The following is a 110,774-nucleotide window of genomic DNA, read 5'->3' as shown; positions in this document are numbered from 1 at the left end:
TACAGATTGGCCGCCTATTGATCACAATCAAACCAACTATCCGGGCGGAAACAGCAGGCCGCGCATCTGACGGGGGAATCCCTGAGGAATATTCAGGTGAACAATGCAAAGGCGCACGCACACACACACACACACACACACACGCACAACCCTGCGTGAATTCATCCACGCATGCACAACCACTTCAAGAATTCCACCAGGGCCTCTCTCCGTTTTCAAATTGGTTTACCATCCTGACTAAGACTCCAATACGCGCACACAAAATGATAAATAGGCAAAAGTAATTGGATTTTAAGGAGAAACGGTTTCATCCAAGGCCGTCGCTGCAAAGCAGTAATAAATATTGGTATAAAGTGCTGACATAATATGTGAAGTCATAAAATGGGAATGATGAGCGGTGGCAGTAAAATCCAATGGAGAGAAAATGCAAACAAGACCTGTTCTAGTTTCAAGCTCGACAGCAGAAGCAAATCAATACACCTGCTTGAAGTCTCAAACCCAATTGATCAATTGCACACACATGCTCGGGAGCACACACACACACAAACACAAAAGGGACATTGTATCACATGTTACGTTCCCTGCTAGGGTCAGGCAACGTAACAAAAACCAGCACGAGGGAAAATATGGAAAGTAGCAGACAATGAGCAAGAACTTATTGTTTTTAAACATGGTGGCAGCCAAAATGCCTCTCCCCCCCGATCACCCTGGATGATGTGTTTTAAAGGGGCCGGCTCAATCAAGATGGACCCTCAATTAAGCCGTCTGCTGGGCTGCCTGCAAAACACGGAAAGGAAAGATACACAGGCCACCAACAAAGGTCAAGGACGTAACACACAGAGGACAGATGTATTCCTCTACCATGACAGAGACGTGGACCAAGAATTGGAAAATAATTTATTCTTGAGATAAAGAAAGAAAGAAAAAAAAAATTCAAGATGTTAGAAGAGAGTCAACCCGAGAGAGATCATCCTACCATGCACTGAAATGTCTGGTTTCCATTGGCTTTGAGAGGGGACTACCTTTAGAGATGATTTTAGATAAAGAAGATGTGAGAATGATCTAGCTGCTTGTGATAAATGCTTCTTACAGAGCTCTCACTCTGATTGGTGTAAGAATTGAGTTTGAAAGTTTAGTCCGGGTATTTTAAATATTACCTAACAATCCCTCCCAGCCCAAAAAAAGCACATAAAACAATGATTGAAAATGAAACTTGAAGACCCCCTCATGGTGCCCAGAAATATGTCAATTTGAACATTAAATTCATGCGACTTAACTCTTTGTTCTGTATTTCATATTAACAAGTTATACTACGCCTTATATACATGTTATACTACTAATGCTACTTCTAATTGATCTTTCCAGGATTTTTTGTTTTGTCAACTGCTGTTTCTAAGGTCAGAAATGACCTTTCAATCATGTCAAACCTGTGTGTTCAAACCTTATTTAGTGCACAGGAATCCCTAATGGACTTATGATGTGCAGGTCCAAATAGCATTATCCAGTCTTTTTTTAATCAGTCCATTGACTCTTCTTCCTTGTCGTATCAATCATTAATATTATAGCTGTCACTGTGTGATTATGGTTTTGTGGTAAAAAATGTGTAGCAAGAAAGTTGCACATGCTGTTCATATTAAGCTGACATCAAATCTTACCTCATACTGTTTCCTGTCTTTGCCTTTCGCAGCACCTTTTACACTGACAGCTAAGCACAGAAAAATATAAGAAAGTGGACAAATTCAAAACCAATTGTAACCACAATTATTCCATGAAATATCAATTTAAAATATAACCTTTGTTTTCAGACAAAAGAATCTATTTTTGATCGAACTTCATTATTTCCTCAAACCTGTCAACCCTTTGACTGTATCTGGGGAGATGGTTTAAAAATACTTTACATTTCTTTTATTTATTTCCAGACTGTTCTCTGCTCACTTTGCTTGACTCAGTCCCCTCTGATTTTGGCAGGACTTTGATAATCTGAATAACCAGATGAGCTGAGCGAGTGAGCCGGCTTTGAAATCAGGCTAAGCCAATTCAGCCTGTAAATAATTCAACACGGCTGTGAAGAAGGACGTCTCCACAGTGCAGACTGCTTGTATTAACGGTTGGAGAACTGCGAAATCTGAAGAAAATACTGTGAAAGAAATTAAATGGAAATATTCTTTTTGACATTACAAAAGTCAAACTTCTTTATTTATTGTGTCGTGGTTGGAGGCATTAGGACTTTAGGTTGTCCTTCAATACTTCTGGCACGTTCTTATAAATGATAATTCTTAGGAATGTATGAAGGGAATTACTTCAATACTTGGGAAAAATGTCATCTTGGATGACAACTTGCCTCAAATATCTAGTAAGATAATATATTATACAGCGTCTTCGGCAGATTGAGACACTGGTTGGTGGAGGCATACAACCGCAAGAAGGTAACTGCCGGCGTTACACAAAGAAGGTTGGTTATAACCTGGTAAACCCCATTGCTTTCTAACAACAAATGTGTTGTCCATCTTCAAAAAGCTCAGAGACCTTGAGTATCTACAGCAGGGAAGCCGTATTCTTAAAGGGACCCTTGGCCCGAAAATCCTCCGAGCAGCTCTGTGTTATTGGGATGTGTGCAGATGTTTTGCAGCCTATCGTCCTGCCTGGAAGATTTCTGCAGGGTAAGGGTGCCATTCATCTGGACACACAAAAAAACACAGCGCTAGTTGGAAATCAACCAAGCATTGCTTTAAAGTATTCCCAGCATTGCAGGGTTTGGGATTTTTGATCAGCCTTACACTTATTTAAGCTGTTCAAGCGCTGCATGTGTTCAACATATTATTAAAGGAGTCATATTCAACATTTATACCACTAATATAGCAGCAGAAAACTATTCATTATTTAAAGACATAGTGGGATGCGTTGTTTGCGGAGAGTGAAGTTGCTTTCCCTCCGTGTGTGTTGTAATCTGAGTTTTTCCTTACCTTGTTGGGCCGGTCACGCTTGCTTTTGTTGTGATGGTGCACGTCGGCGAGCACCGCTGGCTAGCTCGCGGCCGCCCGCTCTGCACGGCTCTCATCCGGCGTTCACAGCAGATGATGCCCATCCAGACGGCCCTTTTTTCCTGCAGTTTGCACTCTTAACCGTTTGCACAAGTTAAGGCAACAGAAATACTTTGATAAAATCCTGCAGTTTAAATAATCTCCTGCACCATTGTTTGGTTAAATATTTACAGGAGGTGACCGTTGGAGATGTGAAGAGGCAGAGGCATTTGTATTGAGTGACCTGATTGTGAAATCTGTGACGTATGGACTTGGAGGACTAGTCATAGCAGAATTAATTAACAGATAATCATCCTGAAAACCCCCAAAACCTTAAGCATGTATCTCTGCTGAAGTCCTACCGATGCTTTTAGCAGAGTCCATAGATGTAACACATTGTCTCTGAGAGTCTCTGTTTCTGGAGCAGTTAGACATCCGTTGCCTGTTTGTGAGGGAAATGCAACGTGAAAATGCGATTGGAGCCACCTACTCCTTCTTCTTTCTTTTTCTGAGCCGAGGAGGAAGAGACGACACAATGTAACAAGCAAATGGCGCCAATGTCAAAGTAATCCTACATTACAGAGAAGGGAGAAGATGACTGAGTCTTGGATGAGATGAAAGAATTTTTGAAGACGCTTTCCCGTGGGCGCAGGAACAGGGAGGCTGATGGCAGACGGGAGTAGAGGGAAATTCAAAAGGATGACGTGATTAAAGTCCTTCAGCTCATGTCTCTTGTGTAATTTTGAAGGGATTGTATATAGCTTATCTTTTGTTGCTTCTACATGTCTGCATTTTTTTGAGTAGGTGTGAGCCTACACAGCACACACAATCCACGCACTGTACATTATTTGTACACATCGGGCATCTGCGGTAAGAAGTGTGTGTTTCTGAGAACCTTCTTTTCCCTTGCCAACAACCCAGGTGAAGAATATATTTATTATTTGAGTTATCATTTGTTTTGTTGTATCCCAAGATGGAGAATATTTAGGAAATGTTACCATTGAAGTGTGCTAGCAGCCAGTATAAATTATGCATGCATTATTGTTTCTGAAGAACAACTGAATTCACTTGTATGAAACGCTCTGTACAAAATCCCCAAAGGTGTGAGCTCCCTGCTTTCCGCTGTACACTTTCTCATCAAAGGGGGGTGCAGGGTTGTGTAAGCCTTGGACACGTATCATTTCCCTTCACAGTTATTTATGAACTTGTATCTCCTCTTCGAATACAAAGAGTAAAGAATTCCCATTGTATTTTTTTAAACGCGTGCACATATTGAGACTCTCACTCCACAGCTCGCTGTGAAAGGATCGTCTTTTATTTGTGCTTCTGCGTGTCTAAATTCATCTTTAACCCTTAAACTTGAAATGCCTGCGTCTTTTTCTTTCATGTTTCTTTTTTGTTTTTTTACGTCCTACTACCAATTAATCAACCCACACATATATAATGTTATCATGCTGAGGGCACCAAATTATTCATGTCTATGCTTGCAAGCAGGGGGTAAGATTATGCAGGTAGGATGTTTTTGATGTACATGGAGGTTATGACGCAGCAGGGGGGCAGATGAAGTCGCGGCGCGCTAGCTGTTGGCTAGTTGTGTGCGTGTGCAGGAACACGTAACATTCAAAAGTGTGTATTGCAGCTACGGTAATGAGCCGCGGATTAGACATCAAACGGCATCGGTCTAATAATAGCGTAATCAGTGCTTCATGGCACATATTGTGATTCTACGCTAACATGTAATACTTTTTTGTTCTCCGTAATGGAGACCAGAGGAGATCATATGCATGAACCATTAATCAGACATGGCCTCTAACTGGGAGGAAATTAGAAGGACAACGGTGACATCCAAAGAAAAATGCATTAAAAAATGATTCATACAAGGCAGTAACCTTCTATGTAGTAATATGATATATTTCTAAAACCGCACATGTTGTCGTTATGTTTGTAATAACTAAGTGTGTTTCTTCTGTCCTTTGGTGCAGTGTCTATGCAAAGTCACTCACTTTTCTTTCTGGCTTTTTTGTATTTTATATCATGCAACTTGAATTGTGGAGTACAATAATTGAGCCGAAGAATACGAGACAGAAAATGACACAGAAGAAGATAAGACAAACATAAGAAGTAAACCAGGGAGACAAAGTAGAGAGGAGGAGGAGACAAACAAAGAGGACCGAAGAAGCAGAAATGAGAGAAGGAATAAAGTATAAAAGAGGCGATGAAGAAGAAGAAATTGCAAGAATGAGTTCAGCAATCATGTTAATGAGCTTTCCCAAAGGAATAACCATTAGGTTTGAATCCAGCAGTCCTATTAAAAATATTAAGCAAATTAGCATTTTCTAGAAATCTCATACCAGAAGGAGAAAGAAGCAGGTCAAAGAGATGATGACGCCGATAATAATGATGATGAAGATAGAAGAGTTGAGAAAAAAGAGGTCAAGAACATCCTTCAGGTTAGATTTAATTGTCCAACTTTACTCTGTCAGACCTAAACTTACCAAGAAACACCACATAACCCTCTCAAAGAAATAGCCTTTGATGCTTGGTTTATTTCTGTTCTGACGTTGCAGCTGGAGCTCCGTCGATCGGTGCAGCACCACAGGCGGCTTATGTGTGTAGTGTCAGAACTCCAGCTCAAAGACACAATGGACCTCTGAGCAGCGCGTCAAACCCGTCAGTCAGTCCCTTACTGGAGGCCAGCCGAACTGAAACTACATCTTCAGATGTAATAAGCTCCTCCCTCGCACGCGCTGTGACTATCAAGTTGTGCCCCAGGTGCCTCATTTACATTTCATATTCCCAGGCGTCACTGGAGTTGTTGGAGCCCTCCATAAATGGATCATTTCTTAACCGCGGGTGAAATGTGTCGGCTTGAAAGCCAACAGCAAAATAACACTCACTTAATCGACACCGGCGTGAAATCATTGAACAGGACATTTATTAAATGCTTGGAGCAGAGTTGACACACACATGCAAGACATGCATCAAGGCTGCTCAAAGGTTTTATACACTAAGCATCTGTGCCCCCTCCTCAGGGGAAGAGAGGGCTGGTCACCTCCACATCCAAGAGCGAGTGAGAGAGAGATAGCATTGTCAATCATGATTGAAGGAGAAGGAAGGGAAACGTTCACCTACAGGCAATAAAACTTCACAACATGAGTTCTTGGAAAAATAGCCAGATCCTGCTACAGAAATCTGTTTATCTCAGGAACACCAAGTATGAGATCAGGAGGTCACAGACCTTTTGTCCACTTACAATAAACCGTACATACATTTTTCCAACCCTCACTCACTTACCCACTCACAAAACCCCAAAACTATTTGAGAGCAGCACTAAATAAGCCGGTTTGCTTGAATATCAAACGAAGCAACCCTTTGAGAATCACTGAAGTGAAATGCTTTTGCATTTCGAAGTCTTTAGAACTATAAAAGATAAATAAGGGAACATGGTTTGTTCTTCAATCATGTTCAGTTTCATTGTGCCGTGAATTGTTGTGGCACTCGGGTGCTCCACGTGTTTAATGAGATGAGAAACTCTTTTCTTTGGTACGATAAACAACCTTTTGTCCACACAAGCTCCTTCGCAGTGATTCACAGTAAACCCGCACACACTCTGGATTTGTAATAAGCCATTTTTTTTTCACCATTTATTGACCCACTGTCAAGACCTCAGCCCATACTTAGTATAATAGTGTAATATTACTATATATACTATTGTATAATACATAGTATCTGCAACCCTGTGAACTTAAGACCTTAAACTATGTGACACTCGTCAGCTCCGTGAAAGCCAGCCTTCCCAATTTACTCCAAAAGTGTAATCTCACCCATCGTCCTCATGGTGCACTGGACCCGTGCACCATGAATCACACTCTACAAATCCATTTACATCTTGAAATATGATTTATTCCCTCCTCCTTATCCAGCTGTAAAATGTCATTTCACAGGCAGATTTCACATCGGCCTAAACTTTGCTGTTCACTGTTCCACATGAAACACTTTCCTTTAAAGCTGCACCCTTCATCTTCTGTTGAATTACATCTGGATTTACATCGTATGGCTTCATCTTTCACCAGCTTTAAGGTGATAGTGATCACAGGTTGGCCGACTGCTTCTGCTCCGTCGTCCCCGAATGGACTCCACATGTCAACGCTCAGTGTGCACGCACAGACGGACAGCAGCTGTTGGATGGTCGATCACGTCAACAAAGAGTTGATCGGGCTTTACATTTTCATATGTTACTCCCATGAGTGCCAGCGCCTGTTTACATCCATCACGCAACACTGTGTGTGACCAGTGCCGTGTTATACCTCCAGGCCATGAAATAACCGAGATCTCCTCAGACCTGGAACAAAAACAAAATAAACAACCCATATCATTATTGCAAGTGAATGGAACTGTCGTGGTATTTCTTTATTTCCCCCATGAGAACAGCAGTCCGCTCAGCTGTGACTTATTTTGCAATTCACACGGCTGCTGCTGTTTCATATTCAATCGTGGGATCTTACTCCTTCACCTGATTCTCTTCTGACCAGCTCCTCCTTATAAGCTACTCTCCATAATCTGTCATGCATTTATGCATTGGGGTTTGCCTTTCTTTTACTCAGTCTCCTGGGACTTTGAATCAATTTTGTTATCAATAATTCTCGGCCCCCTTGCCACTTTGTTACGTTCCAATGGATTCTTCACGCACTTGAAATTATTCTAATTCTGTAAAAATTCATTTTTCATATTGAACACTTCTAAATATCTCTTGGTTATATTGAGATGCATCTCAACGGATTATAAATTATTTCTTAGTTCTTCAGTTCCCAGCTCCCATGACGTAAAAATGTCAGCATGCTCTTAAGAGAGCAACATTGCAATCAATGTCATAACGCTAAATGTCAAGAACTTTCAATGTTGATTTGCAAGGCCCTTGTGGATCATTATAATGTGTACACCAGTATTAGATGTGAGATTGCTGTTTGAACCTCGGCGTATAAGAGTTATTTCCATCCAACAATCAAAGCGATGGTCCTCTACAAACGTTAAATGCTAAACGCTAAATTTGCTTTAATTGAAAGCATGAGAAAAAAGGTGATCACGAGCCGATTAATTTCAACTTGTTACAAACAGGAGAGATCTTCACTCTTCTTTCAATGCATTACACGTTAAAACTAGAAGCAGATGTGGTTCAGCACCAGTTCACACTGGGGCCTCCTGCTTTCACATTAGAACAGGAAAATGAAGCTACCATCAGCATCGGCTCCCCTAAATTGAACAATATATGCCGTCCTCCCTTGTATTAACGGTTCATGCTGGTGGTAGTGGTGTAATGCTGTGGGGGAGATTCTCCTAGTACACTTTGGGCACATTAATACTAATTTCAGCATCAGTTAAACGCAGCAACCTCCCCCACCTGAGAGTCGTTGCTAACTGTCCATCCCTTTGTGACCAGTGTACAAATCTTCTAATGGTTTCATCCAGCAGGTTAACATGTCAAACTGGTTTCTTGAACATGACAATGTCGCCACCAAGTCCCCAGATCTCAATCCAATCGATCATCATCATCCATCATGCTGTGAGTTGCAGTAATGGTGCTTGATGGGTCACTCTCCTTTTTGCTTGTCTTTTTGTTCATCACCAAATCATGAGGGGAATGTTATCACCAGTGTGCCATTTATTGTGGTTTTGTAAATGTGTGTTTTACAATGATAGAGAGCTGTTGTACTCTGAACATATTAGTGCTCTTAGCGAGACATCCGTCTTCAGATACAGCTGTTATGGAATAGACTGGAGCTGTTATTATGTTGCTCGTACGCATATTCATACTTATTATTGTTATCCATGACAGCCGGATCATTTCAAGCAGAATGACTGTGTTTGTATAACAGCCTCAGGACCCTTTACACCCCTTTACGCCCCTTTTAGACCCGGCTGAAAAAAGCAAACTAGACCTAGACCCCATCTCCACCTGTCTGATAAATGGTTCGTGCCCAATTCCCTCGGTTCGCTTTACGCCGTCGCCTGTCTTTGATGTCATCAGATAATTGCTCCTTTTAGAACTGGGAAAGGGCCACTCAGCGCTGACGGGATGGAAGAGTATCCATGGTGACAATCTTTGTTATTCCACACAGCAAACAACTGTTTATTGTGCCCTGGAACAGAAATGCTTTCGAGGGGGGATACTGCACATCTGGGCCCGAGGAGAGAGGGAGGGAGGGAGGGAGACAAACAAAAAGAGAATAGGAAGAGATGAGAGGGAAACTAGAATTACTGAGAGAAAGATGAGCAGGTGCTTTGTGTATATCATAACTGCTCAGGGAAGGGAAGGAGAGCTTGGTGAGGCTGCTAAAAGAAAAAAAAGAATTCATAGGATTTCTCCCCTGTTTTCACAAAGGATCAGTGTTGACCAGGCAGGATGGATATTATAGAAAAGCCAACAACACATCCATAGATAAAGACAGTAATGTCGCTGAAATTGAACATATGCTTATTAGGGAGGTTTTTTTCCTCATTTACTTCTGCTGCATCAGCCCACTGCTCCTGGAGCAACCATTTCCTTCATGCATTGTTATTATTAGTGAATGCACACAACCTACGTGTAGATGATTTGGAATTGGCCATTTGTAAGGCGGTCATCTCTCGGCCTCATCCGTCCCCCTTTTTTTCTTGCATTAGACTTGATGCCCGAGCTAAACTCCACTATATGTCAAAGCCCTTTGAATTACAATCCCCTTCACACTCCAGTGAAACGACGAAATTGGTTATCTCACCTTTTGCAGCCATTACCATTGGATATTGCCAAATGCAATTATGGCATAAAATATATGGCTGCCAGCTATGTGATTGACTTTCACTGGCTGCGGTATCAACTTTATTGTAACCACAAGATAATACGAGTCATATTCTTAATGTGTGCCGGAATAATTTAGGAAGCAGTGAAAGATGTGAGCCCACAGCGAGAGTTTTACAGGACTATGAGACACACAGTTAGAAGAGGGAGCGAGAGGAGAGAACAGGGAATGTGTCAAGAGGAGATGAAAAGTAAAAAAAAGGATGAAATGATGATAACAGATCTTATAGAATAGCATGGATCATAAACATTTTTTGTTTTGTTTTCCACATTTAAAATGAGTTCAGAGGCAGAGGCTGTACAAACTGTAAATCCCATGGGGGAATTTTTAATTTGCGGGCTATACAGCAAAAGCAGAAAAGTAGAAGCATGCAATGAGAAAGGATGAAATTAGGATGTAATTAGTGAAAGGGGAAAACAGTTGTCCTATAAAATAATAGAGAATAAGAGCTAGTGAAAGATAATGATGGGAAGCTGCTGGAGAAAGTGTGTGTGTGTGTGTTTGTTTTTATCACGCACACGTGTGCTTGCATACAATAAGCGAGCCTGCGGATGGTTTTGCAGCCGAGCATCTCCGGTTTCCAATCTACAGAAGTCTCGCTCTCCCCCTGGAGTTTCACTCGGCCAATTCATGACACTTTTGCAATTTTGCCAATGATGGCTGTGTATTGTTCACACATCTCTGGTAATCCAAGTCGTGTCCTGCTGGATTACTGCAGAAGATCCCCCTGATTCTCAGTGTTGTTTGAAATGAGAGAAAATGCTCTGGCTTAGAGAGAGGAGACTGAATAAGATCCAGTATTTCCCCGTCTGCTGTAACCTGTCAATGCGCATCATGCCGACTGACGTTTTCTTCAAAATAGATGCTGCGCCAGGGAACATGACAATAATATGTAAGGACAGATGGCACCAGCTTTACATCAAAGTGAAGGATTCAAAGGAAATGTGTGGTGTGCCTAATAATATTCACGATAGATTATCAGTCAGGCCGCTTATCTGCATTATTCATATTTTATCAAACAGCATATTTTTGCGACTGTACACTTTCTCTGTTTCTTCCCTTTCCTGTTTTGCGTCATTAATAGAGGAGACCTTTTAAATGGAGCACTTTATTACCCCGCGTGACAGGAATGGAAAATCATCTTTTACGGACGTGGACTTGAGCTGAATGAATCCATTCAGTGGATTCAAACTCCTTCCTGGATGTGAACAATGAGTGAAGGCTGCCAACCTCAATCCTACAGAAAATACGCTCAGTCTGTGATGACAAAAACTTCATCACACATCACTAAAAATGTGTGTTGTGTGGAGTCAAAATAATTTATTGAAGTTATTTCAATGTGACCCAGCTTGGTGTCACATTATAAACTGTTCAGTAGCTATAAATTAGCCTCTTCATCCACACGGTCTTAAACTCAAGAGTTCAACCACAGGTCACATGCATAATTCTTTGCATTACATGAAATTACTTAAATCTCACAAGTTGGCCACCATGGATTAATTAGACCTTCACAAGCACACATAAAAGCAAGGAGGTAGGGAAGTTGTTCTCACGATGCGTGCTCCCTCTGCGGTGGAAATTCAAAGTGCTTCACAAATCCACAAAAATAAGTAAAATCTTGAAGGTTGCGACAATAACTAACCATTAAAATGAGACGAACAGTTGTAAAACCTGAGAAGAGCGAAAGAATGAAACCTAATGGTATTCCAGGCAGCACACAACAATGCTGACTTGTGCTTCCTGACCGCCACCCGCCACCCTCCACCCTCCACCCTCCACCTCCGCATTCTCCTCTTTCACTTCTCCCAGTGTCTATCTCGTCCCTTTCTCGTGGTCGAGTTATCTCAGGGACACCTGCAGGGAGTTTCTTCAAATATGTTACAAACATCCACTTAGATCAAATCGTCAAAACTGGACAGATTAAATTCCAGAGATCAAAAGTCAAGTTCACCTTCCACAGAGTATCTCTTAGCAAATTCAATTGGCGCAATTGTACACTTGGATTAATTGATAAACTGTTTAAAATTGATTGGTAAAGATAACTGTTACCTCACAAAACACATTTCGGGCCGTAACTCGAGAGTTCACGTGCTAATTATAACAATTTCACACGGCTAAATTGACCAAATTCTGTAATGACAACATTTTGGACATATCCTTTTTCAAATCTTTTTTTTCGGTTGATCCAACCACTGCAGATCGAAATACCCGTCGTTGTGGGTTCTTTGTCTCAACAGCGGCAGCAAAATAACGTTTTACAATTTTCCACAGTTCAATTTTACTGGCCCTGCCAAAAGCACTTTGTTGTTTTGTCTTCAAACCCTAATCAGCTGTGACGCTTTTGCCATTTTTCATTAAATGTCGTCGTGACCCTTTTCTTAACGCATCTTCCACCCGTTCCTCATGGTGACTGACAGCTTCAGTTGTGCTTTTATCTCCTGAGGCCTTTTGCATCAAGAACCAAGCAGCACATGAACAACAGTGAAGATCTGTTAGTTTAGTAGAACCCAGTGCCACAGCGTGCAGTTTGAATGCCTGTTAATTTCACCACATCGCCATGGAGATAAGAGAACATAAGCTGACATTATGAAATGTAAACCGTAGATCCGGTTTACGCGTGTGCCTCCATCGCTCAACACTCGAGCACGTGTACAAACCGCTGCCTCAGCAGCGTATCTCCTGGAATCTTCTTTGGAAAAAGGAGGATTATTAGAGAATATATTAATGGTATACCGATTGCAAACTGACTCGGAATAACGGAGTAAGTATAAGTATAAGTTTCTCCTGGGTCTGCATAATGAGAGCTGATGCAGGCATACTTCATCCATGGACTATGTATACAGAATCCATTACAATTTTCTTATATACAGTTCCCTGATTCTTTATTGTGGTTTTTTTTTCATTCCTTCTGAATCTTATCCACATCCACGTGCTCGTGTTCACATATTCTTAGAAATATAGTTAGTTGATTTAGTATATTAAAATTCATTGAGGGCTAAGTTTGACTTGAGAAAAAAAGAAAAATCCTGTCGATACATACAAAGTGCCGAACATGAATGCCCTTTCCGGTCCCTCGCGTCAGAGCACCTCATATCGTCACATGGTTTTTATGATTATTCCGATGAGAAGCAATACAGCGTGATTGCTCGTCATCTAACCATCATTGCAAAAAGTTTATATATTTTTATAAATCATGTTACTTATTGAGTTTCTGATACTATAATGTTATAATTCTACTTTGTCATTTCGAACGTTACTCTCTTGCAGAAGCACTTTGTATTATGGAGGATTAAAGTAGCTGTATCATCTTTGATCATCTTCCATTAGGAACCAGAAAAGGACACAATCATCATTTAAAAATACATTTGTGAAATAAAATTAGTATGTTATAGATGTGTGAAGATTAGAAAACTCTCTTTGGACTTACTCAATTATTTTGGTTTTGGCAATGTGGAATTTTTCCATTTCAGTATTGCCAGATATTCCTACCTGGTCCTCCTAACTGGGGTTATTTATTTTGTAATTTCGAGCTGAATTTGAGGATTTTAATACATGTGTATAGAGTTTTGGACATTCAAGCCGTTAAAGTGAACCGAAGCAGCCATAAAAGACTTGGGCACGACATTGGTGCTGAAATCTAATCAAATGCTTTGAGCCTGCAGATACTCTTTGCCTCTCTTCCTGACCTCTTTCTCTCTCTCTCTCTCTCTCTCTCTCTCTAAGAAAAATAAACATTTAAAGGGTCCCTCAACATTCGAGACGAGAGGTCATCTGACAGGCTCTACTTTTCAGAATAACAGAGCAAGAGTGAAAGGTCAAGGATTTCTGCCAGCCAGGCACCAAGTGGGTGTTGCTCTTCTCCAACCAAGTTTTCAGTTTTCTGCCTTTGCTGTTAAGTGGGAAGTGTAAGAGACCAGACTGGGTGTCTGGAGAGGATTGTGGCTCAGGGGACAGTGAAAGAGGAGCAAACAGGTGAAAATTGAAGAGCTAGGGAGGTGCATAAAGGGGGGGGGGGACGAGGTACAAGAGCAGAAAGTTGTTGTGAGGACGATTTATATGTATGATCTCCATGGCTCACAGAGTCTCATTCCATTTAAATTGTTGATTTTCTCAAAGGAAGAAACAAAAGAAGCGGTTGAAAAAAAGCCACAGAGAGCAGAACAAAAACAAAGGAATTCAGTTTGCTCTTAAATTATTCACAACAGCAGCCCACTGTGGTTTGGGAGCAGGGCAGCTTAGAAGAGGGAAGTTGTTAATAATACTGAAAAGTAGATTTTAGAGGACTCTCCCCTGCTGGCAAGAGACCTCGGGTCAGACTCAAACCCCGCCGGAGGGATTACGCATCCTACCGAGGAAATCTTCAGGATCACATGCCAGATTTAATCACCATCTTTATGAACAGCAGGCAGACAAGTAAAGTCGTGTGTTACTCCTTCTCTACATGGAGCTTGCATATGTCACTAATGTGGTGCGTGCGCACACGTACACATGGGCTTCTGCTGGCAACAAAACTGCCACGCATGACTACTCGGAGAGCTCTGTGCAGGCACTCTTGTATGCTATCACTCTCCGCCGTGGTCAGAGGATCATCAGATACCCCCCCCCCCCCCCCCCCCCGGGCTGCTGTTAGCACGGCATGCACCTAATTGGACTCCTTTAGAGGTTCAGTTTGCAAATGGCGGAGTGTCAGTGAGCGCTCATCCTTTAGATTCCGCAGTAAGACAGAGACTAATGGGGGGGCCGCGCCGAGGGGGACTGGCACGCCCGCCAACACGTGCACACAAATAAATCACACGCACGTCCACGCAAAATACAAATAATAGCGCGCCACACTCACCAACACACACACACACACACACACACACACACACACACACCCGGGTGGGTTCCCAGAGGTCTGACAATCCGTCACAGGCGAATTAGAACCGCCGAGCCGCCTGCTCCTTCCAGACACGGTTTATATGCCGTTTATATGCAGCTCAACCGCTTCAGCCAAAAGCACAAGCTTCTGTAAATATACGGTATACTGTGTATGTGCTATGCTCAGAGGGGTGCTGCCTACACATACATGTGCACAAAGCAGTAGCTTCCTCTTGGGAAGCCTCAAAGGCACGAGCACAGTCTTCAGCCGGGTCTCCCATTTTCCTTCCTTCTGTCTAATTGGGATTTTTTTGTAAGATTCAAAATTGTTCACCATTTCATTGCCCCTCTCGCATTTCATATGTGACGCATATCTTTCTCATGTCTCTTTGCCAGCTGGATCAAGACTTCATGATTGACTTTATGACTAATTGGCATTGATCTAAGTCCAAACATCTTATTGTCGCTCTCTTACTTAAATGAGGCCTCATCCCTGGGGAGTGACAAGCGAGGTAAATGTTTTGGCAAACAAGATGCAATTATCACGACTATTGGCAGGGCCTACAGGTGTATGTGTATTTATAAGGGCCCAATTAATATGCACATCTCCTGCCAGTTTCAGTATCTTGTTGACAATTAAGTCAACATGACAAAAACACAAAACGGAGAGCACTGAGGTGATGTCGTTAGTTAAGATCTACGAAGCAGCAATAAAGCCGTCGCCGTTGAGCAGACACGTGACGGATGAACATCCTAAACTGTCGTTATTGTTTGGCAGAGCCACGGAGGAAATGTATATTAAAAAATACAAATATCTGAAATTCAATGTCCCGAAGGCAAATAGCTGGCTCGCTAAGTCATTTATAGAAAGACGTGAGCGTCTGTACAGGACACGTGGTGAGATGCTGAGAAAATGCGTCGCAAGAGTTGGCAGGAGATTAAACAGAGACGGGGGGCTTTTTGTTTTGAGTTCATTTTAAGGAAATGGATTTCACTCGTGGCAGATATTGCCTGCTGGCTATGATGCAATAAGCCAACTGATGTTTGCATTCCAAGATCTCTCTCTCTCTCTCTCTCTCTCTCAATTTGTCTCTCTGACTCCGTCTTCCAACTACACCGACAAGGAGCTAGGGAGATCCAATTAAAACCTGTGCTAACGCCATATTCGGTTGGAATTAACACTTAAACTTTGAGAGAAAATCACACGCCTTAATTATCCTTATTCTAACACGTGATTAAAAACTTAAAAATCTGGAGATTTGGGGGAATTTTGGTTGACCAAAATTCCAGTTTTGGATCAGTTTGTGCCACAATTGAGTTTTTGAAAAAGCGGGGAGGGGATGAAATTAAAGTCAAAATGCCACAACATAAACATTAATAATTGGATTTAACTATTGTATATACTAGCCAGTTAACGCTACAGTATATCAATCTTCCATATGTCATTAACTTATCATATATATTGATTGCCTGCATGTGTATAATACCTGAATCTGAAAAAAAGCTGTCAATTTAATTAAGTGTGATATATAGTACGACACAACACAGGTAGAATTATAAAGAAAAATGCAAGAACATCAATAATACACTTAAGTATGTTATATTTGCATTTCACTTGTGAATCCTGTCATATGTATGCATTGTTTTACTGCAGATAGTTTAGTACAGGAGAGGAAACCACAGAAGAGACAGCAGCTTTGTGAGAAAGATTGAGATACAGTCAGTTACTGTAATAGCGTTGTGCACTGCGATAATTCATCATCCTGCTTGTTTATTGGCCCCTTTGATTACCATATTATTATGCACCCTGGCTCCATTCAGTTTCATTTTGTGAAATTACATTATGCGAGTAAAGATGTCACAGGGCCAGCCATTTTTTTTTCGTTTTTCCAAATAATTGCTTTTAATTCTGGGAAGATAAAACAAGTTTCTGTAATACAACCTCAAAAGGTTGTCAGGTCGCCACCCTCAGGAGGCGTCGGTGTGTTGGCACCAACCAGCACTCGAGGAGGCCGGACGTCAGCACGGAGGTGAGAGCAGGGCCCAGCTGCGTCTCATCCACAATCACCCACCTGTTGCTGCCTTCCAATCAGGGGAGGTATTTAGGAGCGGCCCCGAAGCCTCTTCCCCGCCGGATTGTTAGTCTTGTTTGTGAGTCAGACCGATAACTCAGGTCGAAGAACAGCAAGAAGTCAGAGGCCGCTGTTCTAAAACTAACCAGTGTCCTGTCTTCCTCTTTTCACCCAGGCACCTGAACGGGCCGCATGGCCCACGCACCTCCCCGGGAATCCCGCTCACTGTTTTTCCCCCACCTCTGGAATCCGGGACCGCCGTCACCACCCCGTCACCTCCTAGTCCGGTGCCTCCTTTTCACGAATAAAATACATGGTGACTAACAAATCTGCGTTTGGGTCTTTTCCAGTGGAGGCAATACGTGACAGAACAATCCGGCCAAAGACATGGACCCAGCAGATCTACAATCTGTCCGCGGGGCCGTCACCAATCAAGGAGCCCTGCTAGATCAACACAGCCTAGCACTTCAGGAGATCATGAAGGGACTACAGGAGCTCTCAACCAGTGTCGCCGGGATACAACACCGACTCAGCGCCCCGGTTGGTCCTCCGGCTCCGGCTCCAGATCCTGCTCAAACACCGCCAGTGCCAGTCCCTCCCTACCATCGGGAGCCACAGGTTCCTACCCCGGAGAGGTACGATGGCGACCTCGGCAGCTGTCGAGCCTTCCTACTACAATGTGGGTTGGTCTTCGACCAACAACCAACTTCATTCGCCACGGACGGGTCAAAGATTGCTTTTGTGATTGGACTGCTACGTGGAAAAGCCTTAGAGTGGGCCTCAGCGGTATGGGAGACACAGAGTAATGTGGCAAGTACCTACCCAATGTTCACCTCAGAGATGCGTAAATTATTTGACCACCCAGTGCGTGGTAGAGACGCATCCAAGAGACTACACGCGCTGCGGCAAGGTACCCGAGGCGTCGCAGACTACGCCATTGAGTTCCGGACGCTAGCCGTTGAAAGCGGATGGAACGATGAGGCCTTAGAATCTGTTTTTTATAACGGATTAAGTAGCCAGATCAAGGACGAATTGGTTTCATACCCTGAACCAGAGACTTTAGAGGATCTGGTTCAATTGGCGATTCGGGTAGATAACCGATGCCGGGAGCGACAGAGAGAAAGGAGGCGCAGCGAGTCACCCCTCCCCCGAAGGGTAGCAACCTCATATTCTGTTGGAGGGGGACCTCCCAGGTACAACGCCAGATCACCAGCGGGGACCAACAATGAAGAGAGGCCCGAGCATGAGCCCATGCAACTAGGCCGATATCACCTTGACGAAGAGGAGCGGCGGCGCCGGTTTGACAACAACAGCTGTCTTTTCTGCGGGCTACAAGGACACTACCGTTCCTCCTGTCCTCGGCGCTCATCAAACAGGAGGGCTCGCTAGATGTGGAGAGAATACTAGCGAGCCAAGTACCCATATCTCCCAACCCCCGGCCCAGAGCACCACTGCACGCCACGCTCTCAACAAAAGGTCAGTCTTTTCGATTTCAAGTTTTAATCGATTCTGGGGCAGACGACAGTTTTATTGATGCTGATGTGGTGAGACAACTGGGCCTCAACACCACTCCTCTGGAGGGGGCTGTTGAGGCTGCTACTCTTGACGGCAGGCTGCTGGCCAGGATCACCAGCCGAACCGAGCCCGTTAAGCTATTTATTTCAGGTAACCACCAGGAAGAGATCAGCCTGTTAATTATTTCCTCCCCTAAGATTCCGATCGTTCTAGGACTTACGTGGTTGGTTAAACACAATCCGGTAATCGACTGGCCAGAGGCTAGGATAACCAACTGGAGTAAGTTTTGTCATGCTCATTGCCTGCGGTCTGCAAGTCCGAGACTAGAGAACAGCCAGGGATCCACCCAATGCGCGGCTGACCTATCCCTCGTCCCCACTGACTACCATGACCTGGGGGAGGTTTTCAGTAAGAATCGGGCCTCATCACTTCCACCTCACCGCCCGTACGACTGCGCGATTGAATTAAAGTCTGGTTCCACGTTCCCCAGTAGTCGTCTGTACAGCATCTCTAAACCGGAACGGGTAGCCATGGAGAAATACATTAAGGAGTCGCTCGCCGCCGAGCTCATCCGTCCCTCTTCGTCTCCATTGGGAGCAGGTTTTTTTTTTGTCACCAAGAAGGACGGTTCCCTCCGGCCATGTATTGACTATCGCGGTTTAAACGAGATAACCATCAAGAATAAGTATCCGTTACCACTCATGAACGAGGCCTTTGATGCACTTCAAGGGTCCACAATCTTCACTAAGTTAGACTTGCGTAATGCATACCACTTGGTGAGAATTCGTAAGGGAGACGAGTGGTTGACAGGATTTAACACACCGTTGGGGCATTTTGAATATCAAGTCATGCCGTTTGGATTGACTAATGCCCCAGCGGTATTTCAGGGGCTGGTTAACGACGTGCTCAGAGACATGTTGGGACGTTTCGTATTTGTGTATCTTGATGACATCCTCATATTTTCTAGAGACCCCACCGAACACATTCAACATGTCCGCCTGGTGCTACAACGTCTCCTGGAGAACAAATTATATGCCAAAGCGGAGAAATGTGAATTTCATGCCGACACTGTTTCATTCCTGGGCTACGTCATTTCTGAGGGACAGGTGAGGATGGATCCAGCTAAGGTGGAGGCAGTACTTGGATGGCCTAGGCCCGACACGAGAAAGCAACTTCAGAGGTTCTTAGGGTTTGCTAACTTTTACCGACGGTTTATTCGGGATTACAGTAGTGTCGCCGCTCCCCTTACTGCACTTACCTCCTGTAGCAAACCCTACGTGTGGACCCCAGAAGCAGAGGGGGCGTTTGGGGAACTCAAGAGGCGGTTCACGTCTGCTCCCATCCTTGCCCAACCTGATCCGTGCCGGCAGTTTGTTGTCGAGGTGGATGCCTCTGACGTGGGGCTGGGAGCGGTGTTATCCCAACGCACCGCGACGGACGGTAAGCTCCACCCCTGTGCTTACTTGTCGCGTCGGTTGTCCCCGGCCGAGCGCAATTACGATGTGGGCAACCGTGAGCTACTGGCCGTCAAGGTCGCCCTAGAGGAATGGCGTCATTGGTTGGAGGGTGCGGAACTACCGTTTGTGGTTTGGACAGACCATAAGAATCTCGAGTACATCCGGTCAGCAAAACGCCTCAACTCACGTCAAGCCAGGTGGGCCCTGTTTTTTGGACGTTTTTCCTTCTCCCTGACTTACAGACCTGGATCACGTAACACCAAACCAGACGCCCTATCTAGAGTGTTTTCCAGAGAGGAGGAGGGGCGAGAGCCGGACACCATCGTCCCCAAACACTGCTTGGTCGGGGCAGCCCTGTGGAGAATAGAAGACGAGGTAACCTCTGCCCTCAGAGTCAACCCGGGGCCAGGTAATGGGCCTCCGGGCCGGCTATTTGTGCCAGATAATGTGAGAACTAATGTCCTGCAGTGGGCTCATGGCTCAAGGCTGACGTGCCATCCCGGAGTGGCTCGGACCATGGCATTTCTAAGGAGACGGTTCTGGTGGCCAACCATGGCTGACGACACAAAGGGATACGTCGCAGCTTGCCAAGTGTGCGCACAAAATAAGGTATCTAATAGACCTAGCGTCGGATTTTTACGCCCCCTGCCCATACCACGACGCCCATGGTCTCATGTGGCACTGGACTTCGTGACCGGACTACCCCCGTCAGAAGGTAACACAGTTGTACTCACCGTGGTTGATCGTTTCAGCAAGTATGCCCATTTCGTTCCACTCCCCAAGCTCCCGTCAGCAAAGGAGACGGCCTCTATCCTTGTCAAGGAGGTGTTTCGCATACATGGGTTGCCTTGTGACCTGGTCTCGGACCGGGGGCCCCAATTTTCCTCGGCTGTCTGGAGAGCCTTCTGTAGGGCCATTGGGGCCACAGTCAGTCTGTGCTCGGGATACCATCCACAGACCAATGGTCAGGCAGAGAGAGCTAACCAGAAACTGGAGATATCTCTTCGATGTCTAGTGTCTGCTAATCCCGGGTCCTGGGCCTCCCAAATCTACTGGGCAGAATATGCCCACAACACCTTGCCCTCTTCCGCAACAGGTATGTCCCCTTTTCAATGTTTGTACGGCTATCAACCTCCCCTTTTCCCATCCCAGGAGAGAGACATCGCCGTGCCCTCCGTACACAGTCACATCCGTCGCTGTCACCGAACCTGGCATCGAGTCCGCGCGGCCTTGCTCCGCTCCTCTGAGCACTACCAACGGCATGCCAACCGCCACCGGACGGCCGCCCCGACCTACAAAGTAGGTGACAAGGTCTGGCTGTCCACTAAAGACCTTCCACTGAGGACGGAGTCTAGAAAACTGTCTCAGAGATTCATTGGCCCGTTCGTAATTGAAGGGGTCATCAACCCGGTTGCGGTCCGATTGAAGTTACCTAGGTCCCTTCGTGTTCACCCCACTTTCCACGTGTCCCGTCTTAAACCGGTCCTCCTCAGCCCCCTCCTGCCCCCTCCCCCGCGACCCCCCCCACCACGGATCATTGACGGTGCTCCGGCTTACACAGTGCGTAGGATTCTGGACTCCAGACGCCGGGGCCGGGGAACCCAATACCTAGTGGATTGGGAGGGTTTTGGTCCAGAGGAGCGGTGCTGGATTCCCCGCCGCCAGATCCTGGACGCCGTCATGGTGAGGGACTACCATCGCCGTCGGCCAGACAGGCCTGGTGGGGTGTCTGGAGACACCCGTCGGAGAGGGGGTACTGTCAGGTCGCCACCCTCAGGAGGCGTCGGTGTGTTGGCACCAACCAGCACTCGAGGGGGCCGGACGTCAGCACGGAGGTGAGAGCAGGGCCCAGCTGCGTCTCATCCACAATCACCCACCTGTTGCTGCCTTCCAATCAGGGGAGGTATTTAGGAGCGGCCCCGAAGCCTCTTCCCCGCCGGATTGTTAGTCTTGTTTGTGAGTCAGACCGATAACTCAGGTCGAAGAACAGCAAGAAGTCAGAGGCCGCTGTTCTAAAACTAACCAGTGTCCTGTCTTCCTCTTTTCACCCAGGCACCTGAACGGGCCGCATGGCCCACGCACCTCCCCGGGAATCCCGCTCACTGTTTTTCCCCCACCTCTGGAATCCGGGACCGCCGTCACCACCCCGTCACCTCCTAGTCCGGTGCCTCCTTTTCACGAATAAAATACATGGTGACTAACAAATCTGCGTTTGGGTCTTTTCCAGTGGAGGCAATACGTGACAAAGGTGTTCATGGTATTTCAATCCGGAGAGAAATTTTAACAATGCTTTATTATAACAGGCATAAATATTTATATTGCAAAGTTGTTTGGGGCTTGGACTCCATCCTGCCGTAGGATAGACCAGGGGCCGGGATGACGAGATGAGGCATGTCCCCCCCCTTTGGGTGTCCGGACACTGGTGGTGGTGGTGGTGGTGGTAGAGCATAAACTGCTCCAATCTCCTGATATGCCAAATTCTGCTGTAGATTGGAGGTGTCAGGGGTGGTGGCAGGTCGCCTTTGGAGCGTGCTGAAATGACAACTGACAGCAAAAGAGAGGAGAACAGTTTTTAACGTTTGCCTGCCCCAATGCGATTGGTTTAACGACACCCACGTCTGGTTGGCTGGTACTACCTGACCCCGCCTTTTATCAGCTGGGAGAGAGGAGGCCACCAGGGAGAGAGGAGGCCACCAGGGAACGGCACAGCCTGTCCAGTCTTCCTGACTGAATTTTTGCCTTCATATAAACCTTTAGCTGCATCTAAAAAAAAATCCCAGTTTGTCATTTTGTGTCTTGTTAGTCGTCCCCAACTTCCCTTTTCGACAAAAAAGCAGATTGAAATGCTCTTACTGTGCTCTTATTCCTTGGACAGAGATTCAGAGTTGTATTGTTCCCTCTCTTAAAGCTCTGGATAATGATGACGCTTTAGCCACTTTTGAGCGGATGATAATAATGGATGGATGTGCTCCAGCCTTTTATGCCACGTTGCTACCTGAGGCCCCTTGTTTTATGTCAGTGTGTGTTAGTGTTTTACCTATTTCTATTATGTCTTCCACATCCTGTTTTTCACTTGGCTAGAAGACAACTTCTGCCCCTTGGAGACAGTAAAGTTCAAATGGGTCGGTGCTGTGAACTGACATTTGGCTTTGTGAGTAATGACAGATTTTAATTTCCCTCTGCCCCTCTTAACACGCTGTTTGTCGCTCTCTCTTAAAAAAAATGTCAAGTTTGAGGTGGAGTGTATCTCTCTGGCTGCAGTATTAATAGCTCTGGGCTCTGGAGCGACACTCGCCATCGCTCTTGTGCTTTTGGATTGTTTGTGAAAGAGGAAAGCGACAGAAAGCACACGGTTTACTTTTTGCTCTCTACTGTTGTCCTTGAACATGTGACGCCTGCCCTCCATCAAAGTGATGCGTTTACTGGTGTGCGTGTGCTTGTGTTTCTGTTTGTTTGAGGGTGAGAATATCTGAACACATACTTTGTTTTATCTATCCCTTTGTCCGGAACGGACGTGATGCATTGGTTTCCAAATGAGGTCAACTAACCTTCGTAGTAAAAAAAGAAAAATGAGTGTGTCAGAAAACACCCAAACCGTAATCTCTCCGTGTCTGACTGGGTTTAGTGGTGCTCTTCCCTGCCTCCCTCTCCCGGGCTGGGATGAGAGAGAGAGAGAGAGAGAGAGAGCCTCCAGCGTGTGACGGGCTGTGGGCCGTGAGATCCTTGAAAAAAACTTGTTACAGATGGAGAAGCCCGTGCAGTAGGACGGGGGCGAAGCACAGACGTGTGTTGTGCTGAGTGTTCAGTCATTTATGTTCCTCTCTGACGTTCTCCTCGTCTTTGCTTCTCTCCTCCTCCCCAATTTCACACCTGTTTTTTCATTGTTTTTTTTTCTCCCCCTGTTGCTTTCCGCTCATCCCCTCGCTAACTTTTTCAATTTAATATTCTTTTCCCCTTTTTGCATTTCCCTCCAAAATACTGACAGACGCATTGATTGTTTGTAGACTCATACATTAGTTATACTGAACACATGATGATAATGTAACATACATGTGCCCTGTATATTTAAAATTAAAAATTCAGTTAAAAGTCAACTACAAAAAACTACCATCATTTTTTTCATATTCGATACAGCCTCCCTTACAGTTTATTATACCCTTCAAATGGTTCAAATATCTGCACTTTTAGAACACAAGTTATTATTTTAAATGGATTGTGGTGCTGAAAATCTATACTGCTGAAAAAGGGGTGATTTGGAAAAGATTCTTGTTTGACTGTGTCCCTGTCAATAAATGAGTCCTTCCTTGTTTCAACGCAGCCTGATCTTGTAGGGTTATCAACTACTATAACTACTATAACTATAACTATAACTACTACTGTAACTACTCCACATTAAGTTTTGTAACTATAAATATTAACTGTGTTTGAAGTCCTTGTCAGTCTACAGTAACTAGACTCTAACTAGCGATCAGACAAGAACATCCATTTCAACATTTACATGATCCAAACTTAAAATCAGATCCTTTGATAACTTCATGCCAGTTCATGATCAAAAAGCAATAATTGCATTCATGAAGTAATTCTTTGAATGAGATTAGTTTCTTGGAGCGTGTATCCGTTATGTGGCCTCCGTGGTGTCACATTGTCAGTTGGCAACTGCTGTTTGATATTGATCTCATTAATCAATTTCAAAGAAGCAAACTGAAAAAAATTACAATAAGAAAATGAAATGTCAATCTAAAACAAAAAGGGTTGCCTGTGTAAAAAAAGCTCCTCATCTTCTGTGTCATTTTTCAAAAGATAATCTATATGTTATCAATATCTGACATTGATGCCAGTTTTAGTGGTGAAAAAAGCGTTGAGGAGCTCTGCATCTGCACGCGACCATCCTTCAAGCTGCTGTTGATTGCTCAATTAATAACAACCTACTCTGTGTTGCCATAATCTCCTACCGTTTCTATCCACTTTTCAGGCCAGAGGGTAGTGGTGCATATATAATAAACCCTGTAATCACCTTGTTTGTGGTGCCATTTTATATAATCCTCCTCCCGTCTCTTCCCCTCCCGGGGTCGAACGCGATGCTTCTGCGTCATCACACTGCTCCTGCCTCCCTAACATTAGATTTACGAATCCTAGAGGGAGTGGGATTAATGCAGTCCTACAATCCAAAGCTTGGATATTACTACGCAGTTTAAAAGATGTGGCTGCCTTCTAATCCCTGTATCCCAGGAACAAAATGTAATGATTTTAATGGTGACTAATGAAAAATAAACTCGACCACGCTCAGTGGCTCACGCCAAATACTCCTTCTCCTTGTGACGGCGTCATAAAACAAGAATTTGACCTACAAGTTACAGGTATGGGATTCATTTTTCCCAAAAGCCTTTTGAGTGCATTGGTGTGGCCCTGATACATGAGAGAGTAAAAGGTAACCAGAGTCATGGAGAGAAAGAGAGAGAGGGCTTATTTTATGATGTTCTTGGTTCAACATTCTCCTGAATATTAAGGTGATGGTGATTGTGGAACCTTGATCTAATTTATTCTTAATTTATGGCGAGAACATTTTGTACTTTGTTATCGCGCTCTTAAAAGGGCCCACAACTGAAGAATAATTGTTTTATTGATTAATCGGTTGTCGTTGTGATTTATGTTGAAAAGCTGAAACTATTAGATCTAATAGTTTAGATAGTTTAGCAACTCTAGAGTTGCAGAATCCTTTTTCTGTTGAATGACTATTGAATAATGGATTCATTTCAGCACTCGTGTTGAGTGACGGCTGCTCAGGCCTCAGCCTTTCTACAACCCTTCACATGCCAAATCTATATTTCCTAAAATCAGAGAGTGATATTTGCTCCGGAGGGAAAAGTCAATTTTTTTAGACTCAATTAACTTGTGTGATATAAGATACTAGTATCAACCGCAACGGGACGAGTGTCCTGGGTGCTTTTTAAATATTTTTATTTAATTTATATACTTTATTGTGACCCCTGCACTTTATAAGCATTTACTTATGAATAACACACTATATTGTAGTTTTTTACATTTGTAACTGGTGTTATAAAAGTTCATGAATCATAGACAATATGATTTATAAAAGTTGTAATATTTTTATTCCGATTATATTTATTCATGATGTATTTATAAATACTTCATCGCTATTGAGCAAAAGATGAGACAAGTGGACCTTGAGTTATTTTTTCTAAGCTCAATGTGTTTTTATGAGTCCACACAAAAACTACATTTTATTGATTGATTCATTAAAAACTTTAAGCAATTTTAAATGTGTGTGTATTCACATTTAATTGCAGTTGATTACATATGTGTTATTGTATGTATTTATTAACTGGTGCAGCTTCACAGGTGCCTCACAGGAGGAACTAGGGTTGTTGACATAATATAATAATAAACACATAAATATCCTCAACTCTGCATACACCACACAAATAAATTATTTAAAATTTGATTTTACATGCAGATCCAATGCCTATGCATTCTTACCTCTAAATTAACTATACTCCCACCATTGGTTAATTATTTGTAAAAGTTATAAATGTTTCCTGTAACATATATACAACTTGCTCAATTTCAGACATCTGCTTCGTGCCTAAATTGCCATTCTAGTCTGTCCGCGCTCACTTAGCCCATCCGCCACGTTGACTGACCCATTGTGCCTTAGAGGCCGCATTGCTCCCCATCTTGTGAGGAGTCCGGGCCTCAATGGTTCTTCCTCAACATTGTTTTCCTGTCAGTCTTCATCTTTTTGTATATTAGTGGATTTGTGTCTGGGATTTGGTTTGATTAACGAGAGAAGAAGTGATGAGTACGTGGCACATTATGATGTATTTGGAATGCTCGTACTAAATTTAGCAGTGATTTGCTGGATGTTAATGCAACCAGGCCGTCCGCTCCCTTGAGATTTCTTTTCTCAAGGTATTTTCTTACTCAATCTGTTTTTCAGTCTGCACACAGGGCACGTGAAAGGGGGATGGGAAGCGAGGGGCGAGACTGAGAACATATCAGAAATGTGATGCCAGCCTTCATTTTGGGAAATAAATTGCCCATCATCTTTTCTTTTGACTCCTGCTGGATTGATGGCAGAGGGGTTTTACACCATACTGATTTGCTGCAACGCATTAAACACACCATGCGGCCTACAGCCTGATCGCTCATCATCATCATCATCATCATCATGTGGCATGAAAGCAAATTGATAAGTTTCTCACTGCTTCAACAACAACATCCAATGATTCATAACGATGTTATGATGATGAGTGGATCCCAAGTGATGGTGACTAACAGCACCTGATCGCTACTTAGCTCATTACCTTTTTAATTGTCTACACAAAGATGGACTCATATTTATTAATGACAAACTTCGATTGCTTTTATTGTTTCAGTGCTACAAAGCTCATGGTGTGGGACGGACACCCCGCGTGCCTCAGGATAGAATGCATGGAATCCGCACATGACACGTGTTGCATGGCATTATAGCGATGGCTGCTGTGGCATATAGGATACATACTGGGGCTACAACAATAAAAAAAACACGAGCTTGTACATTAAGAGCGACCGTTCCCGTCATGTCCCATTTCACCACCGGGTTTTGATCTTTTGATCTTTTTTTTTTTCCACGGTCGAACACACATTTGAAAAACCACAGTCCCTGAATGAAAAGTCTCGCTTCCCTCCCGCTCCAAAGTGTGCAAACATTTCGTGCTGTCAGCTCAGTCTCTCCACTTTTGAGTAAACACAAATAATTGTTTTCGTCGTGTGTGGTTTACGGTCTGTGGAATTTGCATCTTATGATCTTCTTGAAAGCACTTTGGAAATCTTTGTTGAAGTAGGCATATATGATGGGGTTGAGGAGAGAGTTGGAGTATCCCAGCCAGTTTATGACTGCCCCCAGCCAGTCGGGCATGTAGCAGCTTTCCGCGCAGAAAGGCAGCACGAGTGCGACGATAAAAAAGGGCAGCCAGCAGAAAATGAAAGTTCCCATGATGATACCCAGTGTTTTCACCGTCTTGCGTTCCCTCGCCATCGCGATTTTTCTCTTCGCCCCCGAGTTCTTGTCGTTCATGTGTTCATAGCCCTGCGAGGAGGATTGAGGGGTGTTGGGCAGAGGCAGGTGCGTTTTGGAGGTGCTGATAACTTCTATTATCTCAAGTGACTCGCCCTCCTCTCCGTGTTTCACCGCGCCGTTTACGCACGGAGAGCTGGGCTTCGACTCGTTGCAGCGCTTCCAGCCTTTCCCCCCGGCCTCCCCGTTGGTTTTCTTGTGGAAGACAGCCGGAGACACAGTCAAGCACTTCTCGGAACCTATTGATTTATCGGGTTTCTTCACCGTCTTTCGAATCCGAAACCGAGCAGCCTTGAATATTCGCCCATACAATACCAGCATAAGGATGAGAGGGATGTAAAAAGCCCCAAATGTGGAGTAGATGGTGTAGCCCGGGTCCTGGCTGATGATGCACGCGTCGGGGTTCGCCCTGTCTTCGGCACTTCTCCAGCCTAACATAGGCGGAATAGAGATGGAGAAACCAATTAGCCAAGTCACGCTTATCAAGATCGCAGCTCGCCTCGGTGTCCGTTTATTTACATAGTCGATCGGGTCTGTTATGGCCCAGAACCTGTCCAAGGCGATTGCGCACAGATGCAGGATGGATGATGTGCAGCACAGTACATCCAAAGAGATAAATATGTCACATATCTCCTGCCCCAGTGTCCACTTGTTCAAAACCTGGTAGAGGGCCGCCATTGGCAAAACCAGAACCGATACCATGAGGTCTGTCACGGCCAGAGATCCAATCAGATAGTTAGCCACATTCTGGAGAGATCTCTCCAGAGCGATGGCAGCCACAACGCACGCGTTGCCAAATATGGAGCAGAGGATGAGGGCCGCCAAGAGCAGAGAGGTGATAATCTGGTAACTCAGCTTTACATCTGGTGGAGACCCAGAGCCTGTGCCATTCTCACTCCCGTCCCAGTCGGTAACCACGTCCACCCCGTCAGGGTAACCGCTGGTCGCGTTGCTGGCGTTGCCTCTTGCAGTTATAAAATCCATAATGCGACCACACTGCGAGCGCAACTTTCCCAGAGCAGTCGGGAGACGCGCAACTGGTCAGATAAGCTGGACCCGATCAGCCCCTCACACTGCTGCAGCTGTGCGTTTTGCCGGGGTCCATCGGAGTTACCGCGTTCGTGCCGTCGGTCCCAGGACGCATGACGCAGAGGTGTTGTGAGTCTGTGCGCGCGTGTGTGTAAGGAGGGTTCTGGGAGCTGTAGCCCACGAGTGTTGACAGCTGGGTGCGCTCACGGGTACTGCGAATCATCTGAGCTCGGTGACGCCGTGAATTCATTTATACCAGCAGCTTTGGATACGTCAGACTGTGTGGAGGTCGCCCTGGAGTTTTGTGCCTCTGCTCGTCTTGTTGTTCCGTTTTTCAGCGCAGACAGCCGACGAGGGCGCAGAGCCCTCCTTTCTTTTCCATCTCCTTTGTTTTATTCTTTGGACTCGCTAATTGTAACATTTTGTGGATTTGTTTTAGTTTATATCTCAAATGCTTGGTGCAAGTCAGGACTCAAATGTAATTAGTTATTACAAAAATAGCATGATAGCAACATGCATCATGGCAGCAGAATACTCGAACTGAGAAAATGGCTTAATTAGTTTCTTCTTAACTTTTCGTTTAAACTAACCTGATTTAAAAATACGGTTTATTTTTATAAGCAAAACTCAAAGAGAAACCCAGTAAGTTTACAATATATGTCGGGGCGCAAACACGCATTTCGGGGCGGGATGAAAGGTAAGGCAGCATTGGAAGGCAGAGTTGGAAGCGAGATGTAGTTTCAGGACCAAGGACAGCGCCACCGAGAGGCCCGCTGCTGCCATCTGCTGTTCATAGCCGGTACTGCATCAGGCGACGGCCACTGTTGCACCAGTATGTTACGTTTAGTGCAAAGTTAGATGCTGAAGGAAAGGGTAAGGAAACAGCAAAAGGGTAATTCAAGCAATTCTAAGGGAACCGTTTGTGTGCGTGAGAGAGAGAGAGAGCGAGAGAGAGAAACCGCCTTGAACAAAAAAAACGCAGGTGAGAGCAGACAAATACTCACTTGGCTAGGAGGGAGCGGTATGCAGGGATTATAGCGGCATCGCTTTAACAAAAAATTAAGTTAAAACTTGAAGAAAATGGAATGAAAACATTTGCATAATTAAAGAATAACCATGTAGACTGTAGATTTGAAGGACAAAGCATTCATATCTCTTCCCACTACAGCTAACAGTGGAGTCAACGCGCTGTGGCATTCTGCTCTGCGTGCTCGTTGAACTTGACTGACTCTTCTGACTGCCTTGAGTGTCAAAATGAAAATCCGAACGAAACTACCTCAGGGCCTTTCGCCTTTTTTATACAACAACATTTTCACTTGATGTTTAGTCACAGTCACACATGGATGAGTTTCATCAGAGGGCAGAAGTTTGACAATTTTGCCTGAGTGTGCAATGTGGGCAAGTTAAATCCTGATGCCAGCGGCACTTAATATTCAAAGTGGATTCACTCATTAATTTAGCTCATGAAATACAAGAACACGGCTCAGTCCTATACACTCATGTATGACGATCCGCATGTGTGGGGGAGAAGAATCATCAAAAAATCCAGTGTTCATTTTGAGAAGTATAACTGTAAAAACACATCAGGGTGAACGCTGATTAGTCAGATTCTGTTGAAGTTGTATTTTCTTTCTCCATATAGTGCTTCTTTTTGGGGAAGAAATAGAAACAGAAACCACATGTCAAACATGAACGTGTACAGGTCAACAAAAAGATGATCAGAAGACACCTTTGAGTCAAAAACAAGGATAAAGGGATAAAAACCTAGTCCAGTTGAGACCGGCTGTCATAAATCCTTTAGTGTCGGGGATCTGTTTGTGTCTTTACTGCCCCGGTGGAGTCTACTGTATCAAGAACATTGGCGCATTTTAGTGTTTCGACAGCCTTCGCGTACTTACTTGCGTTTCTTTCAACCTTCTGTTTCTTGACAGCCAGGTGGATTGTGATGTGGTGACAGATTTGTCAGTCACGTGTGAGTTTAGCGTTTTGGCTGCCTCATTGACGGCTGTGTTGGTGGAGAAACCAAGGCAGTGTGGCAGGTTTCATTCTTGTCCGACTTGATGGCAAATAAGAAGGTTGATTCTGTCTCTGTGGTCCAGTGTTGCCATTCCTAAAACACATGAACAAAATCCTTTTACCTGTGCTTGTGAGTGCATGCATTTCAGTTCATTAGCGATTGAATTTTTCTCCTAAATACAATTTCGTTTTTTCTGTAGTTATAACAATGTATTTAAACCCTTCACAAAAGCTGCTTCTTTGTCTTATGAAGAATCTCTTCCTAAAGCAACCTTGTGCAGTAAATCCGCCTTTGTACAAGTTATCTTGCCTTCTCATGCTGTCATCATTTAGGTTTTCTTAGGGTCTGGAAGAAACTTAAAATCAGACACACAAAAAGCCCACACTCGTTCTGTGTTCTGTTTGTGAAGCCTGGAGTGAAAAATAGCTGACACCATAGTGGTTGTGAGAAAAGAAAAGGTGGCTCTGGTTTTTTCACCTTACTTTTTGTGCATTCAGTGGTTGTGTTGCGGTGTGTTTTCTATAGGTCCCAGGCACAATAGTGAGGCCGTGAACAGCGCACCTATTGTGATGAGGCTCGCCAGGGGGGACTTTGTCTTTGCCAACAGTGTGGAATGTCCCAGCGGAATAACAGAGGGAGGGGACGGCGGGTCATGGGACCGCAGTGCTCACCTCTACACTGGACCAGTCCCTCTAGCACCAACAGAAAAAAAGGAGCTGGAAGCTATAGACCCTGAAGGAGTGGGAGGCGTAGAGATCTTATGGGGGCGGGGGGGTGCTCGAAAGCGCCATGATGAGCACCCCTGTGGGATCTTCTGGTGTGAATGTCTCAGGACAAGTTGGAGGTTATGGAAGTGAGGATGCCGTCGAAGACAACGGCAGCAACAGGACTTACACCCAGTGTGAAGGAGCAGCGGGACCCAGGCCGAGCAGCGCGGATCCAGCTGGTCGGGGAAGGTCGAGCAGCGTGGAGCAGCTGGTGAGACCTGCCCTGCCAGGCAGGAAGGCACACAGGAAGACCTGCAGCAAGGACAGCGGAGGAAGATGGAAAGAGGGAAACCAAGACAGGGATGAGGAGACACAACATTTTGAAAACGCAGGAGGCAGCAGAAGAGGAAAACAACGACGGAGAAAGGCTGAAAGAACTGGGACACGGGGAGATGGAGACCGGGACAGACAGGGAACAGGAAGCGCTGAAAGCTCGTCCAGTAGTAACTCTGACATCCTGTTCAACAACACTGTGGAAGTTGGAGACGGATCCACCAACTTTCAGCGAGGAGTCACACGTCACAGACTTCCATCCACCGGCTGTACTCAGACCGTCAGCACTAATTTAAACCCCCAATCCCCTCGGCCAGCAATGAGATCAATTTCTTCCAATCAGCCTCCCAACCAAACCAGGTCCACACCTCTGTACCCTCAGAGACTTTCATCCAGCACAGCGGCAGGAAACCTGCACCGCCGCTCATTGAGTTCCTACAGAGAGGAAGATCCGATCTGGATGGAGGCCAGAAGAGGCGCGGCCACCGCAGGATCATCACAAAGTCCTCAGACACACATTCTGTCTCTCGTAGGCTCGGAGTTGAGAGAAGAGGAAGAGCAGGGGGGAGAGGAAGTGGAGGGAGAAGAAGAGGGCGACTTGGAAGATGGCGAGGAGCTTGGCAGTGGCGTGATGGGGGTAATGGGTCAGACCGTATCCTCAGCATTGGTGCTGCCTGGTGTTCCTTTTGTGGACCGAAGGATGAGTAAAAGAGAGAAGAACAGGATTAAGTATCTGAGGCGGAGGCAGAGGAGAAGGGAGAGGTGGAGACAAAGTCAACTGCAGGAGAGCAGACAGGTGAATGACACAATAACCTGAGAGTCATGTCAATGGGGATCAAGTCAATGTTCTTTTCCCATATGATTGGTCAGTAATTTTAGGTTTAGAATGAAATTATTTATATATTTGTGTGTTGCAGTAAATAAAAACAGGGCTTGTGATGAAATCATGCAATAATTTATTCTCACCTTCCCGTTTTCCAATTAATGTTAATACAATGCAAATAAGTCACTAACTATAAAAGTAATGTTTTATTTCCGCGTGCAAATGTCACTGCCGCTGAATGACAAATCCTTTTGATGCTGTCATCGTGTGCAGTCTTTTGCATTAGCAGGATACTTGAGAAAACCACACGATACTCTTGAAGTCCAGGCCCCCCATCCTTAAATTACCTAACTGATCCACTTAAAGGCCCATTTAAGAAGATATCAAATAAGAGTTGTGTGCATTTGTGTGTGTATGTGGTTCAATATAATGGAAAATCAGACTAAAATATGTCTGCTTGTATTTATTTATGTCGGTTTTTGTGGTTGGCCAGGCGTGTATTTTTGTGCGTGTGTATGTGTGTGTTCATTTCATCTACAGTCTAACAGTCGACAGATCTATCAGCCCCCAGTTTATCTCAAAAGCCATTGTCTATGCGGTTTAAAGTGGGGTTATATCTGAATTAGTTGCATGATGAGGCTTGGATGGAGAGCCCTTCAAAAGCAACCAGACAAAAGAGCAGATACAGGTTTGATTGGCTGCTGCACATCTGCTGTTGGTGGATTGAAATTATTCAACTGCTGAATAAGAGAAAGTAAAATAGAATGAGTCGCTTTGAAACAGACAATGTCAATTTTCTAATTCAAGGCCTCCCTGCTTACTGTACTATTTTTGGGTGAGATATCCCTCTCGCCCTCACATTGGAGCTGGTGTGCTACTGTATTCATGATGTAGATACTTAATACCCATAATATCTGGCTCTAGCTGATACAATTGTGTTCAGTATAATGTGGACAATTATTTCTATGGGAAGGCACATGAGGAAAATTCATGAAATCTTTATCTTTCCCAATTTGCCCAACAGTTACGTATCACGAGCCAAATGTTGTAAGCTGAAATTTCTTACTGTCAGTCAGCTGAGAAGCTTGATACCAATCACATGTCTGACAGTGGTATTGTTCCTCTCACCTAACACTCAGGGAAAAAGAAAGTAACCGTATTTGTCCCACCTTTAATCTTTAATTTAGTATAGGAAAATGAAATAAACTTACTCAGACATTTATCATATGCATGCTCTTTTCTCTAGTTGTATCTATTTTTGCACCTTCCTCATTTTCACATGGGAGCTGAATACAGTGCATGTGCACAGTATTGTGACTATTAGTCGTAGTTATAGATATTACATTTTTTGGTAACGGCAGCTAAACAATGGTTTTTGTCATTCACCCTTTCACGTTTTTATTTGCATATGTAAATTTGGGAGAACATTTTTTGGTGGAAAGGGTTGTCTTGACTCGCCTCTTTAACAAGTATGTAAATATTTCTGAGTACAATGTCCTGCTGACATTTTTGCGTGTAGGGTAACAGGTGACAATAAAATGTGTTATTGTCATCCAGTTCCTAGTTCCTGGAACTGGATGACAATAACATAATGTTGTCAACCAGTTCCATACAGAAAGTGGATTCATCCTGCGTGAAGGGGAAACTATTGGTGCAGAATTGCTTAGTTACTCTATCCAGCTGCTGCACTGAAGCTAAAATGTGGTTTTAGTTGCTGGCTGCAGTTCTGCAGAGACGTTTATTTGTTAAAAAACAATAGTTTACACAAATCACATTTGTTTGAGTTCAGGGTTGCAGTAGGTATCTTAGAAGTCAAGATGGTAAACAGCCCAACGTTCGTTTAAGTTCCTTTTGGTAAAGAATTGTATTTATCTTTTCACACATTTAAAATGTAATCAAGTCAAAGGTGCCATGATAAAGTGCATGTTGCCAGGGGAGAGCATCAGTGGGCCTACCCATGACTCCTTGGGGGATGAGCACTGTGTGTTCTCTACTCTGTGTTAATGACACACCTTGGGAAACAGGACTGGTGCAACATGGAAGTCCAAGGAGCTCCCCCTGGGAGAGAAAGTGGTAATTACTCGGTGTGTAGTCCCCCACCTCCCAGTGCCCTTTTTTCTAAGACACATGCTTCCAACAGCAATCCACCAGGTCTGCAGACAGTCTGAGGAGGAGATGGGAGACTTTTGGGGCCTCGGATACTCTAGCAAATCTTACTCTCGAATCTTAATCTCACTCTCACATGAGTTGTAGCCAGAATTTGGAAATGTTCAGTGGGGGTTTAGGTGCCGATGCACTTGGAAATGTGGGCCAGTCGACTGCTGTGGAGATGAGAGAGATACAGGCAGGGTTGGGGAAGCACATCAGTGGTGCGGTATGAAATAAAACAAAGTAGAATTAAACAGTATACTAAAAAACGGCAGTAGCTTAAACAGTTATTTTAAATCTTAGAAATTGTGTATTATGGACAAAACTTTGTGATGAGTTGCAACACCTCTGTTTTCTGTGGAGTAAATGGAGTTGGAATTAGGGTCAGCTTAAGGGTCAAATAGCTCTCTTTAGCGAACGACGTTTGAGCTTTACAGTAAGATGTGAGAAGACGTAGGTAGACGTTTCACTCTGCTCAGCTCACACCTCACACCCACCTTTCCTCACATATTACTACGCTGTGCAGGTGGGTGTCAAAGACATTTGCACCCAATCAAATAGGGTGTAAGAAGAACAGAAGAAAGTATTTTATACACAATCTCAAGAGAAACATGAATAAGGACATTCTCACTTGTTTTTATTGCCAGCTGGTACAATGACATGTGAATGATAATGATAGTATATGCAGAATGAGAGGAGACTTATTCCCTATGAACGCGACACTGAAGCAATTCGTTCGGCACCGTGATTTTAGAGATGAACAATGCAATATTATTTTTTAAATATTCAGAAAAGTATTTCCATCCCTCCATTATATCCAGTGCCAGGTCTTTGGAATAGCAGGGTTGTCAGCATAGGTTAGCCATCCCTCTTCTCAGCACATTTTCCAGCTCTTGGTGGGGAGCCAGAGGTGTTCTCAGGACATACGAGTTTGATCCTCTTTCCAGCGTGCTCCACGCCAACCGAGCCCGGAGGACGCCGTCCTTTTCCACCAGTTGGCTCTTGACGCCGCTGACCACCACTCCTGGCAGCCCGCTGGTTCAAAGGAGGTTTTGAACATAACCCAATTGGATTCCGTGTCCCCAGCCTCCCCCGGGATACGGGAATATCGTTTCAGACCAGGGAGTTGTGGGGCAGTGGCCCCAGTCGCCAGTTCACCCGCGGTACACTTTTTGGTCTACACGTTGTGTCCAATAGAAAAACACCACTGGTGATTAGATCAGCTCATTCTTCCCCAATGACTCCCCTTCTTCATGTGGGGTTTGAAGTCCCCCAGCAGAACCATAGTTCAGCCTCCTGTTTGATGATGTGTTGCAGCTCAGAATCCCTCACAGTTACTCTGTTGCTTTATGGTGCTTATGCACAAAAGAAGACAAGAGATTTCCTCACAGCGACTCAAAGTCCCATGAAAGCGACATTCTCTTTACCCGGGACGAACTCCAACACAGCGTTCAGCTGGGGTCTTGTGAGTATTCCCATACCTGCTTGGGACCTCTCTCCCTGGAACACCCTAGAACAGGTCAGGTCTTCCAGGAGGGAAGGACTTCCGTCCTTGGTCAGACTGCAGAAGGTGACTCCGTTTTTTGTTTTCCGAGCAAGGTGTTCTTTTTCTGGCTGTTTCACATTGGATTTCTCTTAATCTGAACCTACCAGGAGTTATTGTCCCTGACAACAGCTCCAAGGCTCCCTGAGGCAAATAAACCCCTCCACCACTTTAAGGTGTTGATTCATTGGAGGGTATAATCTCGTATCTCATAGGAATATTCTTTTTACAATAAATAGGATCGGAAATGTTTTGCACTAATCTGATTTGAATCAGAATAAAACTATAATAACGGATCTCTGCCTTACCTTCTCACCCAGAGCTCAACGGGGAACCCATCCAGCAGCAGCAGCAGCAGCAGCGAGGATGAGGACATGAGCGCCGGGGACAAAGAACGTTACATCTGCGCAGTGTGTTTGGATGTGTACTTCAGTCCTTACATGTGTCAACCCTGCAACCACATCTTCTGTGAACCCTGTTTAAGGACGCTGGCTAAGAACAGCCCCACCAACACCCCCTGCCCCCTCTGCAGAACAATCATCACTCATGTCTTCTTCCAGAAGGGTGAGCTAATAGGCAGAAAGCACCTGCCGTGCAATTCACATGATTGTAAATTATTATAACCTCTGTTCTCTGCTCGCAAGTCAAGATTGAATAATGTCAGATAGATAAAAAGTAAAATGTATAGTTAAGTATTAATATACACCACAATTATATTAATAAGTTTGCCCATGTGTATATTTGCAGCTCTATGTGTATTTGTATGTGAGTTGACTGATGTACTGATGACATCTAAACTATAATTTGTTGAGAGGGCCCAGCTGCAAATACCCCATAGGGAGCAGAGTAGACCTTTAGTAGAGCCCCGACCAGATGAGTCACCCAGATCGAGAACGAGAAGACAAAGTCAACGATCTGAACGCTGTCGTTTAGTTCCTTCTTATGGAAATAAGAAATACAATTCCTTGCCGGTGAATAATGCATTTGGGCTGTGACGAGAAAAGAGGTTTTTATTAGGGTGGCAACAGTGGAAAATGAAACCCTTATTCCCTAATCATCACCCTTGCGATCACCGTATGCTGATTACACGGGACATAGTCAAGTTCACTGAGTCACTTTGGCCTACTTCTGGATGTATGCAGCAGAGAATGAGCGGCAGGGAAACTGCCGCGGCCATAAAAAGACAGAGTGGCTGCTGTTATGAGCACCGCAGACACACTGAGGGCTCTTGTGAGTGATTAGATGATGACGAGGATTGTAGATTTGATTCTTGTGTTGATTACGAAACCCAAGGTGACACAAAAACAGAACATGGAGAAAGCGATGTGGTCTGGTGATGCGGCATCTGCTGCTTTTGAGAATATATTGAACAAATCAAGCGTTGTCCATCCAGGCTGCCGTGAAGTGGCAGTGGGGATGAGATGTTCATGTTTGATCCGTTTTTGTTTGTCTCTGCGTCTTTCTTACAGAGCTAAACCAAACAGCGAGGACGTTCTTTCCAAAAGAATATCTTTCCCGGAGACAGAACTTCCAGAAAGCCAACTGTGCAAAGTGGCCTCTCCCAAGCTGCCGAAAAATATTCCGTATCTTTGGAGGCACGTTTTTAATTATCCTGCAATGCAAGATACATTCATCAGATTAGGCAAAGTAGCAGTAGGACTTGTTAAATGCTTTGTTAAATATATTGACAAGAGCTGTGACAGAGTAAATTATACCTTCTACCCAATCATTCTAAAAATACCTGAATGCTTCAATGGTACAAACATGACACTTTATAGCATAGAGAATACAGATTTAAGGCCTATCCACCCACGCAGGCAAATTCTTAATATACAACAATCTTATGCTAAGCAATGTTGCACCAGGTGTTTACCAGTTAAACTATGAGCAAATACTGATTGTATTATACTCATTAAAGTATTAAATGTGGAGTCAGCAATTCAGGAGGAAGATTGCTTGTATTTGAAGCCGATGCCCAAAACAATTAATGATAAAAAGAGATTTAACATCTCATTCGTTCTCCCTGCCTTTCTCTTTATACATCGACTGCATATCTTCGGTCCTGTGTACAAGTATAAATGTGCATAGGATAGAAAAGTGTTGTGTTGCCCGGTTTGAGCGTATAAATACCAGATTCTTTGAGCCCACGCACAAAATGTACCGCAAGTGGACCATGAGGAGATTATCTGAATTTGAAATTGTGTTTTCTGATATGAATTGCTGACTACACCTTTAAACAGTCCCACCTTATGGGACACCAGAGAAAAGGATTATTGGCATAAAGCAAAGAGGACTTAAATACAAAGCAGGTTTTTTAAATAAACTGAACAGATACAATTACAGACAGAAGAAAAGTTTATTACACTGCAGAAGTTGATTGAAACATTTAATTCTGCATTTTGTAAGATACTGCATCCATTAACCATCTGAGAGAAGTTTCACTATTTGACCAACAGAACCTTTTTAATTTTGGTCCAAAGACAGATTTGAATTTAGATCAGATATGTAGAAAATATTTTGGGTTGAGCATCAGTACCACCAGATGAAATGCCCCGTTTGTCTCCCAAAGCAGGCTTCCAGAGGCAGTCTGGTCCCATTGTTAGACGCCAGCTCCCCCACGGAGGAGGCTACCAACTGGGCGATCTGGACTTTGAAGAGGACTCTCGAGGCTGGCGTTTTGACATGGACATGGTCATCATCTACATATACTCCGTCAACTGGGTTATCGGCTTCTTCATATTCTGCTTCCTTTGCTACCTCTTCTTCCCTTCTTTTTGACAGCCATGGCAACTATGATGGTGTAACATAGAAAGAGAAGAGGTTGAGGGTAAGACCAGAGTGAGGTAAGGAATTAGAGATGAGTCATCGGGCAGGAAAGTGACACATAAATATCTCAGAAGACAATGATTGATTTTTAAGCTAGTGGGATGACGACATAGAGGAAAATTAAGTGTTCCGGCTTGTTGTCTCTTATTAATAATTATATTGGGAAAATATTGTAGGAGGAGGTTTGGGAATTAATTGTTTTCTGTCTCCATTTGTTGCACACAAAATGCGTGTTCAACCACATGTCCTGTTCCTGTGAGGAGGGGAATTATAACATTCCCTAGGATGCAGTGATGCACTTTCAACAACACAAGTATTAACAGAGTTACTCCTAGGCTGGAGGCATTCAATGACAAATTCTAGAAATATATGTTGCCCTATGTTAGTATGTCTTTCTGTTGTGTGATTAATTTGCTGTTTTTCTATGAGAGATGACTTGTGGTGTTTCTGTTGTTCTCAATCATCCCTTAGAGGGAATGTTGATTGACTGGGCCACTGTATTTCAGCCAATAAAGTTGGCACAGTAGCACCTCCATATGGTGTCTCTATACAAAGTCGATTTGTACATTTTTAATTATTACAAATTTGGTAAGCAAACTTATGTGCTAATAAAAAGAAATCAAGCGGTCTTGTAGTTTGCTAGTTTGACAGCAAGAAAAGTTTGGGGCCTTGGTAACACAAGCGTACCTTCCGTTGTTTGTTCCTGGTACAGTTTTGCCATTGTAGGAAGCAAAACAGTCCTAAAGGGATGGGTACTCCTGGATAGATCGGACTCTCTCCCCTGCCATTGTTATGATGAGGGGTGCAAAGCCTCCAAAAATACCTTTGGGGAGAACATGGAGAAAGACTTTCAGCTGGCATCTGAAGAAGGCATAATGTAATATTCACTATTCTATTAATATTCAATATTCTATTAAAATGGTATGTGTTTTTTGGAGTAACATCCATTTAAGATGATTTAATTGTCTTTAATCATGAAAAAACAGAAGATGGGTCATATCTCTGCCAAAAGATCCAAATCCAACTCAAACAAATGATCAATGCAGAATCATTTTAAAAGACATACAATTATGCTGTACATTTCCCTCGTTTCCCTCCCCACCGGATGGGCCTCATTGTGTTTGAGTGGAGCTGTGGGTGTATGACACTTACATAGATGGATTTGAAAGTCTTCTCTGCTTTCATAATTAAATAATAATAATGATGTTTAGAAAGCACCCTCCCCATACACTGAAATGGACTCTTAATTTATTCAGAATGAACTTTGTGGTTGTGAAAAGCATGCTAGGGCAAATGGTCATCGCTGAAAGATGGATCCACATTTCTAGCTGCAAACTAAGAAATGTTATATATTCATATACTGTGGCTTATTGTGTCTTTGGTGTCACTATGATCCATGTGTGTATGTACATGAAAGAAGCATACTACCTATAATACCTATTGTGGTCATGCATTGCCTGACATTATTTAAATTATATGGATTGCAAGTAAGCTTTTTGTTGGTATTTAGGGGAAATAAAAGTGTGGGCTACAACCAAGTAACAGGATGTTGAAGCATTAGGTCTATTTTCATGTCCCTGTTTAACAAAGTGGCACTACACCAAAAAATGTCCCATTTCTATTGCTGGAGAGACATAGATAATGCAAAAACACGCAATAAAATAAACTTTTAATCCCATAACAATGGCCCTGCATATAAATATCATGATTATAGTACAGATGCATTATACAGTGCATTTCAAGCTCGGTGTGCTGAAGTTTAAATTGACCCACATTTAGTCTTCGTTTGTCTATTGAATTACCTTAATTCTGTTTTACTTCCAAGTGGCCAGCAGTCTGATATATTCACACGTGTGTAGGAGCTTACGTACAATTCAGGGGCGGGGGGGGGGGGGGGGGGGGGGTTTCACCTGATGAGCCCAATTAGCATGCCCGTCCTTTGGGTGCGCAGTGTTGCCAGCCCCCCGAGCCGCGTCAGGCCTGCAGCAACTGCTCGTCTCCCATCCAAGGTTAGAGGGAGGCCCGCCCGGACAGATGGAGACACTCGAAGGGGACGCACTCTGGAAGCCGGTCGAGACCCGCAGCGGGGGATCAAGTTTGTCTTTTCTGTAACGTTGAGATTTCCCCGGGCACGTACGGGCTGTGCGATGTGACACTATCAGCGGCGCTGTGCCTCTATTAGAAGAATAAATAACGTAATCGCTTCGGTTGAACCGCTGCTTAATGGAAACGCGCAGTCACGCACACGGTTGCATTTGGAGAATACCCCGTGAATGCGTTCGTCTTCCTCCAACAATCGGTGCGTCAGAGAAGACTCCTCGGCTGAGCCGGACTCCGGGTTGGGTGTGAAGTCCTCACTGCGTGCGCCGTGTGCTGCTGGAGTGAAGGTGACTTGCGCCCCCGACGCAGTCGAGGCAATGCGGAGAGGAGTCGCAGGCGCTCATCCGGTACTTTTTTTGCACTCCACGGCTCGTCTGGGAAAATATTTGCTCCCTCTCCCGCAGTAGACGGGGAGGAACGTGAAAGATAGACAGAGCAAAGACAAATAATCGGGGTTTCAACCCAGCCGGCAGCTGTCTGAGGTGAATTGAACGTATGAGCGGAGGAGAGAAAAAGGTGAACGCTAAGGTGCAGGGTGGTGAGGCAGGAAGCGAGAAAGTGGTGGACTTGTGTGGGGGAAAGGACAGAACCGTTCTGTGTTAGGGCTGTTTTATTCGTGGATGTGTATGCATGAGTTCTGCATCGAATGGGCGCAAAAACCGCCCCAGATCAGCCGGGAACATCTTCCAGATCGGCAAGCCTCCCCACCGAGACCCGGAGAGGAGGGAGAGCACCGAAAGTGCCCGCAAAGCCCAGCGTGCCGTGGCCGACTGCAGAATGGTAGGTTTGCGACCCGTCGAAATCCGCATGGTTTTCTCTGATCAGGATGTTATTAGGACAAGCTTCCTTTGTTCTAAGGCGATTGACTATCCCGTGCACGCGCGATGCACAGGCGACAGCTGTTAATAGCTGCAAAAAAAAGATGAAGATTATTACCCGGTGGAGGAGCCTAAAAATAGATAGATGCATTTGCATTGCTTTGTTGACAGTGACGGCAAGCAGATCATCTAGGCATGCAGATCGATTCTGATTGCATTCTGAGCGTTAATGATTTGAGCTAATTTGAACATTTCCCAAATTAAAGGATTGTCGAGATGTTCGTGATTGTTACAGATTACGTTTGTATATGTATATTTGCAAACCCTTTCATACACCAGTTTTCGGAATGCAGCTGAGTGCAGCGGGATGTTATTCAGGAGTTGCACAAAATGAACGAAATATTTGTAACCCAATCTCAAGCTCTGATGCTGTGCAAACCAGCAGATGTAGCAAACGTCAATACGTTTTTTTTCACCATCACTTTTATTCATTAAAAGTTCACGCTTTGCTCGGCCACAAGTTTCTGTGAGATATTAATGGACTTTTGTGAACTCATATATGTGCAAGTTAGTATTTCTTTGAAACACGTACTGCAAGCAACATGCGTTGGCTCATTATTTGTGTTCGGTTTGGGGAGACAAAGAATACGAGGCTGGTGCTGATCGGCAGTCCTTCCTGTCGGACACGTTTTCATGTTGACAGATCTATAAAGGCCGGGCTCATTCCACGCAACGATCAGAACAGGAAGCATGAGCAAGCAAATGTGTTTTTTTCTTCTTGTCTTTGCATTTGTGCGGTGCTACTTGAAAACGTAATTTGGGGAATAACTTATTTTTGTGTGATTTCGCATTTCAACACAGATCGTCCAAGAATTCAATACGCTTGTCGCTCTGTACCGTGAGCTGGTCATCTCCATTGGGGAAATCACCGTGGACTGTCCTTCTTTGCGGGCCGAGATGCTGAAGACCCGAACTAAAGGCTGCGAAATGGCCAGAGCGGCGCACCACAGTCTCTCCTTGATATCGGGGTGAGTTGGCACAGGCGCTCTCCGTGGTTCTGAAAACAAGCGCCCTGCAAAGAGCTGTCCACGGTTCTGACCGTGCACCACATTGGGCGCTCTGCAACATTGCTGCGCTAAAGTTCTATGGATTTTTCTTTTCTTTTTTTTTTTTAACCAAACTACATCTCTGATTTGCATAAGCATCCCCGTTTTAGGCACATGTATATTTAAGCCTGCTTCAACACTTCAAAGAAATTATCCACGTGTCTGCCTTATTAATATGAAAGGGTGGGGAGTTTGGGGAAAACAGAAAATAAGTTCAACTCAAAACTGAAAACAAGAAAAGCAAGTGATGCCTCTAATAACGTGCAGCAGCTTTACCAGGAATCAATCCCAACAACATGCTGTAACTGATCACTTCCCATTAGCTGGGGCCTAAGACGTTAATGCACAAAGTGGAGCGCTTCCCGGGACGAATATACGAGATAACAGTGATGTGAAACCAATGACTTTTGCTTCGCTTTTATTTTTAATGTATTGTGAGTGTTGGTGGGCATGTGTGTGCATGTGTGTTTTGTGTTTCTGTTATGTTCATTTGACCATTTAGATACCAGCATGCTTTTAGATGGATGTTGTTATTTTGTAGAGTTCAGGATATTATACTATATACAATAATATAATATAATATAATACAAAAACCCCCGAATCATTGAATTCATCCTTCACAAAAAAGAAGACAGCCCTTTAGTAACAGGCAATGCAAAACACGGATCAGGGGATTTGAGGTCAAATTGCGGTTTACTTATGCAAGGAGTTTTGTTGAACAGAAGAAGCTTGACGTGTCCGTTGAATTGGGCTGCCTGCTCCATTGAGCACAACATCTAATCCACGTTGGTGCCAGTGGAGGAAGGGCAAAGGGACGCTTGGGATTTGAAGGTCCTCAGTGATGCTAAGATGCCAGTTGACTTGGCAACCTCACACTTACTTAAAGAACAATTGGACAGACTGAAGCCAGTAGTGGGAGAGATGTGGAAAAAACACTCTGCAGTGTTATCTGCTTGCCAGCACTAGGTTTGCTCCAGCCATCTTCCTCCGATATACACATTTGTTGGAGACCCGCAAAATCATTCAATGATCTCCATTAAAAATAAGTGTGCCACATTTGTTCATGGCACGAGTTTAAGTGTGTTAGGCTGAACTCTGCTCTGTAGCCCATTTACCCGCTCAATAATTAATCCACTTGCTATATCTTACAGCTGTTTAAGAATGCACATCATATATCTGTTACATGCGTGTCAAAATCTTTCCATTTAATGTGCGTGACACACTCATATGGTTAGCCAGTAAGGACGGTTACTGCATGTTTTCCATCACAAGGAGGCAGGAATCATACAGCTTCCATTGTACAGGGACATCTCGGGTGCATTTTCATAACAATGCTTTAATAACCTCTCTCAAATAATCCGAGAAACAGCAGTTTACGGTGCTGAGCCTATATGGTCTGTATTTTTTTTTCTGCCAATATACGGCTCCTAATTAAACAGCTAGATACAGTTATACCTCCAAGCCAACGTGTACTATCAATTATTGTCCTGTGCCTGAATTTTCAGCTGCTGCTTTGGAAAAGAGCCAGTGTGGCAGCTTCAGAGAGAACTTTAAGTTTCCACAGAGCATCAACGTCATTCTCATAGGACTCTAAACCTCCTTCTCTTTAAAAGTTCTCTGGGCCATTTTAACTGGGCCATCTACTAGACACATGGCTTGAATTAGACGGAACAGATCATTCCCCTTTAATCAAATAAAGCTGGTGTGGCTCAATGGTTTGAGTGATGCGGGGCCTCTCCGACGCGCGAGAGGAAAGCTGATAAGCCGGAGAGCGTTGATGACAGCTCTCCTTCGGCAACAGTCCTGTAGAAGTAAGCGCTGTGACCAAACAAGGATGGGAAGGAGAAGCTCGCTGCTGAAAGAGGGGAATGCAACAGCATGATTTGTGTGAAAAATATTTGCACCAGGTGCAAGTTTCACGCCTTCCATTGCCGTCACTTTCCCCAGTGATATCACACCCGCTGGATATCACATGCTGTGGTTCCCCCCTTGAACACCAGATTACGGTCTGGAAGCAACTGTGGTGTCTTTTAAAAGCTCGTCACCCGCAGAAGAAAATACTCAGACAGGGGTTTTATGTTTGAACTTCCCCACTTCATTTTATTTACGAATTTTCAGTTGATTAAATAAATATGGAAACAAAATAAGCCAAAATCAGCCAGTTTGACCTTGTCTGCTGTTGGTCTAAATAAACAAGCAGCTCTTGTTTTTAAATCCCTAAATGTTAAAACCCAGCATATCTCTCATCTCAGGGTTTAAATTGGGAAAACTCTTATTGAGTTTTTGATATCAGTAACTCTTCATTTTTGTTAAGATGTTTTAAAAACACTATGCACAATGCCAATCCAATCCATCATATAGTATTTAAGGAATAATTAAGTTTGGTGACTCTTTACTTTACTATTAGCCATAATACTACCTGAATCAGGCAATATCTCTATTTTTTATGCCCTTTGTATTGATCAAAGGAACTGACATACATGTCAAGTAACAAAGCTCGACAAGTTTAAACTCATCCACCAACTTTTGTTTAACTTTATACAGAGACATGAACCTTATGTGCAATGGAACTATGCTTTTATTTGTTTCTATAAGTTGTATCCAGAGTTCATGGAGTTCCAGCCATCCAGTAAAGCTCTCTGTGCTCTAACCATTTGTCATTGCAGGCCAGAGGATGGGGAGATCCATCCTGAGATCTGTAGGCTCTTTATCCAGCTGCAGTGCTGTCTGGAGATGTACATCACTGAGATGCTCAAATCTGTCTGCTTGCTGGGCTCCCTGCAGCTTCACAGGAAAGGTTAATACATGAACAGCCTCATGGCGTAGCTTAGGTTTGATAGTTGTTATTCAGAATATCATCTAAAACGTTAGCAACATTATTTGAATACTAACAGCAGCCTAATCAACACACCTGGATATATATATAATAAGTGATTTTTGTACATGTTTTGAAGAAATCAAGTGATTGGACAGGTCATTTTATGTTCTTCATCTTTGTTTCCCCAATGTTTAATGTAGTGGTGACACATGTTTAGGCTCGCTGCTCTCTGTATGCTTTAGGTAAGGACTCCTGCGGCCCTACCGGAGTCCAAAATAAGACAGAGGAGAGTTGTGACATCCCCATCCTAGAGGACACCTCCTCTACCCCCACTGACTGTCCTCATCTCTCCTGGCTGGTTGCAACTGACATAGATAACATAGAAATGTAAGTGTATCCTGTCTTATTTTCTATGTATTTATTGATGTGTGGATACTAAAGTGTTCATCATTGTAGTACATACGTAAAGAAATATTTATATCTATATATATAAATATGTAGTTTTTGAAAATTAACAGATGTTTTTATGCAATGCCATCTCATGTAATGTAGAATCTGTTGTTGACATTCAGAATTTCAACATTTCATCATGGCACAGAATGCCGAAATATAAAGTGCAACGAGTCTGCAAACTACTTGAAAATACCTCACACATTGAGGTGGCATATGGATTAATACATTTTATTATGCCACAACAAAATATTTAAGATGTATTTTTAGATAACTGCAAAAAATGGGGCAGGTGAGCATTTTTTGAAGTTGTATGTGTGTGTGTGTGTGTGTGTGTGTGTGTGTGTGTGTGTGTGTGTGTGTGTGTGTGTGTGCTGAAATACACCACATGAAAGACGTCCTACATCTAAGACTATATTTGTGTTATTGCAGGGATATGAGGGAGATGAAGAATCTTCTCAGTAAACTCAGGGAGACGATGCCTTTACCATTGAAGAACCAAGGTAAGATAGAAAGCCAGTGTCTAGTGAGCTTCGACCCATTTTACATCCCTGCACACACCTCATGCTCTGCTGTGTGTTGTTGTGCCCAGATGACAGCAGTTTGCTGAACCTGACTCCCTACCCACTGGTCCGACAGAGGAAGAGGCGGTTCTTTGGGCTCTGTTGCCTGGTAACCAGCTGAGGGCCCCGCCTTCGTGGGTAGGAGGCGGCAACAAAGACACCATTACCCACTGTCCTTCACCACTCGTGTCTCCCACCAATCTATTACTGCCATTTTCAAATGAATTGTCTTTCTCTTTTTTTTTAAAGGCTGCCCATTTTATAATTTTATTTTGTAATACAAAGAATAATTGTAACTGCAATGTAATGAAAACAAAAGTCATGAACATATATTTTAAGATATTTTGCAACAAATTCTCCCTTTTTTGGTAAATGAAGTCACATATCTGCTTGTACAATGTAAAAGCGAATGAGAGGTGATATGAAAATAGTGTTGATGTTTATGTACTTCTGCAAACCGGAGTGACTGAAATGAGGATTCATGTAAAAAAAAAAAAGAGAATGTAATTGTCAGTTTTTGTCAAAAATAATGTGTTAAACTATGAATAGAAGCCATCTGAATATTTCAAGATGGCACTTGCAAAGTTATATCTTCGTATGTCTATGCCGGAATGAGAGGTTTGTGCAGTGTAAGTTTGTTGTGTACTACAGTATATGTTTTCTGTTTAATGCTGTTTTTTCTTAATTTAGTCTTCCATAAACCAAGTACCTGTATCCAACTTTAACTTTTCAGCTTCAAAATGGAATATATGATACTCAAAATACTCAAAATGAAAACTTCTTTGCACACAATATATATCTACAAACTGAGACGTTAGACATGTATATACACATACTCTTTAGGCAATGCTCTCTGAATTATTTTCAAAGTTGGAGATGGTAAGTAAATAATCTGTTTGTTGGTGTAAACAGGGAGGTTCTCCCTCTGTCTCGGGCAGTCCAGGGCAGACAGAGGACACGCAGCATGGGTCCAGCTTATTATGATAGTGATCAATGTTCATGGCACGGTAAAGGTACAGCAGTCAAAGCGGATATAGGTCATTTTACATTGTTAATAAAACTTTTGTTATTGAAACTAATAAACCGGTCTCTGGAATTGTCTTTCCTGTAATCCACTAATCTCTCCACTGGATGGAGACAAACTATGAACAAACATTGAGTGAGTTAATTTCACATACGGTAATGGTTAAAGGATGGTCATTTTGTATTTTGGGATTAACACCCCAAAAATCTATTTATTTATTTATTTTTACTATTAAACCTGTTTGTAGAGATAATATTTCAATCTCGGAAGGTAAGACTGGGACAACGATAGATGAGATCACCATTTTTAAATAGTTGTGACACACCACATTATCACGTTTTCATGACATCAAGAGCAGGTGTCAGATACACACTCACTCCCTCCGTGAGACGGCTGTCTAGCTGGAATACATTTTCAGCAGGTCCATTTACCATTTTTCCATTTATTCCTTGCTGTGATACACTTTTACACAATGGTTTTATACATAACCATCAATTAGGTGCAGTTACATACAATGAAATACAAATTCACTGAAGAAATATCATGATCTATATAGCGTATCCTGGGGCTGATATGGAGAGAGACAAGCATTCAATATGGCATTCACAGGGAGTTTCAGAGAGACCATTCTACCTCTACTTCATGCCTTTGGACTATGGGACATGGAAACGACAGTCTAACCCCCACACCACCGCGCCGCCCTACGAGGAGAGTGTTATGGAGAATGAATATGTAAGGGAAGTCATACGGTCAATCCCGCATCTTCAGCAGTACAAGGCTGGATACTGACGACTGACACCTTTTCTCCCTTACATCGGCGTAGTCCTGTTTCACACTCGCTCATGTTCTGAGTCACTGGGGTTACAGTCTCCCCGACTTTTACACACACATTAATGCCTGGGTTCAAGCAATCTGCTGAGTCCTTGCAGCGACACGTGTTTGTTTGATCTGGAAGAATGACGAGAAGACAAATCAATTACGAAAAACTGCAAATACTTGATCTAACTGATTGTTTGTAACTGTTAAATGTCCCTACCGTCACAGGTCTCCCACATGTGGCAGTTTGTGCAGCCTGTTGTGCTGAGCTTGAGCCACGTGCATGCGCTGTCCTCTGCTATGGTATGGATGCTCCCCATGCACTGCAGGGCATGCATTTTGCAGACATTCAGAAGGACTGACTTTCTACTCACTGGACTGGTGGCGCACACCTCCACAGATGAGCTGGTGACAAAAATCTTCATTAAACACAATAACCACAGCAGCAAAAATAATTAATAGAATCCATTCAACTTGCAAAATATCACAATGACAGCGATGTAACTACCTGCACTCAAAAGGCATTTTGCAAACGCATTTTCCTTTGTGAAACTTCTCCCACGGTTCACATTGCAGCTCAGCTGTTAGAGAGGTGTCTACTTTGGGTGTAGTGACTGTGGAATACATAATAATTAATACCATTACTATTATCTACGTGGCTGACATCCATGCATGCAACAAGATAAATAGAGTGTATCAAACATTAAAAAAATGAATAAAGTAGAGTACGATATACCACACTCACCAACTGTTTATACACAGATTTTTTTGGATGACTTAATGGCATATAAACCTTGAAGTGAAATGTACCTGGGCTGCATTTGATGTCTGAAGGGTCTGGGGAAAAATGCAGACTGGAGTCACATATAATCGTCGGTTCCCCCAGTAGCTGTCTACCTTCTGGGCAGGACAAGGTGACTGTCTGCCCTATGCCATAGTTCTGCTGTGAAGGAGAGGCTATGACGTCTTCAGAGAGGGACAGAACGGAGCACCTGGAGACTTTTAAGAAAAGCGAAAAAAGAAGAATAAATGTTAAACTTTGGCCCTATGCCACACAGCGTCTACCCTCTACTGAACTCTGAGGGTATGATGACTAGCGTGATTTGGTATGCATGGTGTCTACCTCTTGTCTGTTTGACCCAGTCAACCCATGGCTCTGTCACATTTTGCTACATACCACGCGGGTTGGCTGGAGCCCTTTATAATGCCGATAGGTGTTTAAGAAGTAAGTTGTCCCTGCCGCTCTTAGAATGGTTTGCGCTGCTGGGACCACACATATTCAGTCACAGTCGCAATAGACTTGGTCCGAGAATTCTCTATTTCGTGAAATATTTCACTATTCGCATTGTAGTTGACTTTGCATTTGTATTGCTTATCATTTTGTTTAGTTATTAAATTACTTTTTGATTTTTAAATTCAAGCCAGTTGCCTCTTTTGATTCATCGTTTCTGGCCGGGACGAGAACAAAGGAGTGTGATCTCACTGGAGGGCCCTTGAACTCCCCAACAAGAGCACCAGGCTTTGAAGTTAATTTTATATTCGGCTTAAAAACGGTCTGTTACAATTTACAAGGCCCGAAAATATTTTTTCTGATGAATTTCCATTGAAAGAAGAAAAAGAGCTATTGAGTTTGTTCTATGGACCTAGTGAATGATTATTGTAAAATCTGGGTATTTTTAATTAAATCCTGTAACCAGACTTAAACAGGAATGAATGGAGCGTCGGCTCGAACACTGTCACTCATTTTTTTTCTAAAACTAGGAGTACAATATGCGTAGCTTTGTTATAGTTACTCACCTGTGCAAAGTCCAGGGCTGGAAGACCAGGTTTGATTAGCAGTGCATTCCAGGATGCTGGTACCAACGAGATAAAATCTGTCTGTGCAGGTGTACTCAACCCTACTACCCACAATGTAAATGTCCAGAGGTACCTGCGCAGCAAATGGACACAAGAAGAGTATTGAGTTTCATTTTTCTAGTTCATTGAGCAAGGCTCATTTCACTTTTTGGAGGCACACAAATGATGTAGTTTGACATACACAAAAACACTTCCCACACTACTATTGTTGTTTTTATGTTGTGTCTCAAATGTGCTTTAATAGGCTACTTCATTTCCCAGAGTAGCGCCAAACTGAGCCCTACTTGGTCTCACTGACCCCAAACTGTAAAATCAACTAGTGTGATGATGACAATATTTGATATTTGCAATAGTTTGCTATGCAATGTGTGGAAAGTTCATGTTTGGTTTAATCTTCACCCGGATGTAGCCGTTGATTAGAACAGGTGGGTCTCCACACATCTGACTTGCTGGGAGAGTTTGGTCGAAGCACTGAGGCTCCATGGTTCTGTAGACAAATAATAAAAACTCAAGATGTTGTATAGAGTTGATGTCGGATGTTGCGAAATTTCCATCATAGTGTTAAACTTAGAATGACTCTGACTTTAGGTACTGCAGGTTTTGGTCTTCACAGTCAGACGCCTCAGTGGGTTCTCCGATACAGTTTTGGCCCCCGTTCCGAGGACTGGGATTAGAGCAAGTACGTCTCCTTGACCTTCGACCCCCAGAGCACGATGACCAGGCGGACCAGCAGGTCCAACTGCCGTCGATCACTCCTTGATGGGAAGAAACAGAAAGGAAGAACAAGGACTACATTGCAGTCGGTGTGATTTTACCCAATATAGAATGATTCATCGATTTATTCTTAGCTCATCTAACCTGAAAATAATTGAATCAGCTTTTTTTTTTTTTACCAAACTCTCAAATAAGTCCTTTAAACATATCAAACCACCTTGAGACCAGAGGGACAGCAGCTGTAAAGAACCTGTCGAAAAAAATGTGAAACCTACCCTGCTGACCCTGAACTTGGATTCCGTGCTCACAGGCCAGTCCTGATGTGCCAGGCTTACAGATGCATTTGCATTCATCTCCAGCCATGACAACCAGGCCATTGTTGCTGCAGGGCCGGCAGTGGCAGGTGTCGCTCTCTGTGAGGTACTGCTCTATGGCCTTGCGAAGGTAGAGTCTCTTCACCCCAGCACACTGAACCTCTTTCACCAGCTCTGACACCGGCCGCAGCTGCAAAAAGATGCAGCGTTGCAGTGTTATTATTCAACAAAGATCCAGGTATCTGAATCCAACATGGTTTTATAGTTCAAAGTGCTAATTTCAGTCTCCCTCACCGTTTGTTTTGTGACGTCAGGAAATGTTCGAACAGACTCAGCCCAGTTTGAGAACATTTCCCAGTTCCTTTCGGGATTAGAGAGCTGCATGCCCTTCAGTGCTGCGATATGTTGGATGCCTCCTCCAAGCACGTTCACTTTATTCACAGAATTGCTGGTGGAAGTATCTATTTTGAAAATGTTTGCCAAGAAATAGGATGATTTAGAAATGGCATGGATGTCATTGGTTAGTATGTTGGTTGTATTCACAGTAACATTTGACCTGAGTGTGTTCCCGTCCCATGTTTACCACTCTTGCATTTCACATGATAAATGGGGAATATAAGAATCCAACGTTTAGTCCTTTCACATTCGTTATAGTCATGTAGTGTGTTGACTTTTTGCCATCGAAGGAAAAAGACAAACAAAAGACAGTGTTAACAGCAGGATTGAAGCAGTGCTACTCAATTTCATCAATTGGATGTGAAAAGAACAGCCATTAATTCTAATATTAATACATTTTCATGCAACCACAGTTTTCATGGCTTCATTTAGCCCATAACATTTAAAAACTTATATTTATTATTTATAAATTCAATGTTATTTACAAATTAAAACAATGCAAATGTACACAATTATAATACAGGTGATTATCAACCAACACTATCTGAGGTTAGAGATACTTTACACCTACGCGTCCCCCGGTGGAAATGCAAGTTGCTTAATAATACAACATGCTAAATCTTTCAGAAGGCTGAAGCTTCTTTAATTCAGGCATTCCACGAAGCTGCCGATGACATATAGATCCTCACCCATCTGTCTTTGAGTTTCCTCATCAATCTTGGCGATGATCTCCAAGGAGCCTCCAAGGCTTCCTTCCGACAGGTAGTGTGTTCCAAACATCTGCAGAACCTTCCTATAGGCGGCGTAGTCGTAGACCGATGGGAGTTTAACCAGTGCCTTCCAGAACTCCTCAGACAACGGGAGGTACTGAGGAGAGTTGCTCTGGAACTGAGCTACCTCTATGTCACTCTTCAGAACCAATAGCTTGTGGGTCTGGAAGGAATAACATAACTGAGCATGTGGGTTTTTTCACTTTTTCAAATTTGATTTTCCATTTTCAATCCCATAAATGACCACTGGGATCTACGGGGACCAAATGTCAACACACACCTGGGTCTGTAATTGTGTCTCGTGAAAATCATAGTTGTCATATCCTGTCGTGGTCCCGGTCACTGTCGCTCTGTTGACAATGTCCTTCGCATATTGCCATTTACTGGTGTACATCTCATCCGAGAAGTCACTCTGAGCTTTAACCTGAGGACAGCACAGGTTTAAGCATGTTAATCTAAGAATTCAATTCAACCAATCTCAGGGAAATTAAATGAACATGCACTGAAATGATCATCCTTCCAAAGTAGTCTGAGCAAAGGCCCAAACTGAATCTGTTTTTTCAATATGTTCAACTCAATTTAACTAATCAAGAATGCTGATTTAGAACATTTTGAAGCCCATTCGGGGCATTGCCTTGCTTGATTTGAATGCACCATTTTTGTCAACCAACCCCAGATAATTGATTACTATCGGGATTGAAGAATGGAGGTAAAGTCAAAGCTCATTAACACAAAGTGTAATGCAAAGTTACTTCAGATAATATTATGGTATGTTAATACCAAGTGTAACTGCGGTCATTGAGGGTTGGGTCAACTTACCTCTTGTCTTTTACACCAGTTACAAGTCATGTCTTTGTATCTCTCAATCATCACCACATTCTTTCCTCATCTTTAGCCAAGAAGCTCAGTCGCCCAAAATGAACCGGATCAGAAAATGCATGAAATGCACCGATGAAAAGGTGAAGAAGCCGTAAGTAGAAAAAACAAACAACCAACCCTCTACAGGGTTCCTCCACAGCGGGACAACTCCAAGAGGACTGTGAATAAACATTGCAATTCTAGATGTGACCAACCATGAAGCTGAACTGGGTAGTGCTCAGCGGCAGTCGGTAGAGAGCACCGTGGACGCCGCTGTAGATGACGCGGCACTGTCCGCCGAAGCTCTTTGTGTTGATGACAGGGCCCCTCCGCTGCCCTGACACCACATCAAACCTGAAGAAAACACCCCGATGTTGAGCATATGGCACCTGCTTCTATGTTGGTGCAACAATACGTCACTTACCCGCGTCCGAGCTGTTCGATGTTGGGCGGGGGAACCGACTTTTGACACACAACGTGTTTGTCCATATCACAGTCACGTTCGTCGTGTCCGTCCTCCTCGCAGTCCTGATCTCCGTTGCACACCAGAGACTTGCTGATGCACTTCCCTGCGGGTGGGAAAACAGAACAAAACGCCTCCGAGGTTGCTATTCACTTCTGCATGAATACGGAAGCGAACCGGGTTCATCTTCTAACCTGACCGACAGCGAAACCTGTCTCCACACCCGTCGTCTAGAGGGCAGCCTTGTGTGATTTCACAGGGCCTGGTCTCGGTCCGCCCCCCGCCGCAGGGGTTCCCTCCAAACTGAGCGTAGACAGCCATCGCCCGGCTCCTGGTCTGCGACATACCACCAAAGACGTTTACCAACAAGCATGCAAATTGTGTTCTATAGCATGTTTAACGACTTTAAGTTGTGCTGTCTAATAATTACCTTAATTACCTTAATTACAGAGAATTACACTATTCAACTCTAGAAGTAATCGTCCTCACCATTAATCTGGTGCAGCCGTCACATTCTGACCATTCACCGTAAGGCCCCCACTGGCAATGAACTCTTTGGTAACAAAACCTTGGAAAGGAAATTGAATGTGTTGTTGGTAATTTGTGTCATTTGTATTGTTGATGAAGTTGAAACAGTCGAGCGTTAACATATTTACCCTGGGCGAGCGAGAAGGAAGAGCAGCCATGGCAGCGCTGCTGAACAGAGTTGTGCAATGCTCTAAAGACGAGGAGGAGGAATGGGGGAAGAGGACGAGGGAGATGAAAGGTTTCAGCAGCAAACTTGAGGACACAAAGTAACTGAGTGTAAAATCTACTTGCCTTCATGCTGAGGGAAGAGCAGCGAACAGAAGCAGAGTCTTCAAGACGGTCTGGAGCAGCTCAGTTTTGTTCTGGTTAAGGAGGCAAACTCTCGTAGGAACATTCCTTGTAATCCCCTGGGTCTTATCATTTCATGTGTGTGTGTGTGGGGGGGGAGTGGGGGGGGAGGGGGGTAGGGGTTAGGGTTATGGGAGGGGGGTGGCAGGGAATATTTGCTTTAGACCAGAGGGAAGAACATATTTTTGTGGATACGCCTGCCAAAAAGCCTGTTGCGAAACTCCAAAACTCAAAACCAAACCAAAGAATCTCTATCTGCTGTTCCTCTTCAGACAATTGTTATTGAGCGCACAAACTTAAGTAAGGAACAAAAATTGTTTCATTTCAGTTCATCATACTTGAACACAAACATCAGGCACCACAAGGTTAACTGGACATTGGCGCACAGACATCTTGACTATCTGTTAACCCCAAAACACAATCGATCTCGCTAAAAAGAGAAAGAGAGAGCACACTCCTTGTCGTCTGACTAATATTGAAGCGAAAAATCATTCCCCCCCGACGATGGTCAGGGGTGGTTTATTGCCAATTGAAAATAGTCCAGCGATGCAAAATGATATTGCTTCACAAAATTCGAATCTTCAAATTATGAATCTTTTGCCCAAAGTTTTGTTTCCAGAATCAACATTGTCGCACACGAACATCCTTGAAATCTAACACAAATCTGATGAAGCATGAAGCTAGGTGAGGTCTAATGCTCACCTAGCATAATGCTGGAAGCAAAGCTCGATTCGTTACGGCTCCACAAGTACCTCTCATATTTTATGTGTATAAGCGCTTTTCTCAGAACTGAGATAGGCTTTTGCATTTAATCGTCCACATCTCAGTTTACACGACTCTCTGAGACACGCGTTTTGCCGTCACATCACATTCATAGTAGAGAAACGTGTATTAGGCTGTCACAATAAACGTCATTCAACATTCCCCACATCCCTCTGCTACAGCAGAAGCAGAAAAAAAAGGTTTCTTAAAACCAATAATAATCTTCTTGCGCGGTGCTTAGCAGCAACAATACCCTTGCAAAATACAAAGCCGACTTATGGCCATAGAACACACCAGCTGTTTCTCAATGATTGTAGAAACAATCTCAAAGACAGGATGGCTTTGAAGTTTCTGTGTGAGTGTATGAAGAAAGCGATTCTGATTCAATTGGCTGCAGAGAAACGGGCACCAGCAAAGATAATTTCCAGTAACGGCAGATCAAACTGTCTGCTGTGCAATGAACCCAGCCACGGTGAAGGTGAAGGAAATGCCACGTTGGGGCCAGTGCCCCTTAATCTCAACCCAATCAGCACATCTGGGACTTATCATGGTACATTACACATGATAGCTCAAAAGTTATTGCTTTTTCAAAGGTCATGTTCAACTTTTAAGCCGATGTAGACAGAAACAGACAATGCAGCTCGGAACAAGTACAACAAAGCTGAAGAGTTAAAGAAAAAGGACAGACCGGACTCCCACGTATGCAAGTGTGTTCTGTGTACTCTGACCTTGACTTTTTTGTGGCAAACAATATGACTTCTAATAACTTCATGAAATATTACATTATGACTTTTGTATTACCTTTTTTGATACATCAGGATACAACCTTTTATAACCTTTGAGATGATTATACGATTACTTTTTTTTTACTAGGATTTTTTTTCCTTTCTGGTGGTGTTGAACACACAAAACATTGATATTCTTGTCAACGTCAACTTTTTATTTCATAATATTTTATGATGTATTCAAAAAATAATTATCCTATTGCAGAGTTACGTTTGTCACATTCAGGGGATTTTGAATAATGTGGTGCATAATCTGCCTTGTTGAGTCTCATATTCACAAAGTCCACAATATTTCCCTGCAGTGTTGGTTTCTTTCTATCCAGACACTATGATGTAGATTTCCTAAGTAGGTGCGACACGAGTTACCCGTATCTCTATCTGGCACCGCCAGCCAAAAAGGTGCAACAGCATCTGCCAGTGACTCGCGTGGCACCTTGTGCATTGCATCCTTGACCTGTTTTAAATTCCACTTTGTATATGCGCAATAGGGAAACAGTCAGCACAATTCTTATAGCAAAGAGTGTAGCATTCAAGGAGACAGTTTAAAGTAGATGAGTTTAGTGTGCCACTAAAAATCAGTCAGCAGTGTAGGGATGGTTTTTTTGAGCTTGTGATAAACTGTGAACATCTACAGGGATATTTAGCGGATGTCTTTTTTTTCAATCAGTGCACATTGCCATTTCTTGCTTGTTTAGAGGGAGATTTTCTGAACGCACGTATGAACACAAACTAACACGGCAGCAGATGCCTGTGAGTATTGAGATGTAGTACAGTCTAGGAAACACCAGAGAGCAATAGAGATTTGAGAACTGCGTCCTCCTCATGGCTGAAAAGTGATTAAAGGCTGAGCAAAGTCATGGATTCACGGAGTAAAATGGCATATAATGAAGGATCTATTAGGACAATTAGATGAAAATTGTGATCTTAATGATTCGTACGCATGTTAAGAGACAAAGAACAAGAGAGTGTGTATGAATACGTCTGACAACGAGATGTATATCTGCAGAAAAACATCTCTGGCTGACATATTTTTTAGGTTCTGCTATTTAATGAGGAAGTGTTTTGTGCCATTTTTGACATGAAATCAGCATTGGGTATATATCTGCTGTCATAGCCAGACAGGAGGCCATAATGTGCATATACATCACAAGCTGGCAGCTCAAAGGGAATACCACTGACTTTACGTGCTACCCTGCCCATGAATTTAGGATGTCAAATGAGTTGCAAAAGACAAAGAAGCTTGGTTTTACTACAGTGGTAATTTCCTTTTGGAAAAGCGAATCGATTTTCTGGCACTTCACAGCAGAGGTACTAAACAGAGAGAAAAGCTCAAACAATGTGCCAAAAATCTCTGCCCTACATTCACAACAAAAGAAGCTTTCTCAAGGCAGGTATCTTATTCAAGAGCCATTTTCCAGGTATAGAAACTTTAGAGCAATGCAGAAACTGCATAGTGTTTTTCAAAAAGTATTTAAAAGCGAATGGAAAAGCAAAATTTCTTTCGATATAAGTTGTATCATTTGTTACCAGTGTAGAGCCTAGCAATGCCTTACCAAGACAGACCCCAAATGTCCCCAAAGCAAGGATTGGTAGCATGTGGTAGAAGGCCTTATGTTTGTTAAAAACCAGGATTGCATTTTAGGATTCATGATTGGAGACGAAGCCACAAACACTTCACTGGCAGTACTCCCTATCGGTCTCTTTAATGACATCCACATGGCATCATTGTAAGGCAGTGTTGTTTAATACACTGTAAACAGACATTCTTCACTAAGAATTTTACGCCTGTCATACAAGTACATTATTGTAAAATTTTGATCAACACATAAACATTTTGAGAAAACATTTAGATATTGTATAAGGGATACCTTATAATGCATAATGCATAATGAGCTTGGATCATTGCAAAAAAACGGATTTCCGTTTTTTCTGAAACGACCTCTCGATACTAAATGACTCGCTACTGTACAGCAGTGACCCAAGGCCCTGCACTTCAGGCCTGAACAGTTGGGCCAGACAATAAGCCACCGGACCGCGCCCTGCATCTGTGAGCCTCGTGATGTTCAGAGAGCATCTCTGACCGTCATCTGCCCAGGGCGGTTCTGACAGAGACACACTCAGTCAATGAATACGGGGGTTATGTATTCCCTTCAACAATAAAACGCACCAATATTTCAATATTTCTTCATTACGGAGATATTTGTGTCCCGATAGCCTATTGGTTTAAATGCAAACTATTTGTAACTGCTTCATCCCTGGTTTCATTTTTGAGATGAATGAACCTTTTCTAACAAAGCTTTAAGATCGGTTGCATTTTCCTTGTTTCATCAAAAGCTTGCGTTTTCGAAAGCATGTTTTTCAATCGAAAACAATATTATGAACATGTGAACCTGGTTGACACATAATGTACCCAACCCCCCCCAAAATGATCACATTAGAAGCATAATAAAATATGATGACATTAAAATGGATAATTGACGTTCGAAAAGGATTAAGCCAAAGGGGTTGAAAATATAAGCTCTGAGAGGACAGAGCCAGGACAAATAAAGCCAGGCTGGGCCTAATTCTTTGAGTACAGATTATGAATGTTGATGAAAGTAATGATCTTTGATGAACTCGTGGTCAGTTCTGTTCAATGGCCCTTTCAGGGCCTACTTTTTCTCTCCGTCCCCGTGCAGCCTCCCTTTGGACATGTTGGACTGAGTAAATACATGATTACAATCGCCAGCTCTGTCTTATGTTGACTTTTAATAACTAACGGTGTGTCCAAGCATTTTTGTCTCTATTGTGGATTTTTGTGTAGCTTATAATGGAATTTTAATTGGCAGCCTGCGTGGTGTGTACGCCATACAACTAGACACACAAGTTGCTCGTGAAATTACTCCTCCTCCTCCTCCTCTTCACACTTTTCTGAAACATCTCTTTATTGCCCCGCTTCAGACAGTCTGAATGCCATTATCCATCTCTACCTCCCACAGCTTTACTTCCTCCTCACCTACGCATTTGCCTGTGTGTGTGTGTGTGTGTGTGTGAGATTGACAGACAAAGAGAGAAAGACCCAAACACATGCACTCACAGATAAGCATTTTGTTCAAACTATTTACATTAACTCCAAGGACATAATGGTGCCTTTTCTTGCACTTTTTGCGGTACAGCTATTACAATGGCCTACTGTCCATTAGGACAAAAAGTGCGAAAACCCTGTGGACTTATTCTGTTAAGTGTTTGCTACATGCATTGTTTATGAGTCACATGACAGAAAGCCAGAATAGCAGATGTTTGTCATTTAAAGTGATGACCTTCAACCCATCGAGGGAGATGAGCACGCACGCACACACACACACACACACACACACACACACACACATACAGTGAGCCACTGCATCTGCGTTGTCGGTTTCCTCTTTGTGAGCAGCACCTGGCTCCAGAAGGCCAGATGCTAAATCACAAAACAGTCTCAGCAAGGTCACCCTGGGTGCCGCTGCTCACCCACCTCCATCCTCGTCACCCTGGAAACCGGATGATTTTGGGATGCTTTTCTTCAGAGATAGGGGATGAAATACTGGCTTGTTAGCTTAAAAGCTGCAAATCTACTTTAAATGTATAGTACTGCCATTTGCTGATTGAACTAAATCCCAATTAATTTGTAATGGCTTTAAAAACCTTTTTTTTTAAATTCATGCATCAATCACCACTCAACAAGCCACATAATCACTCATTAGGCATGGATGCTTTATTTGATTGATTTAATTTGCCGTTTCCACTTAAAACAGAGTAACCTTTGAACAAAAAGTTTTGGAGTTTTACGACAGCAAATGATTCTTGTCACACCAGAACATAACGGCAAAGACAACAGTTTGGACCAGGAAAGACACACACGTCCTTACAACACAATTCACAAGCCTTCAAGGTCTGCTTGTTTTCATTTTGGGTGTGTGTGGGATATTAGCAGTGCAACACTTAGAAAATAGATCACTTTGGAGATGTGTCCTAAAGTGTAAAAACATTCCCAGCCGAGATGCTTTTGAGAACATTATGCTGAAGATACACAATTACTAATGGACAAAAGAAAAAAAGTACTGTTTTGTTCATGCTTCCGCTTCCACAGAAAATAAGAATAGAAGAAGCAGTATGATAGCTCAGTTCAGTTATACGTTAAGAAATTACTGTCAATGACTTTGCAAAAGTTAAAATAATTTACAATTCATCGGCAGCATACTATTTGCAATTACAGTATGTACAAATTTTTCACGATATAAAACATCTTAACATGAAACCAGAAGTGAAAAGAAGAACTGTTGAAACCCGACAACTTTAACATGAGCTCCACATTGAAGCATAAAATACAAAAACAGGAGTTTCAAGCACATACTCAGTCACTCCATCATTTTGTATTTTCTTTGTTAGTTACTTACACATACATTCACATATCCAAAGAGTTGAGTTTCCTGTTTTGGTTGTACGTTACCAAACTACACAACGACGTCCTTACAGAATACATTCTCAGCAGCAAATGCCACACTGAGCACGTGCGGACGTTTTGACTCGTATGTGATTGTTTTCATGCAAAGTGAAGCAAAACCTCGCAATAAACCATTAACGACCTCTTTCTGGATGCCATTTTAAAGTAGTTTCCCATCTTAAATGACATCCTGCGGGGGTATAGAATGACATCGATTGAAACATGGGAAATATAACTTAAAAAAATGATACAACAGAAATTTGGGGATTCAGTAACATTCAGAAACATTAATACCTGATAAGGTAGACACCAAAGATTTACAGCAAGACATTAAACTAAACATTTATTGTATTTTTTTTCCCATGTGTTACAGCACTGCTTTTGCATCAAGACCCACTGACTCCATATTATGATGTTGAGCCTTTTCTGACTTCAGAAAAAAAACATGTCTGAGTTTAGTGTTAAGCAACATTATTCCCTGTAATTATGAATAACGGTATTAGAATACCACGTTGCACAACGTAGCTATTACACGTTTTGCTGTGAGACTGGGTTGTATTATGAAAGACACAAACCTGTGATACATCTCACGACGACTCCTATATATACTGCACTAGAGCAGTAAGTATAGACGCCCACACAGGCGTGGATACACTCGTACCCAGACGCACTGTACTGCACCCACCATGAAATCCAACGCATTTGACACGTTGGGCTCTTCATCAGAAATTACTAGCAGTATTGATTGGATTTCTAGTTGTCCTCATTTTTTGAAGATTCCTTGTAGCGACAGCTGATGCCTGTCTTGGAATTTTAAACTAGCCGACGTTGTTATGATCGTTGTCTTTTTTTGAGATGCGGCAAACATAAAGTACACAGCTTGATTGGTACATTGATTTATTTTAATAAAGCTGCACTCTGAAAATCTGGAGTGAGGTAATGACTTACTGATGCACACAGGTATCAATCAATGTCTAGGCTGCAAGTTGACTTTAAAGGACACCATTACTGGGGCAAAGCGTATTCAGAAATTACTGCTGAAGAAACATATTGAAGAAGGTGCATTTATTATCTATGTACTGAGTAAACAAATACTAATAACACTTTTTAACACTTTTTAACACCTTCTGTTTTTTTTATCTTAGAAACATCTGCAGTGATTTGACCAGAGATGCATACTATGATAATAATACAAAAAAAAACCTTTGTATAGGTTTGGACAAAGAACGGCAAGCTATTTTAACCAGCCTAGAATTAGAGTGGTTTAAGTTACATTATTTTACAACAACTTCTGAAAATAAAAGTCACTAGAATACCAAAAATAATGTAATGATACATTTAGCTGAGATGTATGATCTATGCTGTGAGCAAACTACCCCAGGTGAGGTGGTGAGCCAGAAAACGGTGCTTTTGATGAGTGTGAAAAAAACTATTTGTAAAGCACAGGAAGTAAAGCAAATCAACATCCTCGGGAAAAAGAATTTTAATCCCCAAAATAGAAATAAAACCCATAACGTCACTCGCCTCGCGCTCCAGCCAAACACCTGTGGCGTTTCTCTCGATCCCAACTCCCTTTACCTCAACACACTTAAGGGTTTGAGCTTTCAATTCCCAGTAGCCCTAAATAAAGTGAAAGGAGCAGAGCAGCTGCCTTCCTGAACTAAATGCCAAAGAGAAAAGTGGGAGAGCACAGACCAGCCCCCCGGTGCTAGTGGTGGTGACCGCGCTCCCCGACGCCCCCCGCGTGAGCTCTCAGGTGGCATCATCTTCATCTTCATCGTCCATGTGATAATTGAGGGTGATGACGGCGCTGATGAACTCGCCGAGCTCCACAAAGTCAGCTGTGATTATGTTGATGCCGCTCTCCCCGGGTCGCTGCGATCTGATCCACTGCATCATGCCCGGTAAAGCCCTGGGAGGACGCACAAAAACACCCCCCCCACACACACACACACACACACACACAGACACGCACACAGAGAGACACGTTAGGGGCATGAGGATGAGGGGGATATAAAGTCACAAAAGGGATGATTCATGGTTGGCTGGTTGAACACAGCGAGAGACGTGCTGTGATAAAAGATCTCTGTGGCGCAGCATGAGATGTCTGCCAGCCAGACACCGGCTGCGAGGACGGCGCTCTGAACACTCGCTGGACATGTTATCTTTGTGAGCCGGGCAGCAGGGGGGAGGGTGTTACTCCTGCGGATGCCTTGCCCCAAGTTTCCCCGCCTGGCAAAATTCTGAGAGTTGTCTCCTCCTCATGCTCGCTTTCTTGTTCTGTCGAGTTCTATGCTGGCCGTCTGTGCCGGAAAAAAAAACAATGCATGGAATTCTGAAGGATGCTTGCATTAAAGTAACCAAATGCCTGGTGAGAACTGCTGATAGTGGTCATGAATAATTCATTATCAGGAAAATGTGTGTTTTTTTGGTGCTTTGGAGCTTTTGACAAACTATTTACAGACTAAACGGGGGCAAATCCTGAAAAGAAAAAAAAAAATCCTGAACCAGAGCTGAGCATGGAAGACGAATGAGAAGCATCGCCGCGGGCGTGCGTCAGCTGTTAGACAAGAAAAGGTAAATGTCAACCACCCAGGGATACCGGCGAAAACAAATTGCCTCTGGATTTAGTTAAAAAAAAGAGGCTACATTGGGTCGCATGTGACTGTTTTTGTGTCAAACTGTACATGATCATAAAACAGTTTTGTGACAAACATTTGGACACCTTTCAGTGATCGTCTCTCTCAGTCCGCTAGCAACGCCCTTCATCACCGTGCTGGCCTTTGGTGTCAGAACAACCTGGGAGACAAAGAAGGTCCCCTTCCTCCTGCAGGACGAACACATGAGATTTGGAAGGTATTTTTGGTTTCTTTAGATTCAACTACGTAAAGCAACTACAAAATTCTATCAGGAAAAAGAAAAACCCAAGTGCGGATGCAATTTGCTTCCCATTACTGTCAGCAGTCTTGTTTACAGCTTAGCCATTGATGTCCCACAGGGCCTGGTAGTGTGATAACGCTTGCATTTACTCGTAGTTCCCATACTCTTGGTTGGTTAATTTTAACTACAGCAAATCAAATTGTACGCCAGTAAGTCCTGAACTCTGAGTAAATGAACATACAAAATGAAATGAAGCTTGACTCATCGTGGTAAGATCACTTGCGCAGGTGACATGACAAAGCACAGAGATATACCCCTTCTAGCCCGGTGCATTATATCAAATAAAGTCAGAGGCTGACCTGCGGTCAGTGACCGATGCCTGGAGAAACTGCACCAGCTTCTCTGGGTCGGTGGTGTTGGCCCAGGGAGAGGGCATCATCTGCCCGGGCCACAGGAAGGGCACCTCCAGGGCCATGGGGTGGTGGTAGAAGACAAGCACCTGGTACTCCTTCTCCCACAGATACTGCAGACACACCTGGACAGGGAGGCAGGTGCTCAGGTTATAAGGGGAGAAATGGTGAGATTTGATATAAGGACCAGAAAAAGGGAATGGGGGGGTTGATAGTAAATACAAAAGAGAAAACACTTCAAACCAGTTGCCAGTTTGTCTAGTAAGTTTTATGGTTATTTGTATTGAAGCAAACATTAAATAATTGCCTAATGCATCACTACAGCTGATTAAAAAGCAGCTTTAGTTTGATATTCAGTTCGTAGATATTGTTTGGAGTGTTCACTGGTGTGCTCCTTTGATAGTGTACTGCATTACATATATAACTACGTGTGTATATTGGTATTTCAATGGCTTTTTGGCTTCTATGTTATCATAATGTAAATGTATAGCAATAAAGGTGGATATACTACTAAAGGGCCTACTCCATATACCCGTGTACACAATTGACGATGTTATTATTGAAGACAGCCGGTGCGTTATGTTTAATCATAGAGCATTGCTCATCCAGAATATAAACCATGGCTAAAGTTGCATTTTAAAGCCACAACAGGCTGGCCAAGAGGAACGGGAAGACTGAAGAGTACCTGCCAGGAATACCCTTCCCAGTAAATAACAGCACTTTTGTGCAGATCAATATGTAGTCAACCCTTTTTATTGAGAGGTGAACAGCAACATTTTACATGGACGGGGCTGCGGTTCTATGACAACGTGGATATGAGAAACATTTTTTCATTAAATCTCTGTTAAAACATTTGAGCTGGAGGAGTAAATCAGTTAAGTTAGCCAACAAAAACAGAACAAATATTAATATCCAGGTGCAAAATAAATATTAATATTTATTTTGTCATAATCAGCCTTCAGTTGTATATATTCCCTTAGAATAAGTCAAACAACCACTGGGAAATTGTGGTACAGTAGACTAAGTGTATGTCCACGGTAAGGTAGAAACGTTACCATTGAATGGGAGAAGCGATGGACTCAAAGACAACGGAGGAGAAGAAAGGAGTGGGTGTAATACCTGTGGAGGTCATTTGTCTTCTCTAAACACCACAGCACTGTGGAGACTTTTTGTTATGAATCATGGCTTTTCCAGGAATGAACGAGTCAACATTGGACCTATTTCTTTGTACACTATATCCTCACTCAGCAGCAGAACCTGACTGATTTATCACTGATTGCTACTCCGTCTCTCAGGTCTTACACACCGTTACTTCGGGATGGGGAGATGGAGGTTCACCAAGTGGTGGAGGGTGAAAAAAAAAAAGACTAAAGATTGCAGGAGGGAGACAAATGTATCTGAGCATGACTTATGACATGTGTATGAAGGGCACACTCATACATACGATGTAAACAAATACAAGAGATGTGATAACCATTATTCTCTTACGCTACGATTTCTGTATTCCACTGAACACACAAACACACACACACACAGACGACAGCCCGATTTCATATTTCTCCTTAATCAAGAGTTGATTTATCATCCACAGTACCTCCTGAGCGAAGACCACCGGGCAGAGCTTGTCCCCAAACACGTCTTTTAACATGGTCACCAATTTTTCATGGTGCATGTTCTGGACGCCATAGAAGTGGTTGAAGTCCAGGAAAACAACCTCTCTGGCGTGAGCCGACAGGAAACCGCTGATCTGCTCTAGACCTTCTCTGACCTAAAATACAACAAGCAACGCACGGATAAATCCTTTGTTTCATTATACAATTCCGAGAAACGGACAAAGCAATTGTGAAGAAATGTGATATACTTAGAATCTCTCAAAGACCACGTGGGATTCGTGAAAGTAAAAACATCACATAGCAACCGCAAGCATTGGCAAAAAATATTCATCACATCAAAAGCCAGTAAACGTCCATGCTGACCGTGGCACTGAAGAGCCCGTGGGCGAAGAACAGCTCGTTGTCGGGGTCGCGGGGCTTTGTGGAGATGCGGAGGTCGAAGAAGCGGATCCCGGCTTCCAGTTGGCTGGTGAAGTTCAAGGTCTGTGTAGCTAACCACTTCCTCATTAGTTTCTTGGCCACCGTGCCAAAAACAGAAACAAAGTTCTGCACCGTCTCCGGCTGCTCGGGCCCAACCGGGGACGCCTCGTCGATGTAGAAGCTGAAGGAATCATGGGAACCTGGAGGAGACACAGACATGAGGACGCAGGCAGTCGTCCGGGGCTGCAGGTCATGTTTCTGCAGTGGGACACAGCTGGACGAGTGGGGTCAGTGCTGGACAACGTCCTGGTGCCATGGCAACAACACTGACAGTGAATGACACTATTGTTCAGGTAAAACCGGATGCCGGTCTGCGATCCCCTCTAACTGTGCATCCTTTTGAAATCCAGCGTAGTTTAGTGTTCGATAACTCAATTTGCAGGAAAGGTTCATTTCTAGCTGTCACAGGTCTGTCACACTTGCGACTGTTTGTCATATGTCTGTGTAAATAGTAAGATCCTTCCTCCTCCTCCATAAAGCGATTGGTATACTCTTGTTGGTCAGGAGAAGCTCGGTAAATCGATACCTGGTGGCACTTTTCAAATGAAAGTTTAGGGGTTATTTCAGACCAACGGAAGTACGATCCAATAAATCTAATCAGAAATAGTTTAAGGCATTTTCAATAAATCCATGTTTCTTGCAGGGACAAGAAAAGAAAAATAAAGACTACATACTCAACTCATCTATAGATGACAGCTTTTTTCATCTTTTGAATAAAGGACACAGAGCTGCACAAGCAGAATCTGATTTAAACTGATCTACCAGGTCGCTGAACTGAGGTGTAACTGCTACAACCAAGCTGACCAATTATGACTCAGTAAAATATAAAACCATTCATGCATATATTTTTGGAAACTGATTATTGCTGCAAAAAAAATGTAATGTAATTTATCATTGCCTCAAGGTTTCCGAACAAATAACTTATTTACATTCACAGCCGTTGTTTTGAAGTAGCGACGCAAACTCGTCAGAGATACTGTGAGATATCTCAGAAACTATCCGATAGCATTTGATCTTTCACTGGAATTAGATTAAACCCTTCAATCAAAAGCGGATTCTAATTGAACCGTTATTGAAGGAGCTTTGTTAAAAGAAAAACTAAATCCCATCACAAAAGCAGCTGTTAAATTGACACTAGTCTCTCAATATATTGATGCTTTCCTCTGTGACACTTAAGTCTTCTCTAGCTGAGCGAGTCTGAAGGTTGTGTGTCATTCCATTCCTTTTTGAGAGAAGGAAAAGTGTGTGTGTGTGTGTGTGTGTGTGTGTGTGTGTGTGTGTGTGTGTGTGTGTGTGTGTGTGTGTGTGTGTGTGTGTGTGTGTGCGCGCACGTTATACAGATTAGGCGGGCAGTGATTCCGGTATTGTCCTCCTGCTCTCATAACTGCAATCAGCGTCATCACGTTCCTTCACTCAAACAAACATCCCGCCTTCCCCTCCTCCACCGACACACGGACACAGAGCGCCGAGTTGACCTTCAGCTACACGCCATTGCTGCGCAGTCGGCCCAGAGAGTGACTGTAAGCGGGTTAGACAGCTGGATCCTGGGGCAGGGCAGCAAGCAGCATCTCCACACGCTCAACCAGCAGAGACGCAGCGGCTTCTGCAGTGCGGAAACATCTTGTTGTGCAACAAAACGCCGCAATCGCACTTCGAACTGCTCACCCAGGAATCTACCTGTACCTTCCATCTTCTTCATGAATTCAGTTGAAAATGGCAAAACACGGTGAGGAATACTCACAATCCCAAATGACTGTGTTAACAATTGACACACGTGACTAAAAGCCAACGGCTGAAGGTGCAGAACCTTTTATAAGAATGGGCAAATAAAAGCTGCATTCCATCACGATGGCACTGCTACCTTAAGGTCTGAATATGATTCATTGTTATTCATGCTATAAAATGATTTGCTCCACTTTGATACTTGGGCCGTGTCCCAAGTAAATCAAATCAATTTAGAATTATGAGGAATACATTTTCAAAATAACTATGCAGACAGCTCCCTTTCCTCAATCATCATACACTTATGTACAACTACAACAACAGTATGCTTCAGACATGAGTCATCTCCCTTTTATTGTCTACTGGAACTAACAAAGCCCATGCCTTAGCAAGTATATGACGTTCACACAATTGTCTTCCTCTCCTCCTCCGTTTCCTCAGGTCAGTTTTGGACCTGTCAATTTCCGCTTGCATGATGGCTTTTCAAAATAAACTTTGCTTAAGTTATGCTTAGGCATCAAAACCACCAGGTTTAGGTAAAGAGTGACAATAACGTGACCAGCAACTCACTCAACAACATAAATAACCACACTCACGATTAACAGGCAAAATGGCTAAAGTTAAATGAAGTTTTTTTCACAGGAAAGTAACAGCGGTGCACTGGAAGAAAGTCCTTTTTGTCCAGCCGATACACTTCACCTCCCACCGGCACCATGTGAGCAAGATCTCTGCACGGACAAACTCCTAATTGCACTAAAAATAACAAAGGAAAGTAAAACAAACAGGGTGAAGCTGAGCTAAATCGCACTTCCCGACCTCCTATGGATCTTTCTTAATGGTTTTATAGTTATTCAAACGTTGCTCCTTATGGCCCGTTGTTCTTCAAGCTCCTGTTCAATTTCCACCGGTCTCACTTTGTCTTCTACCTTGTTATTCTCCTCCATCCTGTTTGACTGGCAGTGTGCACAAAGCCCATACATTTCCAATGAGGCTGAATGATTTGGCTTTCAGAATCAAGATAAATGTCCTCCTGCTGGAAAACTCAATTAACTCCTCCTGTGAGGCAAAGGCAGCCTGTGGAGAATCCATACCAAATCATTTTTGTCCATTTAGATATTGTGACAAAGGGATTTGCTCGAGCGACTTGTTGGAAAAAGACTTTGCAACCACATGAATGTGCACCTGGTCAAACACAACCACATGGGTACATTAACTGAGATTTGGTTGCTTTGTGACTCTTGTAGGATAATCATTTCTCGCTCCCTCTCTTTCTTTCTCCCAAAACCTTTTTTCTCCTGCTTTGCTAGTTTGGAAACTTACTTTTTTTTCATGGCATGGCTTTAAAGCCGACTGATTTCCTGCCACCATCTCCCTACCAGTGTTCATCCTGGCATCTGATAGCGTTCATCCTTCTTGTTCAGGGTTGAGGACTGACGGACACATTTAGAACTATGGTCCTGGGTCGGCTTTTCCTTCTGCCTGAAGGGAGCCAGCAAGACGGACTGCGATGCCTCTTCCGCAATGGATTTTGTTTTTATTCCACGGGAGGAAGTCTTATCTAATCACATTCTCCCTGGCCAAAGGTACCCTATTAATATTTTACTTCTGGTTAAGCCTTAAGCTGTTATTATTTGTTACAAATAATTTATCCTGTAGTTTGTCTGCTTTAAATAAAATCCACTTAAAAAATCACTTTCTTTCAACCAATACATTTAAGCTGCCTTGATCAACGAGGTTTATATTAGCATTAACGAAACAAATCATTTGTCTATAAAAGGGTTCAAATATGTCATTTACAAGGAGAAAAAGCGTGCAAGGGCGGAATGTCTATCGGCCTCTTTTGGAGTTATTCTTCCCCCTGGTGGACGGAAATTGATTGGATTTTTAAAAAGGCAGAAAGGAAATAACACACCACTATGCCACTTACATTACATGTAAAAACGTTGGCTTGTGGCAAAGACCTGGAGCTTTGATGATTAATATACAAACAACATAGAACTCTAGGAATGTGAGTTTATATTTAGTCCCTGTTGGACGCAGATGTACTGAACCGCTATGACAGGTGTTCCTCGCAGTAAAGCTTGTTTCATGGTGAGACGACCGCAGAGAAACAGATTCACAGTACTTGGGCGTGGAACCTGCAGCCTGGAAGTCTGCAGCACTCACCAAGCAGATCTAACAATAGCCTCTGAAAAACTGCCCATCATGTCCCCCACTGATCGGCTTAGGGGGGGTAAATGATAACTACTGCCTGCATCTTCTCCTCCTTTTCACCTTTCAATGACCTCCATCTTTAATCTGCTACATCTCCCTCCTGCTCCTCCCCTCAGCCCTTCCCTAATTAGCTGCAGAGCAGAGCAGGCGCAGGTCATCAGACTGGAGGACTCGACAGTTTGTCACAGTGTGGGGCAACAGTGGCATATGGGGCCGAGCACTGAGAGATGAATCCTGCCTGAAAGTAAATATAATGTGATCTCTGGCAGGAATGTTTCTATATAATACATGATAGGCTGCTGGGTTGTATCAGGAGCAAAATAAAGAATTAACAAAAAGTAAAAAAGGTATGTTCCACGCTGCCCGGGTATAAAAAAGGAAAAAGAAAAATCCAAAAAATGTTTGGATTTAATGTTTTATTTTTATCTATGACTGTGAAAAACGCTCTTCTCCTTCTTTGGACACACTTCAGTCAGCGTTCAACACAGCACTGAGTCACCTCTCCTCAGGGTGACAAATGATTTATTGTTATCTTTGAATTCTGACAATCGTGCAATTTGAATTCAGTTGGTGCTCTATGACAATAAAAGAGCAATGCGTTTTGGTAAAATGTAGGATAATTATTGCCACTGCGGATCAGGCTTTGAACAGATAAGGACACAACATATTGAAGAATTTTGTCTTCCTCTGCACCTGTTTGGGCACCACAATGTTGCATTTTGGTCCCATGAGATATGTTTGCAGTGGAATCTATTTAAAGAAATTAAATAACATTTGGTAAGACTTCATATCCTGTAACAAGAATAATATGCATCTTGATGACACCTGCTGTCCATCGTTTTGTGCTGAGTGGAAGGTTCCCCCTTTGAGACTATTGAGAATAAACCAGTTTCTTTCTTCTTTGAGGTGCTTTTATCTCTTTACTTACTTTAACTCTTGTTGGGAGTCGGTCAGCTGGCCGTTTCTCGCCTGCAGCTTGTTCAACATGCAACAGCAAGAAGAAAGACCACTCTTCTGCCTGTTCTGACCTCCCGACATTGTCTTCCAATTTAATCAAACGTGTTATTTGTTTTGTCTCAAATACAGCATCAATAGACAGTATATCTTCAGTTCACTAATCGCGAAGCCGACAGATGATTGTGTATTCTAAGCAGTGCAGAGCTAATACGCAGATAGTGCGGATTGTTTAGCTTTTTGGCAACAGCAGAGCGCCGTGCCATTACATCACCCTCACGAGTGCTTTAAATTGCCAAAACACTGGATCTCTGAGGCCGTCGGCTGGTGAACTCACTTTTTTTCCTGGCAAATAAATAGCATCACTGAGTTACAGAGAACAGTGGGCGGCTGCCGAGGATTGTTTATCAGTACACGATGAATACAATATTATTTATTATAATTACTTGTTATTACTTGTTAAAAAAAAAACAGTTGTCTCATTTGTTTCTTGTTTGTTCCAGAAATGATAAGACACGTGTGCACAAGAAAGTGCAAATCATCGGAGGATGTGAACAGAATCTGCGTCCAGGTGAAAGACAGAACGCAGCTGAGCTGCAGGCCACAAGCCAATAAGAAATAATGATACATGATTAAATGGGGCAGACCATGTTCCTCTGCCGGCTTGGCATGGTTGAGATGGGGTGTAATACAGCACGTCACGTGATTCTGCAAAATTACAATCATGAGGTAACACACGTCATGCTGCTCCTGTCTCTCAGTGAGTATTTGATTACAATGCTGGACTGCATGCGTCTTGGCGTCCTTTAGAGCAACCGACATGGCTGATAATGTGACGCCACTATAGGGCTCAAGGTCCAATCCTTCTGACGCTGAAAAGCCATCGCTGTACATGCCATCAGTAAACACACTAACATCAAAAGAGAAAGAGATGGCGAGGGAGTGGGGGGAAACGAGAGCTGGGAGCGCAGAGAATTAGATATGCAAGAAAAATGAAGAATGAAAGAGCTTTGTGCGGAGGTGTGATAATCACTAGGCAGCAGATATGGGATTAGCGGGCTGCTAACAGGCCATTCCATCACTCAGACCAGTGCTGCAGCTTTACAACCATTTCCAATTTGAATGGAGTTGAAGTAGACCTGCGCACTGATTGGCTGAAGGTCCAACAGCTCATTTTCTATGGGATGCGCTGTGATCCCATCCCACTATCATGTCCTCTGTGGCCACCACAGAGCTCACGTTTAGTTGATGTATCCGTCCTTTACCGTGACTCTTAATTGAATTGTCATTTATCTTATATGTTCTCCTACAAGCAGGATAGCATCACAAACGGATGTTACTGTTCACAATAGATGGCACCTCACACGTTGCGCAACAGGTTTGACCCTTTGTGCAAATGAAGTGCAATGAAACCCAAACCCTAATTAGGCTGTGTGGGTTCCACGCGGGGTGCGAAGTAAAACATAAACAAGTTTGCAAACCAACACAGTAGGTTACATTTGTGTTTGTCATTTACTATGGAAGCAACATGAAATGCGCGCGCACAGAAAGACACGGACGGTGCTCCCTCACCTGATTACACCGGGGCAACGGAAAAGAAACACCTACCGGGAATAGCCAGATTGGTGAGCGGAATAGTGTGCATGCTCTGCGGTAAACTTGCCATCCAGTCAGCAAAGCGCGTGTCACTTCTCCCGTGAGACGAAGCCATGCTGCCGCTGTGCACAACGCTCCGTTCTCCCGGACCGGTGCCTGCGCCAACCTGGAGTCCGCGCGCTCTCTCTCTCTTCCTCCCTCCCTGTTCGCCTGCTCTCTCTCTCTCCCAACACACCCTCCCTGCCGCTCGCTCTTTCGCGGTATCTCTCTCACTCACACACACACACACACACAGGGACACACACCAGCGTGACGGAGAGTCGGTCCACACACCCCCAAGCGGGGCGCATCGGCGGAGGCGACGATTGCAAAACAAACGGGGGTTTGTTTGGTGGATCCAAATAAGCTTGTGCGCAGCGATAACACTGCAAAGAATGCACCTTTCGGTTTTACAGTCGCATATGTATATACAATAACGGCTTACCAGCTGTCATTGTTGTTTCTCCATCCATCTAAAATCCGCGTGTTTGCTCATAGTGTTTGTAGCGTGGTGGTAGAAGACCATGCAGTGGCTGCATGTACAAGCTGTACAGTTGGGACTGCACACAAAATGGGTGAAAAACGAGATTCTCCCCTGATACTATCACTTCACAGCGTGGACATCGAACAGACAGTGCGTTGTCAACGTGCTTGTACATTACTTGGTCACTTTGTTGGGTGTGTCTCTGTTGGGAACCGAACCGGCGACCACAATCTTGCACCAGAGTTGCGCATGCGTAGTGAGGCTGGAAAGCTCGTTTCTGGATCATACCACTAATCAACCGTGATATTTTTAAGATAGCCCAAAATAAATCAATATAACACGTCAGGTTACAGGTTACTACGTTTAGTTTATTCTGTTGAAATTCAGGATCAGCACAAAAAATTGCAATGGTACATTTCTGGGTTTATATGTTGTGCGACCTAATCAAGGACACATATGTGTGGCTCTGTTGATATTGTTTTTTTAGAGCAGAACCTACATAAGTGTTTTTTTTTTTTTTAAAGTACCTTTAATGCAGTCCAATTGACCTAATAAAACTAGCAACCTGACCAAAACAGGGTTTTAAATAGCATATTTATCTTAAAGCAGAATACTCATAGCCCACGAAGGAACAGCCTTCCTGTCTCAGTTCACCAGAATCATTGAAAATCCCAAACTTGATAAAGATAGACTGGCTTCCACTGACAGGGAGAGTCTGCAAAAGTGTAATCTGGTGAGCAACTGATTCAGCTCAAAAATTGTTTGAAAGCTGTTTGAAATTTGAACTCGATAAAACAGCATGAAATGTGAAATACTCCCACCAAGAGTAAGAGGTAAAAAAAAATGAAGCAGCCTTCCAAACTGTCTCGGCTCATACGCATTCGCCATTTAACATCTCCCACATTGGGCTGACGCCCAGTTGGTGGGAAGGTGCGCACACCAACCACAGTCTGAGACAGAAGGAATTCCAGGTTCTACTAATATATTATCAGAACCCAGAAGTATTTAAACTCCTCTACACGACGTTATCGTACACGTTATTTTGGTCATGGTGGCTATTTTGAAGTCAGAGGGACTGACTGGTAACGTGTCAGGCAACATTTTCCAACTTGAAATTGCTTTAGTTTTCAAGTTATTGGGTCTGAAAGAGGTTGAAGCTGCCCCATAGAATTATGGGTAATTACCAAAACCGCTGTGTAAATATAGATGGATTACAAATTATCAACACATTAATAAAAAATAGTTACTTGTATCGATTTATGTGCCAATTGGTGAGATGGCACTTAGACTAAATCACACTAAATCACAGTCCTAGCCAGTGATCATTGCAGTACCGCTTATAGGTTTTGTTCTGTTAACAGTAAATACGAGCCAATAGATTGTTATTTTTCAATGTCACCTCGAATGGAATTCTCATATATTAAGCATAGGCGTATAACATAAATCAGATGCAGTACAACGGCATGCCGTTGGGCTGGTGGCGCTATTTCAAGTTAGATAGACACATATGTAGATATTTTACTGAATTTCCTGTGAGGGTGACACAAATATGATTGTGATGAATGAAATAAAACATTAACAAATTATTGTTTCGCAATAAACTTTGAATGTTAAACTTATTAGCATTAGTATTGCGTTTTTGACATCATTCTGATGTTTGCTGAAATTAATTGGATAGCCCTACTTAGAAAATGTTCCACCAACTAACCAGCGGCGGCTGCTGGAGCGACGAACTTGACCAATTTAATATATAGCATTTCAAACACAATGTGTTAATTTGATTATAAAAGCCTCCTCGTTGCCTGTATAATTTGAAGGTGTGCTCCAAATTACATTGTTAGAGCTGTGCAATATCTTATTTCTCTACTAACTTGATAGACTGAATATCAGCATTGCCAGGCCTTGACAAAAAAAAAAATATGAGCTCGAAATAAATGTTGGCTCTAAATACGGGGATTGACGATGACTAAGTCCCAATAACCCAGAAGCAGGTCTGAGGTCATGCACTTGGCTGATGAAGATCCATACGGCAGTGATTCATTATCACTGCAATTAATAGAGCAAGGTTTGTGACTAATTGACAACCACTGTGGTGATAATCAACTGGCTGGCCAACTTATCGTCAGTTATTCAACAAACTGGGTCACCACGGGAAAAAGTTAGACAATCTACCAACAGCAGCAGGTTTTTAGAATCATTTAAACCCGTGGGGGCAACTTCAAACCGGTGTCCCTCCACAGCCATTATAATAAAAACAGGCTTGAGCGGAAGCCTGTATTCCCTCATATCATTAAAGTACTAGCATGAGAAATAGGTTACTAAATGCAGGCTTACAGGGTACCGCTCACATTTGACTCATAAAGGGACGTGGTGGATTTACATTAACAGCCGGTGGCAAAGGCCCCTGTCACTTTCTTCCATTTTTCTGCTTGATGACCCAATCCAGTTTATCTTCTTTATCCCAAAAAGCCCGCTGGCTGAATTGCCCGGTTATGTCACCGCCCTCAGGTGATGGTAGCGCTTCTCTACTCCAGTAGAGAAATCACATCAGGAATGTCAATGCAAGCGCACCACCCATATATAGAAAGCTCTAACCTGTAGTGTCACAATCAGACACTCTTACAGCCCTTTGCCTTCAGTCGAAAACGCCATTTGTTGGGGGGGGGGGGGGTTCTACTTTTTCGTCAGAAGACGTCAGAAGATTTAGAGAAAAGAAAATAATCAGAATATTACACTTGTTTCACTCAACAAGGTTGTATGTGACTTTATATACAAAGGCAAGGCGAGAGCAAATGTCAAGTATCAGACAAAAAAAAGATTTTACAGTATGGCAATGATTGTTAAACAGTTTTCTGTCGGAACCTTATTATTGCATCTTTCTTTTTTTCGAATGGAGAAAAACTGAAAACATATTTCACATTAGATTAATATTGTCAAGGACATTTGTCGGTATAGCACCTTTCCACAAACTACAAAACATATTCCCTCCCACACTGAAGAATCACCTGAATTAAAGCACACATTCGTTTTCTAAATTCATCCTTTTACAGCGAGTTTCTGACACTTTAAATATGATTTAAATTATTGCATAACTTTTATTCATAGTACCAAGTTGCATTTTTCTTACAGAAACTGTAACGAAAGAAATGATTAAATTAACAGGAGAGAATGTTCTGTTTCTCCCCCCATGCGTGTCTGACCACCTCCTTAAAAACAACCATGCATGCTGGTTCCTGTGATTCCCAAGTCAACTAAACCCTTCTGATGTGTGCACGCTGATTACCAGGGAACTGAACCACACTGCTCTATTATGCATTCACTTTTGACCCATCTTATGCTCCTTTATCGCCGGCTGTTGACCAGAGGGCAAAAAATGAGTGCCACACAAACCGAAAAACAAAGATCCACTGCAAAGCTCCTTTTAGATTTGCTGCATGGACCTCAGGTTGGGAGATACCTAGAAAAAACACCAGGCAGATTAAAAGAAAGCAAAGACGTGTCATGAAAATGAAATGTAGCCCTCGTAGGCAAACTGTTGAGTTACTTACTTGAAAATCGGTGCCAGTGCACGCTTTGATATCCTCAGGAGTGAGCCCCTCCCATACTTCTATCAGGGTCAGGCCTTTTGTCTCATCCACATCAAACACGGCCTGGTGAACCCAAAGTGGGAGGGAAAGAGAAAGAAAAGGATGACATGTTTAGAGAAAAAGATTAGTTTGACACAAAGACAAAATTGCCTTTTCTTTATTTCTTTAACCGATAGGTCAGAACCCCATGATGTGTGGTCACGGGGGTCAAAAAGGAGGATGTGGGGGTACTCAATTATCTAAGTGATCTAAAAGAAATGACAAAACCTTACCGCACCACTTCAGTGACATCAACAGATGACTAAAATAGCTGCAATTAATGGTGGAATTGTGAGAGTGGTGCAAAAAGAGTGGTCCTCAACTCCGGGAGGTTAGAACACGACAAAGTAAGGAGCAATTACATTTTAATTGTGGCAATACTTTTAACAGTCAAAACATAAAAAGGGACAAAAAAGACGCCGCAGTTGCTCTGTGATGCAGAGGGATGAGATAGTCGGAGGCAAAGCGAGCATCGAGCGGGGAGGGATAGGACCCAATGGGAGCCGAATTCAACCGTAAACAACATGTTGTTCTCAAAACAATTCCTAAAATGAAGCCAAGATTTACCAAAAGCTCAACAGACACAACTAGACTATTTGGTGTTGAAGCAGCATTTCGCTCACGGGCGACGCATCTCTTCAGCCTCCATGAGTGACGGTCAACTATCACGATCATGTCTGGTTTACAAGAGTCACACAAAACCAGGCGTGTGTGATTCATAAGTGAGGCCCTGGGAGAGCGCAACATCTCAAAGAACAACGACATGCAGTACGGGAAAGGGCAGTGCTCCTGTTGCAAAGAGTGGCAGGTGGCTCTTTTGTAAATTACCATTATGAATCCTCCCAACCCGGTAATTTACACTGAAGGACAAAGCACTATAAATGCTGTAAAAAAAACAACAACTAAGTCCTGTTCTGTGTTCTCAAAAGTCAAAGTCAATCTGATACACTAATGCTCTGGAACCGCTTTGAGCTTCAGGAGCCCAAATCCTTATTTTCATTCTATGAGCAGTGTCTGCGAACAATATCAGAGTGACACTGTTTTTTCTACCCAAAGTGCCTCGACTCAAACACATTCTGGGCTTTGTGTTGGCTTCTCTTCATCTTGGATTCACGTACGAGTACTGAACCATGATTCTCAACACTGTAACCGTAAGTTAGTACATTTATACACCCACAATGGCTGCTTAAAGATTGGAAAGGATTTTTAACATAAAGATGACTGTTGATTTCTCAGGTGCCTACAGACTGTTAATACGTTGGATAATTGACAATCTTAAAGGAGCAGCGTGCAGGATTTAGGGGCATCTAGTGGTGAGGGTTGCAGATTGCATTCAACTGACTTGCCCTCATTCCTCCCTCCTTTCCAAAGCGCGTTAGATAACTACGATGCCACTGAGCTACTGTAAAACTGCAAAAGCCTCTCTCTAGAAACTGTATCGAAACGGTTTGCATGTGCTGGGCTACTGTAGGAACAGGCCGGTTCTGTGAAGGACACTTAAGGGACTTTACACTAATGCAAACAAAGTTAACAATATTGCATTAAATTCTTGCCGGCAAATTTCCCTTTAATGTCCATGGAATTCTGTGATCAAGTGATCGGATTACATTTTAATCAATTTATACAACATGCTGATGTGTGCACATCCAGTAAAGCTTATACAATAATATATATATTTATACAACGACACTCTTTAAATCAAACTAAATCTGCAGCCATACCATCATACCCATTGATGGAAAAAGCACTGTGAGCTGAGCTGGTTCCTGTTGCTTCTGTCAGCACGGACTGACAGACTAAGCCACAAACACATCCAGGCAAAGCCTGTCAGGACTTTCAGCTCATTAGAACCGCACACAGACACAGCGACACGGCAGGAGGCAGATATCTCACTCCAACGTAGCAAGACAGATGGAATGTCACAAGGAGCAAGGGGTCCATGGGTAACACAGGCCCTGACACGCGTCTCTAATCGCCACGAACGTGATTAAGGGAAATTGAAGATGTCCCACAGGTGCTGGATATAGGAGGAACAGGTGCTATGAAGTCAATGTTCTATTCGTGTTGAAATTCTATATCTGGACCTTGAGGCTGAAATGAAAGACGGATTGAGTGTGAGCTCACGGTTTGAGCTTTACGCTTTAAAATACCAAGGACTATGACACAAAACCAGCATGGCGAGTAAATGCTAGAGGGACAAACCTGGACTTACGCACACCTTTTCTACTGGAAATAGAAAACTGTGGCTCCATTTGCAAAGCAGCTTTTTTTCAAATGGGAAACTGTCGAGTCATCTTTCTTCACACTGTTCGGAGTCACCACCACCATTAACAAGATTGATGCCAGTTAGACATTAAGAAGCTGCTGGTCTCACCCACGTGTTGTCTGGCGAGAAGTGCGCCGAATGTCACGGAACATCAATAGGCGACATCCTTCAGCCCAACATATCCGAAGAAGGAAAAGGCTGGAAAATCACATTTTACCAGCTAACAAATACTCAAAAGGTGATCCTGTGAAACAGCAGTGACAAGGAGCAGGTTTTAAGATGAAAGCAATGTGACAAAAAATGAGCTTGAATTGGTTTTATGGAGTAATAATCGCTGTCATTGGACACATTTCACGGCCCGTTGTGATGACTGAATGATTTAACGATTCTTCTGCTTCATCTGTGAATTAGTGGGCAACAGTTTTGTTTTGTTTTTTAAACACAAGATAATTCCCTGAATAACTATTGAGACAACGAAGCGCTGAGGAACTTCGCATACAAACCACCGTCACGATGCGACTCACCGTCTGCACATGCGACAAACGACAAAAATGATCATTTCAAAAGACGTTGCCGCAAGCGAGCCCCACTTGTGAAAAGGGGAACTGTGGTTAAGAGAAAAGAAATGGCAAACACAGTGAATAAAATGGTCCAAACCACAGAGACTGTGCCTGAGGCAGCAGGTCCCCCATCAACGACGCCATTAAGAACAACACTTATTACCATTCCTTCTGGCGGGCGGAGGGGTGCCGCGCTCGTGAGAATATATTGTGTGTCAGCATCTATGCATCAGTCTGAGTGGAGGGAGCAGAATATTTTTTGGCAGACCCCAGTTTATGCAAATTGGAGCAGAAATTTGATTTATGCGAGATAGCGAACTGGAAAAAAAAAAAGAATAACAATTATCAGGATTTTAAAAAGGATTGTTGTTGCCTCCAGTTCAAACTCACTAATGATTTACTAATGGGAGTTTTCTGTGGTCATCACCAGAATAATAATGTTCTCACATCCCACAGATAATTTCATAAACGCTGTTTTTTGCTACTAAAAGCTCAAATGTTAGGCTGGTGTGCTGTTGTATTCCATTCATCGGACCATTAGCTGCTGATTTAAATCAACTCTTGACATTAAGCTCTAATTGGTTTTATGAAAAAATCTTTAATAGGTTTTTAGTTTACCACCATATCCTGTGTAATAATCATCAATGGTGGGTGATACAAAAGTCCTGGCGATATTCTCAGTGAGATTTAAGAATGGCGCCTTAGTATTCTTTCATTTATCAGCATTTATTTGCAATATCAGCTAGTTATCTTTCAATATTGTAATGGAAATACACACAGCAGAGGCAACTGTTCTTCTACTTTGAGATGCATGTCTGGTTAAACGGTACTAAGGGCTTAAAGAAAGCGGTCAAGACAACTAAAACCCCAACGGCCACACAGGAGGAAAATGGATGTCAACTGAATCCTCATCTATAAACATTGTATAAACTATAATTATCTTATTACAAACTTATTATAATAGTGCAGTAAAATCAGACTGTCAATGTGTCGCGTGTTACTTTGAGTCTCAGAGCTGCACATTTCATGAAGGTACGGACCCTCCTCTAGAAGAGAACATTAAACATTTGTGTTCAATAGATACCTGCTCTGAGCAGCACTGTGCTCTCAACCAAACTCATTATCATTTAACAGGTAAGGTCAAAACAGGAACGACATCTTTTGGCAAACGTCACTGGGACACTATATTAGAGGGTAGGGAGGGATGAGAACATTTCACTCCAGTCCGGCCGACTGGGTGTCGATTCAAACCATTTTTTTTAACCAGATTAATTTGATTCTATTTTTTACACAATTGCAAACAGAGAACGAGCATATAGAGCTGAGAAGAAGAGTGTTATGAAAAGCAGTTAGAACGTGTTGAAAGATGTGCGCAGGAATTGAGAGTAGAAACATTATCGAATTCAATCATTTAAGTCATGAGCAAGAGAGTAAAAAGTTGTGGATGCAATAAGGAGAGAGAGTACTAATGGATATAAAATAGAGAGGAAAACCGCAGGAGATGAAAAGAGGAAGAGGAGGAGAGGAGGTTGTGCAAGTTGCAGCTGGGCAGCAGAAAGAGCTTTGACATTTATAAATATTGACAGAAATGTCCTTGTTGAGAAATGTTGCGCAATCACGACAAAAGCCAGCCGAGCAGGAGAGAACGGCACAAAAACCACGGACACGCCGTGCGACTTCGCCCCCGACAGGTCGTGTATTATGAGCGAGTTCCAAAGGCAGAGACCACCAGCGGGCTACAGAGACGCAAGATCTACTACTACTGGAACCTCGCGGTTTGGACCATTTCTTTCCCCGTCCTCCCACACACATTTCCTACCCCCCAATCAGCATGTGTGCCTCCTCCTTCCCACCTCCTCAGTTCCCATTAACTGCCACCCACCACCCCCTCCCTCTTCACAGCGCTAAATTTCCTCCTAATCTTGTACTTTAGCTTTGCGCTTATTTCCCCTTCAGCGGACGATTCCACCCCGGGGAAGCATCGTCAGCACTGTCCTGACGGGATAAGTGTAACCTGTGAGTCGACTGTTGGCCATTACAACTCGATTGGAAGTTGTGCAAATAATGGGCAAATAATTATCACGCCCTCCCTCCCCCGACGCCACGTGTGCTAGCGAGCATGACAACGCAGCGCTGCCAATGGCTGTAGCCGAATAGTTTGACCTCGCTGCGCCAAAGCTCGTGGAGCACAAGCGGCACATACAAATGAAGACGTTGGAGATTAAACTCCGTAATCTTAAAAAAAAAACTCACGCAGCACCTTAAAGGGGGCTCAACCGATTGAATTCATAAGTCAGTCAATCTAATTTCCACCTAATGAAGGTGTCAGGGAGACGTAATTGACAGGTGGAAGCTGTAATGTGTGACTTGTGTTCACTGTCTGTGATTACAAATGATACTTAAAGTTAAAGGTATGAACTGAATATTACTACTCTAACCTCACACCTGATGCCTAAACCGAACCAATGCAACCTACAAAGGCAAACCAAGCCAATCAGAAGATCGCCTTGAACAAAACAGGATTCATCATTTATCCTGTGGACCATGAATTTGAGCGCCCAATCTCAAATTTGACACGTAACATCTTTGCCAGGAAAAATAGTTAGATATCACATTACGGTTGAGCCGCTATTCCCAATCCTTTCTCGCCATTAGATTACAGTCCTTTACGGCTGCTTCGACAAGCCCACTGTTGTGATGGCTAACAAAGTAGAAAGCAAGCTACTGCTCAACAAACAGGAATCTCAAACAAAGGACATTCAGAGCCTGAGAAGATACTTTCTATTTAGGCACTTTGAAGGATGTTTAAAATGCAATCGTTTTCTTTAATATGCTACTGTACTACTTTACGCCCGGTGCATCGCTCCTGTTCCTTCAGTGGTAGTCATATGGAATATGATATTTGGAAGTCATGATATGACCAAGGCTGTGTCGATTAGGTGTTCTGGTTGAAGGGATGGCGTCTTCCGTTGGTTCATTGTAGGCGCTGCTGCTGAAGGATTTTAATCCAAATTTAAAGAACGCTTATATTATTTATTTTCAGATTTGGTAAAAGGTTTTTATGCTTTGATCTCCCTACTGGTTCTCAAAAATAGAGAAGCAGCAAGGTCCTGTAAGTAAATAATTTTATATAAATTAAATGTACCTTTTCTGTGATGATTCGATCCACACACTGCTTCCCAGTTAATGGCAGGCTGCATTTGTCCAATATCTTGTGTTTTCCGCCCTGTGAGACAGAGTAGTTGGTTAAAAAACCAAAAAGATGTAACATTACAATTTGTGTTAAAAGTTTCCTGGAAGCAACTAGTTAAGTACACGCATCGTATCCCCGAAGGATATGCAGCATTTTCATCCACAAAACTCTCCTTTAAGAGAAATGCCTCGGACGATGCCTGAAAAGCAAACATCATACATCAACCCCCCGATAACGACTAACAGCAGACTTCAGTGCAGTACATCTATGATTTATGCTCACCAGCTGCACCAGCTGCATCAGGATATAATAATATAGCCGGGCGCCCAACAGGCTACTATTAACAAAACAACGCATGCTACTCGGAGTGCAGAATGTTGCGTTGAATTTGCATCACATCGGTTTGGACGTCATTTCACTGCCGTTGGAGTGTGTGCTGCTTTTGTTTAAAGCCCTGTGAGGTTACTCATGCCTTCTCACAAAACGTTGCCTAACTAATCAGCTTTTCCCAACACACCGAATCCAATTCAGGATTGGCCGGCGCTCTCTGGTGAAGCAATCCATTAACGGAGTTTATGCCTAATCAGTCATAACACTCATTACCGTGGGAAGCAGAGACCAGGTGCGCTTCTGCGTCGTACCAACGTGGGAAAAGAACATTTCTGACTTAATTGGATCTGGACCTTTGGGGAAGGAAATTAGTATTTTAAATTTGTGACAATACTGGTTAGAACAAGCGCCGTGAACGCCCCCGACACACACACACACACACACACACACACACACACTCACTCGTGTATACACACCTTAGCCGAGTGCTCCATTGTGACCACCACCTTGGTTCCAGCGCTAGCCACCAAATCCATTGCTCCTCCCATCCCCTTCACCATTTTACCCTAAGAGCAGAAGGAAACAGTGATTATGGCTTGTTTCATTTCTTCTAAAAGAACAACTTACACACTTGAATCATACGTAGCCAAAAAACAAGTTGATATGTGGCTCTCTGTCACCAAACCGAGGGTCTATTTTGATGCCATAATTTCATCCCTGCACTGGCGAGTCCCCCCCAAAAATACTTAGCAGACTGGGACGGAAGAGGAGAAAAGAGTTCAAAATGGATCTTCAGCAACCATAAAGCCAGGAATTTTTATACAAGCTTTGCACATCGAGAAACATTCATCAATGTAATGCTGTTCATGTTAAAAATGATTAAGCTTTTAGTCATCAAGCAATCTCCCTCTGTAAACAAGTAGTGGGCGGGGGGGCTTAAGGGCTCTGCTCGACGTAAAGCCTGCGGCTCTGTAATGTCTGAACACGCATCAGTGTGTTTGAATCGCTTAAGTCTACTTCTTCGACATTACGTTAAGTTGATGCTCAATAAAACGGCACGGAAAAACTGTGTGTGTGGGTGGTTCGATTAGCTGGTAGCCCAACACGCCGTCTAAAACAATACAATTGATCAAACTGTATCATCTCCACCGTGTCTCATAGCGGCGGCGGCCGGGTAAGAAGTGAACGACAAGTCAGCAGCCAATCAATGGAAATTTTAAACTGGCAATAAAAGGGGTTTTGAAAAAGTACACTGCAGCCACGAGAGGTCTTTGGCTCTGCAGCCATAAATGAGCATCCAAAATATAGTTATGGACACGCCTATTACTTTAGAAATGTCCGATAAGACCAATATCTGAAACCCTGAACAAATTAAATTGTTATAGAATTATTATTAATTTTAATTAATTATTAATTAATTATTATTAATCGTTTTATGATGTGTGTCAAGTATTACAAAAAAAAAAGAAGAAGCAATCGAAAAGATAATCACTGCCACATATTTGCCAGCCAGGTGAAGACATTTCTTCTCCTCGTGCTCAGAACAGAGGGTTTCCGAATAAGGATGGCTGACATGCAGATATGGCCCCGGGATGACGGCTGAGTAACTGCATTAAAATCCCATTTGCCCATCAATCATGTGAAGAGCCTGCTTTGCTCTCCGCTCGATAACCGGCGATGTATATGCCAAGTGTGGTAGGGATGCAGTCTGCCTCCAGGGAGGCCAGCTGCGTGGAGAAGATATCAACAGAGAGCGGAAAGAGGGTCGGACCAAGTAGGGAAAATCATAGATTGAGGATATCGGAGAGAGGCTTTATTTTTTACGTTATATAACAGTATTATCTTATAGAACACAAAGTGGTCCACCATAGCACAGCACAATAAATACACCAACATGTGATTCAAATAGGGTACATCTTTACTTTTAGCCCTCAAAATGCACACATTTAACACACAGGGCTTGTTAAGATGACTCCAAAAGGAAACTTAACAGGAAATATATAATAGTGTGTCTTTTTTCTTATGATCAATCCTTCACTTCCTGTCACAGGATTAGCTGATGGGTCCAGAGGGGGATAATAACATGATGGCAGCAGGTCTGGATTTACAGCTGCTAATGTACTCCGCACTGCAACTCAACTTTCATTCATGCAAACTGGGCATCTGCTTTTAAAATGACTAAATACTGGTCAGGGTTTGATTAAGAGTCAAGACTAAAATGAGCATTTGAAGGAAATTGCAAAAATGATCTGGTTTTGCAGCGGGGACAATCAAATTTCCGTAGCAGCAGAGGAATTGTTGTGAGCCATTCATTTTTTTTTTATGAATGCAAAATGATGCAGCCACAATGCCCGTGTTGTGTCGCATCGCAGTGACAGCAGCCAAGCTGCAGGAACTACAATTCATTATGTGGTCAAATGTCTCTCTAATGTTTGTATAGAAAAGTGTTGTCCATAACCTGCATTACTGGGAGGATTTGCATTTGCTTGCATCAGATCAATGGCTCTGCATGTGGTTCCCGAAGGCCGCTCTGATCTGAATCGCTCCAGGCCGCAAAAATTCAAAATTCACGAAATGGCGCAATGAGATATGCCTACCATCTTTTTCCTCCTGCTCAAAGACGGTATTTTATTCAATGAAATTGGTAGCAAAGGAATTCACAAGTATGTGTTCTACAGTCTTTCTGTTAAAAAAGAAAAAAGCTGCTACATAGACACTGTCTTATACAGAGTATGCAAGGAGGCACTAAAACCAAACAAAAAAATTGACAGTGCAAAATATCCCCCCCGTCTTGGATGATTTGGCAATTTCATTAGCGCGGCATTGATGGCATTAACCTTGCTGGTCTGACCGAAGCCCGACAGGTTTTTAATTTCCTCACCTCTCCATCTGACTGCTGATATCTCAGCATCGCGGCGGGGAAGTTTCCTGGGAAACATCGCCCTTCTAAACTGCGACTACAGGTCAAATGCTGAATTCAGGAGTGTAACAACACAGAAAAGTCAGTGTGGGTTTGATACTGTAGCAAATAAAAGCACGATGAGTTTCTTTCATTGTATCTTAAACAGACTTAAGTGCAAGTGTCAGAGACAAAATCCTCTTCCTAGAGATTGAGCCTTTTGCTCAGTGGCAAATTTGGAAAACACTTCTGTATTACAGTGTGCAAACACAGGAAAGCATGTGACATCCCTTGCAGATTGGTTGTTTTATTGTCATAATGCTTTGGATTGTGGGAAATTTCCTCCGGCAGAGTCTGTAGAAAAGCATAAAGTGCGCATTAAAGGCTCCAAATATCTTTGAGATAGACCCCAAGCACTTGAATATTTGACAGTGTGACACCGCAAAGCCTTTGTGGGAACAAGCTTTAAAGTGAACTGTGCCCCCCTGACAGTGACGATTTGGCACAAATACACACTGTGTTCACCCCTGACCCCTAGGAATACAAGCATAGGGAAAAATGATTGCATGACATAGTGCAGAAGACTTAATGCTGTTCAAAATGTGCCATTTCATCTTTCAAAAAAACGTTCATGTTGCATTTCTTTATTTTGCAATTTCACACTAGCAGCAGTTATGGTAAAATCTCCTTTCAGGTCAATTTCAAAAACATCTACTTTTAAACTCTTTGAAAATAATCTTTGCCAAAGGCAAATATAAACTATCGTAGACATATGCTTATTAAAATGGGCGTTGGAGAACTTTAAAGTGTAACATAATGTGGGTCATTGCAAGAGGTGCAGAATCCAGATGAGGCACTTTAAAAAACACATACATATGATTTATAAAGAGTACAAAGAGGTACTTAATGAGCATATACACAAGGCAGAACTTGTAAAAACACAATACTCAAGTTACAGCTCTCCTAAGGTGACAGCAATTATACCATGTGAGAACATTGACAGATTCAGTCCCACTCCGCCTACAAGGTTCTCTCAGTGAGCCATTAATGGCATACAAGCAAAGCCATTAATACACAAAAGGCCTTTACAGCATTTTAAAGAGGGAAGATGTGATGGCAATGAAATGCTCCCTCACTGCGATTATTCACATATTCAACATCTGCAATGTGTGAGAACAGGTTTGGCAATTCGGACGATATTTCCAAAGCAACCTCTGCACACAAGTACAAACAAGTACTACGGCCACTTCATTGAAAAATGAAGTGTCCTTTTCCTCCATTATCAGTCAAAAGCGTTGACTCATGAGCAAATAGTTTTTATTGGATTAGTGTTCTTTAGTACTTTAACCAGCACTGTATTTGACGTAGTAGGCTTAGGGGTTTCCCTGCATATCATTAGTTACCATGACAACAGAGTATGATTTGCTCATTTGTGTTCACTTCTCAGTCAATGACAGAAACAATCCAAAAGTTCCCACTTACCAACTGGCTTCATTTCTCTCCCCCACAAATTCCCTGACAATCTCCGCTGTCGGATACGAAAGGCTCTCTACCTAATAACATAGCGACGGACCGTCACCGGCCTTAGTTACTCACACGACTAATTACAAGATTCAAGAGGGAGAGCCGGGAGAGACAAGGAGACAATGGACAACACGCACAAAGTACTTAGAATACGTAACATTTTTACAGTGAAGACCTTCAAATATCCTCCTATTCTCTAGAGACACTTTTCATTGTTGATCCAGATGCTTCAGACTGCAGAGATGTGAAAGCATATTAAAGCCCTCAACCGGACAATTCCCGTTTAGCATATTTAAAGTATTAAAAATCAACATAATCAAGCTAAGAGTACTGCATCCAGGTAAAACCTTTCCAATACGTACCCGTCCTAGGCAGTGAGTGAATTTGATTATCTTAAAAGGTGGGAAATTCACATTAGTCCCTTTTAAAAAACGTGGTATAATAAAGATAATACGGAGGTGAGGACAGAGTGGTATTTCTGTGCTGCAAGATAACCCCCCTGCTTCTGAGTAACAGCTACACTGCAGGGCTTCAATATTTGCACATGTGTATTCAAACACCGGTTAATTAGCAATTACCATGGACAAACAAGCACGGCCGCGGAGGTAAAGAGAGAATGAATTACCCCTGCAAAATTTAGAGACCACCAGCGACCGAAGCCTTCCTGTGCTCGGCGCTTGCGCCCTACGACGTCCACCTGTGTGTTTTATATACGAGGTCCCTACACGTGACACGGTTGTCTCCACTTGGAGGAGCCGTTTGTGTAAAGTGATGTGCAGGCTGAACGTCCTGGCGAGCACACTTCGGTCAAACAGGAAGCAGCTGTGTGCCCGGGGCCATTTCTGGTCGACTCCTCTCTCTAATGGGTTTGTGACCTGGCTAATCACCCAGAACGCCCGTGACCGACTGTGGCGTTCGGAGCAATTGAGCGCGTGAAACGTCTAATCGATAAATGTCTGCCAGCCTTTCCACTGTAACCCCCCCGACAAGCGTCCGCCTGTGCTCTTGAATAACAATGACCAAGGCGCTGCACCAACAAAGACACCTCCTATCATGCCGAATACTAAAGGCCACCATCTGTAAAATAAACAAGAGCTAACAATGATCTGTCTGAAGATGAATAACACACCACTGAACTAAATATCTTTGGGATTTGAACTGACAGTCGGACTAAATAAGCAATTTGTCGCGTGCGGCTCTCGGCAGTTCTGGTTTAACCAATTTGTAGGTTACGTACAAATCCCAGATCAATCAATATATATCATAACTGTTCAGTTTTCCATTTTTTTTCCATTGATTCTAAAGCCTCAAGTCAAGTGCATTTTTCGATTGGCAATAGAAACATATCCAAATTAATAAAAAAAAAACGGCTATTATATATTTCGTAAGGCTGCGTTTGGATGACGCCTATTGCACTGATGTTGGCTTGTTGACCTCCAGCAGATGGAGCAGAAAGACAAAGAGTTTGCAAAACGATGGATAAGAAGACCAACTTACGGGGATCATCCAGTTGGCCAGGTCTCCGTGTTTGGACACCTGCATGGCTCCCAGCATGGTCAGGTTGATGTGGCCGCTGCAGAGAATGACACAAAAGACGACGACAGCTGTCAACTTCAGAATCAGTCATCAATTCCACTCATCAGACAATGCATGCTGTATTGTTAGTGTTAGTATTGTCCCAGTTTACCTGTGACAACACACAATGCAAAACAGTGCATTTGAATATTGACGGTAGTAGATTCTCACGGCAAACAAATCACAATAACAGCCGCCTTCCTCCAGAATTTGTCATGAATAAAACACTTTGCACAGGGCCACACACGGCCGGTGAAAAGTGAAGACGAACGCAGAGATGCTAAAAAGTGAACACGGTTTGTCATTAAGAAGCACAAGTCATCTTCAGAGTAGGAGAAGAGGCTGGATTGGGATTTGAGGCCCCCACAGCTCAATCCATCATATGTTGTGTTATTCTCCCCCAGTGACTCTGGTCTCTTCAATGTGTTGGCACAACGGGGTGTGCGCACTCGGTTCTGTCCTCTCCCTGGCGGTGTGACCAGACAGCGCTATTTATGAGCACTATTGGATTTCCACCGGGTGCTGGACAAACAGAACCGATGCTGCCGGGTGTGTGTGTGTGTGTGGGTGAGCAATTTCAGACAGCTGGCAAATCAATAAAAAGGGGAACATTGGGAATATTGGCAAAGCCGCTGTCTAGCTCTGCCGGTGACGTAGCGATTTGTTACAATCCAGCGTTCGCAAATCGTGGCCGTCTCCTCTGCATAAATCCAATCGTTGGAGCTGGCTACAGTGCGGGCGTAAAACTAGCGAATGAAGAAAAGATTTGTGAGAAAATGATGTGTGTTTTGGGCATAAACTGCATCACGAGTTTATAAAGGAGAACCCCAGTTTGATGACATATCTGATATGCCTGGAAAAACTTTTCCCAAAACTTCTGGTCTTACCCTCGGATCATGGAAAATGATTCATCACTTGAGAAATAGGCAGCACCTGGAAGCACCGTGACAGTCTCCTTCCCTGCGGACACATGATATTTTCAAGTCTTTGAGATACAGCAATAGCAATGTGCCTTGATGAAATATATTTTCAGGCAATTGGTGGTTTTATGCATTATAAGTTATAAGTTCATAATTTACTCTCTAAAAATTGGCTTCAAAAAACTGTATTTACTCAAGTGTCATAAATAAATAACATTTAAAACACATTGTGACAATAATATAATTGATCTTCACCCGATACGAATTCTCACTGAATAGAGTCAATGGAACCTCGGTTAATGTTAGCTTTCATAGGCAGGACTGATGCTGTCGGACGAAATAGCTGCGATTGGAATAAGTGCCTGAACGTTTTATTGTTCCAAATAGTTTAAGGATGTTCTTCCTTAATTTTGGACTTGCAGAAGTGACAAATCACAAGATTCACGTCTTCTTCAATTACCCTGAACAACTAAACAGCAGCCCATATGATTTTTTTTTGGCATAACTGAATATTGGCATTAATTTATCATGGCAAAGTTTACAAAATAAATGTATTTGAATCACCTTCTTGTAAGTCCTTTATAATTAAACTTCTGTGTTACTTTCAAAGAAAATGTGCACCTGTAAAGTATTGATTGAAAGTGCAACTGGATAAAACATTTTCATAGAAAATATCTTGTAGGAAATCAGAAAACATAACGGGATACCAGATGCCAACCAAAAAGGGTCCCTTAATAAATCCATGTTTTAGTTGGAATTACGTATCGATCCGGACAACACTCTCACCGGCGTTTATCAGGTCTGCGTCCACTGCATCCTCGGTGGGGTACGGCCCCTACGCAGAGAGAAAAGCAGATGAACCCGGCTGTGCTCAGGCGAGGCAACCGCATGTCATTCAGCCAAGACGACTCAAAGAGAAGAAAACACAATTCAGCGATTTCGATGACACATTGATCTACGCAACGCTCCAACCGTTTGGGTGGAAAGGGGAAGGGAGAGGTGGTATCTCTTTCAAACCGACACTCATGATCAAAAGAAACCTTGGAGAATAAGGCATTAGCATAGGCGCTTACATCCTTCTGCCAGAACCACTGAAACGAAAGTCATTCCATGGCAGCAGCCTTTGTGGAGGGCTTTGTCAGCAAATAGTGATCGCGAGCCAGAGAAACGGAAGAAAAAGTCAATCTGTTGTACAATAAAACCATTTATACGTTTTAAACGTTACCGCTGGGCTCAGAGCACAATTTAGCTTGAAACTGTTGCGAAGACGTCCAGACGCAAGACGGATACTGAGCCGTCCGTCGGCTCCGTTTAGTTCAGAAGCACTGAAGCTGCAGTGGACAAGAAAGCTCTCTGCAGGCGTCTTACCAGTCCCAAAATCCCATTTTCACTTTGGAGGTTCACAGTGATGTCTGGTTTTATGAAGTTGCTGGCCAGCATGGGGATTCCAATACCAAGGTTGGCTGATAGGCTCTTTGTTAAAGATGGTAATTATCACATCAGTCGTCATGGAATGTGAAGCAGGTAATTAGAGAAACATATTCCATTTGACGAGAGACCTTCTTTAACAGAAACAATCACCTTACAGCACGCCGCGGACACGACTATGAAGTCACAACATTTTCCAAGATGACAAATGCATTGGGCTGAACTATGGGAGAATAGAAATACAAAAAAATAAACTGCTGACAAACCAGAGTATAATTTGAAATTTCAATCAACTGGTGGAAAGACAACTATTTTTCATGTGTGTTGAAAAGACAGCAGGGCAGGACGCCGCTTTCTTTCTCTCTGTACACCTGGTTTGCCTTTACAGCTGTTGTGTTTTAAGGAGGAACCTAAGGCACAAAGTGACGAGGTTTTGTGAGTTATTTTTAAAGGATACCGTACATCCCATCCTCAAACTCCAGAGCAGCCCGGCGGATGATCCTTTCCCGAACAATGTCGGCGTCCTTCTTTGGTTTGGGCTTCTCTTCTTGGCTTCTCTTTACTGTGCGTTTCTGGAAGCAAACAGGGATGTATGAGGATCAGGGAGGCAGCATGCTGGGAGGATATTTCTGGCGGAGCATAGAGACATGTGAGGAGAGAGAGAGAGAGTACGAGCATTTCTCAACAATGATGGAAACCTAAAATCCTGCTACAGTGGCTTAGCCAGAAAGCTGCATTTGGCTGTAGAAGGATTAATCGTTCTTTTCAATAATTGAACCATTTGTTGAATGGAACTTTATTTTCTATAAAGTGACTCAGGTAATTCTCAAACCACAGAGAGAGAATTGAAATGCGTGGATCTGTATGGAGACGACCGGTTTGGTACCTCGATCCTTTTTTCGTAGCTGGCTCCCTGGACGACCCTCTGGACGTAGATGCTGGGTATGTGGATGTCCTCTTCAGCGAAGGTCCCAACATCCACCACCTCCTCCACCTACACAGAGACACGGTCAAATGTCTCACGACCATTGAGATTAAATTCCACACACTGGCGGAACTGCACTACCAGAAAATAACTGGTCTGCCCACCTGTGAAATGTAACAGATTACAGACTTGAGAGTTTCGCTCATGCTGATTTTGCAGCTTTATCTCAAGAAATTATCTTAATATTGAGGTTGGGTATTTAATAAAAGACATTCTTTTTTTTCCCCCCACTGTTTTTATGTAGTTTTAATGTTAAACCAGAAATTGAGCAATAAACCATCCTAAAAGGTGACACAAACAGGCTGATATTTCTCACGTGTTCTTCCACTATCACGTGTTAATGGTGAGTCAAGGTGAATAATGCAGGGAGAATGTCTTACATTTATAACTTTATAACACCAGTCCACTGAAGGCAGACTGTGTGACTAAAATGGAGATCCCCAGACACACAGACAGGGGACATAGATTTATCCTCGGAATCAAAGGAGATGGCGAAGCCGGGGTTCATGGGCAGGTTGTTTTGGTTTTGGGAGGATTTTGGTTGAACCATTTATTCTTTGTATCTCAGTGGAGCGGCTGCAAACGTGGCCATTTAAATGGTCTGAATAGACATTCATTACACAAATTATTTTTCATATGGCAGCATTGTGTGTGTTAGATTTCCACTAAACAATATTTTCCTGCTCTGAGACAGAAGTGCATCACCTTTGTGTAGAAAGTGTCCAGCAGCAGACGAGGAGTGTACATGAAAGGGTTAGTTGGACAGAAATAACAAGACGAATGGAAATGGCTATTGATTTAAGCTGAGTCGGGTCAACATGCCTGGGATAAAAATCCCAGAACAAATGCACCTGCGCCCTCCTCCTTAGGTAACATTTGGAACCGATATATACCGAGCATACAGCCTCAACTCACTCACTCAGGTGTTCTGGGACAGCGTGTGTGGGCTCCACTTAATCTCGCTGCCCAGTTTATCCTGCTGGAGCGCCTAAAAACTCATGTCATGCTTCCATGTGCACATTGCACTATAGTCCTGCAGATGTTAAAGTCAACATAAGAATCTGATTGGATTTAGAGGGTGGAGGAATATGTTTTATCAAATAGAAAAGACTCCATGAGGGAAAAGGTGCAATTTTATTTAGTCATCAAAGGAGGAAAGAGCACTTTGAATCACAGAAAATTAAATCGAAAAAAAAAAAGAGTTATCTTCCCATCTATGAGGGACCAAAGGGGGACTTAATCGTGACAACATAATTCCCCTTTTCGCGCTCGTGTGCTGCTCAGAGTGCAACCTACTTATTCCATTTACATGAGCGGCGAGCGGCCGTTCACAGCAAATTGAATTGAATCTCTCCTTATCTCCACTTCCTCCCTCAGCACTGACTGAGAGGAGTCAATGGCTAACAGTGGCTCCCATCTTAGCGTTGTCATGGCTACGCGGGCTTTGCCGTGCGGTGAGCTAGGGCCACTCAGGGCTGTGGAGTGATTTTTAAGACGCTTTCTGTGGCAAATCTCTGATGCTCCACAGTGGAAACGAGGCCATGCAAGATGAGATTGGGGGCGCGCAAGAGAATTGACACGGCAGTCCCACACATCCGCCCACATCCTGCTCTGGGGGCTTGATCTGTCTTTTGTGAGAATGATGATTTCCATTCATCAAGCGCGACTGAGCTCATCCCACTATAAAGCAGTTACAGGGAGAAAACAGGCAAGACTGGGGTGCAAATATTTGATGGCACTGATTTCGACACTCCAGGTGAATTTACTTGATCAACAGTGTAAATAAACCCTTGTGTCCTCGAATCAAAAAGTGGCAAATAGTCACCTCAAAAATCCACGGCAACAGAAAGAAGAAATTGGACGTTTTTTTGTCAAACCCAAAAAAACAAAACATGCACCGAGCTCTATTTTCAATCAGCCTTCCTAAGGTAAGTCGCAGCACAACAACAAGCTCATACAATTTAAATGTGCCGTGTTCAGAAAAAAGCCCACTGCTCCTTTCATCCAGGGGACGCGTGCCGCCTGCACCGGCGCTCAGATGCAGTTCAGACAGGAGGTTCAATGGACGGGGACGAATAAAGCATTATAATGACATTTAAAAAAAAAAACTGCGAGAACACCACACAATTACACCCCACCCCGCCTCCAGCGACCAGGTGTGTGGAGCAAGCAGACGGGCACACGCACATTGATATTCCTGTAACTGTAGAATGATTTTCACATCAATGACAGCACAGCCAGGCAATGCAGTGAGCTGGCAGAAGCATAGAGGGAATCAAAGTGCCCTCTGGGGACACGACAAGCCTTTTTTCTCTCTCCAGGGTTTGTGGCTTTTTAAAACAGTGAGCTTTGTCTAATCTTGTTCATCTCAAACGGTTTGGATCACAATGCTCGCAGATTCCTAGAATAACCCGCCAACAGCGGTTGTCGCATGCAGCGTTTCGTCTGCGGTTATTAAACAATGGTGGAAATGTGCCACGCCTATAGCCAACATAATAAAAACAAAAAAGGCGCTACATTTAGGGTTGACTGCGTTTTCAATTACATGGATCTAAAACCAGGCTCATCAGTGAGCACACAAAACACAAGCATGCAGACAGACAGACAGCAATTCAGATGCAGCCAGACAACCCTTCAGAACCAATCACACTCATTTCTCTGAGGAAACACATTCATTTGGTACACATCTGGCATACACCAAAGAATTGATCAGATCATAAAAAACGCCTCTAAAAAGTATTCACTCCCTTTGGAAGTTGCACTCTTTTGTTGTTTGTATACACAACATTGTGGTCAATATAGTCAGCTTTTCTTTTTTTTTAGAAGAATTTGCAAAAAGAAAATATCAAAGTGGAAACAGATTTTTATACAATCATATTATAATTGTAATAAATATAATATAATAATATAATATTTAATATAAGAATTTAAAATAAATAGAGTAAAATAAATATTATTCACACCTTTCAGGTCGGTTTTTAGTAAATGCACCTTTGGCTGCAATCAGAGCCGTGAGTACCTACATTACGACACTGCAATCTCTCTCCATTCTCCCTTGAAAGACGGCCCAAGCTGTGTCGGATTGGCTCATCAGATCAAAGAACCGTCTTCCAATTGACCTTAAAGTCTCCCACACGCCTTTGGGCCAATTGAAGGCCAGACTTCATACAAGCTTTTTTTCTACAGTGGCTTTCTCTTTTTTCTCTCTCCCATCCAGCTTTGACTGGTGAAGAACCTGGGCCAACAGTGATTGTACAGTATGAACAGTCTCTCGCCCAATTGAACCACCGAAGCTTCCGACTCCTTCACGGTGGTCCAAGTTGTCTTAGCAGCCGTCTTCTTCTTCTTCTTGCCCTGTCGCTCAGTTTGTGAGGACGGCCATAGGCGACTCAGAGTTGCTCAGTGTGTTCTTTTGTCTTACTGCGGGGCGACGGTCGCCATCCAATTAGAGGAGCGGCGGTTCGATCCCAGGTCCTGCTTACCCGCGTGTCCATGGGCAAGACACTTAACCTCAACACTGCTCCTGTAGCTGTGACCACTGTGTGAAGGGTGTGAATGGTAGTTACTGATGGGCAGGTGGCACTGTGTGTGGTAGCTGCGGTCATCAGCGTGTGAATGGGTGTGAAGGGGTAAACTGTGACATGAAGTGTTAAAACGCTTTGAGTGGTGGAAAGACTAGAAAAGCGCTGTACAAGTCCATTTATCATTTACTGGTGAACCAGACTGGACCTCCCAGACACGGGTGTTTTTGAACTATAATCCCTCGACACACACATGAACTGCCCTCCGGTGAATTCTGTTTCACTATTCGTGACACTGCTTGGATCGCTGGACCTCTGTTAAATTAGGTCTGTCAGATCGCGCTGCAGCACTACCACTTTTGTCCACAGGAGCCGCCAAAATCAACAGAATAAAAGTTCTTTGAAGTAGAGTATCGAATAGGCAATTTCAAGCCTCAATCTTCACCCTTAAATCAATTTTGTATAACACCTGGATACACTGAGATATTACAGACTGCACATCCTCAATGGCCGACACTATAATTACAAAGCCAGCTGACTTAATAACGCAGCATGTTTGTGTTGGGTGTGCGTACCGGTGTGTGAGTGTGAGTCTGGAGAAGGAGACGGTATGGGCAACAGAGCAGGAGGATGACAGCGACACCGCACTCATTACCCTGTGTATTTATAGCCTTTCCATCTTCCTCCCAGTGTGCGTATGTGTGTGTTTGTCTATGCGGGCACTTGGCCATGCTCTGCTGCCACTTTTTTTTTGGGGGGGGGGGGGGGTGGGGGGCGCTCATCTCCGGCTCGATCCTCTAACCCAGAATACTGACAACATGAGCAATCTGTTTCCTCGCAGTGGGAACTCGCCTCGCCTTTGACAGGCTTCATTGTATCCAGAAAATGGGTCAGAGCCAACCAATGCAAACTCTGACGACATTATACAAACTAAAAATACTCATTTTTTCCAGCGACGCATGCTGCCCACCAAAGGACATTGCGTCATATGGATTTCAAACTCCAGTCGCAGCTCAAATGGTAATGTTTACATTTCAAAGAACACATAAGCCTCCGTGCAGCAAGCTTCACATGCGGATGATAGGCAGCCAGTCATCAGGGAACATTAAGCTAACAGTGTGCGTAACGTGCAAATCTACCATTTCAGACATCCAGTTTGTAAACTCTCCTCCTTTCTGATCGAATAACTCCCACAGACACCTACAGCGAAGCAGAATAATAAACTAACCACACAGTTTGTCACTGGCTTTAGAACCAGTCATGATAAGTAAATGTCACGTTGGAACAGACTTACTTACACACAGGGTGTGTTTTTACCAAATTGCTCACTGTGCCCTTTATGTGGCAATGCAGAACGGCAAATGGTGCCATCGAGATCCCTAAAAAAAAAAAAAAGGTACACTTAAATATTTATGAGCGTTTCTGTTGAGACTGTATCATCGAATGCATGAATTAAAGCAGGAGAGGCCTGAGCAGAGCCATTCGGTCGCCTACTTTAATACAACTGATTTCTATGTTTATTATGTGCACAAATTGATGCACCGTGGATGCCAAACCGGCGACCTGCAATGTGCTAACTTGCACATGAATGTAGAATATTATCTGGTCTTACTACTCGGCTGCCATTATCAAGCTTTACAGCTGTATACAGAATGTATATTTAGACACATTTATATTAAAGGCATCCATAATTGAATAGAGTTGTCAAAAGGCTTTTATTTTCCTCCGTTCTTATCAAAGCAATTTGCTGTGGTTCTAGCCAAGCCAGCCATGCAATTACCACTGCCAACTCTGGAGAGGCTTCACCTCAAGGTAATAATAACAAAATACTCACACGATTCTCAGGACAATTTTAACATTGGTTGTGTCCCTGACCAGTATGTAAAAAATGGGAAAAACTGGTTCAAAACTAGTGCCATTACTATACTGCGCAACAAGGATTTTCATGTCAGAGCCACAACAAAAACAAAAAGTCCCCCTGCAGTGGAATACAAGTGTGCTGCAATAAAAAAAGAAATAAGGCCGTCCCATAGCAGTTCTTAGACAGAGCACTGAGTGCCTGTTGCATTTTAAACTGCATGAATTAGCTTAGCCGCAAGCAGACGTTGCCTTATTCATAGGTCTTCTAGTTTTACACGCTTGAAGTCCCTGACTTCATTCATAAGCGTATGAAGAAGATTCATGTTATTCACATCACGTAGGTGCAAAAACAGCTTTAATTAGGCAAAACGTAGCGCTTTCAAACTCCTCCGTGCCAAAACCTTAATTAATTAACATGTTTCGATCGTTCTTGGAGCTTTGTCAGGTCAATTTCTGATTAGTGGAAACACAGCCATATTTATATACAAGTCTCGTGTAAGATCAATGGCCATGCTTACGGGTGGGTTAGTGGGAAGCCGTCCAGGACCCCCAGTACCACCAGCCTAGAAAAGGTGGGGCCGATTTGGAAAAATGAGCCTTTGGTCTTCTTTACTTAATTGCTAATTAGCAGGCATTTTGGAGTTGGTCGTACAGTCCCTAGAACATTCTGAAGATAGTAAATTAGGCAACTGCACTTCAGGCAGCAAAGCGTGGGGGAGGCTTCTTCTTTAAGGGCAGATAATCACCACCGCTGTGCCAGGTTGTCAAGGCCTTAAAAGTCAATGTCCGGATCCCGAAAGAAATTGGGACATTCATTGCATATTTTATGTAGATGAAAGCTAATTCGTGAACCTCTTTATGCGGGAAATGATGGAGAAAATGAGTGGATTCATAATTATTTGTAAATAGCTTGAGGAATGGAATTGGTCAGGGGAACACGTCAACAAAACTCAACAAGGCATAGTAAGTGCTGTGAAAAGGCGTTACAAACGTGAGCTGTGGTGAATAATTAAAATTCCAGCAGGGAGCAAACAAAGCATTAAGCACCCCGATGATAACAACCGGGACTCCCAGGCCAAACGGTGAAGGGAAATACTTGACATTACCTACACACAGATTAATCCAACAGTTCCCGACTGGAACTACGTTCTCCTGTGTTTTATACACGTGTAGGAGAATCCCTGGGGGGGAAGGGAGGGTGGAGATCCATTATATCAAATTAGACCTCTAGCTGGTCCAAAAAAACACAGAGAGACTGTAATTGAATTCATGCGTGACTGGTTGATTGCTCGTGTGTTGCACGGCCACAGTCACAGAATACAGCGGAGTCATTTGCCGTCACAGATGATCGAACAGCAGCAGAAACCAGTGCTTTGAATCACTCTCTGGTGTGTCTTATCCCACAATGCAATGGGGGGGGGTGCTTCACCGTAACTGTGAAAAGGGAATAACTGGACCAGCTGGAAACCGTGGAACATTTTGAACAATTGAATAGCCAGGTTTGGTTGCCTAGTAACCATGGCAGGAGCTGGTGATGATCTGGTCATTTCAGAGTGCCTTTTGTGTTCTCGTTTTTCTGACACTCATCCTGCCTCTTTTTTGTTAAGATTCAGAAGAAAAGAATGCGCCTCGGGTCACCGACTTGGGGGAAGGAATCCGTAGCGGCGGGTATCAAAATTGGTATGTATTGTGATGAAAGGCATATTAGAAGTTTGGTTCTTCACAGATTTTGCCATTGATGTCGTGGAGAAGTGGAGTCACGAGGTAAACCATCTACAACACCCATTTACTGAGCCTTAAGCAAAGGTGTTCAATCCAATCTGATCTTTATGACTAACAATTGTGAGTATGAAATATGTTAATATTTCAATTGAGTCACAAAAGCAGGGGAAGAACTGTTAAAGCACGTCACTGGACACAGTGCGTCTGTAGAGGATGTGGCTTCTGCGTCTATGGAGTATAATAAATAAAGTTGTGTTCACTACAACAATACAAAATAAGAATCTTTGTTATATTTGCCAAGTATTAGAAGATTACTGGAAGCTAATGCTGCTCAGTTATGCAGTTTATTAACACCCTTTGAAATCATATCCCACAGCTGATGACAATTTCATCAGATGACCCTCAGTGTCGGTGGTTCGGTCTCTGCACTGATGAAATACTAAGCAAAATTTGATTTAAGGTTTGAGGGTCCATATGATTAACAATTGAAATGTGATTATATTTGTGGCTCACTAGTAAAACACACAACCATCACTGTTGACCTAACTACTTTAAGAGAATACATAAATGAAATGCGATATGAAGTGAAATTAAACGTGCAAGTCCTTTTGACCTGCAATGAAGCCTCACGTTTAGTTTCTACAATTTGACTTCAATGACCACCTCTCCATCTGCATTGTGTCTCTGAAACGTCGGTACGCATGCGTTAGAGTTTCCATACAGGTGTGCACATGGGAAGCGGCGTGCGCCTTGTTTCAGACCCCGTTTTGGTTACAAATGAGAGATCGGCTGTCTAAACTGCTGCCCTTTAACTGAATGTGAGCAACTGAAGGTTGTAATCTTTATTCTACCCAATTTTCCGCAGACCGGTCAGCCTACCGCCGCAATGTCCTGACATGTTTTGCCCTTTGATAACAGCGAATTGCTTTGCTCCTGAACAGCTTGAACCAACCTGGATCACGCTGTTCAGCCTCCAGAGAAAGAAACCTGGTGGAGCAGACAAGTCGCCTATTCTGCAACATGTTCGTGGAGAACTCGCCGCACGCTGGCCTGGACTGCAGGTTACACGAATGGCTTCAAAAAACACCCGACAGCCCGTCGGTTCTTTCCCAACTTTAACGAGTGCAGCAGGGGAGCAAGGTCAATATTGCGCAACATCACCATATTCATGACCGAGCATGAACCGAATCCTAAAGGGGTAATTTATTTTCAGTAAGGTGGTAATTGCTTCACTATGAGAGATTAAAAAAAAAGGTGCTTAATGGGTATTTCTATACAGGCCGATCATTTTATTGTCACTACTGAATAGGCCTGTCAAAGAAGGTTCGTACGTTACCATCGGCACCATAGAAATGGCAGATACAATGCGATAAATAACCTTGATAGGACGAAAAGAGAACGTTTTCAGGCGGCTATGATGGGATTCCAAGTACATGGGACAACAATTGAATATCATACCAATACACTTTTGACATTCAATTACACTCAGTATATGTATCTGCCGTAGTCGCACATTTATTTATTATTTCCTGCTGGGAATTTGAAGTGAATGCATATCTAATGAGAAAGAGACTTGACTACGTTTTCAAAAAGCAAGTAAAATCGAATCAATAACCACGTGATGTAATAAAGAACGTTTTGAAATGTACCAAATTCCAAATAAACGCTTGGATTTGGTTTGACTTAATTTGTCAGAAGCCTAATTGAGTGAATGCCCGACTGTATAGAAGCATTTAGTTGATCCGGGGATGACAAGTATTTGAAAGGACTATTTGTTGAAGTGAAAAATCTTCAAAGACTTCCCCTACGAGATGACAGTCGGTTTTTATTACTGGGAAGGGAAAGAACATTGAGTTTAAAATTGATTCATTCAACTTCAGATGCAAATGCAGAGCTTTGCTCTCCCAAAATAAGACAATCTGTGTGAGAGTCTGGAATGTTTTTTGGTTGAGTTTAATTAAGTGAAACATTACTTTCACAAATAGTCAATTTAATCCCTCCAGGCGGCACACCAATGTTTGTACTCAACTCAAATACTGTGTACTTGTTAAAAAATAGATTTGAGATTTGGCAGCAGCTGCACGGAAAATAACTTTCCTCCGTGGTTGTGAACTGAAGTACGTCAGGTGCTTCCTGGAGGCTTGTGATAATGTGGGATTTAAATATCACATTTTAGTTTACATGTCTTTTCCTCGCACACATTCCTGCCACTGCGCACAAGTAGAAACCCCACAAAAACAATCTTCAGAAAAGCAGCTGCAATTTGAGCAATCGCGTCACCCTCTCCAATCACCAAAACACCCAGTGCAGAGGACTCTGGGTGCACTGAGGTAGAAGCAGGTAGTTTGATATTAAATCCAACCAATTATGCTTGCATGTCTCAAAGCGCCGTTGTCACTCACGTGACCACCGTCTACATTCCAACCCAAGCACACGCCACACAGACACATTTCTCGGTAGCGCTGCTGCCGTCAGAGTGACTCGTCCTATTATCCCTTTAGAACCACGTTGGAAAATGTATTTCTTAACGTAGAACTGACTCACGTCATTGGCATAAATACCTGTGACCCTAACCACTTTAAAAGATGTCTACACAGCCATATTGTGATTAAATGTCATTTTCCCATTTGGTCCCAGACATTTCTGAATCAACAGAAGTATAAATCTCAAATCCAGCAACCGTGGAATAATTGAAAATGTGGTTTGTGGAACCCACTTAGATTTATGAGAGCCCCTTCGCTACCTATTTATTTTCAGTAAGCGCCTGTGTTTTATGGTTTTTCACACACAGGTTTTCTCCCTGCTGCTCCCTTAATCAAATGGTCTCTATATGGGAGGTGTGAAGTGTGCTGGAGACACACACACACACACACACACACACACACACACACACACACACGGAAGAGAGGAGTGATCACATATCTAGGCAATTGAATGCTAGACAGGTGGATGACAAGAGAGATGGGATGACATAGACAGAGAGAGCAGGACATTCTAACTTGGTTGGTTTTCGGTCATACAGATTGAGGCCGAGATCTTTGAACTTATCTTTTATTATTCTCACGACTAAGACTTCAAAATCTCTCTTTTGTACCAAGCATTTAACACCCGTAAGATCCCCTTCTCACGTTTCTGCTTCGGACCGCTCTTGTTGTTCGAGGTTGGTCAGGTAACATTTATTTGATGATGAATGTGTGACTACAGACTTTGTGTGGTTGGGTTCGAATGGCAAATGGCGGTTTTATTTACACCACTTCCATCAGAATTTAGAGACTAACATAAGTATTTCAAAAATGTAATCTACATGATTATGGGAAGACGTCAGTGGCGGGCTAATTTAGTTTGTTGAAAGACGAGAGCGCGGGTCGGTACACGGCGTCGTAACCCCCGTGTGAGAGAAGTGCGGAGCGGCAGCCGGCCGTGAGCCGACCAGCTGGGGACGTTCGCATGCACCGACGTCGATAGAAGCCAGCGTGGCGGTCTGGCTTAATCACCAAAGAAAGGAAAAGACACACAGAGGGAGAGCAATTTTTTCCGCCGTGAGGGCCAGAATAGCTAAATTCCTGGAAAATCAAAGTTTACATAATGCATGACAACCGATCAAAAGAAAGCTTTAGTCTGGGTTGTTAGAAATCCCTACCTCAACTATTGTGGTTGTGGCTGCCTTGCACATGGGTTGATTGAAATTCCTCGCTGTTTTCCTGAAAGATGGTAGCAAGAAATAAGTCATTTGAAAACAGATTTGATAACAATATTCCAACCAAGTACCCTATCATCTCATTTCCTATATGGCATGTTAGTTTATTGGAAGGGACTGCCCTCTGGTGGAGAGATGCTTTATTACATCTACTCATTATCATTCCCATCTGCCAGGTTTGTGTCATTTGCCTTACAGATAGTTTAGATTCAGTATTGATCTTCAATCTACTGATAATCTGCTATAACTGATGAGGATATCCATAAACCTTAATTCATGTACGTTGTTGAACCGGATCACACTTAGTAATTATTAGTTACGAAACAGAAATCAGTGTGCTTGGAGAATAATTCAAGATATAGAAGCGAATACTGATATATGTTGAATTTAATAATGCCTACACTCCGTCCATACAAAACATCTCTTAAAGATCCTATCAAAAAGGACAAGGTTAAAAAGCTAAGAACATCTAAATGAAACCCAGCCGTCCCCTAAACTGTTCCACTATCACCACATGACGCCGGCATCATGCAGTGATTGTTGTGCAAACACGAGCAAGGTGATTAAGACGAGTCCGATGCGCTTTAAGGCAAAAAGAGCATGAACCCTTCACTAGATAAATACTGGTATTTTGCCATTTCATCCTTTACCTGAAAATAATGTTTCCAGCCTTGTCGGCTTTCCACGCCTTAATCAGGGCGAAGTCTCCAGTGATGGCCTTTTCCATGATGTAGTGCCTGCCGTTGAACTCCCGCACCTGACCAATGACAAAACACAATCCATGGAGTGGGAACATGCTGACCCGTTCAACAACGTTTTCACGCGGCGAGTCCGCAACAACAAGAGCAGTTATTGCAAATTCATTCAATTCACACAAGAAAATCAAATAGCATATCACATAAACTGTGGTGGTGCATTACGCCGTCTGTGAACAGCCTTATGTCTGGATGTTTACCTTGTTGTTTAAATGCAGAACCAACGAGTGTTTTTGCAATGTACATATATATATTATATATATATATATCCACATAGTGGACAAAACTCTCACCTCTCTCTTCTCACTGGCGATGGCAATGCTGCCATCTTTGTTGTACTTAATAGGAGAGCCTCCCTCTTGGATCAGTGTGCCGTAGCCGGTGGCCGTGAAGAAGGCTGGAACCCCGGCACCCCCGGCCCTGATCCTCTCTGCCAGAGTTCCCTAAAAAAACGTGTCAGATTAAAAGACGACAAATACATAAATGTCACCTGCATGCCTTTGTTATCCTCAGGTGTATAACATCTACAGATTGAGGTCAGATCATTTGGAAGTTGAAATGTGCATTGTTTTTTGTGCTTATTGTTTTTACTGAAAGGAAAAGTATCCATAGAGCTTTCTATGTTTTCTGACCAACCTGTGGAGTCAGTTCCACCTCCAACTCCCCTGTCAGATACTGTCGCTCAAACTCTGCGTTCTCCCCGACGTATGAAGAGATCATCCTCTTGATCTGCTTGGTCTTCAGCAGCAGACCCAGGCCAAAGTTATCCACTCTGCAGAAAAAACAACACGTCATCACGGACCTTCGATTAGAAAGGATGAGGTAAATTGTTAATGGAGGTCATTTGCACGGCGCTCTTCTAGGTCTTTGCAACCGCTACAACACAAGCCAACATTCATCCATTAACACACACACACACACACACACACACACACACACACACACACACACACACACACACACACACCGTGGCAGCAGATATTAGCACACAAGGGGCCACCTGCTCATCGGGAACGATATGTACTCACACGCACACTTGTGCCATTTTGTGCTCAGTATATTAACCCAAGAGTCAAGACCCTCATGCATAGAGGACGCCACTCTTCTGATATGTGGACGTCCGCTCTCCCTCCGGAGCCACAGGTGCCCCCAGCGAGGCAACACAATACTGAACAAACACCGAGGACAAAAAAAAGAAAATGGTGCTTTAAACTCCGTTGTTCAATGTTCAGCTTTTTAGGTTTAAAAAAGCAAAGCTGAAAAGGGATCAGTTTATACAGATTTTACAGGTTTTAAAAGGGTGCATATGTTGAATGTATTTAGTTAGCTTGTAGAAATGTGTATATTTGTATGTATTTTATCTGCTGATCCGTTTCTTACTAATCCTGGCCGCATCCACTGTTATTCAACACGACGCACCACTGCATTGGTCTCATGTTCCCGTCCTCTTTCACTGGGAGGAGCGTCCTGACATTGTACAGTATGTAATGTAATGCTCTTATTACGAAAGAGGGTTATTCAAGGTTGTTTGAATGGGGCCAAACCAAGTGAAACGGCTCCTTCTATGCGATCTCAAAGGAGGAGAAAAGCCGCGGCCGTGACAAAAGCCCAGCAGACCGCTGAGAAACCAGACATTTGAGAGGGTCCCTTTGTTTATTGTCTGGTAGAAATCCACAGAATCCTTACTTTTTTCATTACGCATGCAGCAAGGGGATGTTCATGAACCTGCGGTGCTCATTTCTGTCTCAAGTGTGGGTTACATGAGCTCCACGTGGTTCTGAAGAACATCACACATACAAACCATCAAACCTGAAGAGACCATTTATTAGCAAGAAAATCTCATTCCCATAAATATGACTGTGGCTACAAAGACAGGCATTGTGTTACATGGGTTGTTGGGATACTGGTTGTGTGAGGTGACTGAGGTTGATGCATGTGGCTGGAAAGTCATTAACACGTGAAGTCTTTAGGACATAGTCTTCATAAACTCTAGAACACATAAAGCGGTTTTAACTGGGTTCTGCTTTTTAGGTCTATTCCTCTTATTACAGGGGACATTACTTTGAGGACACGGCAATCAAATGATTTTTTTAACGCTTTCCTGCATGTTAATGGGTAAACTCGTTCCCTTTGCTACCGTTTCTGCTCCTAGTGATCAGAGCCAATGCAAAAGCTCAGCACAGAGCTTCTTTCAGGACCGGAGCCACAGCTTTGTACACAACTCTAACCTCAGATGACAAGATATGCAGGCCGTGTGTGCCCAGAATATCAAGAACAGATGTCTGCGTGAAGCCCGCTGCTCCACACAGCGCTAGTGTTACAAAACATTGAAAGCCGTCTGTGTAAAAGGGTTCGGCATGTCTGACTAATGGTAGCGTGTGTGTTTGCATGTGTTTTTTTGAGGACAAACACCGTGTCAACGGGTGGACTCTACTGTTGAGGACAGACAACAATGTAGAACCAAAAAGCAATCTCTGCAAGACAAATGCGGAGTTGTGGGAGCAGCTTCTAGCCTTGCACACAATGTCTGCCGTTCATACACCAGCTATGCTGATTAGACACCAAGTATAAAAGGTTGTAGCGGGTGCAGTTCTCCCAATTATCTATTGTGTACAGCTGAATCCCCATCTCGTCTCGTATTACAGTGCATAAAGAGCCCCCTGTGTCAGTCTTCATCAAGCAACAATTCAATCTCCCCACCGTGCAAAGACATCAAACACATTGCAGTTGCTGTTCATATGAAACCCTTTATTTGCAAAACCTTCATACATCCCGTTATCTGCTACTGACTCCCATATGTCTTATTCGCTACATCGCAAAAGCGCACCGTGATTAAGATCCTAGCGGTGTGTGTGTGTGTGTGTTGAGGAGTTGTGTGAATGTCGAGGTGCTCCTAATGGCAGTAGAGGAGATCCCTCTGTAATCACGGCGGCCTTTTCAGCTTCAGGAAATGGTCCGTTCAAAATGTAATATCATCATGAAGGTACTTTGTTCCCCTTCCCTTAAAAGACACGCGTTGCCGTGACCACATCAAAGCGCAAATCCCACTATAATGTCCATGTAGCCTCCGTGTGGACGTACAGGAGAGGATTCCCTGCGTTGGGATCGGCTGAGAAAAGACACAATAGGGACAACACGCCACTGTTCCTAAGAGGTTACAATATAGAGTCCGCGGGCAGCACTGTTTGTCCAGAGGGGACGCCGTGACTCCAGTTAATATTTTGTGTAACTATTCAAAGAATCAATATGCAGCAAAATCAAAGTCCACGAGAAAAGGTCCAGTGAAGTGTAACTTATGTGCACCACACTTTGTAGGACAGCGTTTTTCTGACAGCTACTTGCACAGAGCCCTTTATTCAGGGACTTTAAAGCCATTTGAGCTTCTTACTGCACAACTACAATAAACACCATGTGCAATCAATTAGGACTCTCAACCTTTATTTTGCAATTTTTTTATTTGAGACGGTGTTTTAATACTGGTATTATTTATTGTAACTACAGTAGTGGATCGTTTGAGATTATACCGGAGAGAAAAAGACACACACACACACACACACCAATGTCACCGGACACCGGAGGAGTGGCAGTCACTTTCACTTGTGCCTGCAAATCTGGTAACTTATCAGAAGCTGACTTCTGGGCATCTCTCCAAGTAAACACTGCCGGTTTGATGATATAACAACAAGGTCACAAATTCCTCCGACAAACCTTTAAAAACAGTCTGTGAGGAGACCCGCTTATTTGCAGGTCCAATTAAGACTTCTTGTGACATTTCCTTCAAAGTAGTGGAAGAGGTCAACGTCACATTGAACTTCCATTTTTATGACACCGCAAACGCACAGCTCTTAATGAAAGAGAAATGACACATGACGGCAAACGTGGACTTTCCAGATTCAAACATGAAGAAAAAAAAGAAGAAAAAAACGTAACAAACTGATGTACATCAATAAATAAAACAAATTAGGCTTTAGAAATGACGGTGGTGCTGGCATTACACGAATATAAAATTTATCACCGCATGGGAAAGCACTGTGTTTGCAAGTCAGCGTTCACGTGCACACGCTTACCCTGCATTGTTGCTGACGGCCGTGAGACCGTTGACGCCCGTCTTTAGTAAACTGTTGATGAGGTTCTCTGGGATCCCACATAACCCAAAGCCTGTGTTGGAACGCATAAAAAGACAGAAATGTGTGAAAGGGGATGAACTTTCACCCCCTGGTACTCTACAAACGTTTTGATCAAAGATTTTGAAAAAAACTTAATAATATAATTAATAACATGGTCAACCTTGAACCAGGGCAGGTAATTCTATTTGCTTGTAAGTATCAGGTGTTTCTCATACTGAGGATTTCTGTATGTCTGAGTTTTTTTTCCCCTCAGACAGAAGTGTGACACAATGGAAAATATTTAACAATGTCCCTCCGAACTTGACTATAAATAAGAGCTGTGGAATTTATTTCCACTCGGCGTGTTGATGGCAGTCAACCACCCTGCCAGACAGAGCTCACGTTGCCGTTATGTGGTCATTGAACATCTTTCTCTCGTTTTTATCAGTTAACAAAACTTGCATGGAGCTGAACGCTGGGGTAATTTGCCAAGAATGTCATTGAGCTTTCTATGCAACCATCCCATTATCTGAGAGAGTCCGTTTGTGAAAGTGGTGCAGATCTTTACCTCCCACCAGAATGGTAGCTCCACTGGGGATATCTTTGACTGCTTCTGTGGGATCCGCGTAGAAGAGGGAGCGTCTTTGGCTCGAGGTAGAAAAGTAGCAGCCGCTGGTCTGTGGAAAGCAGATCAAAGGTGTAGAGTACTAAACAGTTGCATGCGTTTTTTTCAGTGATTCTGTACAAGGACACAGAAGTTTAACTCAAACAACTGGCCGATGCCTGAGGGCAGCGGCGTCGGTACAGTTTAAATGGCTGATTGAGTTTATTCAGCTGAGGAGGGGAAAGATAAACAAAGCTGTTGAACCAATCTCATAACAAAGGGAGCAAAGCGTGATGGTAGCTCACAAGAATCCCCCCCAAAAATAAAGTCTAATTGTTCAATTAACATAACATTTGGTTGAGTTTTGCCACCTCTATTTCTCATATTGTGGATATTGTTTTGCAATTACTTCATAAATCGGTATAACCAAAATTGATATTGCATATTTGTGATTTCAGTTTCAGATTCCTTTGAACCTGTAACCTCGGGAAGTTTTTAATACAGACATTATTTATTTATGTAAGTATTTCTTATGCAACGTGCGGCCACGTGAGCATTGACATGACAGAACAGGAAACTATACGTTTAAATACTGGTTTAAACTGGTTAAGCGTGTATAATACACGAAAGCACCTGTGATCATTTCACCTTCGCCTTGGACGTGTTGACTTTAACTTTACTTCATGTAAAGTTAGATTAAATTAGAGGTTAAATTGTCGCAGTTAAAGGTCGGGTAACGGTCAGAAAGTTAAACTGAAATAAAATGCAGAACTCTGCTAAATGACCCGGTTCAGTCATACGTCCATGACTCAATATACACTAATTGTTGAGACAAAAGCGGCTTTCGAATAGTCACAATATTAGGACCATTTATTATGTCACAGTCGTCTCTTTTTAACCGCGTCGAGTCTGGAAGCACTGAACGCAGCCGCACCAACCTTGCTCCACTGCAGATTCGCCACATTTAATCTCGCTCTGCACGGAGCCAGACGCAGTTTTCTGAGGAACAAATTCTCCGCTGCGCGCGAAGCACTGAGCGCCGCCATGTTTCGGGAGTCGCGTTGAGGGGAGACGGCCGAGGAGGAGCGCGCTTACAGCTCGAGGAGACAGATGCTGCGGGCTGCACAGAGGTCGCAGCGCGGCTATTAGCAATGTGGCTAACGCGCGCGCGCACGCACACACACATGCACGCGCGCAAAGCCTGAATGGGCTGGACCAACACGGGGGGAGGGTGTGTGTGTGTGTGTGTGTGTGTGTGTGTATAGAGAGGCTCGGCAGGCGCGTTGACATTTAACTATTTCTCTGCCACTGGCGAGCTGCCAAATGTTTGAACTGTTGTACAGATTGTAATGCTATTTGAAAACTCTCGGGGGGTAAAAGGCCCGATGCTTAATCACCACCTCTGCAGGCGCGCTCCCGCTGGCTACGTGCGGGGTTCAGGGCTGTTGCACCGCCGAGTGTTTGAGGCTCTCTGGTGGACATTTTGAGCCCTTTATAAAAAAGGTAAACAATGAGGACGGCACATGTGCGTTCAGACTGTCATAATAAAATGGATATCCTTAAGTATTATTATGCATATATTATTAAAGTATTACA

At 43.2% G+C, this 110,774-nt stretch overlaps 6 protein-coding genes and 1 long non-coding RNA gene across 9 annotated transcripts; 2 read left to right on the top strand and 5 right to left on the bottom strand.

The window, feature by feature from the left end:
- Window positions 1-26,034: 26,034 nt before the first annotated feature.
- Window positions 26,035-29,085, bottom strand: htr1aa (5-hydroxytryptamine (serotonin) receptor 1A a). Its single transcript, XM_040195224.2, has one exon. The coding sequence runs from the start codon at window positions 28,819-28,821 to the stop codon at window positions 27,538-27,540; it is 1,284 nt and encodes a 427-aa protein (XP_040051158.1). The 5' UTR covers window positions 28,822-29,085; the 3' UTR covers window positions 26,035-27,537.
- A 2,472-nt stretch (window positions 29,086-31,557) lies between these two features.
- rnf180a (ring finger protein 180a) lies at window positions 31,558-40,810 on the top strand. Of its 2 annotated transcripts, none has more exons than XM_040195226.2 (4): window positions 31,558-32,719; window positions 36,758-37,001; window positions 37,907-38,032; window positions 39,010-40,810. In XM_040195226.2, exons 1-4 carry the CDS (start codon window positions 31,673-31,675, stop codon window positions 39,213-39,215), a joined length of 1,623 nt encoding a protein of 540 aa, XP_040051160.2. In that variant the 5' UTR covers window positions 31,558-31,672; the 3' UTR covers window positions 39,216-40,810. The 2 variants fall into 2 exon arrangements, with proteins under 2 accessions (XP_040051160.2, XP_040051159.2); XM_040195225.2 differs by having other exon boundaries at window positions 39,007-40,810.
- LOC120830523 (uncharacterized) lies at window positions 38,026-41,919 on the bottom strand. Its single transcript, XR_013452129.1, has 3 exons — window positions 41,174-41,919; window positions 39,951-40,086; window positions 38,026-39,227 (listed from the first exon to the last, which is right to left on the bottom strand). It is a non-coding gene; the product is annotated as an uncharacterized LOC120830523 (long non-coding RNA).
- Window positions 41,142-48,201, top strand: rgs7bpa (regulator of G protein signaling 7 binding protein a). The gene is made up of 6 exons (XM_040195227.2): window positions 41,142-42,143; window positions 43,043-43,209; window positions 45,954-46,084; window positions 46,348-46,492; window positions 46,988-47,058; window positions 47,148-48,201. Exons 1-6 carry the CDS (start codon window positions 41,994-41,996, stop codon window positions 47,237-47,239), a joined length of 756 nt encoding a protein of 251 aa, XP_040051161.1. The 5' UTR covers window positions 41,142-41,993; the 3' UTR covers window positions 47,240-48,201.
- Window positions 48,202-48,568: 367 nt separating this feature from the next.
- Window positions 48,569-55,300, bottom strand: c7a (complement component 7a). Its single transcript, XM_040195222.2, has 18 exons — window positions 55,150-55,300; window positions 54,987-55,048; window positions 54,820-54,898; window positions 54,525-54,666; window positions 54,292-54,436; window positions 54,083-54,221; window positions 53,290-53,433; window positions 52,929-53,172; window positions 52,400-52,513; window positions 52,138-52,304; window positions 51,805-52,033; window positions 51,399-51,570; window positions 51,215-51,302; window positions 50,756-50,888; window positions 49,769-49,957; window positions 49,467-49,572; window positions 49,179-49,363; window positions 48,569-49,090 (listed from the first exon to the last, which is right to left on the bottom strand). Exons 1-18 carry the CDS (start codon window positions 55,153-55,155, stop codon window positions 48,885-48,887), a joined length of 2,550 nt encoding a protein of 849 aa, XP_040051156.2. The 5' UTR covers window positions 55,156-55,300; the 3' UTR covers window positions 48,569-48,884.
- Window positions 55,301-60,464: 5,164 nt separating this feature from the next.
- plcxd3 (phosphatidylinositol-specific phospholipase C, X domain containing 3) lies at window positions 60,465-73,708 on the bottom strand. 2 transcript variants are annotated; one of them, XM_040194782.2, is made up of 6 exons: window positions 73,569-73,708; window positions 66,482-66,738; window positions 66,100-66,273; window positions 64,455-64,630; window positions 63,941-64,042; window positions 60,465-63,127 (listed from the first exon to the last, which is right to left on the bottom strand). In XM_040194782.2, the coding sequence occupies exons 1-6, from the start codon at window positions 73,594-73,596 to the stop codon at window positions 62,968-62,970; spliced, it is 897 nt and encodes a 298-aa protein (XP_040050716.1). In that variant the 5' UTR covers window positions 73,597-73,708; the 3' UTR covers window positions 60,465-62,967. The 2 variants fall into 2 exon arrangements, with proteins under 2 accessions (XP_040050716.1, XP_040050717.1); XM_040194783.2 differs by lacking the exon at window positions 73,569-73,708 and adding an exon at window positions 73,097-73,381.
- A 2,637-nt stretch (window positions 73,709-76,345) lies between these two features.
- oxct1a (3-oxoacid CoA transferase 1a) lies at window positions 76,346-110,441 on the bottom strand. The gene is made up of 17 exons (XM_040194780.2): window positions 110,117-110,441; window positions 109,143-109,251; window positions 108,536-108,626; window positions 105,105-105,240; window positions 104,762-104,911; window positions 104,364-104,470; window positions 103,657-103,717; window positions 92,815-92,922; window positions 92,386-92,500; window positions 91,869-91,963; window positions 91,287-91,335; window positions 90,468-90,540; window positions 89,503-89,578; window positions 84,059-84,148; window positions 83,205-83,285; window positions 77,156-77,257; window positions 76,346-77,064 (listed from the first exon to the last, which is right to left on the bottom strand). Exons 1-17 carry the CDS (start codon window positions 110,222-110,224, stop codon window positions 77,029-77,031), a joined length of 1,587 nt encoding a protein of 528 aa, XP_040050714.1. The 5' UTR covers window positions 110,225-110,441; the 3' UTR covers window positions 76,346-77,028.
- Window positions 110,442-110,774: the final 333 nt, after the last annotated feature.

Source organism: Gasterosteus aculeatus, chromosome 13 (assembly GCF_964276395.1).
Source record: "Gasterosteus aculeatus chromosome 13, fGasAcu3.hap1.1, whole genome shotgun sequence".
Classification (NCBI taxonomy): Eukaryota; Metazoa; Chordata; class Actinopteri; order Perciformes; family Gasterosteidae; genus Gasterosteus; species Gasterosteus aculeatus.
Note: the sequence above shows the minus strand (reverse complement) of the source record. Positions and strands in the feature narration are given on the sequence as shown.

Excerpts from the sequence above, each read along its gene's own strand:
- htr1aa (XM_040195224.2), bottom strand. The coding sequence starts at position 28,821 with ATGGATTTTATAACTGCAAGAGGCAACGCCAGCAACGCGACCAGCGGT.
- rnf180a (XM_040195225.2), top strand. The coding sequence starts at position 31,673 with ATGATGAGCACCCCTGTGGGATCTTCTGGTGTGAATGTCTCAGGACAA. Across the intron at positions 32,720-36,757 it reads AACTGCAGGAGAGCAGACAG|AGCTCAACGGGGAACCCATC; the intron begins GTGAATGACACA and ends CTTCTCACCCAG. Across the intron at positions 38,033-39,006 it reads AATATTCCGTATCTTTGGAG|CAGGCTTCCAGAGGCAGTCT; the intron begins GCACGTTTTTAA and ends TGTCTCCCAAAG.
- rgs7bpa (XM_040195227.2), top strand. The coding sequence starts at position 41,994 with ATGAGTTCTGCATCGAATGGGCGCAAAAACCGCCCCAGATCAGCCGGG. Across the intron at positions 42,144-43,042 it reads CCGTGGCCGACTGCAGAATG|ATCGTCCAAGAATTCAATAC; the intron begins GTAGGTTTGCGA and ends ATTTCAACACAG. Across the intron at positions 47,059-47,147 it reads TTTACCATTGAAGAACCAAG|ATGACAGCAGTTTGCTGAAC; the intron begins GTAAGATAGAAA and ends TGTTGTGCCCAG.
- c7a (XM_040195222.2), bottom strand. Across the intron at positions 54,437-54,524 it reads CAGGTTTCGCTGTCGGTCAG|GGAAGTGCATCAGCAAGTCT; the intron begins GTTAGAAGATGA and ends TCCCACCCGCAG. Across the intron at positions 49,573-49,768 it reads AGACATCAAATGCAGCCCAG|TCACTACACCCAAAGTAGAC; the intron begins GTACATTTCACT and ends TGTATTCCACAG.
- plcxd3 (XM_040194783.2), bottom strand. The coding sequence starts at position 73,199 with ATGGCTTCGTCTCACGGGAGAAGTGACACGCGCTTTGCTGACTGGATG. Across the intron at positions 66,739-73,096 it reads CACCAATCTGGCTATTCCCG|GTTCCCATGATTCCTTCAGC; the intron begins GTAGGTGTTTCT and ends TGTCTCCTCCAG. Across the intron at positions 64,043-64,454 it reads GCATCGGTCACTGACCGCAG|GAGGAAGGGGACCTTCTTTG; the intron begins GTCAGCCTCTGA and ends TTCGTCCTGCAG.
- oxct1a (XM_040194780.2), bottom strand. The coding sequence starts at position 110,224 with ATGGCGGCGCTCAGTGCTTCGCGCGCAGCGGAGAATTTGTTCCTCAGA. Across the intron at positions 109,252-110,116 it reads CGAATCTGCAGTGGAGCAAG|ACCAGCGGCTGCTACTTTTC; the intron begins GTTGGTGCGGCT and ends TGCTTTCCACAG. Across the intron at positions 89,579-90,467 it reads TCATTTTCCATGATCCGAGG|CGGCCACATCAACCTGACCA; the intron begins GTAAGACCAGAA and ends CATTCTCTGCAG.